A 144,179-nucleotide genomic window follows, 5' to 3' on the forward strand; every position below is an offset into this window, starting at 1 on the left:
GCTACTCAAAACCGTTCAGGCTGCTTGTCAGGGATTATCTCCCGGAAATAGCAACTTCAGAATACGCCGAGCAGGCCCTGGGAACCACCCCAGGGTACCACCTAAACCTTTAGGAAAGCTTTTCTGTTGTACACGACAGTGACCACTGGTAGTCTTGGCACCCGCTTCCTTGGGTCAGAATTTTTCAGCCACTATAAAAAAATCTGCACTGCCACCTTATATTTCAGAAATATATGTAACTGAACTGAGAGAGGATCTTGGTCTATAGCAGCCATGTTACACACCCTGTATACGAGAGAGAACATTCATTCTGCTAGTTACCTTTTACTGTTTACCTGAACTGCAAAATCAGTACAACAACGTCTCAACGAAAATAACAGAGCAAGTTTTATGTGTCTCGCTGAAGACCGTAATGCTTCGATAAGTCTAGAAGACGCGTCTGTCCAGAAGTAAACATGTGTTGCTGATAATGGAGATGGTATACAAGCCACTGGAAACATGGCAAAGGCATAAAGCAGATTCTTATTTCACCAGTTGTCTTCTAGGATAATACTATTCTCTCCATCGGACTTCATAAGGCTACTGAGAAATTCAAAATTGGGAGAGGAGCCAGGATCACCAAAAATATTCACGAAAGTCCTACAGCAAGTTTTCAGATCCTTAAAATGGGCAAGTGAACAAGAAATTTTGGTTAATGCAACATACGAGAAGAAACCTCATCATGCTGATGACGTCATGCTACTTGTCTCTAGTGCAGATAAACTTCAACAACAAATGGAGGAACTTAATCACCATAGTTTGAAACTAGGTTTCAGAATATATTGTAATAAGTTTAACATAACATGCAACTAACTCACAGCAAAGAAAAGACGAAATAACATTCAAATTAACAGTAAAGTCATAGACCTAGTCGAAAAGCTGTTGTATTTCTGGCAGTTGAGGACACCAACTGGGTAAATTACACAATGCGTAAGCAGAAGAATGAAAATGACCTGGAGCTCTTTTAGCACAATAAATCGAGTTTTCAAAACTGAGCGTCCGATGTGTATGAATAGATAAGTTTACAATCAATGTGTATTATTACTTTCGGTTAATGGCTGTGAGACATCGTTTTTTTTTACGAGAAAGTCCTTAAAAACTGTGAGCTGCTGAGATAACAAGAGAGAAATACGTGTCGGAAATTGCTGGGAGAGACAGGCAGCATGTGCGCGACCTGCCAGTATGATTCTCCCATGTTAATGATGTCAATGATGTCAATGATTCGACCACACTCAAAGCCAAAACATTGCGATAAGCTGCACGTGCACTCAGTCTCGACATTCTGCCTAGCGATGCCTACCACATGTGACACATCCAATGCCCATACCATAGTTTTATCATTCTTCATCTGACTCCAAGATATTGTTCTGTACTGAAAATAAGCTCGCATGAGGATGAAATTATAATGAACATATTACACAGGCATGGAAATACTGGAATATCACTTTGCTAGTATTCGGTCAAGGAGATCATGGTGCAGCACTTCCCATTTCCCCTAGCGTATATGCTACCTTTGACATTTAAATCCTGGTAACAAAAATTTTCTCTTCTATGGGAATTTTACCGATCTGATATGCACTACGACAGTACTACGATATGACCTATCTGATGGTGCCCTACTTTCGGACAGGTATGGACAACTAAGGGTACTGATTAAAAATCAACTTAATGCTCCCGAAAATGACTGACGCAACTGTCACATAATAGACTTTATAACGAAAGTCAACAGGCTACATTTCATAATTTATGTCAAAGAAACTTGTACGTTTTGGAGAATGTACTAAAAGGGTGTGCAATTTCGGATTGTATGATTCCTAATTTTGGATATGGTTATTTTATAAAGAAAATTCAAGATTTCATAGCTATATGAATTTTGTTTTATTACAAAAAAGTACAAAAGATAATGCTGAGATTTCCGATTTGATTACAGTAACGATACATTTATAACTACACTGAGGATGTCTTGTGCAGTTTTCATATTTGTTCATCTCCCAGTCAAGTTTCTCAGTCGCAGCAGACAGTTTATGTACGCAACGCTAACATCCTAAACACCTTATCCAATCTTCTCCAGATTAGTCTTCTCTCAATGGCCCGGAACAGTAGATGCATTCCTCATATGCGCTATCTTCACCATCTCTCGAGACAAGGGAAACAGAACTTCTGAAATTCTCACAGGTGATAACTCTATGTCGCCTAATCATTTTAGCAACATTTGTGTTATTCGGGGTGGACTTCCGGGTGCTTTGATATCTTTCACTTTTTGAAGATTAATATTAGTTCAAGATTATTTCGGAAAGGTAGCTAATACGTTAAAGTTCGAATATCTTTTCTTCGTAACCTATAAAATTTCTTACGTATTAATTACTTGGCAATATGTGGAAAGTTAGTTTCTCAAGATCACTTCCTAAAGCACATTTTCTGCCTATCCCAGAGCGCAGTTTCTCTTCCAAATTTCCTACCTTTACGTAATCTAAAAGTATAGTTATTTTTTGCACAGTCTACATCTACATGGATAGTCTGAAAATCACAATTAAGTGCCTGGCATAGGGTTCATCGAACCAGATTCCGTATAATTATCTATTGCTCCACTCTCGCAAAAGCGCGCAAAAAAACGCACACTTATATCTTTTTATGCGAGCACTGATTTCCCTTATTTTATTATGATGATCGTTTCTCCCCATGTAGGTCGGCGTCGCATTGGGAACAGAAAACTGATGATTGAAATTTCTTGAGAAGATTGGGCCGCAACGAGAAACGGGTTTGTTTTTATTATGTCCACGCCAAATCCTGTATCATTTCAGGAACGCTCACTCCCCTGTTTCGCGATAATCTGTCTATAAAGGGGCCCATTTGTCGGATGGTCGAAATTAGGCACCTGTACGACTTGACAAGCATGACTGAACTACGGAAATATGTAATGAATAATTCCATTAAAAATATGCTCAAAATTTTCATTAAAATGGTATAGCAGTAATTAATTACACTAAAATAGCAAACTATTTACCGTGCTGCTGTGATTATTATGTTGTTCCAACGCCATGTTACATTCAAATGTTAGATATGAACAAAAAAATCAACTGCAAGGACGGAACGCGAATGATGTGCTTGGCAGCTACCAGGACACTAACAAGGCTAAAGCACAAGAAGTTCAGCTACTGGCAGCACCGTGCAGGGAGCAAACATTCACCAAATTGGAGTTAGGCCACCGTCCAAAAATAGGGCATCTTACCTTGTTAGTGGACATTAGTATGGAATGTATTCGCCTTTCGCTTTTACGATGACTTAACCTTTGTTGTGGACACTTTGAACGTTTTGTGTCAATGTGGGTGGTGGGATGGCAGACAGTTCTTGCTCAAGAGCAGAAACTAGCGGTGGTAGTGGCGTTGGACGCACGCATCTGGAGCGAAGTCGACGTTCTAATTCATCCGGAAGATATTCCACCGGGTTTAGGGTGGGGCTCTGGGCAAATCAGTCCATTTCAGAAATGTTATTGTCCGCAAAACACTGCCTCACAGATGCGGCTTTATGACTAGTATATTGTCATACTGGTACAAACAATAATCGCCTCCGAACTGTTCATCCACTGTAGGCAGCACACAGTGCTGTAACTTGTATTTACACTCCTGGAAATTGAAATAAGAACACCGTGAATTCATTGTCCCAGGAAGGGGAAACTTTATTGACACATTCCTGGGGTCAGATACATCACATGATCACACTGACAGAACCACAGGCACATAGACACAGGCAGCAGAGCATGCACAATGTCGGCACTAGTACAGTGTATGTCCACCTTTCGCAGCAATGCAGGCTGCTATTCTCCCATGGAGACGATCGTAGAGATGCTGGATGTAGTCCTGTGGAACGGCTTGCCATGCCATTTCCACCTGGCGCCTCAGTTGGACCAGCGTTCGTGCTGGACGTGCAGATCACGTGAGACGACGCCTCATCCAGTCCCAAACATGCTCAATGGGGGACAGATCCGGAGATCTTGCTGGCCAGGGTAGTTGACTTACACCTTCTAGAGCACGTTGGGTGCCACGGGATACATGCGGACGTGCATTGTCCTGTTGGAACAGCAAGTTCCCTTGCCGGTCTAGGAATGGTACAACGATGGGTTCAATGATGGTTTGGATGTACCGTGCACTATTCAGTGTCCCCTCGACGATCACCAGAGGTGTACGGCCAGTGTAGGAGATCGCTCCCCACACCATGATGCCGGGTGTCGGCCCTGTGTGCCTCGGTCATATGCAGTCCTGATTGTGGCGCTCACCTGCACGGAGCCAAACACGCATAAGACCATCATTGGCACCAAGGCAGAAGCGACTCTCATCGCTGAAGACGACACGTCTCCATTCGTCCCTCCATTCACGCCTGTCGCGACACCACTGGAGGCGGGCTGCACGATGTTAGGGCGTGAGCGGAAGACGGCCTAACGGTGTGCGGGACCGTAGCCCAGCTTCATGGAGACGGTTGCGAATGGTCCTCGCCGATACCCCAGGAGCAACAGTGTCCCTAATTTGCTGGGAAGTGGCGGTGCGGTCCCCTACGGCACTGCGTAGGATCCTACGGTCTTGGCGTGCATCCGTGCGTCGCTGCGGTCCGGTCCCAGGTCGACGGGCACGTGCACCTTCCGCCGACCACTGGCGACAGCATCGATGTACTGTGGAGACCTCACGCCCCACGTGTTGAGCAATTCGGCGGTACGTCCACCCGGCCTCCCGCATGCCCACTATACGCCCTCGCTCAAAGTCCGTCAACTGCACATACGGTTCACGTCCACGCTGTCGCGGCATGCTACCAGTGTTAAAGATTGCGAAGGAGCTCCGTATGTCACGGCAAACTGGCTGACACTGACGGCGGCGGTGCACAAATGCTGCGCAGCTAGCGCCATTCGACGGCCAACACCGCGGTTCCTGGTGTGTCCGCTGTGCCGTGCGTGTGATCATTGCTTGTACAGCCCTCTCGCAGTGTCCGGAGCAAGTATGGTGGGTCTGACACACCGGTGTCAATGTGTTCTTTTTTCCATTTCCAGGAGTGTATATCCTTTTGAATTCATCGTTTTCTAACCATGGCAAACACGCTCTTACCGTAACAACACTTATTCCATACTTCACTGTTGGTAACACATATTGTAAGGTGGCTATGATTTCGCACCTTACAAGTACTCATCCACATACTTTGCTGTGAACTACAACCACAATTAGGTATCATTTGATAGGTTGCACATCTTATATATGAATATTTACATTGTCACGTACACCTTGTAAGTAATTGTTAACGCTTATTGCGTGAAAGGTGATGGAGTGTCTTTATTATCAGTAGTTCAAAAAATTGCTCTGAGCACTATGGGACTTAACATCTGAGGTCATCAGTCCTCTAGAACTTAGAACTACTTAAACCTAACTAACCTAAGGACATCACACACATCCATGGCCGAGGCAGGATTCGAACCTGCGACCGTAGCGGAGGTTGGAGCGCCAGTGGAGATGAAACGGCAGGCAGAACTGAAGCTCTGGGTGGGAGGCCCGCACAGGTGGTGGTCCTCGTTAAAAACGGAAAGTAGCTAGGCGGACGACGTCGCACCTGAGCTCTGGAGCACAATGGGGTGACGTCTGGCCGCTGTTTTTGCAGGACCGGAGGGATAACCGGGATCTCTGTAAATCTTGGACGCAGATGGGAGGAACGAAGAAGCTGTACTTCGGAAACCACGCAGGCAGGGTTATTTTCAAGGATTTTTACTCAGAACCATACCATTGCACGAGTATAGGTTTTTCCTCGCAAACTTTTCCGCGCTGGACGACAAAAGACTAAAATATGGTTGGTCGGCGTTCGGAAGAATCTGTAGAGAGGGAGAATATTCTGTGGTTTCGGGCATATGATTCGTTTTCGGAATTACGAGGGTGAGGAGCCGAGCCTTGCTGGGAAGCCAGCGGCGGAGAGACGAGGTCTTCCGTTGTGAGCGCCCGTGTGTGACGGTCGCTCAATATGAGCTTTGTTGGTACGGACGGACTTGCTGTTTTTGCTCTCAGGAGTTTATAGTTAGTACAGTTAGGCACTATACTGTTGCGAACCTATACGATTGTACACTTCACCTCCGGGTTGGAAGTCGTCTTTGAGTACGCAGTGTTCAGTAATCGAAAGCACTTCTGCCTATACTTACGTTGAGACGTGATCTGAACTCCGTCCTTGTGGCTGGGAGTTTGCGTTTCTCGTCTGTAGAACACAGAGATGAAAAGACAGTATTAGAGTATATTAGTCAGAGGACCGCCTTCCTTTGTCCTAGTGTTTGAAAGAGTTTATTTGTGGCTGGAGTTCTTCCATCGTCGCAGACGAGTACGAGAACCATCACTTCGACGCACCGGATGCAGTACATAGGGTGATACTGCAAATTGCTCGGGCTTATTAGTGCTATGAAGCTAAACAGCTGTGATCACGTTAGTTTATTTCCACTGAGGTTCCACACCACCATAGATCATCTTTGAAAGTTGTGCCTTTTAGTGTTTAGTACGTAGATGATGTCAGTCATTTCGCGTTAGTGATATTGGACCGCGCAGCCATAATAACGGGCAGAGTTGGGCAATTGATTAATAATTTTAGTTAGGAAATATAGACAACTGTACTTAAAGGGTTGGTTGTAATCTATAATAATTCCTGCCGCTGATTTCATGCCATTTCTTAAATGATAACCCTCCACAATGCTCAACTTCCTCGTCCGCCAGTGCACGAAGTTTGACTGTCTTCGTTTAGCTATGGTTGTGCCTTTGTCTTTCCTAGTCACATCACCAACAGTCGACTTGGACAGCTACAGAAGGGTTGAAACGTCCGTGAAGCATTTGTTACTCAGGTGACATCCAACGACTAGTCCACGCTGGAAGCCAACGAGCTCTCGTGACCGGTCCAGTCTGCTGTTACTGTTTCTGTATTGGCAACACTACAATTCCCACTTCTTTTTATACCGGGCGGCCCGCGTTTCGTGACATCTAATGGTCACTTCCCCATTACACAGGAGTGTCCGAATATTTCTGACCAGATACTGTATGAGCCTCTGCCGCGGAAACGTGTACACTATGCCGCACGATCCACGCTGCGGTATTATTAATAACAGTAAAATAATCGACAGCACACTGCTGAAAGCAGAATGTGTAGCTAGTGTAGGAGGTTTGCTTACGCAATCCGCCGCCATACGTTACCTGAAAAACTTGATGGAGACTGAGACCAAGCTATTTGTGCACCGCCAGCGAACAGGAATCGTGATCGTGCCGGATACCACAACGCAAAACGCATCCTCATGACTCACTCGAGGAACGGTTGTGCTGGAGGTTGCATGACAGCAACAGGCGTAAAAGAAATAGCGCGTCACCGTCCAGGAATCCTACTTATGGGTTCGGCTGGCAGCTCTTTCTTAAGCAATTGGTGTGTTTGCTTTCCTCTTGCGCAAAGATTTACATTCAAAAGACAGTACATACCGTGTAGCTAACGAATGAGAGTTCCATACAGCAGTGGTTCCCGACAGGTGGTCTGCGAACCCACAGGGGTCTGCGAGCTATGCCAGAGGGGTCCGCAAGGTGCTATTAGAATAAAAAATATATATCGTATGATAACAGATTTTTGTTTTGGCCGCTCCCTGCATAAGCAGAGCTTTAGCGAACGCTAACTTCTGTGTCTAGCGTCTTCCTAGAGCCAACTGACTCTAGCACACTCTAGCGCAAAACTAGAATTACATAGAGGCAAATAGTTCTGCTGTATGCTGTTAGACTGTGCTCGCCGCCTCTTTGCAGCTGATTTTTCAGTAATTCCACAAAATATCTGGGAGTACGCATTAGGAGTGATTTAAAATGGAATGATCATATAAAGTTGATCGTCGGTAAAGCAGATGCCAGACTGAGATTCGTTGGAAGAATCCTGAGGAAATGCAATCCGACAACAAAGGGAGTAGGTTACAGTACGCTTGTTCGCCCACTGCTTGAATACTGCTCAGCAGTGTGGGATCCGCACCAGATAGGGTTGATAGAAGAGATAGAGAAGATCGAACGGAGAGCAGCGCGCTTCGTTACAGGATCATTTAGTAATCGCGAAAGGGTTACGGAGATGATAGATAAACTCCAGTGGAAGACTCTGCAGGAGAGGGCTTTTGTTAAAGTTTCGAGAACATACCTTCACCGAGGAGTCAAGCAGTATATGGCTCCCTCCTACGTATATCTCGCGAAGAGACCATGAGGATAAAATCAGAGAGGTTAGAGCCCACACAGAAGCATACCGACAATCCTTCTTTCCACGTACAATACGAGACTGGAATAGAAGAGAGAACCGATAGAGGTACTCAGGGTACCCTCCGCCACACACCGTCAGGTGGCTTGCGCAGTATGGATGTAGATGTAGATGTAGAATGAATGTCAATGTTTTTTCTAAGTACCAGTAATGGAAAACTTATGAAAAGACTCTTAATTTGGCTTTTTTAGGTACTGGATACTGTGGTATGACAACGTACGAATCATGCCTGATGAGGGGGTCCTCGAGAAAATGTTGTTGCGAACCCGAGCTCTAGAGTATTCTTATATCACAGACTGCAACTATCTTACGTATTTAAACTGACGATAAAATAATAAACATCGAAATAGCTGCTTATTAACCGGTAGTAAGATGAACACGGTGTTAAATTCACAGACCTAAAATAAAAATCCGATGTACACTTACAATGTGCCAAATAAAGTCAATGTCAGTTCTTGGATGTTTCGCGTTTGAATGCTTCGGAAGTATCATCGCTCTGTCATCTTTGTCTTACGACCACTAAGCAAAGTATTTGTAGCATACAGCAATAAAAGTTTGAGTATGTGTATAAAGCGATAGCTCTAATTATTTATGTAGCAGTTTCCTAATTTTCAAAACTTTTCATTGTTGTTGGGATATGCAGGAAATGACGGATGATCAGCATCGTTCCATTCGCAAATCATCTGATTCGTCTGGAGGTGAATCCCTTAAAGCTAAGTTCTGAGATCAGACTCACATAGCCAGTTACAATGTGACGTGGATTTGGAATTATTTCACAACTTGATTTATTTTGATTGTAAGTCACGTTGTTGTTGTAGTGTTTAGTTCGAAGGATAGCTTCATGACGCTCTCAATGCTAGTCTCCCATGTGTAAAACTCTTCATACATGCAAAACTTCTGCAACCGACACCCATTTGAACCAGCTTAGTGTATTCCAGCGGTGGCTACCTCTACCATCTTTACCTGCCAACCACAGACAAATTAATTATTTCTTAATGCCTCAGAAAATGACCTGTCAAAGTATGTCTTCTCTTTGCGTACTAGTGCAATAAACGTCTTTCCTCCCCAATTAGATGCAGTACTTCTTCTTTATTTGGTGGCCGTAGTGGTCCTGCGGGTAGATCAATAGGCCCCAGCCCTGGAGACACAAGGTTCAGTGACGCTTCGTGACGTGGATTTTTCCTCTTTCCAGTCCTTCAAGGACGGCCATAGGCCCACTCAGTCCCTGTTGATCCATTCTGGACAAGGGACAGCGGCTGGTCAAACATTTAACAATGAAATCCGACAAACAGATGTGCAATTGAGATGTTATTTTATTTTATTTTCGCTTCCGATTTCGGTAGTTAATTGTGCCATATTCAGGACCCATGCGCACCCCTCAAAAGTAATCGATATTGGCTTACAGGGCCATGCCGTGAATTCGTAGCTCAAGTGCTTCCTTCGAGGACTTAACAGCAGCTATGCACATCTGCAGTCCAAGAACGTGGTCAAAACATACGGTCCCAGTATGCCAATACCGATTATTTTTGAGAGGTGCATATGGGGCCATAATGTATTGCCGAAACTGAAAATAAAATAACTGAAAATAAACTGAAAATAAAATAAAATAACATCCCAATTGCACCGCTGTTTGCCGAATTTCATTGTTAAAAATTAAGTAGGTCCACTAAATCTGCTATTAAGTGACTACCGGAGATCTTTTAAGGGGATAAAAGGCAGCCGAGGCGATGGAGCCGTCGTCCTCCCCCTGCTAGTGCGGCGACAAAGAAAGGATGCACCCTGCCTACAGTCAGGGTAGTAGCTCGGTCACGGCTCATTAGCAGCAGTCAAAGAAACTGGATGTAAAGTAAAGTTCACTTTTGCACCAGTAGTAATATAGTTTGTAGAAAAAGTACTGTTGCAAGATAATAGTAGGGTCCAGGAGGTTGGTATAAATCGCTTGGCATTTATATTTTAATAGTTAACTTCCCAAAAAAAGAGTCGTACAGAATGTTGAACTTCAACTACTAACATAAGAATCATACCTATATCGTTAGTAAAGGAATATGCAAAAATCAAAAAAGGTTGGCACATTTAAATAGTTCGATAAAATTATACAACTCTGTAGATGACAGGAAAAATAAATTTCTGAGGCAAAATCACAAAACTGGAAATGTCAAAACAATTGTCGAAAGAGCCTCTAATTAATACAACGAATCACTGCCAAATTTGGTACTACAATACCGTAGCCAAAACAGTAAGTTTTAAACGCGAAGAAAAATGACACCAGAAAGAAGTAAAGTTGTAAAAACAAAAATCTCTAGGTCTCGTTGAAATCAGATAGATTTATCAATTAATTTAGACACAGGAAAGGCGTGTGAACGGCGCAGGTCAATAGATATACAGTGATATAAGGCAACATATGTTATTTGACCATGTAGTCTTGATGGACATTATACTCACCTCACGGATGTCATGTCTATTACAGTTAATAAAGGCAACAAGTCGATTTAGGGATTAAAGAGACATGCCACAGAAAAGATTATAGCATAACGTGTGAAAGAAAACTAAATGTCGTTTAGAAATTTGGTAAGAAAATTTAGTTACATGAAAAAAAAAAACGAAGCAAAGGAATTGGACACACAAAAGAAACTGAGAAGAAGAAAGAATGTAAGTCTGCTGAAAAGAGATGTAGAAGGCGAGACAGACGAAAGTGAATGCACTGGATTATTTTAGGTGGCCTCTAGATTTTCAAAACGGAAAGAAGTATAGTTTGATGGTTAATTGCATGTCAGAATACAAGTCCAAATAATTGGATACGATATTACACATCTTTATCTCGCTGTGATGTTTCGTGCACGTTAAAATGCCAATTTGCACCGAAGTTCGGATTCGACTTGAAACTGTGGGTCTTAAAAACGTGAGTTGGTTTTCAAGTTGTGAAGAAAAGACAATGGCAAACTCTGAGAAATCTAAAACTGAATTGCGTAGACCAAGAACACGAGCTATTGGGACTACCCACACCCCTGGTTATAGCACGGGTATTCAACAGAGGAAAGACATTTTGAAACTAATAAAATAAAACAAAGAAATGGAAAAAAGATTTAAACATACCTATGTACTTCGTGCGTGGATAAAATATGGAGGGTTGTTATTATCACTAATACAGACAGAAAATCTACGGCTGAAATATCTGTAGTCGGAACCGACACGTTTACGTCACGAGTCTCAGAGTCTACGATCGGAAACTTCACGACATCTCTGTATCATACTCTGCCCTAATGCTCAGATGACACTGGAATCGCAAGGAGAAAACAGCATTTGGGCACGCGCGGCTGTGATGCTGGGGCGTATAGTGGAGATAGGGAGAAAAAATTGGTCGCTGATAGTCGACGAAACAATGTATAACCCTTCAGCACTGCTGCCTTCTACATCATTGTGATTCTGATGTCTTTATGTCACACATATGAACTATTTGTAGTTTAAAGCGCCCGCTTTATAATCTTCTGATCGCTGTGGTGTTCTGGTCGCTCAGTGCCTTTGCAGCTCAATGCTATCCTCATACAGGACGTGTTTCTATGCTTGAAGCACGCCAAACGAGGTGTCCAGAGTGATTTGTGGGCTCTCAAAAACGAACTGGTACACGTGCTTCTCGACGTGAAAGACGACAGCAGGGCTTTCCAGTCTCATTTGTCGGAGGTCACAAAAATCATGGGATACAGTATTCACATATACGGATGCGATAGTATAGCGTACTCAGCGTTTAAACGGGCAGTGCACTCGTACATCTGTAATTTCTACTCGGATGATTCATCTGGAAAGGTTACCATTTTGAGTGTGGCCGCACGCCGGGAATTAACAGACTTTGAACGCGGAATAATAGTTTGTGCTAGACGCAGCTGACATTCCGTTTTGGAAATCGTTAGGAAATTCAATATTCCGCGATCCACAATGTGAAGAGTGTGCCGAGAATACCAAATTTCACGCATGATCTCTCAAGGCGAACAACGCAGTGGCCGACGATCTTCACTTAACGACCGAGTGCAGCGACGCTCGCGTGCAGTTGTCAGTGCTAACAGACATATAGCACTGCATGAAATAATCGCTGAAATCAATTGGGACGCACAACGAACGTATCCGATACGACAGTGCCGATAAATGTTGCGTTTATGGGCTATGGCAGCAGAGGACCGACAGGAGCGCCTTTGCACGACATCGCCTGCAGCGCTTCTCCTGGGCTCGTGACCATATCGGGAGATCGTGTCCTGTTCAGATGAGTCCCGATTTCAGTTGGTAAGAGCTGATGAAAGGGTTCGAGTGTGGCGTAGACCCCACGAAGTCACTGATCCAAGTTGTCAAGCTGGTGGTGGCCCAGTAATGGTACGGGCTGTGTTTACTCGGAATGAACTGAGTCTTCTGGTATAACTGGACAGATCACTGACTGGAAATGATTACGTTCGGCTGCTAGGAGACCATCTGCAGCCATTCATGGACATCGCGTTCCCAAATAATGATGGAGTTTTTGTGGGTGACTATATGCGATGTCACTGAGCCATAATTGTTCATGATTAGTTTGAAGAACATTCCAGACGATTCGATTTGACCACCCAGATCGGCCGACATGAATCCCATCGAACATTCATGGGACGTAATCGATAGGTCAGTTCTTGCAGAAAATACTGCACCGGAAACACTTTCGCAATTACGGGCGGTTGTAGACGCAGCCTGGCTCAATAATTCTGCAGGGGACTTCCAACAAGTTGTAGAGTCCATACTTCTTCGAGCTACTGCACTATGCCGGGCAAAAAGTGGTCTGATACGATATTATGAAGTATCCCATTACTTTACTCAGCTCAGTGTATCTTCCAACGTTCAACACGTTCAAAATATTTTAAAACTCGGTTTGTCTTTGCTGTAGAGTCGTTAACTCATGTATAACGCACTTTATTTTTCAAATACTCGGAAAAGCGCCTCAGCTCGGCTATGTTCACTGTGGTAAGTATTACTCTTAACATTATGCAAACAGTACTCCTCTTTCTATGCATCTATTGCTTGAGCCTTGTCCTGCAGTGTCAGCCATCGTCAATCGGATGTGGCTTGTTAACGTTTAAGGGGTGGCCGGATGCCCTTCCTGCCGCCACCCCGTACCCCCTGGGACAGAATTAGTGTACCCCAACTATCTGCGTCGAGTGTAATCCATTGAATAGTGCGAATGTGTTCAGATGTATGCGAGCCGTGTAACTGAGGCGGAACATGGGGACCAGCCCGGTATTCACCTATCGGAATGTGGAAAACCGCCTAAAAACCACATCCAGGCTGGTCTGCACAGCGGCCACCGCCGCCATCTGGGGCCGGCGCGCCTACCCGAGTCCAGGAAGCAGCGCGCTAGCGCTCTCGGCTACCCTGGCGGGTCAAACAGTGCTCCTCTTTCACTGTTTCTAATAAAAGGCACGTTTGCTCGCTTGCGCAAATGATAGCTTTGTTGTTTTGTTTTGTTTGAAGTATACACTGTACCGAACTGCGAGACACTCGGCCGGTGACGTAGACAATAATTTCGAAGTTCACTGATCTTTGGCCTCTGGCATGTCCGCAAAATCGAAGAAAGTGACTCCTAAGCGGAGCGCGCTTGTTTATACATAACATGGAATATCCCAGAAAATGCAAGGGTTAAATTAATAAAAAAGCCTCAGTATCTTTTATAGAAAATGTGAAAGTGATTAAAAAAAATATTTGCAGAAAGTGTGTCGCAAACCGGCAACCTTCCATTTCTCTATTCACTACACGACTTTGACAGATACGATCTAGTTCTGTGTCTTTGATCTTACGATATACTAAAGCCCTTAACAGCTGATACCTCATTGCCTGCCTTTTAATTATTAGAAATCGTACCAAAATGACATGCTTTGATAAATCTTCACGGTACTGGTGCCTCTATACGCGTACTTTCATAGCACACAAATAATAATACGAAAGAAAAAACAAATAAGAAAAGCTTTTAACTACCGATATGCCGCTCCCCATCATTTTACTGTAATAAACGGCGCCAAAATTATGCATTTTAGACAGATACTCAATGGGACGGTGCTTTGAAACAGCATACATTAACAGCAAGTAAGTTACAATACCAAAACCAGCAAACACGAAGTTCAATTGCAATCGACGTAATCCAATATGGTAAATTTCAAGGTCTGCTAGTGATGGAAAATCGATCATGCCTCTCACTGGCCGTAGTCCTATCCACACTATAAAATCTTTGTCGTCTGATTCTGTCTTTCACAACCGCGAATACTCCATAACGTGGAGTTCCAAAAAAGGCGTGCAGCTCCATGTCCACGTTCCCTTTCACGTCCCGTGCGAGGACGGCTTAAGCCGCACTTGGCATTCCACCGGCGGTTAGTGTCGGCCTCCAAATCGGAACTTCTGCTGCACTCTCAGGTATGCACGAGGATTTCCTCACGATGCTGGCTGCTATCCTTACCATCCCTCTCATCAAGTAAATTTTGACACCGACGGGAATCGAACCAGGCCTGTTCGTCATTCACTTATGAACACTGACACCATGACTGTTACTTAATCCCACATCTTTTTGTGGTGGCTCCTTCCTCACCTTCGTGTCTTCATTTCGCTTGACACCTACGTATGATAAGACGGAATTTCTCCGCCACTAATATACTTAAAATACACTACTGGCCATTAAAATTGCTACAAAAAGAAGATGACGTGCTACAAACGCGAAATTTAACCGACAGGAAGAAGATGCTGTGAAATGCAAATGATTAGCTTTTCAGAGCATTCACACAAGGTCGGCGCCTACTACGTGCTGACATGAGGAACGTTTCCAACCGATTTCTCACACACAAACAGCAGTTGACCGGCGTTACCTGGTGAAACGTTGTTGTGATGCCTCACGTTTCAGACTTTGATAAAGGTCGAATTGTTGTCTATCGAGATTGCGGTTTATCGTATCGCGACATTGCTGCTCGCGTTGGTCGAGATCCAATGACTGTTTGCAGAATATGGAATGGTGGGTTCACGGGGGTAATACGGAACGCCGTGCTGGATTCCAATGGCCTCGTATCACTAGCAGTCGAGATGACAGGCATCTTATCCGCATGGCTGTAACGGATCGTGCAGCCACGTCTCGATCCACGAGACAACAGATGGGGGAGTTTGCAAGACAACAACCATATGCACGAACGGTTCGACGACGTTTTGCAGCAGCATGGACTATCAGCTCGGAGACCATGGCTGCGGCTACCCTTGACGCTGCATCACGGACACGAGCGCCTGCGATGGTGTACTCAGCGACGAACTTGGGTGCACGAATGGCAAAACGTCATTTTTTCGGATGAATCTAGTTTCTGTTTACAGCATCATGATGGTCGCATCCGTTTTTGGCGACATCGCGGTGAACGCACATTGGAAGCGTGTATTCGTCATCGCCATACTGGCGTATCACTCGGCGTGATGGTATGGAGTACCATTGGTTACATGTCTCGGTCACCTCTTGTTCGCATTGACGGTACTTTGAACAGTGGACGTTACATTTCAGATGTGTTACGACCCGTGGGTCTACCCTTCATTCGATCCCTGCGAAACCCTACATTTCAGCAGGAAATGCACGACCACATGTTCGACTGCTGCCCTGGCCAGCAAATTCTCCAGATCTCTTACCAACTGAAAACGTATGGTCAATGGTAGCCGAGCAACTGGATCGTCACAAGACGCCAGTCACTACTCTTGATGAACTGTGGTATTGTGTTAAAGCTGTACCTTTACACGCCATCCAAGCTCTGTTTGACTCAATGCCCAGGTGTATGAGGGCCGTTATTACTGCCAGAGGTGGTTGTTCTGGGTTCTGTTTTCTCAGGATCTATGCACCCAAATTGTGTGAAAATGTAATCACATGTCATTTCTAGTATAATATGTTTGTCCCAGTAGTGTACATAGTTGTTTTCCAAGCCTGAAAGGAATTTTAAGCATAAGATCTTTCTTCTTCCTGAAATAATTACTTTTGTGTGATGTGTTTTGTCTTTTCTAACTTAAAGTCTTGCCTCTGGATAATGTAAGAATGCTACTTTTTTTGGAAAAATTAAGTCTCTTCTTCTTTACAAATACTGTTTCTTTATTTCACTGGAAATTATGTGAAGGGATAACTAAAGGTAGATGAACTCAGTTGCCTTTTAATGGCTTGTTTGACAATAAAAGTCTTAGCAGTATTAAACATAAATTTAACTGATATTTCATCGGTTCTGTCCTTCTGCAAATATTATTTCTAAGCCGACATCCTCCAGCTTTATCAAAGCGCCACACCTGTAGATGCAATACCGCAGTGGTAGGATGGGTTCAAAAGCCGGGAATTACCGGAAAAAAAGTCACGAGGAGAGCTACGCCCAACCAAACCTACGGTTCTGTTGGTTTGGTAGGATTATCGGTAGTATTGGGAGAATTAATAAGGGAAGAAACATACATGAATGTGTGAAAGAGAAACTGGGAGTCGACGACTTCTCTTTGTGGTTGATTTTGTATGTGTTTAGAACCGCACATCGTGTTAGATCAGTGTGTATTTAATATATTTACAAATTATAAATTGCATTTTATAGGTAATAAAAATTAGCTTAAGGCGTAACTTTTTCGTTTTTATGCAGCTAAACAAACTACTTTTTAAGCAAGTGTAGGTTACATGCACAAATATAAAAAATGTCTATGTAATGCATGTTGTTATTTTGTACTCAATAGAACGTTTTCGTTGGTGATCAAAGGCAATAGTTTCCTATTATTACTGGTACGTGCAAAAGGCGTTTATGAGTAACAGAAACGCGTTTTATACAAGCTTGACGAGGTATTGAAGCGATGTTTGATTTGTTTTTGTTTAATTTGATTTTTTTAAAATTATACCTTTTTTGAGGGAACTGCGTTTTATAGCGGTATGTGATAAATCTGTACCATTTTCTTTTACTTTTACTACATCATCTATCTGTTTGACATTAAAAATCAACAGCTTTCGGAGAAGACCTGAATTAAACATTGACGGTTTCAATGTTCCTACAACTACTGTTTATTTTTAAGTAACAGACAAGAGGATAAGTATGCAGAACAAAAATATTCTATAGGTTACGCTGTCCTTTATATATCCGCATTCAGTTGGTAGACTGTTCTCCTCTTCCGATTTCTAGAATAATCTAGTACGACACTGATCGTATACGCAAACAAAGTAACTGAAATGAGATGACGCGCGATAGGTATGTAACACATCTAATCTACAGGTGGCACGATTACATTAGTTACTGACCAAGGCTACTAGGAAAAGTACCGTAGTCTACACTTATTTATGATAGTCTACGGTAGTTTGACTACTCTGGTCACAACTAATCTTAGCACTCCATCAGAAATTAATAAGATCAGAATTCTGCTAAGCCGACGCGGTGGTCTCGCGGTTCTAGGCGCTCAGTCCGGAACCGCGCGACTGCTACGGTCGCAGGTTCGAATCCTGCCTCGGGCATGGATGTATGTGATGTCCTAAGGTTAGTTAGGTTTAAGTAGTTCTAAGTTATAGGGGACTGATGACCTCAGCAGTTAACTCCCATAGTGCCCACAGCCATTTGAACCATTTTTGAATTCTGCTAACAATTGCCCCTATTCTGCTCGACTGTATTTCAATACCGTATCAGAAAACACTGAAGAGGTGTAACTGCGGATGAGTGTCTTAAATGGGTACATTACTGTCGCCAAGTACTGGAAGACTTCCGCTTGTTTCTATGCTCGCAAAAAGTTTCGGAACACATTTGCACAGGAAGTGAAAAGTAAGCTCATGCAATCACTCGTTCTACCGGACTTCCACTAGTCTGATCTAATTCAACACGAGATTAGTTGTGAAAACCCTAAATGGTTAGAACTAACCATAAGTGCATGTGTGTGTGACATTTGCAACATTCGTCTATACAAACATGTCAGCGCTTCATACGCCCTTTTAGGGTGTGTCTTGAGTTATTTGACTACCACACAGCTACTACATTGACTCCTCATTACGCAAGCACCATAGTACCACGCATCAGAGTTTAAAGATATGCCCTCTCACATAATCGAAACACCATGTCCCTCTTACGTAGTATTCTAGCTGTACCCATCTGCAAAACAAAAATTCACAAACTGGTCAGCTGTTGCTGCTGTCCGCCTCTGAAACGAGCTGCCCCGTTCTCTGTGTACAGTTCAGTGCTCTGTCGCTTTTAAGAAGAAGCATTTCGTTCTGCCATGCTCAATAACTTCAATCTGTCAAGCTCATAACGTTTCCCCAGGAATTAAAGTATATGGACAACATCCCTTCTGTCAAGTAGTAAAGCCAGTGCTCCTATTTTCTCCCAGTTATGATGCTTCCTCTTTTCGCTTTCCTGTGATTCACGCGACTTTATTTTATCCTTGCATTCATTAACTGTGTGTTATCATGTTCCTCTTTACCTGCCTCGTTCACCACTTTCTTTCACAGTGATTGCTGCTAGCACGCATAATTAGTTACTTTAACCGACAGAGTTGAGAGTTTCAGCTATCTTACTACTGGTAATTCCTTATAAAAAATGGTCATGATGGGAAAATTTCATTTATTTAAAATGACCGGTTTTGGCACGTACAGTAGGCCATCTTCAGACAGATTGCACCATTTCCTGGAGTTGGCGACATGCTGGGCTGCTGCTTGTTGTGAGCAGCTCAGCGACATGCTGAGCTGCTCACAACAAGCAGCAGCCCAGCATGTCGCCAACTCCACTGTTGTTGTTGTTATGGTCTTAAGTCCTGAGACTGGTTTGATGCAGCTCTCCATGCTACCCTATCCTGTGCAAGCTTCTTCATCTCCCAGTACCTACTGCAACCTACATCTTTCTGAATTTGCGTGGTGTATTCATCTCTTGGTCTCCCTCTACGATTTTTACCCTCCACGCTGCCCTCAAATACTAAATTGGTGACCCCTTAATACGTCAGAACATGTCCTACCAACCGATCCCTTCTTCTAGTCAAGTTGTGCCACAAACTTCTCTTCTCCCCAATCCTATTCAACACCACTCCATTAGATATGTGATCTACCCATCTAATCTTCAGCATTCTTCTGTAGCACCACATTTCGAAAGCTTCTATTCTCTTCTTATCTAAACTATTTATCGTCCATGTTTCACCTCCATACATGGCTACACTCCATACAAATACTTTCAGAAACGACTTCCTGACATTTATATCTATACTCGATGTTAACAAATTTCTCTTCCTCAGAAACGCTTTCCTTGCCATTGCCAGTCTACATTTTATATCCTCTCCCCTTCGACCATCATCAGTTATTTTGCTCCCGAAATAGCAAAACTCATTTACTGCTTTAATCGTCTCATTTCCTAATCTAATACCCTCAACATCACTCGACTTAATTTGACTACATTCCATTATCCTCGTTTTGCTTTTGTTGACGTTCATCTTATATTCTCCTTTCAAGACACTATCCATTCCGTTCAACTGCTCTTCCAAGTCCTTTGCTGTCTCTGACAGAGTTACAATGTCATCGGCGAACCTCAAAGTTTTTATTTCTTATCCATGGATTTTAATATCTACTTCGAATTTCTCTTTTGTTTCCTTCACTGCTTGCTCAATATACAGATTAAATAACATCGGGGAGAAGCTACAACCCTGTCTCACCCCCTTCCCAACCACTGCTTCCCTTTCACACCCGTCAACTCTTATAACTGCCATTTGGTTCCTATACAAATTGTAAAGAGCCTTTCGCTCCCTATATTTTACCCCTGCCACCTTCAGAATTTGAAAGAGAGTATTCCAGTCAACAATGTCTAAGGCTTTCTCTAAGTCTACAAATCCTAGAAACGTAGTTTTTGCCTTTCCTTAATCTAGCTTCTAAGATAAAATTGGTTCAGATGGCTCTGAGCACTATGGGACTCTACTGCTGTGGGCATTAGTCCCCTAGAACGTAGAACTACTTAAACCTAACTAACCTAAGGACATCACACACATCCATGCCCGAGGCAGGATTCGAACCTGCGACCGTATCAGTCACACGGTTCCCGACTGCGCGCCTAGAACCGCGAGACCACCGCGGCCGGCTTTCTAAGACAAGCCGTAAGGTCAGTATTGCCTCACGTGTTCCAATATTTCTACGGAATCCAAACTGATCTTCCCCAAGGTCGGCTTCTACTAGTTTTTCCATTCGTCTGTAAAGAATTCGTGTAAGTATTTGGCAGCCGTGACTTATTAAACTGATAGTTCGATAATTTTCACATCTGTCAACACCTGCTTTCTTTGGGATTGGGATTATTATATTCTTCTTGAAGTCTGAGGGTATTTCGTCTGTCTCATACATCTTGCTCACCAGATGGTAGAGTTTTGTCAGGACTGGCTTTCCCAAGGGCGTCAGTAGTTCTAATGGAGTGTTGTCTACTCCCGGGGCCTTGTTTCGACTTAGGTCTTTCAGTGCTCTGTCAAACTCTTCACGCAGTATCATATCTCCCATTTCATATTCATCTACATCCTCTTCCATTTCCATAATATTTCCCTCAAATACATCGCCCTTGTATAGACCCTCTATATACTCCTTCCAACTTTCTGCTTTCCCTTCTTTGCTTAGAACTGGATTTGCATCTGAGCTCTTGATATTCATACAAGTGGTTTTCTTTTCTCTAAAGGTCTCTTTAATTTTCCTGTAAGCAGTATCTATCTTACCCATAGTGAGATAAGCCTCAACATCATTACATTTATCCCCTAGCCATCCATGTTTAGCCATTTTGCACTTCCTGTCGATATCATTTTTGAGACATATGTATTACTTTTTGCCTGCTTCAAATACTGCATTTTTATATTTTCTCCTTTCATTAATTAATTCAATATTTCTTATGTTACCCAAGGATTTCTACTAGCCCTCGTCTTTTTACCTACTTGATCCTTGGCTGCCTTCACTACTTTATCCGTCAAAGCTACCCATTCTTCTTCTACTGTATTTCTTTCCCCCATTCTTGCTATTTGTTCCCTTACGCTCTCCCTGAAACTCTCTACAACCTCTGGCTCTTTTAGTTTATCCAGGTCCCATCTCCTTAAATTCCCACCTTTTTGCAGTTTCTTCAGTTTCAATCTACAGTTCATAACCAATAGATTGTTGTCAGAGTCCACATCTGCCCCTGGAAATGTCTTACAATTTAAAACCTGGTTCCTAAATCTCTGTCTTACCATTATATAATATGTCTGAAATCTGCCAGTATGTCCAGGCTTCTTCCATGTATACAACATTCTTTTATGATCCTTGAACCAAGTGTTAGCAATGATCGAGTTGTGCTCTGTGCAAAATTCTACCAGGCGGCTTCCTCTTTTATTTCTTACCCCCAATCCATATTCATCTACTACGTTTCCTTCTCTCCCTTCTCTCCCTTTTCCTACTACCGAATTCCATCCACCCATGACTATTAAATTTTCTTCTCCCTTCACAATCTGAATAATTTCTTTTATTTCATCATACATTTCTTTAATTTCTTCGTCATGTGTAGAGGTAGTTGGCATGTAAACTTGTACTACTGTAGTAGGCGTGGGCTTCGTATCTATCTTGGCCACAATAATGCGTTCACTAAGCTGTTTGTAGTAGCTTACCCGCATTACTATTTTTTTATTCATTATTAAACCTACTCCTGCATTACCCCTATTTGATTTTGTATTTATAACCCTGTATTCACTTGACCAAAAGTCTTGTTCCTCCTGCCACCGAACTTCACTAATTCCCACTATATCTAACTTGAACCTATCCATTTCCCTTTTTAAATTTTCTAACCTACCTACCATATTCAAGGGATCTGACATTCCACGCTCCGATCCGTAGAACGCCAGTTTTCTTTCTCCTGATAATTAAATGGTGCAATCTATCTAAATATGGCCTACTGCAAGTGCCGAAACCAGTCGTTTTAAATAAACGATATTTTCCTATCATGACTGTTTTTTCATAAGGAATAAGTACTCGTAATTAAAATCTCTTCTTCCTGTTTGTCTTGTACTTTCGTGCCACATCCGTGCACGGTCTGTATGGTTATTAACGGATTTGTCATGCTTAAATTAAGGGTTGGCTGGATACCGCATGTACTGTTTTTCACGTGAAAGTGAGCGATAATTTTCTACATGTTTTCGAACTGATGAAGGACTATAACACCAGCCCAGTATTCATCTTGTGGTGTGTGGGAAGCCGCATACAAACCGACTCGAAACTGGCTGGCAAACCGACCCTAGTCGTCTATCCGCCGGGCGGTTTCGATGTAGCGCAGGCGCACCTCCCCATCCCCGAAGCCGCGCCTTATTTTTTATTTTTCTTTGTCATCAGTCTTCTGACTGGTTTCATGGGGCCCGCAACGAGTTCCTCTCCTGTGCTAATCGCTTCATCTCACAGTAGCACTTGCAACCTAAATCCTCAATTATTTGCTGGATGTATTCCAATCTCTGTCTTCCTCTACAGTTTTTGCCCTCTACAGCTCCCTCTAGTACCATGGAAGTCATTCCCTCTTTCTTAACAGATCTCATATCATCTTGTCCCTTCTCGTTGTCAGTGTTTTCCACATATTCCTTCCCTCTCCGATTTTGTGCAGAACCTCCTCATTCCTTACCTTATCAGTCCACCTAATTACATGGCTATTTTTGTTTGTTATAATTTTGTTTGGTGTTGTTCCTTTCGTTTGGTCTGGGCGGATATCACATGACATCCGTTCAAGTTAATCGTTGGTTCCTTTACTCAGTTTTTCTTTATTACAGACGACAATCAGTCGACTGATCGAACATGCTGAGCTACCGTACCGGCGCTGTTCGGGCGGGTGCTCATAATTGAAACCTACTTTCCCATAATTTCTAATTATTGTTGTGTTTAACATGTGCGAATAGTAACCGTGAGCTTCGCCATTCGAAAGATCATGTGTGCAACCATGTTGCTCTAACACTCACAAACACGTGAATGAGACTCGAACCAGGACAGAGAGGTAGAATGCACGTCAAATGACATCAGCGAATCACACGTAAGCACCCCCACCATGACTTCCTTGTTGCATGCCTACCTAGCAAACATGTTTTCAAGCGGCTGTAGCAAGGGAACGGTACGTTTCAGGCCATGGATTACCATTCAAAATATTATGTACTTACTCGCCTCTACGAGTCCTCCAAGTTTCTGCGGGGGATTTCCGAACACTCTATATATGTAATGTAAAATACGAAGAACATCCGTTTAGCTGTAAGAGAAGGCCTCGTGCCCCTCATCTTGGCAGATTAAATAAATAAATAAATAATGTCTAAATTCCATTCGTCTAAGATTAGCATTCTCTGCCATGAAACATTCTTAAAATATATGCTTCTCAAAACTTACAAATACTGTAGTTTGGATCAAGACATTTCGTCTTTTAATGCAATGAATTTTCTTTTTTCTGTTTGTGTGCTTTCGCCTTTCTGACTTAAAATATTTTGTTTCTTGATACTGCTAAATAGTTCCTCCTGAATTGGAAGTACTCCTTTTCTTTGTGCATCTGCATGAAAGACAAAAAAAAAGTTTGAATTCGAATAGACTTTAAGAGCCTGCTTGCTGGAACTTCTCTTGGAAGTATAAAACCATTTCAATATACAAGGGATAGGCGAAATAATGTGAACAGTGGTAGTAATGGGAAGGTTGTGTTTGACGGTCAACGACGCAGGTCAGGCACGTGTGGTGCTGGATAGTGCGTGTTCAGTACGGACTAGGTATCAGTGCAGGTTCTTTACGAGTAGTGCACACTTCGTATTTCCATTCAGAGGCCGAGGTCGACGTGCAGTGAAAGACGTAACAGAGTTCCAAACAGAGCAGATTGTGGGGGGCCCGATAAGGTGGAGCATCAGTAACCAAGACAGCCAAGTTACTAAATGTTACAAGAGCAACTGCTTCAGCAGTCATGACAGCATACACAAAACATGGGAAGACAAGATCGTGTAAACGCAATAGTGGGCGCAAATCGAAACTAAATATATAGTCCCGGCGGAGGTTCGAGTCCTCCCTCGGGCATGGGTGTGTGTGTGCTTCTCCTTAGGATAATTTAGGTTAAGTAGTGTGTAAGCTTAGGGACTGATGACCTTAGCAGTTAAGTCCCATAAGATTTCACACACATTTGAACATAAATACATAGACCATCGTATACTAATTGTGTCAAAACAACACAAAACTACGGTCGCTAAAGTGTCTGCAGAGTTCAATAGCCGTCTTCGAGACCCCGTATCTATCGACAGTCTCCACAGAGAACACCGTAAAGCGAATATTCATGGACGATATGCAATACCGAAACTATTATTGATGACAACCAACGCAAAGAAGCGTAAAACATGGTGTCAGGAGCATAAAACCTGGACGGTTGATCAGTGGAAACACGTCATATGTTCGGAAGAGTCAACGTATTCGTTATATCCAACATCGGACCGTGTTTACATCTGGAGAACGACAAAAGAAGCCTACAATCCTGATTTATTGATTCCAACAGTTAAGCATGGAGGTGGAAGTGTGATAGTGTGGGCAGCCATATCATGGTATTCTGCTGGTCCCATCATTACTCTCAAAGGCTGTGTTACAGCGAACGGTTATGTGAACACTTTACGTGGTCAGGTGCGAGCCATGACTCAAATGTTGTTCCTCAACAATGATGCCATATTTCAGGACGATACTGCACCCATTCACACAGCCAAGTCGGTGCAATGGTGGTACGAGGAGCATCCAGCTGAACTGCAGCGTCTTTCCTGGCCAGTACGATTCCTGGACTTGAACATTATCGAATCCTTGTGGGCAGTATTGGAGCGCAAAGTGCGGAGCAGATTTCCGCTTCCCTCGTCACTACAGGAGATAGAAGAGTTTCTGATGGAAGAGTGGCATAACATTCCACTGGAGACTATACAATCGTTATATGCCGGTATTCCAAGAAGAATCGCTGCTATATTACGGGCAAACGGGGGTCCAGTCCCCTGTTAATAAAACATTCCCAAGTAAGTACAGGTGTTCACATTGTCCCCTGTAAACCACTGTGTTGGTCAGAAGTCCGCTTCGTAGGCGAGCTAAAATACCAGAGAGTAAAAGAGCGTGGCAGTGCCAGTGGGCGAAGTTATCGCATGTAGTGTAGGTACGGTCTCCATTCTCGGGAGCGAGACTCGCAGTAACGCCTGCGCTGCTCCGCATTCGTTAGCGCGCGCCGAATGCTAAACAGCAGCGCCCCGCCCGCAGACGCCTGCCTGCCTAATTCAATTGCTCGGCTGGGCTACAGTGGCCGCGCTACGCGTAACGCCCTGCACGGAACTACGCCGCAGGCGGCCGGCAATATCCCAGCCGCTGCCAGCAGCATATCCGAAGGGAACACGGTCCACATTGGAACCAAAACCGAACTACAGGATTTGGCTAACCCGTAAGCACGGTTACAGACTACAGTGGAACCCTACTTAACGAGCACTTCCCATAACACGCAATTCGCATAACGATCAAAACAACACGTAAAAAAAAGACTCGTTTAACGAGCGATGTTTCGCATAAGGAGTGATGACAATTTAGTGTGACGTTACCATTGTTGGCAGCGGCATATGAACAATGTCATTAGTACGTACTGCAGTCTGGTTTTTTTTATCACTAGCACGGATTTTAATTACCTAAAAAATAGTGAAATATGCAAGCATTTATGACCTAAAACTCACATAAATATGACCTTAAAAATAAAATATGCCTTAATATAAGTTTATTTAAAATAGTCTTGTTTGTTTATTTAATTTTTTATTGACCATAAAGTAATACAAAATTCACTTCTCAAAATATTGTAAGTATAGTTCTTTCTTTCTGTAGGGTTTGCGGCTAATTTTGCACCTATTTCGTCTGCGATGATTATTACGACAGAAGCCGCCTTTGTTGGCTGTAAGAGCGTATTGTCGACTCCGCGCAACAATGTTTTATGTTCGCGAAACGATTGTCATGGTACACCGACTATCTGCTACAGTCCTGAGAAATAAAGCTGTGTACTAATAAATTAAGCTGTGTGCTAATAATAGCACGTTAAATATTGTCTCGTGAGCAACATATTCATTTCCTTATTCGTGTGTCCCGTAACATAGGAGAAAAACGGTATATGCACTTTTGGCAAAAGTTGACTGAATTGTGACCTAATATATTAAACGTTAGCCGCAATATGACCTTTTACTAAAATTTGTTGAAATATGACTTTACATGCACAATCAAAATACATTTTTCCACACTAACATGCCTAGATTTGTGTACAAATTATTCTAAAATTCACCGTATAGTTCAGAAAAAAATATAACTTGTCATTAAAAGCTGGGCCCTAGTGATCACACATTTTTATAACCTTGTGTCCACGCACCGTTTTTTGTGCAAGTTTCAATAACCTTTGCAGAAATCTCCCCGGAGATAAAGTCACAAGAAGACAACCATGCGAGAAAGAAAATTACCTTAGAGATGAAACGTAAAATCACTGAAAAACGCGAACGTGATTTGAGCGTTGCTGATTTAGCACCCAAATACAATCTGTCTACATCAACTATTTACTCTATCCTCTGAACAAGGAAAATATTAAGGAGAGGGGTGCTTCAAAGTGAGTGATAAGTGCATCTAAACAACAGTTTCGTATTCTGGATGATGTCGAAAGGGTGCTCTTAATATGGACAAATGAAAAGTAATTTCAAGGCGACACTATTAACGAAAACATCATTTGTGAGAAGGCGAGAATGATTCTCACCGACCTCCTTAAGAAGAAGCTAGGAACATCAGCGACCGAAAAAGTTTTTAAGGGGAGCCGTGGGTGGTTCGAGAAGTTCATGAGAAGAACCCGCATCCACCTCGTAGTCAGGCACCGCGAAGCAGCCAGCACCGAAACAAAGTCTGCAGAGAACTTCGTCAGCAACTTTAGGATGTTCATAGATTCTGAGGGTTACCTGCCGCATCAGGTTTTCAATTGTGACGAGATGGGTCTATTCTGGGAAAAGATGCCGACGCGTGCCTTTATAACAGCAGAGCAGAATGCACTGGCCAGTCACAAGCCCATAAAAGACCGTATCACGCTGTTATTCTGTGCTAATGCAAGCTGCGATTCGAAAATAAGCCGTTGTTTGTTTATCATTCAGAAACACCACTACCATTCAAGAAGTGTTAAGTCCAGAAGAGCAGATCAAATGTGATGTGGAGGTCAAACGACAAAGCTTGGGTCACACGTGATCTTTTTTGTGATTGGAACTGTGAAGTGCTTGGTCCCACGATGAAAAAATATTTGCTTGAGATGAATCTATGCTCCCTGTCTTGCTTGTTATAAACAACGCTCCTGCCCATTCTCCAGGACTACAAGACCACCTCCTTGAACAGTTTCAGTTCATCAAGGTAGAATTTCTGCCTGCCAACACCACCAACTACTCCAGTCCATGAACCAGCAGTTTATTTCTGACTATAAGACGCACTACGCTAATGCACTCTTCGAACATTTCTCTGAGCTGACTGCAGCTACCAGTGGCACTCTCAATGAGATTTATCTATATAACTTCAACATCGTTGCCCACATCAGGATAATGGAAAGACGTGCGTAGGGGTTTACCAAGACAACGCTCACTTCTGTTTGGAAGAAGCTTTGGCAGGAGTGCGTTGTCGAATGTGGCACTGAAGCATTTGAGTCAGTACCTGTGCATCCTGTAGACAACGGGATTGCGTCTATGGTCAAGGGCGTGGACTAGAAGTGGATCACTATTATGAGCTTGTGGAAGATCACAGCCAAGATGTGACCACCAGAGAGCTTATGGAGTTGCAGTGTGTTACACAGAAGGAAGTTGTTGAGAGGATTCCTTCTTCAGGCCTGAAGCATTGGAGTCAGTACCTGTGGATACTGTAGGCAACGGGATTGGGTCTATGGTCAAGGGCGTGGGACTAGAAGTGGATAACAATGATGAGCTTATGAAAGATCTCAGACAAGAAATGACCACTGAAGAACTTATGCAGTTGCAGTGTGTTACACAGCAGGAGGTTGTGCAGAGGATTTCTTCTTCAGTCCGGAAGCATTTAAGTCAGTGCCTGGGAAGCCTGTAGACTACGGCATTGCGTCTATGGTCAAGGAAATGGGACTAGAAGTGGATAACAATGAAGAGCTTGTGGAAGATCACAGCAAGATGTGACCACCGAAGAGCTTATGGAGTTGCAGTGTGTTACACAGCAGGAAGTTGTGGAGAGGATTCCTTCTTCAGTTCTGAAGCATTTGAGTCAGTACCTGTGGATCCTGTAGACAACGGGATTGAGTCTATGGTCAAGGGCGTGGAACTAGAAGTGGATCACTATTATGAGCTTGTGGAAGATCACAGCCAAGATGTGACCACCGGAGAGCTTATGGAGTTAGTTGCAGTGTGTTACACAGAAGGAAGTTGTTGAGAGGATTCCTTCTTCAGGCATGAAGCATTGGAGTCAGTACCTGTGGATCCTGTAGGCAACGGGATTGGGTCTATGGTCAAGGAAGTGGGACTAGAAGTGGATAACAATGATAAGCTTGTGGAAGATCACAGCCAAGATGTGACCACCAGAGAGCTTATGGAGTTGCAGTGTGTTACACAGAAGGAAGTTGTTGAGAGGATTCCTTCTTCAGGCCTGAAGCATTGGAGTCAGTACCTGTGGATCCTGTAGGCAACGGGATTGCGTCTATGGCCAAGGGCGTGGAACTAGAAGTGGATAACAATGATGAGCTTATGAAAGATCTCAGACAAGAAATGACCACTGAAGAACTTATGCAGTTGCAGTGTGTTACACAGCAGGAGGTTGTGCAGAGGATTTCTTCTTCAGTCCGGAAGCATTTAAGTCAGTGCCTGGGAAGCCTGTAGACTACGGCATTGCGTCTATGGTCAAGGAAATGGGACTAGAAGTGGATAACAATGAAGAGCTTGTGGAAGATCACAGCAAGATGTGACCACCGAAGAGCTTATGGAGTTGCAGTGTGTTACACAGCAGGAAGTTGTGGAGAGGATTCCTTCTTCAGTTCTGAAGCATTTGAGTCAGTACCTGTGGATCCTGTAGACAACGGGATTGAGTCTATGGTCAAGGGCGTGGAACTAGAAGTGGATCACTATTATGAGCTTGTGGAAGATCACAGCCAAGATGTGCCCACCGAAGAACTTATGGAGTTGCAGTGTGTTACACAGCAGGAAGTTGAGGTGAGGATTTCTTCTTCAGTTCTGAAGCATTTGAGTCAGTACCTGTGGATCCTGTAGGCAACGGGATTGGGTCTATGGTCAAGGAAGTGGGACTAGAAGTGTATAACAATGCCGAGCTTGTGGAAGATCACAGCCAAAGAATGACCACCGAAGAGCTTATGGAGTTGCAGTGTTTTACACAGAAAAGGTTGTGGACAGTATATCTCCTTCAGACCTGAGCATTTGAGTCAGTACCTGTGGATCCGGTAGACAACTGGATTGCGTCGATAGTCAAGGGTGTGGGACTAGAAGTGGCTCACAACGATGAGCTTGTGGAAGATCACAGCCAAGATGCGACCACCGAAGAGCTTATGGAGTTGCAGTGTGTTACACAGCAGGAAGCTGAGGAGAGGATTTCTTCTTCAGTCCTGAAGCATTTGAGTCACTACCTGTGGAGCTTATAGAAAACAGCATTGCGTCTATGGTCAAGGGCGCGGGACTAGAAGTGGATAAAAATGATGAACGTATGGAAGATCACAGCCAAGATGTGACCACCAATGAGCTTATGGAGTTGCAGTGTAATACACAGCAGGAGATTGTGGAGAGGATTTCTTCTTCAATCCTGAAACATTTGAGTCAGTACCTGTGGATCCTGTAGACAACGAGATTGCGTCTATGGCCAAGGGCGTGGGACTAGAAGTGGATAACAATGATGAGCTCGTGGATGATCACAGCAAAGATGTGCCCACCGAAGAACTTATGGAGTTGCAGTGTGTTACACAGCAGGAAGTTGAGGTGAGGATTTCTTCTTCAGTTCTGAAGCATTTGAGTCAGTACCTGTGGATCCAGTAGACAACAGGATTGCGTCTATCCTCAAGTGCGTGGGACTAGAAGTGTATAAACATGATGAACTTGTGGAATATCAACCCAAGAAATGACCACCGAAGAGCTTATGGAGTTGCAGTGTGTTACACAGCAGGAAGTTGTGGAGCGGATTTCTTCTTCAGTCCTGAAGCAGTTGTGTCAGTAGCTGTGCGATCCAGTAGACAGTGGGATTGCGTCTAAGGTCAAAGGCGTGGGACTAGAAGTGGATAAATATGATGAGCTTGTGGAAGATCACAGCCAAGAAATCACCAACGATGAGATTATGGAGTTGCAGTGTGTTAAGCAGTAGGAAATTGTGGTGAGGATTTCTTCTTCAGTCCTGAAGCATTTGAGTCAGTTCCTGTAAAGCCTGGAGACAACAAGATTACATCTATGGTCAAGGATGGGACTAGAACTGGATAACAATGCTGAGATTGGGGAAGATCACAGCCAAGAAATGACCACTGAAGAGCTTACGGAGTTATAGTGTGTTACACAGCAGAACGTTGTGGAGAGGATTTCTTCTTCAGAACTGCAGCATTTGAGTCAGCACCTGTGGATCCTGTAAACATCGTGATTGCGTCTATGGTCAAGGGCGTGGGACTAGAAGTTGATAACAATGATGAGCTTGTGGAAGATCAGAGCCAAGAAATGTCCACCGAAGAGCTTATGGAGTTGCAGTGTGTTACACAGCAGGAACTTGTGGAGAGGATTTCTTCTTCAGTCCTTAAGCATTTGAGTTAGTTCCTGTGGGGCCTGTAGACAACAGGATTGCGTCTATGGCCAAGGGCGTGTGACTAGAAGTGGATAACAAAGATGAGCTTGTGGAGGATCACAGCCAAGAAAGACCACCGAAGAGTTTAAGGAGCTGCAGTGTGTTACTCAGCAGGAAGTTGTGGAGACGATTTCTTCTTCAGACCTAATGCATTTGAGTCAGTACGTGTGGATCCAGTAGACAACAGGATTGCGTCTAGGGTCTAGGCCGTGTTACTAGAAGTGGATATTAACGATGAGCTTTTGGAATATCAGAGCCGAGAAATGACCACCGTAGAGCTTATGGAGTTGCAGTGTGTTACACAGCAGGAAGTTGTGGAGACGATTTCTTCTTCACTCCTAAAGTATTTGTGTCAGTACCTGTGGAGCCTGGAGACCACGGGATTGCGTCTATTGTCAACGGCGTGTTACTAGAAGTGGATAACAATGATGAGCTTGTGGAGGATCACAGCCAAGAAAGGCCACCGAAGAGCTTATGGAGTTGCAGTGTGTTATACAGCAGGAAGTTGTGGAGACGAGTTCTTCTTCACTCCTGAAGCATTCGAGTCGGTTCGTGTGGATCCAGTAAACAACAGGATTGCGTTTAGTGTCAAGGCCGTGGGACTAGAAGTGGATAACAATGATGAGGTTTTATAATATCAGAGCCGAGATATGGCCACCGAAGAGCTTATGGAGTTGCAGTGTGTTCCACAGTTTCAAGACTCAAGCATTTGAGTGCATCCTGTAAACATCGGAATTCCGTCTATGGTAAAGGGCGTGGGACTAGAAATGGATAACAATGCTGAGCTTGTGGAAGATCACAGTCAAGAAAAGACCACCGAAGAGCTAATGGAGTTGCAGTGTGTTACTCAGCAGAAAGTTGTGGAGAAGATTTCTTCTTCAGTCCTGAAGCATTTGAGTCAGTACCTGTGAAGCCTATAGAAAACAGCATTGCGTCTATCGTCAAGGGCGTGGGACTAGACATGGATAACAATGATGATCTTGTGGAAGATCACAGCCAAGAAAAGGCCACCGAAGAGCTTATGGAGTTGCAGTGTGTTACACGGCAGGAAATTGTGAAGCGGATTTCTTCTTCAGTCCTGAAGCATTTTGGATAGTAGCTGTGGAGCCTGTAGACAACGTGATTGCGTTCATGGTAAAGGGTGTGGGACTAGAAGTGGATCACAATGATAAGCTTGTGGAAGATCACAACCAGGAAATGACCATCGAAGAGCTTATGGAGTTGCAGTGTGTTACACATCAGGAAGTTGTGGAGAAAATTTCTTCTTCAGTCCTGAAGCATTGTAGTCAGTACCAGTGGATCCTGTAAACAACGAGATTCCGTCTATGCTCAAGCGCGTTGGACTAGATGTGGACAGCAATGATGAGCTTGTGGATGATCACAGCCAAGAAATGACCGACGAAGACCTTATGGAGCTGCAGTGTGTTACACGGCAGGACGTTGTGGAGAGGATTTCCTGTTCAGTTCTGAAGCATTTGAGTTAGTACCTGTGGAGAATGTAGACAACAGCATTGTGTCTATGGTCAAGGGCGTGGGACTAGAAGTGGATTGCAATGATGAGCTTGTGGAAGATCACAGCCAAGAAATGACCGACGAAGACCTTATGGAGCTGCAGTGTGTTACACGGCAGGACGTTGTGGAGAGGATTTCCTGTTCAGTTCTGAAGCATTTGAGTTAGTACCTGTGGAGAATGTAGACAACAGCATTGTGTCTATGGTCAAGGGCGTGGACTAGAAGTGGATTGCAATGATGAGCTTGTGGAAGATCACAGCCAAGAAATGACCGACGAAGACCTTATGGAGCTGCAGTGTGTTACACGGCAGGACGTTGTGGAGAGGATTTCCTGTTCAGTTCTGAAGCATTTGAGTTAGTACCTGTGGAGAATGTAGACAACAGCATTGTGTCTATGGTCAAGGGCGTGAGACTAGAAGTGGTTTGCAATGATGAGCTTGTGGAATATCACAGCCATGAAATGACCACCGAAGAGCTTATTGAGTTGAAGTGTGTTACACAGCAGGAAGTTGTGGAGAGGATTTCTTCTTCAGTCCTGAAGCATTTGCGTCAGTACCAGTGGATCCTGTAAACAATTGGATTCGGTCTATGGTCATGGGCGTGGGACTAGAAGTGGATAACAATGATGAGCTTGAGGAAGATCACAGCCAAGAAATGACCATCGAAGAGCTTATGGAGTTGCAGTGTGTTACTCAGCAGGAAGTTGTGGAGCAGATTGCTTCTTCAGTCCTGAAGCATTTAAGTCAGTACCTGTGGAGCCTATAGAAAACAGCATTGTGTCTATCGTCAAGGGCGTGGGAGTAGAAGTGGATAACAATGATGAGCTTGTGTAAGATTACAGCCAAGAAATGACCACCGAAGAGCTTATGGAGTTGCAGTGTGTCACACAGCAGGATGTTGTAGAGAGTATTTCTTCTTCAGTCATGAAGCGTTTGAGTCAGAACCTGTGGAGCCTGTAAACAACACGATTGCGTCTATGGTTAAGGGCGTGGGACTAAAAGTGGATACAATGACGACCTTGTTCATGATTACAGCCAAGGAATGACCACCGAAGAGCTTATGAAGTTGCACTGTGTTACACAGCAGGAAGTTGTGGAGAGGATTTCTTCTTCAGTTCTGAAGCATTTGAGTTAGTACCTGTGGAGCCATTACACAACGGGATTGCGTCTTTGGTCAAGGGCGTGGGACTAGAGGAGTATGACAATGATGAGCTTGTGGAATATCACAGCCAGGAATTGACCACCGGAGGGCTTATGGAGTTGCAGTGTGTTACACAGAAGGAAGTTGTTGAGAGAATTCCTTCTTCAGGCCTGAAGCATTGGAGTCAGTACCTGTGGATCCTGTAGGCAACGGGATTGGGTCTATGGTCAAGGAAGTGGGACTAGAAGTGTATAACAATGCCGAGCTTGTGGAAGATCACAGCCAAAGAATGACCACCGAAGAGCTTATGGAGTTGCAGTGTTTCACACAGAAAAGGTTGAGGACAGTATATCTCTTTCAGACCTGAGCATTTGAGTCAGTACCTGTGGATCCGGTAGACAACTGGATTGCGTCGATAGTCAAGGGTGTGGGACTAGAAGTGGCTCACAACGATGAGCTTGTGAAAGATCACAGCCAAGATGCGACCACCGAAGAGCTTATGGAGTTGCAGTGTGTTACACAGCAGGAAGGTGAGGAGAGGATTTCTTCTTCAGTCCTGAAGCATTTGAGTCACTACCTGTAGAGCTTATAGAAAACAGCATTGAGTCTATGGTCAAGGGCGTGGGACTAGAAGTGGATAAAAATGATGAACGTATGGAAGATCACAGCCAAGATGTGACCACCGATGAGCTTATGGAGTTGCAGTGTAATACACAGCAGGAGATTGTGGAGAGGATTTCTTCTTCAATCCTGAAACATTTGAGTCAGTACCTGTGGATCCTGTAGACAACGAGATTGCGTCTATGGCCAAGGGCGTGGGTCTAGAAGTGGATAACAATGATGAGCTCGTGGATGATCACAGCCAAGATGTGCCCACCGAAGAACTTATGGTGTTGCAGTGTGTTACACAGCGGAAAGTTATGGAGAGGATTTCTTCTTCAGTCCTGAAGCATTTTAGTCAGTACCTGTAGAGCCTGGGGTCAACGGGATTGCATCTATGGTCAAGGGCGTAGTACTAGAAGTGGAAAACAATGATGAGATTGTGGAAGATCAGAGCTAAGAAATGTCCACCGAAGAGCTTATGGAGTTGCAGTGTGTTACACAGCAGGAATTTGTGGAGAGGATTTCTTCTTCAAACCTGAAGCATTTGTGTAAGTAATTGTTGAGCCTGGAGACAACAGCATTGCATATATGGTCAAGGGTGTGGAACTAGAAGTGGGGCACAATGATGTGCTTGTGGAAGCTCACAGCCAAGAAATGACCACCGAAGAGCTTACGGAGTTGTAGTGTGTTACACAGCAGGAAGTTGTGGAGCGGATTTCTTCTTCAGTCCTGAAGCATTTGAGTCAGTACCTGTTTATCCTGTAGACAACGTGATTGTGTCTGTGGTCAATGAAGTGGGATTAGAATTGGATAACAATGCTGAGCTTGTGGAAGATCACAGCCAAGAAATGACCACCAAAGAGCATATGGAGTTGCAGTGTGTTACACAGCAGGAAGTTGAGGTGAGGATTTCTTCTTCAGCTCTGAAGCATTTGAGTCAGTACCTGTGGATCCAGTAGACAGTGGGATTGCGTCTAAGGTCAAAGGCGTGGGAGTAGAAGTGGATAAATATGATGAGCTTGTGGAAGATCACAGCCAAGAAATCACCAACGATGAGATTATGGAGTTGCAGTGTGTTAAGCAGTAGGAAATTGTGGTGAGGATTTCTTCTTCAGTCCTGAAGCATTTGAGTCAGTTCCTGTAAAGCCTGGAGACAACAAGATTACGTCTATGGTCAAGGATGGGACTAGAACTGGATAACAATGCTGAGATTGGGGAAGATCACAGCCAAGAAATGACCACTGAAGAGCTTACGGTGTTATAGTGTGTTACACAGCAGAAAGTTGTGGAGACAATTTCTTCTTCAGTCCTAATGCATTTGAGGCAGTACGTGTGGATCCAGTAGACAACAGGATTGCGTCTAGGGTCTAGGCCGTGTTACTAGAAGTAGATATTAATGATGAGCTTTTGGAATATCAGAGCCGAGAAGTGACCACCGTAGAGCTTATGGAGTTGCAGTGTGTTACACAGCAGGAAGTTGTGGAGACGATTTCTTCTTCACTCCTAAAGTATTTGTGTCAGTACCTGTGGAGCCTGGAGACCGCGGGATTGCGTCTATGGTCAACGGCGTGTTACTAGAGGTGGATAACAATGATGAGCTTGTGGAGGATCACAGCCAAGAAAGGCCACCGAAGAGCTTATGGAGTTGCAGTGTGTTATACAGCAGGAAGTTGTGGAGACGAGTTCTTCTTCACTCCTGAAGCATTCGAGTCAGTTCGTGTGGATCCAGTAGACAACAGGATTGCGTTTAGTGTCAAGGCCGTGGGACTAGAAGTGGATAACAATGATGAGGTTTTATAATATCAGAGCCGAGATATGGCCACCGAAGAGCTTATGGAGTTGCAGTGTGTTCCACAGCTTCAAGACTCAAGCATTTGAGTGCATCCTGTAAACATCGGAATTCCGTCTATGGTAAAGGGCGTGGGACTAGAAATGGATAACAATGCTGAGCTTGTGGAAGATCACAGTCAAGAAAAGACCACCGAAGAGCTAATGGAGTTGCAGTGTGTTACTCAGCAGAAAGTTGTTGAGAAGATTTCTTCTTCAGTCCTGAAGCATTTGAGTCAGTACCTGTGAAGCCTATAGAAAACAGCATTGCGTCTATCGTCAAGGGCGTGGGACTAGACATGGATAACAATGATGATCTTGTGGAAGATCACAGCCAAGAAAAGACCACCGAAGAGCTTATGGAGTTGCAGTGTGTTACACGGCAGGAAATTGTGAAGCGGATTTCTTCTTCAGTCCTGAAGCATTTGCGTCAGTACCAGTGGATCCTGTAAACAATTGGATTCGGTCTATGGTCATGGGCGTGGGACTTGAAGTGGATAACAGTGATGAGCTTGAGGAAGATCACAGCCAAGAAATGACCATCGAAGAGCTTATGGAGTTGCACTGTGTTACTCAGCAGGAAGTTGTGGAGCAGATTGCTTTTTCAGTCCTGAAGCATTTGAGTCAGTACCTGTGGAGCCTATAGAAAACAGCATTGTGTCTATTGTCAAGGGCGTGGGAGTAGAAGTGGATAACAATGATGAGCTTGTGTAAGATTACAGCCAAGAAATGTCCACCGAAGAGCTTATGGAGTTGCAGTGTGTCACACAGCAGGATGTTGTAGAGAGTATTTCTTCTTCAGTCATGAAGCGTTTGAGTCAGAACCTGTGGAGCCTGTAAACAACACGATTGCGTCTATGGTTAAGGGCGTGGGACTAAAAGTGGATACAATGACGACCTTGTTCAAGATTACAGCCAAGGAATGACCACCAAAGAGCTTATGAAGTTGCATTGTGTTACACAGCAGGAAGTTGTGGAGAGGATTTCTTCTTCAGTTCTGAAGCATTTGAGTTAGTACCTGTGGAGCCATTACACAACGGGTTTGCGTCTTTGGTCAAGGGCGTGGGACTAGAAGAGTATGACAATGATGAGCTTGTGGAATATCACAGCCAGGAATTGACCACCGAAGTGCTTACGGAGTTGCAGTGTGTTACACATCAGGAAGTTGTGGAGAGGATTTCTTGTTCAGAACTGAAACATTTGAGTCAGTACCCGTGGATCCCGAGGACAACGGGATTGCGTCTATGGTCAAGGATGTGGGATGACAAGTGGCTGACAATACTGAGCTTGTGGAAGATCACAGCCAAGAAATGACCACCGAAGAGCTTATAGAGTTCCAGTGTGTTACACAGCTGGAGGTTGTGGAGAGTATTTCTTCTACAGTCCTGAGCATTTGAATTAGTACCTGTGGATCCTGTAGACAACGGGATTGTGTCTATGGGCAACGGCGTGAGACTAGAAGTGCATAACATTGCTGAGCTTGTGGAAGATCACAGCCAAGAAATGACCACCGAAGAGCTTATGGAGTTGCAGTGTGTTACACAGCAGGAAGTTGTGGAGAGGATTTCTTCTTCAGCCATGAAGCATTTGAGTCAGTACCTGTGGTGTCTGTAGACAACGGGATTGCGCATATGGTGAAGGGTGTGGGACTAGAAGTGGATAACAATGATGACCTTGTTAAAGATCACAGCCAAGGAATGACCACCGAAGAACTTATGGAGTTGCAATGTGTTACACAGAAGGAAGTTGTGGAGAGGTTTTTTCTTCAGTCCTGAAGCATTTGGGTCAGTACCTGTGGATCACATAGACAACGGGATTGCGTTTATGGTCAATGAAGAGGGACTAGAGGTGGATAACAATGCTGAGCTTGTGGAAGATCAAAGCCACTAAATGACCCCCAAAGAGCTTATGGAGTTGCAGTGTGTTTCACAGCAGGAGGTTGTGGAGAGGATTTCTTCTTCAGTCATGAAGCATTTGAGTCAGAACCTGTGGAGCCTGTAAACAACACGATTGCGTATATGGTTAAGGGCGTGGGACTAAAAGTGGATACAATGACGACCTTGTTCAAGATTACAGCCAAGGAATGACCACCGAAGAGCTTATGAAGTTGCACTGTGTTACACAGCAGGAAGTTGTGGAGAGGATTTCTTTTTCAGTTCTGAAGCATTTGAGTTAGTACCTGTGGAGCAATTACACAACGGGATTGCGTCGTTGGTCAAGGGCGTGGGACTAGAAGAGTATGACAATGATGAGCTTATGGAATATCACAGCCAGGAATTGACCACCGACGAGCTTACAGAGTGGCAGTGTGTTGCAAAGCAGGAAGTTGTGGAGAGGATTTCGTCTTCAGTCCTGAAGCACTTGAGTCAGTACTTTTGGAGAAAGTGGACAACAGCATTGTGTCTATGGTCCAGGGCGTAGGAATAGAAGTGGATAGCAATGATGAGCTTGTGGGAGATCACAGCCAAGAAATGACCACCGAAGAGCTTATTGAGTTGCAGTGTGTTACACAGCAGGAAGTTGTGGAGAGTATTTCTTCTTCAGTCCTGAAGCACTTGAGTTAGTACCTGTGGAGCCATTAGACAACGGGACTGCATCTATGGTCAAGGGCGTGGGACTAGAAGTGGATAACAACGATGAGCTTGTGGAATATCACAGCCAGGAAATGACCACCGAAGAGCTTATGGAGTTGCAGTGTGTTACACAGCAGGAGGTTGTGGAGAGGATTTTTTCTACAGTCCTGAGCATTTGAGTCAGTACCTGTGGATCCTGCAGACAACGGGATTGCGTCGATGGTCAAGGGTGTTTGAATAGAAGTGGCTAATAATAATGAGCTGATGGAAGATGACAGCCAAGATGTGACCACCGAAGGGCTTATGGAGTTGGAGTGTGTTACACAGCAGGAAGTTGTGGAGAGTATTTCTTCTTCAGTCCTTAAGCATTTGAGTCAGTACCTGTGGATCCTGTAGACAGTTGGATTAGGTCTATGGTCAAGGAAGTGGGACTAGAAGTGGATAAAAATTTTGAGCTTGTGGAAGATCACAGCCAAGAAATGACCATCGCAGAGGTTATGGAGTTGCAGTGTGTTTCTCAGCAGCAAGTTCTCTAGAAGATTTCTTCTTCAGTCCTGAAGCATTTGAGTCAGTATCTGTGGAGCCTATAGAGAACAGCATTGCGTCTATCGTCAAGGGCGTGTTACTAGAAGTGGATAACAATGATGAGCTTGTGGAAGATCACAGCCAAGAAACGACCACCGAAATGCTTATGGAGTTGCAGTGTGTTACACAGCAAGAAGTTGTGGAGAGGATTTCTTCTTCAGTCCTGTAACATTTGAGTCAGTGCCTTTGGATCCCGTGGACAACGGGATTGCGTCTATGGTCAAGGCAGTGGGACTAGAAGTGGCTAACAATGCTGAGTTTGTGGAATATCACAGCCAAGAAATAACCACCGAAATTCTTATGGAGTTGCAGTGTGTTACACAGCAAGAAGTTGTGGACAGGATTTCTTCTTCAGTCCTCAGCATATGAGTCAGTACCTGTGGATCCTGTAGACAATGGTATTGCGTCGATGGTCCATGGCGATTGAATAGAAGTGGCTCACAATGATGAGCTTATGAAAGATCACAGCAAAGATGTGACCACCAAAGAGCTTATGGAGTTGTAGTGTGTTACAAAGTAGGAAGTTGTGTAGAGGATTTCTACTTCAGTCCTTAAGCATTTGAGTCAGTTTCTGTGGTGTCCGTAGACAGGGGGATTGCGTCTATGGTCAAGGAAGTGGGACTAGAAGTGGATAACAATTTTGAGCTTGTGGAAGGTCACAGCCAAGAAATGACCACCGAAGAGCTTATGGAGTTGAGTGTGTTACACAGCTGGATGTTGTGGAGACGATTTCTTCTTCAGTCATGAAGAATTTGGGTCAGTACCTGTGGAGTCTTTAATCAACGGGATTGCGTCTATGGTGAAGGGCGTGAGACTAGAAGTGGATAACAATGATTACCTTGTTCAAGATCACAGCCAAGGAATGACCACCGAAGAGCTTATGGAATTGCAATGTGTTACACAGAAGGGAGTTGTGGAGAGGTTTTTTCTTCAGTCCTGAAGCATTTGGGTCAGTACCTGTGGATTTCATAGACAACGGGATTGCGTTTATGGTCAATGAAGTGGGACTAGAAGTGGATAACAATGCTGAGCTTGTGGAAGATCGCAGCCAATAAATGACCACCGAAGAGCTTATGGAGTTGCAGTGTGTTACACAGCAGGAGGTTGTGGAGAGGATTTCTTCTTCAGTCCTGAAACATTTGAGTCAGTAGCCTGTAGACAACGGGATTGCGTCTATGGCCAAGGGCTTGGGACTAGAAGTGGATAACAATGATGAGCTTGTGGAAGATCACTGCCAAGAAATTACCACCAAAGGGCTTATGGAGTTGCAGTGTGTTACACAGCAGGAGGTTGTGGAGAGGATTTCCTCTTCAGTCATGAAGCGTTTGATTCAGTACCTGTGGATCCTGTAGACAACAAGATTGCCTCTATGGTCAAGGACGTGGGACCAGAAGTGGATAACAATGATGAGCTTGTGGAATATCACTGCCAAGAAATTACCACCAAAGGGCTTATGGAGTTGCAGTGTGTTACACAGCAGGAAGTTGTGGAGAGGATTTCTTCTTCAGTCCTGAAACATTTGAGTCAGTAGCCTGTAGACAACGGGATTGCGTCTATGGCCAAGGGCGTGGGACTAGAAGTGGATAACAATGATGAGCTTGTGGAAGATCACAGACAAGAAATGACCACCGAAGAGCTGATGGAGTTGCAATGTGTTACACAGAAGGAAGTTGTGGAGAGGATTTATTGTTCAGTCCTGAAGCATTTTAGTCTGTACCTGTGGATCTCGTATGGAGCGAATTATCTGACTTATGTATTCCTAACCTAATTGGCACGGTATTCTGTAAACATGGATCTCGTAGACAACGAAATTGCGTTTATGGTCAAAGAAGCTGGACTAAAAGTGGATAACAATGATGAGCTTGTGGGAGATCACAGCCAAGATGTGACCACCGAAGAGCTTATGGAGTTGCAGTGTGTTACACGGAAAGAAGTTGTGGAGAGGGTTTCTTCTTCAGTCCTGAAGCATTTGAGTCAGTACCTGTGGAGCCTGTAGACAACGGGATTGCGTCTATGGTGAAGGGCGTGGAACTAGAAGTGGATAACAATGATGAGCTTGTGGAAGATCAGAGCCAAGAAATGACCACCGAAGAGCTTATGGTGTTGCAGTGTGTTCCACATCAGGAAGTTGTGGAGAGGATTTCTTCTTCAGAGCAGAATGAGGCGGTAACATTACAGAAGCAATCTTCTGGTGCTATAAGGGAAATGCTGAAAGCTTGGGAATCGGTTGCATTGTACATTGAAAATCATCACCCCAATAAAGCAGTAGCTATCTCCGTTAAAATTTGTGTTGAAGCGTCGGCAGAAACAAATGACTATAGTTAGATTCCTGCTAAAAAAGAATTAGTTACGTTGTTGTTGTTGTGGTCTTCAGTCCTGAGACTGGTTTGATGCAGCTCTCCATGCTACTCTATCCTGTGCTAGCTTCTTCATCTCCCAGTACCTACTGCAACCTACATCCTTCTGAATCTGCTTGGTGTATTCATCTCTTGGCCTCCCTCTACGTTTTTTACACTCCAATACTAAATTGGTGACCCCTTGATGCCTCAGAACATGTCCTACCAACCGGTCCCTTCTTCTAGTCAAGTTGTGCCACAAACTTCTCTTCTCTCCAATTCTATTCAATATCTCCTCATTAGTTATGTGATCTACCCATCTAATCTTCAGGATTCTTCTGTAGCACCCTATTTCGAAAGCTTCTATTCTCTTCTTGTCCAAACTATTTATTGTCCATGTTTCGCTTCCATACATGGCTGCACTCCATAGCAATATTTTCAGAAACGACTTCCGGACACGTAAATCTATACTCGATGTTAACAAATTTCTCTTCTTCAGAAATACTTTCCTTCCCATTGCAAGTCTACAGTTAATATGCTCTCTACTTCGACCATCATCAGTTATTTTGCTCTCCAAATAGCAAAGCTCCTTTACTACTTCAAGTGTCTCATTTCCTAATCTAATTCCCACAGCATCACCCGACTTAATTCGACTACATTCCATTATCCTAATTTGGTTTTGTTAATGTCTATCTGATATCCTCCTTTCAAGACATATCGATTCCGTTCAACTGATCTTCCAAGTCCTTTGCTGTCTCTGACAGAATTACAATGTCATCGGCGAACCTCAAAGGTTTATTTCTTCTGCATGTATTTTAATACCTACTCCGAATTTTCTTTTGTTTCCTTCACTGATTGCTCAATATACAGATTTAATAACATCGGTGAGAGGCTACAACCTTGTCTCACTCCCTTCCCAACCACTGCTTCCCTTTAATGCCCCTCAACTCTTATAACTGCCATTTGGTTTCTATACAAATTGTAAATAGCCTTTCGTTCCCTATATTTTACCCCTGCCACCTTCAGAATTTTGAAGACGGTATTCCAGTTTACATTGTCAAAAGCTTTCTCTAAGTCTACAAATGCTAGAAATGTAGGTTTGCCTTTTCTTAATCTTTCTTCTAAGATAAGTCGTAAGGTTAGTATTGCCTCACGTGTTCCAACATTTTTGCGGAATCCAAACTGATCTTCCCCAAGGTCGGCTTCTTCTAGTTTTTCCATTCGTCTGTAAATAATTCGAGTTAGTATTTTGCAGGCGTGACTTATTAAAGTGATAGTTCGGTAATTTTCACATCTGTCAACACCTGCTTTCTTTGGGATTAGAATTATTATATTCTTCTTGAAGTCTGAGGGTATTTCGCCTGTCTCATACATCTTGCTCACCAGATGGTAGAGTTTTGTCAGGACTTTCTCTCCCAAGGCCTTTAGTAGTTCTAATGGAATGTTGTCTACTCCCGGGGCCTTGTTTCGACTCAGTTTCGTATGGTGAATAATAAGTTACATAATGCTGTATGTATAACTTCCTTTGAAAAAAAGGCACGAATAAAATACTTTTAGTACTTTTTCTGCATGGAACGCATTATCGTATTTTACAATAGTTTATATGGGATAAATCGTTTCGCTTAACGGTGTTTCGTACTACGGCTAAGATTCTGTAATGAAATATCCTTGCTTTGCGAAGTTTCACTGTAATCGATTACTCTGTCTGACAGAATGTGCGGCTGTCTTCCTTGTGCAGACACAATAGGTATCTTGGAGGTCACTGAATATTATGAAAACAAATTGTCACTTGCTTCTTCATCTATATCCACAGCGTGAATTCAAACGGCACCGATAAAATTTTAAAGCTTGTTCAGGGATATTTTCCAAATATTTATATATGGTTCAAATGGCTGTGAGCACAAGGGACGTAACATCTATGGTCATCAGTCACCTAGAACTTAGAACTACTCAAACCTAACTAATCAAAGGACATCACATAACACCCAGTCATTACGAGGCAGAGAAAATACCTGATCCCGCCGGGAATCGAACCCGGGAAACCGGGGAAATATACGTATATGGGACTCAAAAAGGCAGTGGTGCAGTAACCAGATATGTCCACTTTTGACCGAAAATGAGGTTTTACTACTATTACGTAGCTTGAAAATTGCTCTGTGTTCATGGGACCAATTCAGAACAACGTAGTGAATGAGCTTGTCGACATCAGGAGTTTGGGGCAAGAATTAGATATATCGAGCGCTTGCTTTGTCATTGCGCAAACAGTAGGCAGATTGCGGCGTCCCAAAAATATACATAATTGTGGTTGATATTCCACAACACATATTTTTAGACTTCTTGTTCCTCCGAGAGTTTAGTGTTTGTGAATACCGGTGTTTTGAGTACTCCACAGCAAACAAGCATATAATTCGCTACAGCGGATTATCATCACAACTTATCTATCATGGTCTCCTCATTCAGGAAACAGCAACTAAACTGACTTTTTCCGAGGGAAAACTGTCTATAGTGCCTCTCCCGGTGAAATATACGGATGTCATGAAGCCTTGTCAACAATTGTGTCTCAGGTTCAAGCATGGAATTTTATAATAAGCTGGTCTGCGACATAAGTTTTACAAATGCTACATACAGTTCATCAGAAAGACAAGCACAATGAACTTGTTCTTAACATTCCATACCTATTATTTTGATTTATTTCTTACTTTGTTAATTCGCAGACTCCTCATAATATTCTGCAACCTGCAAATTACTAATAGTTCGTGTTTCCTTATTTAATAAATATTACAATAACTCTTTGTTTGGTTATCTAGTGAGCTCCGTCGGTAGCGTAAATGAAGACAAGGAAAAGAGAAGACCGATTAGTACAATTTTACAATTTGTTCTTTACTCGAAAGTAAATAAACTTGAGTTATCTGTTAATATAGGGTGTCCGTCTTGCGCTGACTGCAATCTACTTAAAAAAGAATTACACCAGACGTTTTTCGCTTTTATTTATAAAGAATCATCCGTGATTATTGGTGTTTCTTTACATATTCAGCTCTTCCCGTCCTTGCTAGAAGCGATGGCGTCGAAAGGCTTCATTTCACATTTGCACCTGGCATTCTGCAGTATTTCCTGCGCTGCATTATTTACACTTCACTTTCTTAAACTGTTTTTTATTCCGCACTGCCACAGTGTTTCTTGAGTTATCTAGCTATTGCACCAATATCTTCAATTGCATTTCGTTTGATTTATTACCATCATTAGCTTTATTTCTGTGTTGCACCAAAATATCTGCAGAACAGTGCAAATAACTAAGATATGCGCTGGGTGTACTGCTCCGAAACAAACTTGTTTCATTCACTGACGAAACTTGTTGTTCACAACGGTAATGTCTACTTTACTTTTATCCCTCAAGCACTCATTCGTAACTCCTCCATTCTGTCTCGTCTTCGTTTCTCTGTTAACATCAGTTGTTCATTGCCAACGATTCAGAGTCGTATGAATAAGATTACCAGTGAGGAGTTGGCCGACATGCACCTCGTTTATGGGTTCACTGAATGCGGTGGAAGAGCAGCACAAGGACGCTACGCTAAGGTGTTCCCGCAACGACGGAAATCAGATCACAGACACATCTTTGGTCTCCGAGTCTCTGCATTAACTCTGTGTTTGGTGTGGTACATTTTGATGATTGTATATTACGTGCACTTTCATGATAGTGAAAATATTTTCGCAGAAACAAAGTTAACTGGTTTAAGAAACTGAATGAAACGTAATTTATAACAATCCACTCGAGAACATCTATGGCTGATACCAAAATAAACAATATTTTGTTTCTGGAGTTCCATTTCACCATATAGAGGCTGTCCCAGGAGGAAGGGCATATATTGAAGGATACGACAGGAACGAACATTTGAAGCAAAAAACTTCATATGGACATATCTTTTGTTGCGAATGACATCCGCAATAGAAGACGTTTAATGAACATTTATTTTTAGCTAGTGGCGCGCACGTAAGCGTCTTACTTACGCAAATTCTTTGACGTTTCATTCTAGCCCTACTCCGAAAAATACCTGTTTCACGCAGTGCGCTAAAAACTCTGGTAAACGATGCACGATCAGGAATTCAACGTGTCGGAAAGCTCGACGGTATTCTTCCACAGCATCAGGAGCACTGCCATCGCAGAAGCCCTAAACAGACATCACGCGTGCATATTTTTCATCACTGAAGATGTGAGGCGTTTTAGCTAGTGGTTGTACAAACACAATTAACCGATGCTTCTCTTTGAATTCTCTCAGTCCCTCGCACTACTTCACTCATAAGACACCATGGACATTGCTCATTCAACCAGCTAGAGAGACACCCCGTGCAACAACAAAACGTCAAAGAGGTTGCGTGAATAAGACAATCACGTACGTGCCACTAGCACACGTATTCTATCACGGAAACTATTCGGGTTAGGTCGTGCGTCCATATGAAATTTTTTGCTTCAAATTAGCGTTCCTATCGTATCCATGAATACTGACCATTCCTCCTGCGACACCTTGGATACTCCCCAAGCTGCTGCACAGTATTTGCCGGAGGATACTTTGTAGCAATACTATAGATTCCTCCCACTCCCCCCTCCCCCCCTATTTCATTAGCATACTGTGCAAGACGAAAATGGTTATTCACGTGCCTCTGTAGGTGTACAAAGTTCTTTTGTCTGGTTCTCACGTTCCCTACACAAGGTACACAATAGCGGCAGGACACCGGTCCAAAAATCTTCCTCAAATACAGGTTCTTTAAACCTACCGTCACGGTTTCGTAGGAGCTGCGTCGCTGCTCTTCGAAAGATTCCCTTTTTAAGTTTTCCGAGCAATTGTGTTAAACTTTCATATGGGCTACACCGACCTATTACGATTCTAGTAGCGCGTCTGAATTTGTTCGAGGTCAGATAACTGCTTACATGATAAGGATTCAAACGCTGGAAAAGCACTCTAGAATTGATCGCACTTCAGTCTTGTATGCGTTTTCCTTAGCCGATGCACTGCACATTTCCGGAACGCTACAAATAAATATTAAGTCTTCCGTTCGCCTTTCACGTGTTTGTCCCGTTTCATGTCGTTTCTTAATTTTTCTCCTAAATACTTTGTGACAGTTTGCCTTGTGCGACCGTCCACATTCATTTGTTCCTCAATTGTACCGTAAGCTTCGGAGATGTCAGTCATTACCGCTCCGCCACTAAGCGTATTACAAGCTGGAGAATCTACACTCCTGGAAATGGAAAAAAGAACACATTGACACCGGTGTGTCAGACCCACCATACTTGCTCCGGACACTGCGAGAGGGCTGTACAACCAATGATCACACGCACGGCACAGCGGACACACCAGGAACCGCGGTGTTGGCCGTCGAATGGCACTAGCTGCGCAGCATTTGTGCACCGCCGCCGTCAGTGTCAGCCAGTTTGCCGTGGCATACGGAGCTCCATCGCAGTCTTTAACACTGGTAGCATGCCGCGACAGCGTGGACGTGAACCGTATGTGCAGCTGACGGACTTTGAGCGAGGGCGTATAGTGGGCATGCGGGAGGCCGGGTGGACGTACCACCGAATTGCTCAACACGTGGGGCGTGAGGTTTCCACAGTACATCGATGTTGTCGCCAGTGGTCGGTGGAAGGTGCACGTGCCCGTCGACCTGGGACCGGACCGCAGCGACGCACGGATGCACGCCAAGACCGTAGGATCCTACGCAGTGCCGTACGGGACCGCACCGCCACTTCCCAGCAAATTAGGGACACGGTTGCTCCTGGGGTATCGGCGAGGACCATTCGCAACCGTCTCCATGAAGCTGGGCTACGGTCCCGCACACCGTTAGGCCGTCTTCCGCTCACGCCCCAACATCGTGCAGCCCGCCTCCAGTGGTGTCGCGATAGGCGTGAATGGAGGGACGAATGGAGACGTGTCGTCTTCAGCGATGAGAGTCGCTGCTGCCTTGGTGCCAATGATGGTCGTATGCGTGTTTGGCGCCGTGCAGGTGAGCGCCACAATCAGGACTGCATACGACCGAGGCACATAGAGCCAACACCCGGCATCATGGTGTGGGGAGCAATCTCCTACACTGGCCGTACACCTCTGGTGATCGTCGAGGGGACACTGAATAGTGCACTGTACATCCAAACCGTCATCGAACCCATCGTTCTACCATTCCTAGACCGGCAAGGGAACTTGCTGTTCCAACAGGACAATGCACGTCCGCATGTATCCCGTGCCACCCAACGTGCTCTAGAAGGTGTAAGTCAACTACCCTGGCCAGCAAGATCTCCGGATCTGTCCCCAATTGAGCATGTTTGGGACTGGATGAAGCGTCGTCTCACGCGGTCTGCACGTTCAGCACGAACGCTGGTCCAACTGAGGCGCCAGGTGGAAATGGCATGGCAAGCCGTTCCACAGGACTACATCCAGCATCTCTACGATCGTCTCCATGGGAGAATAGCAGCCTGCATTGCTGCGAAAGGTGGATATACACTGTACTAGTGCCGACATTGTGCATGCTCTGTTGCCTGTGTCTATGTGCCTGTGGTTCTGTCAGTGTGATCATGTGATGGGTCTGACCCCAGGAATGTGTCAATAAAGTTTCCCCTTCCTGGGACAATGAATTCACGGTGTTCTTATTTGAATTTCCAGGAGTGTATATTCCTTATTGTCGTTTCTTGTTCCCAATATTAGTTTATTCCCAAGAATAAGCAGCTTTCACTCGGTTAATACTCAGCAGAAATCAAACCTGCATTTGGATCGGACTTCTTTCATTCTAGTGCAAAATGGTGTGCAGTATACTGCTACATCCATTTCAATAAGCTGCCAATCGAATTCAAAAATCTTAGCAGTAATCCACGCGCTTTCAAATCGAAACTTAAGAGTTTCGTCATAGGTCACTCTTTCTATTCTGTCGAGGAGTTCCTTCAAAAATTAAACTGATTCTTATTGTATTGCTGATAGCGTTTACTTAAACGTATAGACTCACTTTTTTCAGGTTCATGAACATTTATTTTTATCTGTTATTACTTTTGTGTTGTAATGTCATGTACTGGCACGCTCCATGACCTTGGAGAGTTGCTCCTGAATTTGGTCCTACGGAACTTGACGTGTAAATAAATAAACAAATAAAATACGCCTACTAAAATGGTTCAAATGGCTCTAAGCGCTATGGGACCTAACATCTGATGTCATCAGTCCCCCAGAGTTAGAAGTACTTAAACATAACTAACCTAAGGATATCACACACATCCGTGTCCGAGGCAGGATTTAAATCTGCGATCGTAGCAGCAGCGCAGTTCTAGACTGAAGCGCCTAGAAACGCTCGGCCACAGCGGCCGGCTGTGCCTACCAACTTTCGCTTACGTTGGACAACTCGTTCTTGGTGTTGCAATTTTTTCCTTCACGCGCCTACATCGAACAGCGCAGGCGGAGCAGATCTTGAAATGGGAGGAGGTTCGGTAAATGGACTAACCCGCCTGATTCCCAAGTGAAATGCTTCGAACACGTGTTTGGCGCGTTGGGGACTCATACTACAGCGCTCCCACATGCTCCAACGGCCATGCAGCATTTGTTAACCGAGCTGATCGACGAGTGAAATAACCTACTACTAGGACTGCTTACAAACTTCGTGGTCGGTATGGTATGACGTTGCAGAGCGTGCATTGCCGCCCGTTGTGATCACACCATTAATCGTGACCAGGCGACCATCACAAATCCCAATTACTTCTGTGTAATTATTATTTTTTTGAATGAAAGTGTCATTTCCGTTCATCTCATTGCGTGTTTCTTTTCGTTACCTTCTGTACTATGCTGCAGCAGTTCTTTCTATGTACGGTCCAAGGTTGATAGAGGCAACATACTTGGCAGTGATACATCATAAGAAAGTTATTTTAGTTCTTAAGTTTTGCGCACGAGTGTATTAACCACACTATTTTCGGTTGTGAGAAGTGTAGTAATCCACTACACTACCTGCGGAAGACTGTCGTCATTCAGCCGGCTTCCGGCGAGTTGCTTCTTCACAGATATACAGGTTTATTTCGGTTTACATTCCTTATGTAGACACCAAGCTGTGATTATGTCACGTCAGTGTGCCATTGCCATTTACTTTTCGTCGCTGGACTCTAATTCTGCAACTGGAAGTGTGTTGTGTGCATCGCTTCTTGGCTCAATGGTTGTTTGGCTGTAGATAAATAAATCTACTAAAAATAAATAACAAGTACAAAGAGGAGGCGTGTTCTTACGAAAAATGCACCTCATGTAATTTAAAAATGTGCGACTAGTTTCTTCACGACGATCCCCTGCTAATTCTTAAAATGTTCAAATGTGTGTGAAATCTTATGGGTCTTAACTGCTAAGGTCATCAGTCCCTAAGCTTACACACTACTTAACCTAAATTATCCTAAGGACAAACACACACACACCCATGCCCGAGGAAGGACTCGAACCTCCGCCGGGACCAGCCGCACAGTTCAGGACTTCAACGCCCTAGACTGCTCGGCTAATTCCTCGCGGAAGCTAATTCCACTCACATTAAATAGTAAAGTATATACTTCTTACCAGCATTAGAGTAAATTTGTGTGTGATTCAAGAATTTTTGGTAGAATCATTCCAGTTAACAAGTTTCGTTTTAGGTTCTTTCACACATCAACTTTATGCGATTCGTTAGAGAATTTGAAACGTGCGTAAAATCTGTGCAAAAAAAAAAAAGAAACTTAAACCAGTCCTCCGGCATTCCAATGACGTTTACCCTTTGGTAAAGTGACAAATGAGCAAAAGTTGGGATATGCTAACACATATGCAGTGCTCGAACAAAAATATGGAAATTCCATGTGAATGCTTGAATATAAATGCAGATACTACCCAAGCCTGCATGTTGTGCTGTTTTTTTGACCACGAACGGCATCTACGCAGTGTCCTCAGTACGTTGGAAGTGTCAGTCACTGTCAGAACAGTGTTCTGTGCAGTTGTGGCTGCATTACGTTGGAGCTAAGACAATTCGAACATTGGCAAGTTACTGCTGGTCATATGGTTGGTTCTTCCGTAATCAAAGCACCCGAAGAGTATGGTGTTTCAATAGGCAAGAAGGTTTATACTGCGTACAGGAAAATGGAAGAAAATCATCCGCTACGTCGCAACATGGACTACAGTGTATGTTGAGTGATCGTGACGGACGGTCGTTGAAGATGATCGTGACGAAACATAAAGTCGTTGCAGAACTGAATGTTTTACTCCTGAAACCTGTCAGGACGAAGCCAACACGAATGGAGTTCCGCAAGCCGGTTTCAGGCGAGCTGCAATTAAAAAAAGAAAGGTTCAAATGGCTCTGAGCACTATAGGACTTAACATCTCAGGTCATCAGTCGCCTAGAACTTAGAACTATTTAAACCTAACTAACCTAAGGACATCACAGACACCCATGTCCGAGGCAGGATTCGAACCTGCGACCGTACCAGTCGCGCGGTTCCAGACTGTAACGCCTAGAACCGCGCGGCCATTTGGGCCGGCGCAATTTCAAAATGAGTCATCAGTGATGCAAATGTGCGTAACGGAAAAACGTGGTGCCCAAGCCATTAAACCTGGACTCTGGAGGAATGGAAGAAAGTCGTTCGGTCGGATGAGTCTCGTTTCATACTGTGTACCACTTTTGGCCGAGCTTATGTCCCAAGAGTGACACATGGCATGGGTTCGGTGATGATTTGGGGAAGGTATATCGTGATATTTTATAGGTATCACGGTTATTCTGCAGGTCACAGGGATTATGTGACCATTTTGACTGATCAGGACCACCCTATGGTACAACTTTTGTTCCTGAAAGGTGATACTGCGTTTCAAGACGACAGGGTCCCTAATCATACAGCTCGCATCGCCCAGGGCAGGTTTTGTGAGCATCTCCCCTGGCCACTGCAGTCACCAGATCTCAATGTTATTGAGCCTTTGTGATCTACTTTGTAGAGGTGGCTGCTTGATGGTCATCCACCTTCATCATCGTTATCTGAACTTGCCAGTGTTTTGCAGGAAGATTGGTATAAGATCGCCTTGAAAACCATACACGACTTGTATTTATCCATTTCAAGACATTTGAAGGCTACTTTGAATGCCAACAAGTTTCCCACACCGTACGGCCTTACGTTTTTGGTGTTTCATATTTTGTTTATCTCTTGTACAATAACTTAACTAATGATGGCTGGAAAAATGAGAAATGAGGATGTCCTTTTCCAAATCGCCGAGTAAGGGAATAAGTGTGAGACACGAACTAGCAAAACGACAGGATGGGAGGAATGTTCTATGGCATCTGGGAATAGTGTCCAAGGTATAAGAGGGACCTTAGAGTGCCAAAATTGTAGAAAAGGACAGAAATTTTAGTACATATTGTTACAACAAATAATTTACGACCACTTGAAACTTTCGCGCATCTTTAGTTTTAAATAATTACAGTATCTGGAATAAGCCTAGACGTTGGGATAAGGATAGCGGGAATAAAGAGAAAAAGTTTTTAAAAATGAACCGAAAGACGTACGATAATAATCATTATTTTATGAATCAATCTTGTATATACATTTCTATGTGTCCAACAATATGCTTTGCATTCGAAATGTTGACCCTGCTTGTTCGACGGGTGGAGATCACATACTGTCAGTCAGCCCACATAACCTACGACTCGACTAGCATTTTCAGTCCAGAGTTCATCAGGGTCCTTTGGTTCGGAGCCTATGGAGGGTCGCAGCCAAAGGATTCGTCGTCTCTGTGACAGTCTTGTCTGCAGATTTCAAGACCCGCGTTATCGGTTGGAGATTTGTATGACTCGCATTCATAGGTCAATGGTGCACAACACAAAGGAAGCAGAGTACGTCTGGAGCGCACATGATGGTTGTTTAGGCTAGGCGGTAGTTTGAGGTACTCTGATGAATAGTCGCCAACGACAAGGGAAGTCAAACGGCGTTCAGAGTAAAACTAGTTCGACTGTCAAAATTTAATCAGTAAATTGTCGAAGACTTCTTAACAAAGTTCGCGAAATTACTGCCTCCAAGAAAGTTCACGAGCTCAAATTATTTTCGGGACCGAGAGATGATTGAAACTCGAAGCGGAAAGCTGTGAGATATTTAGCGAGTCGTGGAACGTATATCAGAAAAATATATTAGATGCCAAAGGAAAGGGGGTGTTCATTGCAGCTGACATAAATATTGTCCCTATTCAGGTCGATGTTGAATGTGACAGTGAAGTTATCTGGTCGCGTATGTGTCCAGATGAAACCCAGTTAACTGTTGGATGTTTTTACCGTCACCCGGTTCCGCTGTGACAGCTCTAGTGTCATTCAAGGAAAGTCGACGGGCAGCAGCGTGTAAATACCCAGATGATGCAATACTAGTTGGAGGCGACTTTAACCTACAAACTATAGACTGGGATGTTGCAGGGGGCACAAACAGTCTTGTGAACTACCTTTGAACACCTTAGTATCTCACTCAGACCGTGAACTGACATGCAGTAAGATGGGCGTAGAGGCATAATGGGCAAAGTTTAGGCAGATTGTAAATCGTTGCCTGAAGAATTCTGTGGATTAAGGACGGAAAAGACCAACTATAGTTTCGTAACGAGATTTGGAAAATTCTGAGGAAGCAGAGGCTGTTGCACTCTCGGTTCAAAAGAGAACACGCAAATAACGATAACCAAAGGTTAGTAGAGATTAGTGCGTTATGAAGAGATTCATGCGCGAAGCATGCAACTGCCACCGTCATACCTTACCAGAACTGGCAGAGAGCCCGAGAAAATTCTGGTCCTATGTAAATCGTTAATTGGGTCTAAGGCTTCCATCCAGTCACTTGTAGATCAGTATTGTGTGAAAGTTGAAAACAGCAAAACAAAAGTCGATGTTTTAAATTTCACGTTTAAGAAATTGTTCACGTAGGAGAATAGTAGAAACACACCGTCGTTTGATCATCGAACTACTGTATGACGATATAGCATCCCTGGTGGAGAGAAACAGCTGAAATAGTTGAAAACAAATAAGTCATCATGTCCCGATGGAACCCGAATTCGGTTTATCAAACAGTGCTCTAAAGCAGTGTCCTCCTACCTAGCTTCCGTTTATAGCCAATATCTCTCCCAGCACAAAGTCCCAAGCGAATGAAAAAAAGCACAGGTGACCCCTGTATACAAGAAGGGAAAATTACGGATCCGCAAAATTACAGGCCAACATCCCTAACACCGGTCTGCTACAGAATCCTTGAACATATTGTCAGTTCAAATACAACAAATTTTCTAGAGACCGAGACTCTTATGCCACAAATAAGCAACGTTTTAGAAAGCATCGCTCGTGCGGAACTCACCTTGATCTTTTCTCACATGATATAATGCGAACTATGGAAGAAGGGTAAGAGGCACATTCTATATTTCTAGATTTCTGGAAGGCATTTGACACTTTGCCCCATTGCAGACAGTTAAAGAAGGTGCGAGCGTGTTGAATTGATTGATAGATACGTGAAAGTCTCGACAAGTATGTTGTCCTGCACGGTGAGTGTTCACCAGCGACAAGGGAAATGATCTGGCGGACATGGTGGACAGCAGCAATTTGCTATCGTTTGCTGGTGAAGCTATGGTGCAAAGATGTCGAAGTTGAGTGACTTTAAGAGGATACAGGATGCTTATACAAAATTTCTAGTTGGTGTGGTGAATGGCAGCTAGCTCTAAAAATGAGAAAAGTAAGTTAATGCTGGTGAATGGGAAAAACAAACTTGTAGTGCTTGGATACTGCATTAGCAGTGTCCTACGTGACACAGTTACGTCGTTTGAATATCTGTGCGTAAAGTTACGAAATTCTATGAAGTGGAATGAGCATGTGAGGATTGTGGTTGGGTAGGCGAACGGCCGACTCTGGTTTACCGGGAGAATTTTAGGAGAGTGTGGTTCATCTGAAAAGGAGGCCGCATATAGGACGTTAGTGCGACCTTTCCTTGAGTACTGCTCGAGTGTTTGGGAATCGCACCAGACTGGCTCAAAGGAGGACATCGAAGCAATTCAGAGGTGGTGGTGGTGGTGGTGATGGTTAGTGTTTAACGTCCCGTCGACAACGAGGTCATTAGTGACGGAGCGCAAGCTCGGGTTAGGGAAGGATTGGGAAGGAAATCAGCCGTGCCCTTTCAAAGGAACCATCCCGGCAAATTCAGAGGCGGGCTGGTAGATTTGTTACTTGTAACTTTGAAGAATAAGGAAGTGTTACGGATATGCTTCAGGAACTCAAATGAGAATACCTGGAAGTTCTTATTGAGGAACTCAATTGAGAAGATTTAACTATCAGGCATCTGAAGCTGACGGCAGAACGATTCCACTGCCTCTAACATACATTGCGCGTAAGGACCATGAAGATAAGATACGAGAAATTAGGGCTCATCCGAAGACGTGGGTACAGTCGTCTTTCCCTCGCTCTATTTGCGAGTGGAACAGGAAAGGAAATGATTAGTAGCTGCACTGGGTACCCTCCTCCATGCACCATACGGTGGATTGCGGAGTATCGATGCAGATGTTAATGAAGATGCAGACTGAAGGTGTTGCGCATTCCTTCTTCAGTCCTTCATTCACAGCCAGCAGCTGCTCGCACCAAAATCAAAATATGTATATCACGAATTTTCTTTACCCGTCTCTACGCAGTAATTGACATCCTGTCTGTCTGCCTCCAGTTCAAATGGGAACGAGCAGGTGGTGATAGCCACACATTAATTAAAACTTCCGGGCTGAATTGCCGTGGTCCATACATAAAACTTCTTCTCCTTCCTGACGTTTCGCTGCCTACTACGGGCAACATCTTCTGAGGTGAGTCGGCGACCTTTCGGCCACTAAAGCGACCTTGCTCTTTCAGCTTACGAGTGGAGCAACGCAGCCGACTCACGTCAGAAGATGTTGCCCGGCAATAGGCCACGAAACGTCAGGAAGGAGAAGAAGTTTTGTATACGGACACGGCAATTCAGCCAGGAAGTTTTAAATAATGAAGACGCCGGCCGTGAAAGCTTACATGTTATGATAGCCACACAGTTGGTAATATGTATGAATGAGTACAATGCATACGGTGGTCGTAAATAGAAACTACCATCTTCAGCATTCTCATTTATGTGCGCCACGAAGTGCCACCGATACTCCCAAAAAACTCTCTGACATCACGCGGCATTTGCCAAACTCGGCTGTGCAACCTCGCAGGAGAAAAATAATTTCTCTTTCATTTTCGCAAGAGTTGCGCCTTCACTTTCGCAATACACGGCATTGTTGCAGGAGTCGCACAATTGGCGCACCACACTCAAAGGAGCACGGAATAACGAAGTCGCTGCCTTCGGAGATGCAAAAAAAAGTGCCGAATTGGTACAGGGCGGCGGCGAGCAGACGTCGATGTCCCCCGTGAGTGGGCGGCGGCGCGTCATTAAGGCAGCGACTCGAATCCTACTCGAGCCGCCGACGCAGCGGTTCCCAGCCAGCCAGCGAGCCAGCCAGCCAGCCGGGCTGAGAATAACGACCCGACCCACGGCACACTCACACTGAGGTCATCGCCAGACTTCTCCCTGAGCCACGCCGCGCTGCGCTGCGCCACTTGTAAGCGGGAAGAGCACGGTCGCTTCAGTGGCCGAAAGCTCTATGTAGCATAACAGTGCACCTCTGGAATGCTCACAACAGATATTAACAAAATTATCGACTTAAAACGAAAACGTCTTCATTGTGGTTAAAATAGTATGATCTTTGCCAGATCTATAATCTTTATACAGGCTGAGTCATCTGCCCCTACCTATGTTATGCAACCCGTAACTCTTCCAAAAACCACGTACGGGATTTTCGTATTCTCTCGTTCGATATGAGCAGTCTATTAGTTCTACAGGAAAAATTAGAGGATCTTTTTGTAAGAGATTTAATGCAATTAAACTTTGTTCTGAGATACGTTTCTGGTGCAGCTCAGGATTTATTGAAGAAAAACTAACTACATTAAATTTCCTACAAAAAGGTCTCACATAGCGAGGAAGGCGATATGAAAAATTTGTGTGTGGTTTTTGAAGGTGCTACAGGATAGATAGGGGCAGCTGATCACTCCATATTACACTTTTTGAAGTTTTAGAGAAGTGAACCCATCAGATGGTAAATAAGTGCTCCCCAATCTTCCTCTCTGTAGACAGTTACCTTCGCACTGTTCACTCGGTAACTGGTTCAGATGGACGTTCGTTCACTGATAATAGCATTTCCTTCCCGGTTCGAAACCGTTTGTTACTGATAAAGTGTGACACTCGTCTCCATATCCTGTCGGTTAGGATCTTCCTACGAACACTGTACAGTGTAATACAGTCTCTGCCCTTGATAATAGCTTGGCTTCTCAATAACTATATAAAAGAAAAATCATCGCGTTTCAGATATTTTCTTCAAGTGGCAAATGTGAACACCATGAGTTTTAATTAACGATTGAAACTAGTATTACGCAAAAAAGGGGGTGTAACAGATGAGACTTCTGCAGTTTTGAGTGAAGCCTTATGCGCTCAAAAATGAGGGATCGTGTGCGTTCATTACCTTGTCGGTGTTTAGGCACCGTCAGGGCAGCGGCGGGCAGCACAGCTCCGCTCACGTCGCCATCTCGGAAGCAACTCCCCTAACTTCTCCTTACTACAATTTACCGAAGTTGGTTTAAAAAAAACTATCTGGGTGTGTTTTCATCTGACCAATCAGGGTCTCAATGTTAACCTTAAGCTCCGCCTACAAAAATTCTGTCTATCCAATGAGAAACGTTATACTTTTCGTGGTGGGGCAATGTTTTTAAAGTTTGCAACGTAACAGAGACGCTAAAAAGTCTCACGCTAAAACCTGCAGCTGCTGTGGTCCTTTTAGCGTTATCGTAAGATCTATACTGTTCTGGAGGGCTCTATCTTTTAACATGGGCTGGGGGGTGGTCCTTGACGTACCTGAGACTCAAAAAAGTCTCACGCTAAAACGTGCGGGTGGTGAGCCCTAGTGGTTAGCTGGCGACGTGGGTGTCAAGTCCGTCCCTTATCGTAGGGCCTCCTAGCTTAACACGGTTCTGCTCTCGGCTTCTGTTCTCGTTTCTCCCCTCGGAACTGCGTCGGTCTCTCGGTGGGAAGGTACGACATGCATTTAGGTATTCTTGTGTTAGTCTGTGGTATTCCATTTGCTCACTCGTTACTCGTATTACATTGGTTAATTTAATGTCACGATTTATTCGGAGCTATGTGACATACTACTAGATTTGCTTATTATGTCAGGGTTTTCGTGGAAGTTGTTAGATTTGCCTGACACCTTACATAGTTAAGGGAGAAAAGTCGGTTATAAATTGTTCAAAATTGTTTCTTGCACCACTTACAAATCTGCAAACAGGAGCAAGAAATGAAATGAAAAATTAACAAAGCTTTACTGAGCAATAAATGTAAAACAGCAAAAACAATACAAAGGCAGTCACCTCGAATGAGCACATCTTAGCACATTTGTGGCCTCGAAAACTTATAGTGGATAGCAATCAGTGCCATGTTACTGTACTCCATGCAGTTTCATAGGCTTGGATCCTTACTGACTTCTTGTTGACAGGACGGTCAAGACTCTACTGCTCACAAGGGTCCCACTATTCAGAGGTCATCCACTGTGTGAGGAGGCTTGCTTCCTGTGACGACTCACTGCAAGTTCCAACTAGTTAAAGGCGTCCAGTGAATGAGTCCTAATTTCAAAATTGAATACATCGAAAACTAATATCGACAGCGGTATGTTTATTGTGAAAGCTGTAAGACTGGTTCAAATGGCTCTGAGCACTATGGGACTCAACGTCTGAGGTCGTTAGTCCCGTAGAACTTAGAACTAGTTAAACCTAACTGACCTAAGGACATCACACACATTCATGCTCGATTCAGGATTCGAACTTGCGATATAGCGGGAAATGCTATCCCCAGGAAAACTGTTATTACTCCTGAAAATGTTGCCATAGTTTCTGGCATTATTCGAAGAATCCAGAGGAATTCGTCTCAAGAAGTGCAGCAGAGAGCGAGACAGCGCCTATGCATGTTTCTATTCACAATAAAAAACCACCGGGACATACCTGTGCGAGGTGAGCGACAGAGGGGTGACTTTGCCAACCAGATTCTTATAGTGATTGATAATGGAGGATTTTATGTTGTATGCATCTGGTTCCCAAATGATGCATACTTCCACCTAAATGGATTCGTGAATAAACAAAACTGGCGAATTTGGGGATCCGAAAGACCCTAATTGTGTGACGCAAAACCACTGTATTTTCCCAAAGTTACTGACTGAGCTGCGATATTGGCCCTTCTTTCTTCCAGGAAACGGTCAAAATTGAACGTTAATTTGTGATTTTGAAACAATTTATCGCCACACAGATAGCGTTGGAGGAAGGGCCAGGCACCAAGTGGTTCATGAAAGATGGGGCAAGACCACATACGTACATAAAGCGTACATAAACAGCGAAAAATTAATAGGTAATCACTGCATAACTTTGGCCAAGATAATGTTATATTAGCTGAATATTTTCCCGCTAAGTATTAGATCGTGACATTGTGCATGGACTGTCTGAGGTTCAACTCCAACAGCTTTTGAGTGAAACATACTAAAGAAATCTATGTCAAATATTATTGTTTGACGGAGGGAAGGCAGGAAGTTATTTACTAAGTTCAGCGTTTATATCTATAAGGTAAAATACCATAAAGACTGCTCATTTTAAAATCTTTACACAACTATATAGAAACAAGAAGAAAGGATGAGGTTTCTATAATTCGAATAATTGTTTCTCATGTTTTCCTAGAAATGACCCCAAAACGTATGCGCTATATTTTGTTTCAAATTATAACGTAACTAGATAAAATAAAAGAATATTTAGTAAGCAGAAAAATACATATTATAATAGCATTTTTTCCACCCGCAACAGGCTGTTTATATCGCCCAAACATGCAAGAAATAAAATTTGACAAGTTTTTCTCTCTTTTTTATAGAAGAACCTCATTACTTTTTGGTAGCCAATTTTCGTAGCAGCATACTTTTCGAGTTTGTTGTTTCGATCTTTAACAGAGCAAGAATAAAAGATTGTATAAAAGTCTCCCATCACGTTCAGATCTTCGATACGAGAGATATGTTGAAGTAATTCATTGTGAAATGTAGACCAGACTGACCTAGGAGGAGCATTAGTTAAGAAATTTTACACATTTTCGAAAGGAGCGGTAATTCTAGTTTGGTTTTCTGTGGATTCTGTAATGTGGTATACTGCAATATCGAGACAATTGCGTTAACAAGCCAACGATCTTTCAGTTACCATTCCCTTGACCCTCTCAATTTGCAGGGTATTAAAAAATAGTGATATCTTCCCTTTCTTTCAGATGACACATTCTTTTGTCTGTCTGTGACATAATGGCATTTGGTGTGGGCGAACGCTGAATCACAATGCACACAGGCACTCGAAGTTTATAGTAGCTTTCTCGAGACAATCGCCGTCACCTCCCAGTATTACGCATGGTAACTGAACTCTGCACTGTTATCGTACTGGCTACCCTGAACAACCACAACCCTAGCATCTTATCTACAAGTTTGTTAGACATCCCCCACTTTGAAAGTTATGAAAATTGTAATACTCAGGAATGGGAGCACACCGCCCGCATCTCGTGGTCGTGCGGTAGCGTTCTTGCATCCCACGCCCGGGTTCCCGGGTTCGATTCCCGGCGGGGTCAGGGATTTTCTCTGCCTCGTGATGGCTGGGTGTTGTGTGCTGTCCTTAGGTTAGTTAGGTTTAAGTAGTTCTAATTTCTAGGGGACTGATGACCATAGATGTTAAGTCCCATAGTGCTCAGAGCCATTTGAACCATTTTTTTTTTTTTGAATGGGCGCACAGAACCAGCCTAAACAAAACGGTTCGCAAATTTGTAATGCTTTCGCAGCATTTTGTCCGCAAATTGGAGTTTGCAAGAAGATATCGCACGGTAAACAATAGGCACGTAGTCTAGGTACCTAGAAATGGGCGTGTATTTCGAGCTAGTACCATTCGCAGCATGAATCAGAGCTCTCTGAAGTATTAAAGGTGTTTTACAGCTCCCTTGCATCACCGCCTTCTTCCAGGCTATTTCAGAAAGAAACGGACAAGTCGTAAGTGACGATATAGGGTTTAGGGCGCTCAACGGCTGTGTTGCTGGGTATGAACGACGTCGATTGTCACATTCGAAAGAACTGCAAAGGTTCACCAGATAAAAACTACAGCAGAGTTATTCAGATTTTCTGAATATTTCGACAGAAGTATGTGGTTCGCATGACACACTACCTGTTATATGGATGGCTATCGAGTTAAACAAAACACAGGGATCGAGTCATCCAGTCAGAGGTCACTGACTTCGTGTCTCCAACATGGCAGTAGGCGTGTCACTTACCAAAATTGTGAAACGAATAGTTTACTGTTCCGATTTTCAGCTACGATGGTGGTCAGGTCTAAAACCAAGCAGGGGGTTGCTGTTATGTGAGCAAATATAGCACATGTAATGGTCGATTTGAATGACCGCAGTTTATTGTTTAACACCTCTGACGACTCGTCTTCCAAGTGACATATTGTTCTTTTGAACGTACAGTGAATCCAGACATTTAACTACTTACAGGTGCTGAAAAATGTGTGCCCCGACCGGAACTCGAACCCGGGGTCTCCTGCTTACATGGCAGACGCTTTATCCGACTGCGCCACCGAGGACACAGCATATAGTGCGACTGCAGGACTTATTTCTGGCACGCTCCCCGTGAGACCCACTCTTCCAACTTACTGTCCTCACACTACATTTGTAGTGCCCTAGCCCACTGTACTCATTACTCGCGGTAGGCAATCTACTGATTCCCGTAAGAGTTTGAGTGCTGTGAGTGCATCCGTTTTGAAGAAGATGATTGGCCGGTAAGCCTTATCTATATGAAGATAGTATCTGTCCTTGTGAACATGTCCTCACTTTGACTCGCAGATAGTGTTAAAATTTCCATTACTCCCATGTCAGTAAGCAGCTAATGGTCTGGATTTCCTTGTAATTTCATTCTTCGAGAGCTACAAGATCACCCATGGTATCTGCACAGATACCAGCTTCATATATTGTTCTTTTGTCCGTGTCATGGCAGCGTGTAGTGGGATCGAACTCATGAATCGCAACGCCTCCTCCACACAATTATTTCACTGCTTTGTTGGCTACTTCCCCACATTCCAACACATTCCGCCGTTTAGCAGAATGTCACCCCTTTTGTTCGGTTCTGTATCTATTGTAGGCCATCTTCGGTGATATGAATAATTTTTTCAACCGAATACGTCTGTTGAACAGTATAGGATGGGCAGAAACAATCTCGAAAGATTGTAAGGGTATTTCAGGGGACGTACTGCTGAGAAAAAATTGTTGAGAAGAATGTTCTATAGATTGCGTCATTTTCTTGCAAATTAGCATTGAAGTTAGGCAGTCAGGTATTGCACTCGAAAATTCAAACGGCCCGCCAGGTACAATTAGTGTTAGCTGTTGTCATAGCGTATATGATAGTGCACGAGACTGCCTTTGGGTCGGATTAGTTTCTTACTATTGTCCCATGTTCAATTTTTGTATTGCTCTCTCGTTCGGTTTTACGAAACCAAACGAAGAACACGTCCAGCGACATCTGTAAGTAGGCTGTTTGTATGTTGGCAGGGCTATAGACGGTGTTAAAATCTCTGACAGCGCTCTGCACCGTTGTCAGGAGATGCTGTGGTTGGACGGACTAGCAGTTAGCGAGTGGATAGAGAAGTGTATGGACGTGATTTTCTTAGTGGAGACTCTGTGTTGGTAGGACACAAGTTGTAAAATGAGATGAAATTTCTTATAAGAAAACATGCAAGGATGATGGATGTTGTTGATAATGTTTAGGTAGTGGAATATTGACAACTATATACGTTTTGGAACTGGAAGTCACATGATTAAGGTAAAATTTCCTAAATACATTGTTTGCTCTACAACAAAATCTTTCTTTCGCTTATCATATGCCTCCTAGTAGTTAGAGTCTATAGTGGTTAGAATCTTTTTATTTAGCTGGCCATTGTTGCTACTTACTTTAATTGCTGCAGTTCGTGTTATGACGATTTTCAGTGAGGTAGGTGACTTACAAAAAAGAATGCGTGTTTGCACCAGCGGGATTTGTGACTCAAATGAGTTTAGGCAATTAACAGAGTTGGAAGTAGTTTCCTATTTTTTTTAATTTCATATTTTTTGGATTTGTATTATTGTTTGGATTTCTTGCAATTTAGGCCTAGTCTTTTGTGTTAATTATTGGAAGTCGTGCCGCCAATGTATAGCAGTCAGATTGCGTTGGGCTTGTATATTGCGCGTAATAAATGAATAGGTTAAGTTTGAGTTGTCTTTGTAAGGGAAAATTCTGTTGGTCAATGTTAAGTAAAAAAAATTTAACAAAAAAAATTAAATGCTTAGTCTCTCATCTTCTCTGGCGGGCGGGTGGCTTGAATTTGCACACGCAGCATCGCGATTGATCAACTTCAAAGCCAGTTAACTAGGAAACGGCGCAACGTATTGAATGTTTTTTCTTTACAACTTTTTGTCAGCACAACCTCCACTGGAGTATCCGTACAAGCTTTCCACGGTGTGTCTGACCACTCTTCATTGTGGGGCACTTAGAGGACCAGAGCAGACGAGAAACATTTCACTGCGGATAGCGGCGGTAGCAACATGGTTGAGGAGGAAATACCATACAAACATACGCTGTGTTTCCGATGGTTTTAGAGACAAAGCTGTCTGAAAGTAACGGCGTACGACGTATTGGTAGTTGACTACTGACGTCACCCGCTGAGATATGCCCAAACAGTTCGAGCAAAAGGATGGCTTGTTTAAGTTAGAAAGACTACAGGCCGATAACTGTTTATATTTTTTTTTTTTTTTTTTTTTTTTTTTTTTTTTTTTTTTTTTTTTGGATACGGAGCCACTGCAACTTATGGTACTAGTTTTATTGAATGGCATCTCTGATTGCCCTGAAACTCTTTAAACGACCAGTTTACGCCCTTAGGCTCCCCTCAAGTATTCACAACTGAGCAACAAGAGCCTTTTTGTCAGAGCGATATGGACTAGAGTGCTCCGAATGAAAAAAGGGCTCCTATTGTTCAGTTGCGAAAACGTGAGACAAGTCTGAAATACTGGTCGAGTAAAATGTTTTACTACAATTCGAACTGCCATTCAGTAAAACTTACTAGAACCGCCTGTTTCATCTAGATATGTATCTACAGGGATAGTCTGCAAATCACACTTAAGTGCCTGGCAGTTACGTTAGTATCCTCACATCATTCGGGCTGCGTTGTCGTTGTCTCCGTCAGCTTATCCAATTCCAGAAGAATTGGGTGCCGACACAGCGCGTTCCCTGGTGTGGCTCTCGGCAGCCCAGACACGTAATCTCAGCCAGGGCGGCAGTCCGCTGGTTTACGAGCGCCAGGGCGCGTGTATTTGCTGCTGCTGCAGCTGCGCGCCGAGATAACTGCAAGCAGATAACTCTGGCCGCGACGCTACGCGATTCTACTGCATCAGCGCCGCTGGCCGGGAAGTCTCTATCGGTTTTCCTCCCACAGGAGGGACGGGGAACCAAATATCGTTAAAACTCTCGTGTGTTTGTGTGTATGTGTGTGGGGGGGGGGGGGGGGGAGGGGGGGGAGTGGGGGGGATTCTACGTCATGGGCGAGTGTCTATGGGTTTTAGCTCAGTCTGAGAGAAAGACTAAAGTGCGAGGGCTACCCAGAAATTAGACTACTATCCAGAAAGCAGATTACGCTTCCGCCTGCAGGAACAAGGGGCGGGGCTAGCGCGGGCATGTTCTTGTCTGAGCTATTGTCCGGTGTTGCAAAATCAGCTATTTTAGAGCTCACTCTGGCTTCTCTTTTGGTCTCTGCCAAAGAAGTACTAGGAATTAGAGTATCCCAAAGCACCAGGAAAGAATGGATAACAGAAAACATGTTGAAAAAAATGCAAGAGTGAAGAAAGTGGAAAAGTGTAGAAACTGAAGAAGGCAAACAGAGGTGCAGGAAACTGAATAATGAATTAAGAAGAGAAACTGAAGAAGCAAGAGAAAAATGGATGAAATAGAAATGCGATGAAATAGAGAAAATGGAGAGAGAGGGAAAGTATGAAAAGATGTATAGATTGGCTAGTGAGATAGTTTTTGAACGTAAAAGAAAGAGGAATAACATGGAAATAGAAAGAGCAGATGGTACTTCAGCAGAAGAGCCACAAGGTTTTGAACAAATGGCAAAAATATATTGAATGTCTGTATAAGGGGGATGAAATGTAAAGCGAAATTAAGGCTGAAGAGGAGGAATATGTGCCGGAAGATGGAAAGGGATTTACAATCTTGGAAGCAGAAGTAGAAAAGACGCTGAAGGAGATGAAGAATAGGAAGGCATGTGGAATTGACGAAGAGTCTGGTAAACAAGGCAAGAAAAGAAGTAGTCTACCTCTGTAACGAGATATATGACAAAGGGGAATGGCCTGAGGACATCGTTGCAATAGTTATGATGCCAATAGAGAAAAAGACAAACACTAAACATGTGAAGAGCACTGGACCATCAGTCTAATTTCTCATGCAGCTAAAGTATTGAATAGAAGGTTATATGGCAAGCTGGATAGAGGGATTGCAGAGAAGCAGTTCAGATTTAGAAGAAGAAAAGGAACAAGAGATGCTATTGGCCTGTTAAGAACTATAGGGGAAAAATATATGGAAAAGGGTAGAGAAATCTTTGCTATTTTTATAGATTTAGAAGAGGCTTTTCGCAGAGTTCAGTGGAACAAGCTGATGGATATTTTGAAGAGGAAAGGATTGGATTGGAAAGAGAGACGACTGATACATAATCTATATTTACACCAGAAAGTAAGGGCAAGGATTGAAAATGAAATGTCAGAAGGAAGTAGCATTGGACGAGGTGTTAGACAAGGTTGTTGCCTTTCCCCGCTGTTGTTTAACGTATACCTTGAAGAGATTATTGCGAAAAGCTTTGTTTTCTTCACAATAAGAAAAAGTTAAAATCCATGTTCATCAAACGAAAATTATTTACACTGAACTGAGATTTCAAAACGCACTTCCAAGTTACATAAAAATGTGCTATTAAATTGAATCAAAAAGCAAACTAAATCTGTGTTGGTGAGCGTGCTGGACTATTCAGCATATACATATATGTAATCACGAAATAGAAACAGTTGAGAGGGCTATTGGAAAGGCTGTTGCAGGATAGCTGGCATCAACAAAGTAGCGCACTTCACAACAAGGAAGCATGTTAGTAGACTTTTATTTATGCGGGATGAATCAGAAATCATAAGCTTCATTGTAGCAACAAACAATGTGCCAGCGACTAAACTGAAGAGAGGAACAGCAAAATTACATTCAGTGTAGTAGTTTTTCAAGTGTAATAAATAATGTAATATTACAGTGCAGATATTTTGAAGTTTGTCCTGTAAGTATATAGCAGAAATTTTATTTATATTTTTCTGTGATAAAAAGAAAGTTATGCGAAAAAACTTTATACGAATATATTTATTTCAGCACATTTTTCTATCAAAATATTGAGGTTTTTAAAATGGGCTGATATTTTATATGCATATCAGAGAAATAAAATCTCATCTTTTCTGCATTCACAATACAAGTGCATCCAGAAATTATTTATCTCAGGAGATGTACAAGAAAGCACACCCCTATCCTTTTTTATTTTCCGAAAATTTTATATCTTTGAATTTTTACACATTTTCTCTCCAGTTATTGAAGCCAATAAAACGAAACATCATATACGCATTTAACATATGATACAAAATTGTGTGGAACAGTTATTTCCTAAAGTTGTTTTAAACTGAATTACGTTCCTGATGCAAGTCATTCTAAGTACATTATTTTTCAAGAATCAGATTCTTTAGTTAAACAAGGTTCCATCAAAATAATATCAGCGTTGATTAAATTTTGGCTTGTCTATGAAGAAAATTTCACAAAATTTTTCTTCATGCAGTTAAAGTTATCTTACAATATCTTCCTATCTGCCTTACTGAGTTTTCGATTACGCCCCCCCCCCCCTCCCGCCCCCCTTAAATATCTTACAATATATAGCTATAGCAGAAATAAAACTGCACAATTTATTTTTTTCTGGCTTTTTCTGGTAGAAAGATTAAGTTTGATTCGTTTGTATGATTGGCAACAGTGCATTTGAAGTTCAATGAACAGCCAGCCGTGCCAGCTTGAGGTCTGTGTCGCAGAGAACTGATGCCTCAGAATAAGCAAAATTCTGAAATTTGGTTTTACATAGTTAGTTTAAAGTAGCATGAGCATGAGCTTCTATCATGGTTTCCGCACAGAACCACAGAGGAACATACGCAGTCAGGTTATTATTTATCTCAGCAAATTGGCGTCCTCTACACTACCTCATAGATATTCAACTCGATTTACACCTACCGAATGCACTGGTGCACTGGTTTTGTCTCGGTCGGAATAGGCTTTCAATTCAGCAACCTAAATGATAACGGACCGCTTTCGACACTGAAAACATGACTAGATCTTCGAGTAATCGACGCGGCCCGGTTAGCCATGCGGTCTAACGCACGGCTTTCCGGAATGGGAAGGAGCGCCTGGTCGCCGGCACGAATGTGCCCGGCGGACTTGTGTCGAGTTCCGGTGTGCCGGCCAGTCTGTGGATGATTTTTAGCCGGTTTTCCATCTGCCTCGAAGAATGCGGGCTGCTTCCCCTTATTCCGCCTCAGCTACACTATGTCCGTGATTGCTGCACAAACAAGTTCTCCACGTACGCGTACACCACCTTTTACTCTATCACGCAAACATAGGGGTTACACTCGTCTGGTGTGAGACGTTCCCGGGGGGGGGGGGGGGGGGGGGGGGTCCACCGGGGGCCGAACTACACAATAACCCTGAAAGCGTGGTTCGGTGTGGGACGGCGGAGGGTCGAAGTGGACCGCTGTGGCCTCTCCGTCGTTTCTAGGTCCCCTGTTAACATACAGGTACAATACAATACAATACAACGGACGTAGTCTTTTCTTGGCTTGAGGTGTCTTGGGCTTTAGTCTGTACTTCTTGAGTCTGGATTGTATTTTGCGGTCTAATAGAGGATTATTAGTGTTTGCCTTACTTTAAAATTTTTGAATGCTTTCCGTTATTTTTTTTGTCACTGAAGCTATTACCATGTTTACAATATTAGATTACTTAGCCGCGCGGGATTAGCCGAGCGGTCTCTGGCGCTGCAGTCATGGACTGTGTGGCTGGTCCCGGCGGAGGTTCGAGTACTCCCTCGGGCAAGGTTGTGTGCGTTTGCCCTTAGGATAACTTAGGTTAAGTAGTGTGTAAGCTTAGGGACTGATGACCTTCGCAGTTAAGTCCCATAAGATTTCACACACATTTGACCATTTTTAGATTACTTACTGTTGGTCCGGTTTTTTAAAGTAAAAGTATATTCTGCCATTGACGATTAAATAATTTTAATGTTATGCATTTCACTTGCTGCAATGTCAAGGTTACATTAGGTGCTGAAAGCTATTTCAGTTCGATACTGAGCCGTCGCGTGCGTCGAGGCCCAGCGATACAGGCGCCACCGACCGGACCTTCGCAACAGCTAGCAGCACGAGGAGTCTGGTTTCGGACGGCGAGCTAGTGTTTACCAGAACCATATCTCAACAGTGTAAAACGGCCGTTGGGTTTAATTGCATGCCGTGGCCGCCGTGGTGGAGGGCAACAACAAGGAAGAGGGTGCTGGCCGGAGACTTGTGATACGGAGACACTGGGCGCAATTTGCTTCAGGACCATATGGCGGGCTGTTACCGAAGCGGAACCTGGAGGTAACGGAATTGCCTGTGTAAGTGTGACAATAGACTGTGCTATTCCTTTGTTTTGGAAGGCTACAGGTGTTATTGAGTGGTGCGCGCTGCTGTGCGTACCGAGTGAATTCAGCCTGATAAGCACACATTTTAAAACCAGTACTTGCCTTTGTGCTTCGTATCAGTCAGTTCTCGAGTCCCTAAGTTTTTAAATGCGTATTCTTTTGGCCACTGGATATGATGTCATTTGATTTTTCGTTATGTTCCATGCAATCACTAAACTAAGCTAAACTAAACTCCTGCTGAACACGCCATGAAGGTTCAATGGTACCGACCGGCCGCCGTGTCATCTTCAGCACGCAGCATCACTGCATGCGGATACGGAGGGGCATATGGTCAGTACACCGCTCTCCCGGCCGTATGTCAGACCGGAACCGCTACTTCTCAGTCAAGTAGCTCCTCCGTTTTGCCTCACAATAGCTGAGTGCACCCTGCTTGTAACAGCGCTCGGCAGACCGGATGGTCACCCATCCAAGTGCTCGGCCCAACAGCGCTTAACTTCGGTGTTCTGACGGGAACCTGTGTTACCACTGCGGCAAGGCCGTTGCCTATTAATACGCTCCTTATTTATCTATCACACTTCAGGTGGTGCTTATTTGGATTGTATTTTTGTTATAAAAATTCTCTTGAAGATTTGAAATAGAATTTGCTCCTTGCCTAATGGTTTTGTATATAACTTTTAATATGCATGTATTTTAAATCATTCTTTTTATTACGTAGCAGCGTTAATACTTCATGTGTTTCCACTGTAGTGGAATTTCATACTGTTACGTGAGAATTTTCGTTTTGAGTAAATTCTTCTTGTTTCATAGCTACAAAACTGATTTGTTTGCCTGTGCCATAACAATCTGGAAAAAGTAATTGTCTTTAAATTTCTAAATTGTGCTATTTTTATGAGAAAATAAATATTCAGAAATTCTTTAAATAAAATAAAAGTTATTTTATCAAGGATCAAGAACCATTCACAGCCCAATCCAGTCCTACCACTCCCTCTAACGGCATAGATACAATTAGAGGAACGTTAAAAAATTTACGTTTCCAATACGGATTTACAAGGTTTGTTTCGTGATAAAGATCATAGGCAATAGTAACACTGAAATTATTAACATAACAAATCGATTTGATTTAAGTTAACCTTTCAAAAAAGTAGAAGGCTCTAACCGATTAACGAAGAAATTAGTGTTGATAATTATTAGGAGAGGCAGAGAAACTGATGGATCAAGCATCGAACTGGGGTGAGACACATAATTATGGACTTATAATGAAACAAAGCTAAACGGATATTTAGCCAAGCGAATAGACAAAACAGGTCTTCGCTTGATTTCAGGAAAACCGTGAGGTCAACATAAATGAAGAACGCTAGCTCTCATAGCTGAAGGCTGTCATGCGTCGAGAAGTCTGGAGGCGGTCTTTATGATGATGACAATGAATTTATTTAAGTACAGGATTTTCGGAAACATTTTCTGGCTTGGAATATGGTGGCTAGGATTTTTGAAGAGTCTTTCCCTGTTACTTTTCAAACAATACACGGTAGTAAAGGCCTAGCATTGTTCCAAACTCGGAAACTGTAGACGAACGCTCGCTGTGGCATCATCAGGCATACCAGCCACGTTCCTTTCTGCAGGTAAAACTGTCTTAAGATTCCCGTCGAATCAAACAACGTAGTAGCAACAATAACGTACGTTTCAAGGTGCAGCAATAAAGTAAAAGTTCTGTGCGTTTGTTGTCTAATTTACGTGGGGCGATTGCTCCATGGTACAGAAGGCAACAGAGGAAGTTAGTACTACCTCACAACACGTAAAACAAAATTACAAGTCTCTGATCAGTATCACGGTGATGCAATGAAATGTGAACTTGTGATTAGGCCTGAGAAACAAGCGTAATGCACTGAACTTCTCCCATTTGTACTTAACACTTCGTACGTCCGGCATCTACATACACAAATGTTGAATAAGAAGAACTGCTCTGACTGTTTAAGATCCCATTTGTTGTAAAGAATTACTAAGGGCAGATATTCGGAAGGGGGAGGAGAGATTAGTCTGGTGGATAACTCTCGTGAAGCACTGACCTCGACCGATTCTAAATAATAAATTAAGGGATCTCTCTGTCTGATTCGTGGGAAAGCAATATCAACGTCACGGGACGTCCAATTTGCAGCCAGCAATGCAGATACATGGGAACAAATTAATTAGTATGGTTATGACATAACACAACACAAACAAATATCGCGGCAAATATTTATATTCGTTAATAACTGCCACAAAATTGAAAGCTAATTAAAGTACCACCGAGGTAAATTTTTTTGCTGTGCACTGTGGTACGTAAGCACAGCGTCAGCTGCTTCTCACTGTACAGTTCCATGAGGTCGTTGTCCCCTTCCCTCTCCCTACGTTGCAGACAACGTTGCCGACAAAACGTTCACAAACATGCTTTGCAACAACGTTCGTCATTCTCAGACCCAGTTCTGTTATCTATTCTCTTTGTATGAAATACACTCCTGGAAATTGAAATAAGAACACCGTGAATTCATTGTCCCACGAAGGGGAAACTTTATTGACACATTCCTGGGGTCAGATACATCACATGATCACACTTACAGAACCACAGGCACACAGACACAGGCAACAGAGCATGCACAATGTCGGCACTAGTACAGTGTATATCCACCTTTCGCAGCAATGCAGGCTGCTATTCTCCCATGGACACGATCGTAGAGACGCTGGATGTAGTCCTGTGGAACGGCTTGCCATGCCATTTCCACCTGGCGCCTCAGTTGGACCAGCGTTCGTGCTGGACGTGCAGACCGCGTGAGACGACCCTTCATCCAGTCCCAAACATGCTCAATGGGGGACAGATCCGGAGACTTTCCTGGCCAGGGTAGTTGACTTACACCTTCTAGAGCACGTTGGGTGGCACGGGATACATGCGGACGTGCATTGTCCTGTTGGAACAGCAAGTTCCCTTGCCGGTCTAGGAATGGTAGAACGATGAGTTCGATGTCGGTTTGGATGTACCGTGCACTATTCTGTGTCCCCTCGACGATCACTAGAGGTGTACGGCCAGTGTAGGAGATCGCTCCCCACACCATGATGCCGGGTGTTGGCCCTGTGTGCCTCGGTCGTATGCAGTCCTGATTGTGGCGCTCACCTGCACGGCGCCAAACACGCATACGACCATCATTGGCACCAAGGCAGAAGCGACTCTCATCGCTGAAGACGACACGTCTCCATTCGTGCCTCCATTCACGCCTGTCGCGACACCACCGGAGGCGGGCTGCACGATGTTGGGGCGTGAGCGGAAGACGGCCTAACGGTGTGCGGGACCGTAGCCCAGCTTCATGGAGACGGTTGCGAATGGTCCTCGCCGATACCCCAGGAGCAACCGTGTCCCTAATTTGCTGGGAAGTGGCGGTGCGGTCCCCTACGGCACTGCGTAGGATCCTACGGTCTTGGCGTGCATCCGTGCGTCTCTGCGGTCCGGTCCCAGGTCGACGGGCACGTGCACCTTCCGCCGACCACTGGCGACATCATCGATGTACTGTGGAGACCTCACGCCCCACATATTGAGCAATTCGGCGGTTGCGTCCACCCGGCCTCCCGCATGCCCAATATACGCCCTCGCTCAAAGTCCGTCAACTGCACATACGGTTCACGTCCACGCTGTCGCGGCATGCTACCAGTGTTAAAGACTGCGATGGAGCTCCGTATGCCACGGCAAACTGGCTGACACTGACGGTGGCGGTGCACAAATGCTGCGCAGCTAGCGCCATTCGACGGCCAACACCGCGGTTCCTGGTGTGTCCGCTGTGCCGTGCGTGTGATCATTGCTTGTACAGCCCTCTCGCAGTGTCCGGAGCAAGTATGGTGGGTCTGGCACACCGGTGTCAATGTGTTCTTTTTTCCATTTCAGGAGTGTATATCTGTCTGTATGCTATATCAATTCCACACAACGAAGTAGTTTCCGCCGCCGAAGAACTGCAGTGGACTTTACCCTCAGGCATGTCTGAAGTTATCTATTCTTTGGTTTACTACCACCAGTATTCCCGAAGTTTTATTAACCTGTGGTGAAAAGCTACTGCTGTTGTGCATTGAGTAATCCTTACAACGTTGTTTCTTTCTTTATCTGGAACCAGCTGCAAAACTTTTAGAGAGCTGTAATCCTAACGCTGTTTTGTAGAAAACTGATATGTTGTAATACTATGAGGCTATAACTGAAACAGCAACCAGTCACACGTATGGTTTAACAAGAGTTATTTGGATCAAATCCGTCTTCAGATGGTTGTTACACGTTTCATTGTTTTGTTGCTGGAGCCTCGTTTTTTGTCGGTTATTTGTTTGGATCACTAGGATAGACAGAAACTTTATTGTTCACTGTTTGGTAAAGTTTACGATAGACTTTTTTCTTATGTCCTTTATCAAAGAATTTATGAAAAGATTTTCTAGTTATTAAAACGTGAAATGTGGTGAAAACATACGTGCCGTTTTCTTCTGTGTGACGAAATTACCCTGTGTTTTGTTGTCGTATTCACATATCGTACACACAAACACAGGAAATCTATCACATATTAAAATAAGACATTTCAGTCCATTTACAATAAGTACGCCATGACAGATATCAGCTTTTTATTATTGGCCATTTGAAGCAGAATCCGTAACGTGTTGTCTAGTGGAGGCCTCAGGACTCACCAATGATATTATGAACACATTCTGGCTACAAAGAACTGACAAGGAGAGCCGGTTAGGAATGGTCTTGATATCGAATCTGCATGACATACTTACGTTAAACTGAAAGCGAGAGCTCAACACTTTAAGAGCCAGCCTGGAAGAAAACCAAAGAGGTCAGTAAACCATTTGCAAAGTGCACTGTTTGTCAATACCTTTATTCTCAGCAAGACGTACCACACGGCACATATGTTACCAGTTTCTTCTGACATCGCACAGACGGCCGAATAGTGGTGTGTATGAAAAGGCAACGTATTCAAAGTCGAATTCGTACCGTGGCTTTCATCCTCATTGACCGTGGCTTAGATGTCAGTTCACAGTGTACTGCAATGTTTATAAAATAAACTTCTCAAATACTGCATAGTGACCATAATGGCATGACCAAACACCTGTTCACTGCCTTAACACCGAAAGACCACAGGGCGCCAGTAAACTCTGGACACATTAATGGCCAATTGGAGAATGTTCGTAAATATTATACAGAATTGGGTTAGCCACAATAAGCCCCTTACCAGTATGTCATTTCCAAGATATACAAATCAATGACTAGGGGAGGTATACTAACATACGTATACAAATATCTAGAAGAACGTAAACAACAATATCCTCACGTCAGACGTGAAATCTATATAGTATGGTGCTGTCAATCAAAAAATTGTAACGGGAGAAAAATTACACAAAATTAAACTGAAGCCTGACCCATATTGTGACCAATTCCATCTGGTAGACCCGATAGCACGTAACTTTGTTTGCAGAAGCGCACTAAGAAGTGAAACAGGGGACAAAAAGTACCAATTATCAACGGGACGCTGAAAACCTTAATATGTATACAGGGTATGCTATACCCTGGCAGGGGGTTACATCCCAGCCCGAAATACAATAGTTATACGTGGTTACTTGGCAATGTTGCGAACTACGTCATTAGAAACAATGTCGCAAAGTCACAAATTTTTTTGTGATTTGTGTAGCAGAAGAGCATTTTAAGTTAAGGAAATTTCGTAAATAGAAACAGTGTATCGGAATTCGAAACTTCATTTTTTATACTTTGATATAAGAATGTGAATAAGTTGCAGTGACTTGGGATAGCAAAAAGTGTTTTAGCTTATATTCAGAATTATTAGGAATAATAGCCAGCTACACTGCTCTGTAAATTGTTTTTATTTTATATCATTCACAATGAGCCTATTTCGGCATAATGCCATCATCAGGTGCTCTGCAAAATACATAAGTAAGCAATAGTCACAATATAATGGCCTGTAACTATGATCAGGAAAGCTATAATACGTAGTTGGATGTTTTTACATTACATATAACATCGTTGATGTCATGTCATGTATTTTTTAGAAGTTTTATTTTCTCCTATGTACACTGGAGATGTATATCCGATTTTAGTTGGCTTCTATGTATGCTACTTTTCTGGCAGCTTGGGTGACAATAGATCAGCGATATTACATATTTACATAGTTACCATTACAAATAAGTGATGTGTGAAATTCAGTTTTTTTATTGTTCTTGTAGGTTTGGTTATAATTACATTTTTGCCTGGAGTCTGTTTTAGTTTTATATGAGATTTTTATTTTACATTTTTAATTTTTTCTTAATAATTCTGTTGTTGTCTATGATTTATGTTGGTGTTATGTCCCTGTTGTATACTCTTCATATTGTTATCACTGTTACTATGGATATGTGGTATTTATCATCTCTGATTTATTGCTTTACCCGTTTTCTTGATTTCTAATGTTAATAAAGTTTTCTATGTACTTTTTGTGCTTTAGGTGCAGTAAATTTGTAAGGTTGGAATATGCATGTGAATATATCTCTATTTCCCAACGATGTCCATGAATGTCCTTCTGCATGATATGGAGGATTTCTAATGCTTCGTTTCTAGGTTTTACGTCGTGTTTTTCTGTTTGTAGATACTGAAATGAAGTGGATGGGTTCTCTTCGTCCTTTATAACTAATGTTGAAGTTTCTACTGATTTATCCTATGTAGAATTTGTGGCTGTGATACAAGAAATTTTTTAAATGCCGAGTTTGATCTGTATGGGAATTATCGAGCTGCTTTTGTGAATTTTGTGTTTGAGGCTGGGTGTGTTATGAAATGCAAAGGCGATGTCGATTTTGTTGACAGTTTGTTAATTTTGCTCGAGGTGTTTCCTAGAAAAGTTGTTGTTTCGTATTTTGCTTTCTTCTTTATCGTTATGTGTATGTTTAGTGTTGTCATGTACATTATGCCTTACCGGTTGTGTTCTACTGTAGTAAAATTGCGTTGCAATTTTGGGGTCATAATCGTTTTGCTGGGCTGCGTCTTCTAAGATTTTTGTTTACTTCTGACGCAAAACCGATAAACAAGGCACTGGAAATACTCCATAGTACACAGAAGGGAACATCTTTGAGGAAACAGAGATATATTCAGATGCATACACCAACCTGCAGTTTACTGAAAGAATAATCTTTAGCCGGCCTTTCTGGCCGAGTGGTTCTAGGCGCTTCAATCCGGAACCGCGTGACTGCTACGGTCGCAGGTTAGAATCCTGCCACGGGCATGGATGCATGTGATGTCCTTAAGTTAGTTAGGTTTAAGTAGTTCTAAGTCTAGGGGACTGATGACCTCACGTGTTAAGTCCCATAGTGCTCAGAGCCATTTGAGCCATTGGAACAACCTAATCTAAAGCACAAAAACTACAGGGTAAACTTTATTCACGTGATAAATCAAGAAAACTGGTATAGTAATAAATCAGAGACGCTAAATAACACATATCCATAATAACAGTGATAACAACACGAATAGTGTAAAACAGAGATATAAAATCGACGTAAATTATAGACAATGACAAAATTATTAAGAAAAAATTAAAAACGTAAAATGAAAAACTCGAATAAATCTAAAACAAACTCCATGCAAAAACATAATTGGAACCACACCTATGAAAATAATAAAAAACAACTGAATTTCACACATCACTATTTATAGTGGTAACTGTGTAAATATGTAATATCGCTGAACCATTGTCATCCAAGCTCTCAGAACAGTAGCATACATGGAAGCCGACTAAAATCTCAAGTCTACCTAGGAGAAAATAATAATTCTAAAAAATACAGGACACGACAAGAGCGATGTTACATGCAAGGTAAAACTATCTAACGATGTATTATAGCTTTTTTTGTTCGTAGTTACAGACCATTATATTAAGTCCACCGTTTACTTATGTATTTACAGAGCACCTGATGATTGCAATATGTCGAAATGGACTCATTGTGAATGATATAAAATAAAAACAATTTACAGAGCAGTGAAGCTGTCATTGAAAGACATATTTTGCACTGCGGGCCCCAAAGAACAAAACTTATATTCAGACGTTTTACTTTAGTAATACCGGCACCTTGCCTCTCCAGGAATAGTGGATGAGACTTCTGACGAAAAAGCATAATACTTTATTTCACTACTTTTATTAAGAAGACCTCAGTTAGGAACAAGAAGATTATTTTATTTGTATCCCACTCAATTTACAGCTTTTACTGAGTTTGAACGACGCAACGGCAAATGCTATTCAGTCATTTAAAAAATTACATTGTTGAGTTCACTCATGAATTACGCTTCGGAATAAATATAAGTTGTAGTTCGTTTCTCGAACAAGGGCTTAGTTAATTCAAGAAATACGAATACAGGTGAAGCAACTAGCCAATGAAGGCATATTTTGATTAGCTTAAGGATGGGCTGTAGGGTTGGATTGGAGGCAAAAAATTATGTGGAACGATTGTGTGGGGTTGTTTTGCCGCCCAATGCAAGTCTTTCTACTTGACGATTCTTCGGCGACTCTCAGTGATTATGATGATGATGATGATGATTGAAAATTGTAATGATGAGAGGAAATTGTTAGGACAACACAGACACCGAGACCTCGAGAGACTCGAACCAATTATCCCGCCGAGTCTACTATGTTAACTGCTTTTATATATATATAAAATTGGTTCGAGTCTCTCGAGGTCTCGGTGTCTGTGTTGTCCTAACAATTTCCTCTCATCATATATACACTCCTGGAAATGGAAAAAAGAACAAATTGACACCGGTGTGTCAGTCCCACCATACTTGCTCCGGACACTGCGAGAGGGCTGTACAAGCAATGATCACACGCACGGCACAGCGGACACACCAGGAACCGCGGTGTTGGCCGTCGAATGGCGCTAGCTGTGCAGCATTTGTGCACCGCCGCCGTCAGTGTCAGCCAGTTTGTCGTGGCATACTGAGCTCCATCGCAGTCTTTAACACTGGTAGCATGCCGCGACAGCGTGGACGTGAACCGTATGTGCAGTTGACGGACTTTGAGCGAGGGCGTATAGTGGGCATGCGGGAGGCCGGGTGGACGTACCGCCGAATTGCTCAACACGTGGGGCGTGAGGTCTCCACAGTACATCGATGTTGCGGCAATGGTCGGCGGAAGGTGCACGTGCCCGTCGACCTAGGACCGGACCGCAGAGACGCACGGATGCACGCCAAGACCGTAGGATCCTACGCAGTGCCGTAGGGGACCGCACCGCCACTTCCCAGCAAATTAAGGACACTGTTGCTCCTGGGGTATCGGCGAGGACCATTCGCAACCGTCTCCATGAAGCTGGGCTACGGTCCCGCACACCGTTAGGCCGTCTTCCGCTCACGCCCCAACATCGTGCAGCCCACCTCCAGTGGTGTCGCGACAGGCGTGAATAGAGGGACGAATGGAGACGTGTCGTCTTCAGCGATGAGAGTCGCTTCTGCCTTGGTGCCAATGATGGTCGTATGCATGTTTGGCGCCGTGCAGGTGAGCGCCACAATCAGGACTGCATACGACCGAGGCACACAGGGCCAACACCCGGCATCATGGTGTGGGGAGCGATCTCCTACACTGGCCGTACACCTCTGGTGATCGTCGAGGGGACACTGAATAGTGCACGGTACATCCAAACCGTCATCGAACCCATCGTTCTACCATTCCTAGACCGGCAAGGGAACTTGCTGTTCCAACAGGACAATGCACGTCCGCATGTATCCCGTGCCACCCAACGTGCTCTAGAAGGTGTAAGTCAACTACCCTGGCCAGCAAGATCTCCGGATCTGTCCCCCATTGAGCACGTTTGGGACTGGATGAAGCGTCGTCTCACGCGGTCTGCACGTCCAGCACGAACGCTGGTCCAACTGAGGCTCCAGGTGGAAATGGCATGGCAAGCTATGTCCAGCATCTCCACGATCGTCTCCATGGGAGAATAGCAGCCTTCATTGCTGCGAAAGGTGGCTATACACTGTACTAGTGCCGACATTGTGCATGCTCTGTTGCCTGTGTCTATGTGCCTGTGGTTCTGTTAGTGTGATCATGTGATGTATCTGACCCCAGGAATGTGTCAATAAAGTATCCCCTTCCTGGGACAATGAATTCATGGTGTTCTTATTTCAATTTCCAGGAGTGTATATATAAAGCGGTTAGCATAGTAGCATAGTTGACTCGGCGGGATAATTGGTTCGAGTCTCTCGAGGTCTCGGTGTCTGTGTTGTCCTAACAATTTCCTCTCATCATTACAATTTTCAATCATCATCATCATCATCACTGTGAGTCACCGAAGAAGCGTCAAGCAGAAAGACTTTCATTGGGCGGCAAAACAACCCCACACAATCGTTCGAGCAGTTTTTACCGAATTAATGATAATTGTTAAGTAATAACATTGTGATGTGCTTGCACCCTGACGCATTCACAGGAGAAAGTGGATCACATCATGCTAACATTCCAAAAAGCCTGCGAAGTGGAATGGACAACGTGTTGTTGCTCTGCACGGCCAGCGGTATGAAATGCAATCGACAAAGCTGATGCCTTTTTTTGGCCGGTGCATTTTTTAGTGTGGGTGAGGAGGAGAACGTTATGGCACAACAACGAAAGGTGCTAACAGATAATATCATTGGCAACATTAAGTACACGGTCGTTTATAAGTTCCTCCATGGTTTCAGAAAAAGACTGCGCGAAAACTACAAGAAATACAGAAAATAAGCACATATCAGTGGATGGGCCATCTCTGGAAGTCTTTAGCTCACATCATAGATGCTCAGATACTCAGTATGGCCACCGTCTGACACTTGCCAAACTTCAGCACATGACTGCAGTTCATTGAAGTTGCTGCTGCTTTTGCAGCGACAGCACATTGCTGTGAAAAGCGATTCATTGGGTTGTCTATCTGTAGGTGCGAACCTATTCAGTGCGACAATATTAAGCGAATGATTTGTCTACATGATCTGAATAGAAACTTGGAGGGACTCTTCGTCCACTGATGTCTGTCATTTCTCTGTATGTCATATAGTTTTACACAGTAGTCTTCTGAAATCGTAGAGGTCGTTATGAATAAACCGTACACGAGCTGGCCTGTCAGGAGTAGGGACATGCACAGAGAAAATTCATCAGAACGTCAAGTGACAGAGATTGTTACAAAAAAATGTTCAAATGTTTGTGAAATCGTATGGGACTTAACTGCTAAGGTCATCAGTCCCTAAGCTTACACACTACTTAACCTAAATTATCCTAAGGACAAACACACACACCCATGCCCGAGGGAGGACTCGAACCTCCGCCGGGACCAGTTGAGAGGTTCTTACAGTAAGAGATTTCGTTGTGAGATATGACGTGCCCCAATGACCGTTCGATCCATTATACTAACGTCCAGCCACTAATTCGCAGTCGTCACACATACAGTGTCCACCACTCAGACGTACTGTTATTGTATCACGTCTGCAGCCTCTCGATGCCAGTGTGGTAGATATGCAGAATCCGGTAATAAAATACAATGAACCATCCATTTAAAAGTCAAGCTGCTATGTTCTGTTTGTCTCAGAGTAATAAACAAGACCGAGGAATTTGACAGGGACATAAATACAAATGGAATGGACATATTATTGTCTTGAAACTTCCTGGCAGATTAAAACTGTGTGCCGGACCGACACTCGAACTCGGGACCTCTGCCTTTCGCAGGCAAGGTTCGCAGGAGAGCTTCTGTAGAGTTTGGAAGGTAGGTAACGAGATACTGGCAGAGGTGAAGCTGTGAGGACTGGGCGCGAGTCGTCTTGGGTAGCTCAGTTGGTGGAGCACTTGCCCGCGAAAGGCAAAGGTCCCGAGTTCGAGTCTCGGTCCGGCACATAGTTTTAATCTCCCTGGAAGTTTCATATCAGTGCACACACCACTGCAGAGGGAAAACCTCCTATTATTGTTTTTTTTTTTTTTGTTAGTGTGTGATTGAAGGATGGCGATTGTTTCAAAGTAATTAAAGTCAGCTACTCACAGAGGTCCACTGTGGACTGTAATTATCGTGTGGCAGCGACACTTGATAAATACTCTGTTGCGTTAGTACGCAACCGACTTACGTTGGAAAAAGGTTAGTTCCAGTTTCGGCCACCAGTTGAAAATCTGGCACTGAAAATGCAAGAAAGAGTTAGAAAAATGTTTCCATGTGTAGTGAATTAGGAACAGGACGTGGGCTGAAAAGCTCAAACAAGTGAGAAACGCATAATTCTGGTTTTATTATTAATTGCTGTTTACATTATTTGCTCAGTATGACCACCGGAGACGTCGACGATATGCTGTACAGCAGCAGACTTGCATCTGGTGGCCAAAGTGGGCCGCGCGGGGTAGCCGCGTGGTCTCAGGCGCTTTGCCACGGTCCGCGCGGTTCCTCCCGTCGCAGGTTCAAGTTCTCCCGCGGGCATGGGTGTGTGTGCCGTCTTTAGCGTTAGTTTAAGTTACATTAAGTAGTGTGTAAGCTTTGAGATCCATGACCTAAGCAGTCTGGTCCCATAAGTCCTTACCACAAATTTCCAGTTTTTTTTTTTTTTCTCAAAATGGGAACTAAATTTTTTCCGGCGTAAATCGGTTCTGAATTAACGCACTAGTATATCTATCAAGTTTCACTGCCACACGATGATTACAACCCACACTGGACCTCCGTGAGTAGCTGCACTTTAATTGTAGACACCTGGTATATTTTTTAAGGGGCATCTGGAAACAGTTTGGCTGTGGTGTAGCACAAGGTGACTTCTGTGGGAATTAAGTAATTACAGTCCTTGTCATTATTTTCCTGCACATTACACTCATAATCTTTTTATTTGGTATTGACTGTAAATGCTACGTACTAGACAAGATGTTTTTTGTTTGTAAACAGATGCAATATAGATAAATTAGCTGCTCAATCTAAAGAGTGTAAAAAAATCTAAATGAACATAAAATAAGTTCTAAAATGGCACGCTATGTGGTGCTAAAAATAAATTCTCCACTCCAGTACATTATTTCTATCATGACAGCATCTACGCATTATGAACTGCTTGACCTTGCAAGTATCTATTAATACAATAACGTAGCAGTTAGAGTTTGAAAGTGCTTGAAATGATCGAGTTCGAAAAAATAAACAAGAGCCAATCAGATACTTACAGAACTATCAGTTATCACTGAGAGACACTGAAGCTAAAGTATCAACGGGTCCTGCACATGAAGGCTCCGACACAGAAAAGCATTATCATCACACTACAGAAGGAGGCATGAAAGAACAAGGATTCTGGTTTGTGTAGTACGTCCAGGTAAACGTGGTAATTGTTCAGGCTCTGGTCACAGAAGGTACAGTGGAGCGACGCACAAACATCACACTGTACCACTGACTGCGGAGAACGGTTTCGGAGACGTAGGAAAAGTCAGTGCACGCTCTGATCAGGAGCTGTGTCTACGACAGGCTCAATTTCTTTTCGGTGGGAAAGAAAACTGTTGCCGACGATGCGCCACGTTCTGGAGGACTTTCATCAAGCATACCGACAGACAGAATAAGCATACACTGCAACACGTGTTTGCCTAAAATAGGCGACTGTGTCTCAGATTGTATTAGGTGGACAGAAGATTAGCAAAAACAACGAATATGGAAAATGATGCGGATTTAATTAACAGGAGTAATCGACATCCATCTTTTCTGTGAATAGTCATAGCTGAAGGAGCTACCAATTAGATCTGTAATAGAGTAAGAAATTCCCAAAGAGAGAGAGAGAAAAGAGTTCGACACTTGCAAGTAACGAGAATGTAACGGAAAGGACATTACACATACGCGTGCAACAGACATTTGTTTTTTCATCTTTACAACAATACATGAACAGAAATGTAATGGTGCGTAACGGCTGAATATTATACAGAATCTAAACAAAAAAAAATAAAAAATAAATAAAAAAAAACAACAACAGAATGACAACAAAAACAATTGAGATATGTGACAAGTTATTGACTAACAGAAATCAACGAATATGGAAAATGGGATTTCATTAACAGGGGTAACCGACATCCACTGGTCGATATATGTGGTCTAGCCTCTCCGGGCTCAGTTGCGGTGCTTCCAAACGTTTGAAGAGTTTCAGATGGCTTTTCTGAATTACTTTTGGTCATCAGAACAGAGGTGGGCAATGAATTCGAATTGGTAACAATCCTAAAAGAAATGTGTATGAGTTTTAGATCTCAATGCAGTCTTCGGAGACGGCCGATGCAGCTAAACTATGTTATCTGCTGAGTGTGCAGTATTTCAGCATAGCAGCGTATCGTTTTCATGGGAACGCCGTTGAATAAGAAGATGTTAATTAGCTGAGAACTTTATGTGGAAACAGTATAACTCTTCTATACTATAGGTGTCGTAATAGTATTAACAATGAATGGCGCGAATGATATCAGTCATTGCGTTGAAGCTGTAAAAATGCAGAACAGTTCAGTAGTTCATGCAGAATCGAGCACGGCTTCTAGAGTTCGTGTAAATAATGAAAATAATGTGTGATACTCAAGAAATTAATGATGACCTGAAACGTGTATTAACTCAAAAGAAATGAAAGCTGAGTGTTGGATTTGTCAACTTCCAACTTCTCATGTTTTACGCGTCAGTGAACTCGCGACTGTGCTGTGATAATCTGAGCCCACTGGTCGATATATGTGGTCTAGCCGCTCCGAGCTCAGTTGCGGTGCTTTGTCTTAAAGGCAGTCTTTGGGACGAGCGGTGGTTCGGTCAATAGGAGTTCTACGCGGCCAGTGCATGCAAGTGAGCTCATACCCTAAAGTCGAACAAAAGTCTCTAGTGAGTTTTATTCCGTTCGTGTCTCTGCTGTCGTATAGTTGTATGGAGGAATGATAACTGCTATTATATATCTACATCTACATCTACATTTATACTCCGCAAGCCACCCAACGGTGTGTGGCGGAGGGCACTTTATGTGCCACTGTCATTACCTTCCTTTCCTGTTCCAGTCGCGTATGGTTGCGCGCTCGAATCTCTCTAATTTTACATTCGTGACCTCCTCGGGAGGTATAAGTAGGGGGAAGCAATATATTCGATACCTCATCCAGAAACGCACCCTCTCGAATCCTGGACAGCAAGCTACACCGCGATGCAGAGCGCCTCTCTTGCAGAGTCTGCCACTTGAGTTAGTTAAATATCTCCGTAACGCTATCACGGTTACCAAATAACCTTGTGACGAAACGCGCCGCTCTTCTTTGGATCTTCTCTATCTCCCCCGTCAACCTGATCTGGTACGGATCCCACACTGATGAGCAATACTCAAGTATAGGTCGAACGAGTGTTTTGTAAGCTACCTCCTTTGTTGATGGACTACACTTTCTAAGGACTCTCCCAATGAATCTCAACCTGGTACCCGCCTTACCAACAATTAATTTTATATGATCATTCCACTTCAACTCGTTCCGCACGCATACTCCCAGATATCTTACAGAACTGCTACCAGTGTTTGTTCCGCTATCATATAAACATACAATAAAGGATCCTTCTTTCTATGTATTCGCAATACATTACATCTGTCTATGTTAAGGGTCAGTTGTCACTCCATGCACCAAGTGCCTATCCGCTGCATATCTTCCTGCATTTCGCTACAATTTTCTAATGCTGCAGCTTCTCTGTATACTACAGCATCATCCGCGAAAAGCTGCATGGAACTTCCGACACTATCTACTAGGTCATTTATATATATTGTGAAATCCAATGGTCTCATAACACTCCCCTGTGGCACGCCAGAGGTTACTTTATCGTCTGTAGACATCTCTCCATTGATAACAACGTGCTCTGTTCTGTTTGCTAAAAACTCTTCAATCCAGTCACACAGCTGGTCTGATATTCCGTAGGCTCTTACTTTGTTTATCAGGCGACAGTGCGGAACTATATCGAACACCTTCCGGAAGTCAAGGACAATGGCATCTACCTGGGAGCCTGTATCTAATATTTTCTGGGTCTCATGAACAAATAAAGCGAGTTGGGTCTCACACGATCGCTGTTACCGGAATCCATGTTGAATCCTACAGAGTAGATTCTGGGTTTCCAAAAACGACATGATACTCGAGCAAAAAAGTTCTAAAATTCTACAACAGATCGACGTCAGAGATATAGGTCTATAGTTTTGCGCATCTGCCCGACGACCCTTCTTGAAGGCTGGGACTACCTGTGCTCTTTTCCAATCATTTGGAACCTTCCGTTCCTCTAGAGACTTGCGGTACACGGCTGTTAGAAGGGGGGCAAGTTCTTTAGCGTGCTCTGTGTAGAATCGAATTGTTGAGTGATTCCAGTTGCTTTTCTATTCCTTGGACACTTATTTCGATGTCAGCCATTTTTTCGTTTGTGCGAGGATTTAGAGAAGGAACTGCAGTGTCTTCCTCTGTGAAACAGCTTTGGAAAACGGTGGTTAGTGTTTCAGCTTTACGCGTGTCATCCTCTGTTTCAATGCCATCATCATCCCGGAGTGTCTGGATATGCTGTTTCGAGCCACTTACTAATTTAACGTAAGACCAGAACTTCCAAGGATTTTCTATCAAGTCGGTACATAGAATTTTACTTTCGAATTCACTGAACGCATCACGCATAGCCCTCCTTGCGCTAACTTTGACATCGTTTACCTTCTGTTTGTCTGAGAAGTTTTGGCTGCGTTTAAACTTGGAGTGAAGCTCTCTTTGCTTTCGCAGTAGTTTCCTAACTTTGTTGTTGTACCACGGTGGGTTTTTCCTGTCCCTCACAGTTTTACTTGGCACGTACCTGTCTAAAACGCATTTTACGATTGCCTTGACTTTTTCAATAAGCACTCAACATTTTCAGTGTCGGAACAGAAATTTTCGTTTTGATCTGTTAGGTAGTCTGAAATCTGCCTTCTATTACTCTTGCTAAACAGATAAACCTTCCTCCCTTTTTTATATTCCTATTAACTTCCATATTCAGGGATGCTACAACGACCTTAGGATCACTGATTTCCTGTTCTGCACATACAGAGTCGAAAAGTTCGGGTCTGTTTGTTATCAGTAGGTCCAAGATGTTATCTCCACGAGTCGGTTCTCTGTTTAATTGCTCGAGGTAATTTTCGGATAGTGCACTCAGTATAATGTCACTCGATGCTCTGTCCCTACCACCCGTTCTAAACATCTGAGTGTCCCAGTCTAGATCTGGTAAATTGAAATCTCCACCTAGACTATAACATGCTGAGAAAGTTTATGTGAAATGTATTCCAAATTTTCTCTCAGTTGTTCTGCCACTAATGCTGCTGAGTCGGGAGGTCGGTAAAAGGAGCCAATTATTAACCTAGCACGGTTGTTGAGTGTAACATCCACCCATAATAATTCACAGGAACTATCCACTTCTACTTCACTACAGCATAAACTACTACTAACAGCGACGAACACTCCACCACCGGTTGCATGCAATCTATCCTTTCTAAACACCGTCTGTACCTTTGTAAAAATTTCGGCTGTATTTATGTCTAGCTTCAGCCAGCTTTCTGCACCTATAACGATTTCAGCTTCGGTGCTTTCTATCAGCGCTTGAAGTTCCGATACTTTACCAACGCAGCTTCGACAGTTTACAATTACAATACCGATTGCTGCTTGGTCCCCGCATGTCCTGACTTTGCCCCGCACCCGTTGAGGCTGTTGCCCTTTCTGTACTTGCCCAAGGCCATCTAACCTAAAAAAAACCGCCCAGCCCACGCCACACAACCCCTGCTACCCGTGTAGTCGCTTGTTGCGTGTAGTGGACTCCTGACCTATCCAGCGGAACCCGAAACCCCACCACCCTATGGCGCAAGTCGAGGAATCTGCAGCCCACACGGTCGCAGAACCGTCTCAGCCTCTGATTCAGACCCTCCAATCGGCTCTGTACCAAAGGTCCGCAGTCAGTCCTGTCGACGATGCTGCAAATAGTGAGCTCTGCTTTTATCGAGCTCTGCTTTCATCCTGATAGCGAGACTGGCAGTCTTCACCCAATCAGATAGCCGCCGGAAGCCAGAGAGGATTTCCTCCGATCCATAACGACACACATCTTTGGTGCCGACATGAGCAACCACCTGCATATGAGTGCACCCTGTACCCTTCATGGTATCCGGAAGGACCCTTTCCACATCTGGAATGACTCTCCCCGGTATGCACACGGAGTGCACATTGGTTTTCTTCCCCTCTCTTGCTCCCATATCCCTAAGGGGCCCCAATACGCGCCTGACATTGGAGCTCCCAACTACCGGTAAGCCCACCCTCTGCGACCGCCCGGATCTTGCACACTGAGAGGCAACCTCTGGAACAGGACAAGCAGCCATGTCAGGCCGAAGATCAGTATCAACCTGAGACAGAGCCTGAAACAGACAGTGACAGAGAAGGGAAATGGTTGATGATTTCAATCTGAGTTCGTATTTGAAAAGTTGAAATGAGAATTGAAACCTGCATTTGTCTGTGGGCATGTGCCAAAGACCAGGTAATGTTCGGTGCAATGCTTAGTTTAGTGGATCATCTAAGTGGAGCACGCATGCAGACTGACATTACCCGTAGCATTTTTAGTTATTAAAATTTCCCGAAGATAACTTTTCAGTGAAATCCTTGGAAAAAACTCATTTTCGAAGCATGTTTAGTGCAGGTCAGATTGGGTTGTATTGGTACTTGAATGGATCAACATCCGTGAAGATAACAAGGGGAATTTTAACCAGAGCAAATTTCTGTGGGCATGTTTGATGTTTTTTTATGATTAATTACAAGCACAGGCACGTTACACGATCAAAGACTCGAAAGGTTAGAAAATCAACTCATGTACAGCGCTCTTGAATTTCGGAAGATAGTTGACCGTACAGAAAGAACTTACAGATACATTCGCAAAGGAACATTCAGATCTACGTAGTGAAGTTCCTTATGAGCAGAAAGAAATTTTCTGAAATTACAACCACGAATGAAAAAGATCGAAATAGTGTACAGTGTTCACTTGATCAAGTATAATAAAAATAAATGAAGGAAGGGCGAAGATAGCAGATACTGAAGACAGCTGTTCGATGTATCAGCAGTTGCTTGTGTAGCTGTATCCAGAGTTGAAGAACAACGCACAGACGTGAAAACAGTGACTGAAGAAGTACAAAAGGTCATTACTCGTAGGAAACTAGTAATGGAAATTGACAAACTTCGGCTAGAAGACAAATTTAATACCTCGGTACAATAAACATATCAAGAAATTGTCAGTGCTGTTCCAAATTTTCTTATTAATAATAGCGGTAGTACGAGAAAATTTCAGGAGTTCAAACGGAACAAAGGACAGTATCCAGTTGTACTCAAGCGCAGGTAAGCACACATTCTCACAATAGCAAACTCATATGCATAAAATCAATATGCACGAGTGTGTTAGATACACAGTAGAAATGGAAATGAGCATTTGGCGTCATTGGCCGGGAGGTCCCTTGCGGGGCAGGTCTGGCGACCTGCTCGCCGTATGGGGATGAAATGGTAATGAAGACAATACAACACCCAGTCTCTCAGCTGAGAAAATCTCCGACACAGCCTGGAATCGAACCCGGCCCCGTAGAACGGCAATCTGTTATGCTGGTCACTCAGCTAACGGTGCGTACACGCAGTAGAGGAGAGCACACATTTGGGACAGAAGCGTAGCTGACGATTACCAAACGTTTGAAGAGTTTCAGATGGTTTTTCTGAATTAATTTTGGCCGTCAGAACAGCAGTGGGCAGTGAATTAGAAAGCCATGCGGGATTAACCGAGCGGTCTAATGCGTTGTAGTCATGGACTGTTCGGCTAGTCCCGGCGGGGGTTCGAGTCCTCCCTCGGGCATGGGTGTGTGTGTTTGTCCTTAGGATAATTTTGGTTAAGTAGTGTGTAAGCTTAGGGACTAATGACCTTAGCAGTTCAGTCCCATAAGATTTCACACACATTTGAACTTTTTTTTTTCCGTAAAAATAGTGGGAGCGGAACGTACAGCTCGACCATGCAGTCAAGGATGCCAAGTAAACAGATATTTTTCTACAGAGATTTCCATTTCAGTATGTGCGAGAGTAGCTCTCGAATGGAACAAGGACACTGAAGACTTGTGCCTGATTATACATCTTACTGAAGCGCTCGACAGTCAACGGCGGCGCAGAGAAACTAGCAATGCTGATGCATCAAACTGCGATGTGGAACCATTGCATGATGATAACTAAGATGAAGGTATTATAGAGCACTGTATACAACAGATGAGCACAATGATCCAAAGACCCAAGAGATTTAATGAATGTAAGCCATTTTATGATCGTTAACAAGGATTTTTCTACGTTATTTTTAAACTAGTGACAGTCGGCAATTGCATGGCAGATCGCTGCAACAGAGAAGGACTGAAGATGGCGTTTTATCCCACGGATTGTAGGAAAATCAAATTTAGTTTCGGATGCTACCCTCTCCATAATCAAAAGAATGGAAATTAGGTCACAGCTACCTACAGAGACCTTGCAGTTTGATAATCAACAAGAATTTCAGGTTTAAAAAAAAAGTTACTGCAGAAGCGGGTTGAGATACTTTGAAGCCAGTTATTGATGCTCAGGTCAATGATGTTGAAGTTGATATTCTTTTGGGCTCTTTGCCCTTTCGGAAAAGTTATTTCAGGACCTGAATAATGTCAAAGCTATGAGCGTCTATCTAATATGCTATTTAAAAATTGTGAATGCTGTCGGAAATACACTCCTGGAAATTGAAAAAAGAACACATTGACACCGGTGTGTCAGACCCACCATACTTGCTCCGGACACTGCGAGAGGGCTGTACAAGCAATGATCACACGCACGCCACAGCGGACACACCAGGAACCGCGGTGTTGGCCGTCGAATGGCGCTAGCTGCGCAGCATTTGTGCACCGCCGCCGTCAGTGAAAGCCAGTTTGCCGTGGCATACGGAGCTCCATCGCAGTCTTTAACACTGGTAGCATGCCGCGACAGCGTGGACGTGAACCGTATGTGCAGTTGACGGACTTTGAGCGAGGGCGTATAGTGGGCATGCGGGAGGCCGGGTGGACGTACTGCCGAATTGCTCAACACGTGGGGCGTGAGGTCTCCACAGTACATCGATGTTGTCGCCAGTGGTCGGCGGAAGGTGCACGTGCCCGTCGACCTGGGACCGGACCGCAGTGACGCACGGATGCACGCCAAGACCGTAGGATCCTATGCAGTGCCGTAGGGGACCGCACCGCCACTTCCCAGCAAATTAGGGACACTGTTGCTCCTGCGAAAGGTGGATATACACTGTACTAGTGTCGACATTGTGCATGCTCTGTTGCCTGTGTCTATGTGCCTATGGTTCTGTCGGTGTGATTATGTGATGTATCTGACCCCAGGAATGTGTCAATAAAGTTTCCCCTTCCTGGGACAATGAATTCACGGTGTTCTTATTTCAATTTCCAGGAGTGTAAAAGCAATCAAATTAAGGAACAACATTTGTTAAGCTATACGATTCAGAACAAAGATTTTGAGCTGCTAGGGCGTGTTGAAAAATAATATCTCCAAATTTTTTATCTGAAAGCTCTTAACGCTTTTTAAGTAAAACAAACTTTATTAACATTCTGCATCTTTACTATTCATGTCTATATTTATTTTTCAACATAGTTGCCCTAGCGACGAACAGATTTCTCCCAACGAGAAACCCGTTAGTTGATACCGTCACTGCTAAATATTTGACGGAGCCACAACGTCAACCTCTGCTTGCGTCGCTTCATCACTATCAAAGTGAAGCCCTCGAACGTGCTCTTCAAATTCTGGAAGCAGATGAAAATCGGATGGTCCCAAATCGGGACTATATGGAGGATTCAACCCAAGAAATCGGATTGTTGCAGATGTCGCACCTTTCGCGTGTGGTCTGGCGTTGTCATACTGAAGGAGGGAGTGCTCCATGTGTGGACGAAGTTTCTTGTGCCTAGAAACTCTATTACAGTACCCGGTTTCTCACACAAGTACGTAGTAATATACGTTAGGGATTGCCATGTTCCACGCTACAATAGGGACCTTCTAGCAGCAGAGGGCTGCAAATACGTAAACATGAAGTATGAAGATGTAGAATGTTAATAATGTTTATTTTATTTTAAAAGTTTAAGACTTTTGACATAAAATATTCGGATGCATTACTTTTCACCACGCTCTTGCGCAAGGACAATCGTCAGGATAATTGAACGACAAATAATTTTCGACGCTTGCTGTTCTCCACTACAAAGGTATTTATAGGTGCGATGATTTCTTAGTCTAATTGTATTTCGTAATATTAATAACAGATTTCATTTTTTGTGTATGTAGGATGGACATTGAGAATGTAGTTCTATGTTGTTTTAGGTGCACAACTGTTTTCATACTGTGCGTGCAATAGAAGACATGGACATGTAGCTTGAAGGAAGTGATCGACGAGATGACAAACAACAAGAGCACTGTGGAAGTAAATTGAGAAAGACATTCGTGAAACTGCACACTTATTGTACAGCGATCTGTGGTTATGAAGGGAGGATCTTGAGGAAGCCAGAAGAAAAGAAGGACGCAATATGAAATATGAAGCTACAGAAGAAAGTAAAAGAAAGTGTGAATAGTTGAAAGACCTCTGTCTTTTAAAAAATTAAAAAATTCCATATAAGTTGTCATAGTCGAATCCGGAGCTTGTACAAGACATGAAACATAACTGAATTAAGCAGTAAAATCTTGCGCAGATCATGATGTCGATATGAAACAATATATCTAGCAAATACAGTATACAACGACAATCTGTCGAGTATCAAATGGCGAAAAAAAATTTTAGTACGTGTCGTAATTATGAAAGCCAATCAGAACCTTAATCCAGCATAATCCTGAAGATATGCGAAAAGCTTCCACAAAAGGCACCATAAATGTGACGAGAAGGCTGTACTGCTCGCTGTTCCAAGATGAGTGAAATTAGTTTCTACGAGTCAGATATGTAAAGCATATAACCTTTGTTGTAGTCATCAAGTTTTAAAAATCACTTCGAAAAACTAAAGTTGCACATTTCATTTTTTGTTTGCACTTACGGGTCTGCAGTCCTGGTAGACACTGAAGTCCTCGTGCCACAGGACCCCAACACGCCTCTAGAGAATCAAAACAAAATGGTGCAGCCCGTTGATAAAGTTGAGTATCGTGCGGTGGTTAATTTTATGCATTTGGAGCGGAACAATGCTGCAGAAATCCGTGCTGAGTTGGTCGGAGAGTACGACAGCAAAGCAACGTAATAAGACAGTGCGGTTAGCTCATGCAGAAGCTTCCAGTATGTCCAATCATTTATAAACGATGAAGAAGGTAGTGGCAGACCATCTCTCTATGAATAAATGGTAACTTACAGCTCTGGTGCTGTAAGAAACGTGTTTCACTATGGAGGGGGTAGTAGAATAAGTGTAAATCTGTCGTGGATCTGTTATCAAGACATTGCAAAATATTTGGAAAATGACAAAAAGTCGCCGTGCATTGAATTCCGTGACTGCTAACACATACTAAATAAGCCTGCAGCGACAGGGATCTTGCTGCTGTGTCAGGCTCGCCCAGACGACTTCTTGTTGTTCTTGTGGTCTTCAGTTGGGAGACTGTTTTGATGCAGCTCTCCATGCTACTGTGATCTGTCGAGCCTCTTAATCTCCAAATAACTGCTACTACCTACCTCCTTCTCAATTTGCTTAATGTATTCACCTCTTGGTCTCTACGGTTTTTACCCACCACACTTCCCTCCAATACTAAACTAGTGATCCTTTGAGATTTCAGAAAGCGTCCATCAACCGATCTCTTCTTTTCGTCAAATTGTGCCATAGATTTTTTGTCTCTCCAGTTTTGTTCAGTACCTCCTCATTAGTTACGCGATATACCCATCTAATCTTCAGCATTCATCCGTAGCACCAACTTTCAAAAGCCTTTATTTTCTTCTTGTCTGAACTGTTTAACGTCCCTTTTTCATTTCCATGCGTGCCTGTGCTTCAGAGAAATACCTTCACAAAAGACTTCGTAGCATTTAAATATATTTTCGACGTTAAAAAAATCTCTTCTTCAGAAATGCTTTCCTTGCCATTGCCAGTCTATATCTAAGAAGATGACTTATTAAGCTACATATACAATGGAAAATATGTTTGGTGTGTGACTTAAGACATTGGGACAGAGGAGCAACTCAGGCAATGAATCAAGTGGATTTACTATCGCTGAAAAAGGCGAAGAGCCAAACTTCATGCAGCAGTGTGATGATGACTCTTTCTGGAACTGCCATGGGTTGATGCTAACAGGTTGTGCTAATAGCAATCGGTCAAAAGAGCGTGTTACTGAAATTTTACGACGAAGTTACGTGAGACTGCTAAGCTGAAGAATCACAGAAAACTCTACAAAGAACTGTTTCGCTTCACGACAACGTTCTCTCTCATGTTGCTTAAGACACAGCCACAAATCCTGCTTCTTTCTCCTTCCAAATCTTGCCTCTCATCCCGTATTCCCTTGACATGATACCAAGTGACTTCTCCGTCTTTACTCGCATGAATAGGCCGTTGCGTGGCAGGCTTTTCCAAAATGATGACCAGATGATTTCGATGTGTAAAACCGAGGTCTCCACTATGTCATCCATCACTGGGAAAAATGTGTCACGCGGAAGGGTGAATATGTGGAGAAAGACTAACACCATCACTATGTTTCATGGTCAAAGTGTAACTTTAAGCCTGCGCCAAGTAGTGTTATCATGACTCTTCGTGAAAGCAAAGGGTCTCTGATAATGCCTGTGAAAACCACAGGATGCAGCAAGACAGGAATGGCTCGCTAGTGTGAAACTACCTGGCTGTATCCAGAATGAGATTTTCACTCTTCAACAGAGCGTGCGCTGATATGAAACTTCCTGGCAGATTAAAACTGTGTGTATGACCGAGACTCGAACTCGGGAACTTTGCTTTTCGCGGGCAAGTGCTCTACCAATTGAGCTACCCAAGCACGACTCACGCTCCGTCCTCACAGCTTCAGTTCCGTCAGTACCTCGTCTCTTACCTTCCAAACTTTACAGAAGCTCTTCTGCGAACCCTGCAGCACTAGCACTCCTGAAAGAAAGGATATTGCGGAGACATGGCTTAGCCACAGCCTGGGGGATGTTTCCAGAATGAGATTCTGGCTATATCTTCCAACAAGGAAACCTCCCCATCGCACCCCCCCTCAGATTTAGTTATAAGTTTGCACAGTGGATAGGCCTTGTAAACCTGAACACAGATGAATCGAGGAAACAGGAAAAATTTGTGTGGAACTATGAAAAACAATAAGCAAAATATACAAACAGAGTAGTTCACGCGCAACATAGGCAACATCAAGGAGAATATGCTCCTAGTAGTGCCGTGGTCCAGTGGTTAGCGCGAGCAGCTGCGGAACGAGAGGTCCTTATTTCAAGTCTCCCCTCGAGTGAAAAATTTGATTTTTATTTTAAGACAATTATTACCTGTCCGTCCGATGCGAGGTAACTGCGCCGTAGTATGGGGACGCTACACCTAAACAAACATCGAAACACACGACGTCAGTTGACTACAGCGCACGGAAGAGAGTATTCCTGCTAACGAGGCTCCCTGGCTGGCAGTTGACTGTTCGCTACTTTGGACAAGAGTGCATTAAATACGTGAGATATATTCCGTGGGCAATATGAATGCAGCAAATATAGCTCGAGACTTCAGTAACAAAGTCAATGAATATTTTCCGAACCCATACTACGGCGCAGTTACCTCGTATCGGACGGACGGACGGACAGATAATAATTGTCTGAAAATAAGAAACTGAACCTTTCACTCGAGAGTAGACTTGAACCGAGGACCTACAGTTCCGCAGCTGCTCACGCTAACCACGGGACCACGGCGCTCCTGAGCTCAGATGGTCCTTGATGTTGCGTATCTTGCACGAACTACTCAGTTTGTATATTTTGCTTATTTTTGTCATAGTTCCAAATAACTTCTTCCTGTTTTCGCGATTGATCTGTGTTCAGTTTTTTCAAGGCCTATCCACTATGCCAACTTATAACTAAATCTGAGGGGGGTGCGATGGGGAGGTTCCCTTGTAAGCATTGCTTCAGCTGGAAGGAGTGGTGAGAGACGCTATTGACGAGAAGTGTCGGCCAGTGCAGCGATTCGACAGACACGCTGCGACCGGGCGCTGCCTATGTGACGTCAGCAGCGCAGAATATCCGCCACTGTGCACTGCTGAGACGTGGCCGGCTGTCGGCACGGCTGCGCCTCGCCGCAACCTGCCGGGTCTCGGGGCAGACACCACGTCAGCACAGCAGCACGGATTCGCCGGATATTGCTTCTCTTCTCTGGCGTCGTCCCTCTGCGGCACGATTTACGGGAGCAATCCACACAATGTTGGCCCTGGCTGTGTAACGATGCAGTGTGACATTACCCTTGTTTGCAGTAATAAGTGTGTCCCCTAGATCGACGCTGTCCCATGTACCAATTTGGCGACGGCTGCAATTACGCGTTGACAAGACTATGTTTATTCCATCGCACAAACTTCTTATAACAACGACTCTACAATGTTTTCACGGAAATAACAGTGAAAATGAAGACAGTAAAACGGTACACATTTTTACATTTTGAACAACAAAATAAAAACTATATCACAATCCAAAGCACCTTTGAAAATGGTTTTATACAGCTTCCAATACGAATAGCCTGGCAATGGAATTATAATGATTACATTTTTAAATTACCTGTTCTATTTAAAAAGTTAAACATCGTTGTAGAACGGATGATTTTAAAACTAGAGCAGCCACAGCTAAAGTGATGATACATAACTGGCTGACGATCCATAGTGTAAAACAGGCATTCACATACAGGTGATAGAAATTTTAAACTAAAAAGCTGAATGAAAACTCCAATAGTCCGCAACAGTTGTATTTACTGAAGTCGATTAGAGACTCACAAAACCGGTTTTGTAATTGTTATGTTGCATCTTCTGGTGTATATCTATACAGAATTTCTTTTATAAATTAATACTTTGACAAGGGGCAAATGATCTCACATATTTTCAAATTAGTGTGTGAACAGATTTAAGTAGGGAAGAAAATATTATGCAGCTGATTAGGAAATTAGGTGTAGGTCCCACAAAGAACGGGACTATTTGTATATAATACGTAAGATTCGAAATTTCGTACCGAAAGATGATTACTTACAGTACTGTGTCATATGTTATAGGAAGCTATTACAGACTGGCACAGAGTAACAGTTGGCGTGGCTATACAAAGTTCTTAGCCTTCTTCAAGTGCTAAAATCATCATCAGTGATGAATGTCCACTTTGAAAGTGAAGGAATGGAATAGGAATCAGAAACTGATCCTTGACTAAAAAACAGTGAAGTGATAACTAAAATAAAAAAGAGACGACGACACTCCCATGTAACATGAAACTACTGACAACAGCGGGACTGATCTATGATCACGATGAATTGTCACTTGACCAACTAGGCCCGCAGGAAAATATTTCAATCGGTCAAGTGACACATAGTTCATCGTGATTCTAAAACAGGTTTAATGGTCACTGTGTCCGGATGGCTTAGTGGTCACAGTAAGTGCCTAGTAAACAGGAGAGGTGGGGTCGAATTCTGGTCTGCCACAAATTTTCAACTTTCGTCACTGATTTCAACAAATGCCCGCTCGCAGCCAGCGTCTGTAATTGCTTTGTGTTTTAATTCATAATGGCTGTTGGATCGAAATGGTGTCTGTTCTTTCGGACATGTCCAAAGGCGAGATGGCTAATGGTCCCTTCAGTGCCGATGCACACCAAACTCGAACTCTTGCGAGAATACGCGTCAGGATGCGAGGAACGAGGATAATGTATTGCTGTTGTAATTAATTCTGACTGAGGGAAAGGAAATGAATAGACACAATTTTATAGCACAGTACTTTTTTCTCGCAGTCGGTTTTTACATGTACGTTGTTTAGGAAAATATATAGCTTGTTGTTTATTAGAATATTGTGTTCAAATTTGAAGACCTTTGGTATATTAAAAAATATTTCGCCTACGACTGACCAAATGTTTAGTTGAGCATGGTCTAAAAATTAGAAGTAAATCACAAAAGATTTCGCCGATGACACTGTAATTCTCTCAGAGACAGCAAAGAACCAGGAAGAGCAGCGGAACGGAATGGACAGGGTCTTGAAATATCAACAAAAGCAAAACGAGGATAATGGAATGTAGTCGAATTAAATCGGGTGATGCTGAGGGAATTAGATTGGAAATGAGACGCTTAAAGTAGTAAATGAGTTTTGTTATTTGGGGAGCATAATAACTGATGATGGTCGAAGTAGAGAGGATATAAAATGTAGACTGGCAATGGAAAGGAAAGCGCTTCTGAAGAAGAGGAATTTGTTAACATCGAGTATAGATTTATGTGTCAGGAAGTCGTTTCTGAAAGTATTTGTATGGAGTGTAGCCATGTATGGAAGGGAAACGAGGACGATAAATAGTTTAGACAAGAAGTCTAAGTAGTTTACACAAGAAGAGAATAGAAGCTTTCGAAATGTGGTGCAACAGAAGAATGTTGAAGATTAGATGAGTAGATCACATAACTAATGGGGAGGTATTGAACAGAATTGGGGAGAAGAGGAGTTTGTGACACAACTTGGCTAGAAGAAAGGATCGCTTGGTAGGACATATTCCAATTTACGATTGGAGGGTAGTGTAGAGGGTAAAAATCGTAGAGGGAGAGCGAGAGATGAATACACCAAACAGAGTCAGGAGGATGTAGGTTGCAGTAGGTACTGGAAGATGACGAAGCTTGCACAGGATAGAGTAGAATGGAGAGCTGCATCAAACCAGTCTCAGTATGGAAGACCGCCACAAAATATCCTTTGTGATTTAATTCAAATTATATATATAGCCCGTGTCCTTCCAACTTTTTATTAGAGTACAGTGTAAAATTTGAAGTAAAGCGGTCAAGAAGTTTTCGAGGTTTTTTCTAACAACGTTTCCCATTTATCACATGCATATTTTTATACCATACATTTAAAAAGATGTAGCCTATGTTCGTCTGAACGTTTATTAGAGCATAGCGAAGATATTTAAAGTATATGAATGAAGAACTTTTCGATATTTTTGCTAATAACGTTTCTCTGTTACATATATGTCCACTGTATGTCCAAATCGTTATTTGAGTATCGTTTAAAAATTTAAAGAACATCAGCTCAGGACTATGCGAGATTTCATATACATATAAAACACAAGCTTGTGTCTTAACCGTACAGAGCTGTGCTGCCAGTTGCAGTCTATACGGACCACCTTCTGCCAAAAGGTCGCATCTCACTGTCTGGCATATTAAACATAACTGCCTTAATATTGGATTAAATACTAAGGCTTGCCTGTTTGCCTATTAAATGCTGATGTTTGCCTATATAAGCCAATATTAGCTCACTACGTTAAACACATCAGAAAGCTAGATGACAAAACGACGTTTTGTACAGCGCCAGTAGCTGGTCCATACAGACTAAGACAAATATGTTTTTTGCATGGTCATCTTCCGCAGCAGCTGTTAAAATCAGAGTTATTGGTTTCTCCTTCTTAAGCTTACTGCAATTAAAGAGAATTTTAAACCAGATGCTTTTCGCTTTTAATTACAACGCAAGTGCAGCGTAAGAAGAAGTGTAAATAGGCAAAACTGCGAAGTGAATATGTGTAACCAAGTTTCGTTCGACATCAACCTCTGGTAAGAAAGAGGGTAGAAGCAGTGGTTTGGAAATATGTATACAAGAAGCAGAAACATGGTAAGCAACCTTTATGAACATAAAGCTGTTTGTACTCTAAAACAACCAAAAACGTAAAAACATATATATCCAATTTGTAGAATGACCACGCCGAGCGGTTCTAGGCGCTACAGTCTGGAACCGCGCGCCCGCTACGGTCGCAGGTTCGAATCCTGCCTCCGGTATGGATGTGTGTGATGTACTTAGGTTAGTTAGGTTTAAGTAGTTGTAAGTTCTAGGGGACTGACGACCTCAGAAGTTAAGTCCCATAGTGCTGCGTGCGGCCATCCTTACTTAGGAGTCTGCTTCAGCCGGTGGCGCGGCACGGATCTGCTGTCCCGGCAGCGGGCGCGCGTGGACGAGGAAGTGTTTACACCGCAGGTACTTGCGAACGTTCGACAACGAATTTGCCAGATCAAAAGCTTTCGAAATAGAGCGTTTTTTGAGGGAAGAAGTTCGTTTACCTGCTGCAGATATAATTGGAATACACCTGTCCATTGTAAGCAGCACAATTTACGTAAAGATGACCGACGAAGCTGCGTGTGAAAGAACTCTCTCCGCTGCTCAAAGAGGATTATATTTCGACACTCGGATGGCCATATCAGCGATGTCACAGTAGCTCCTTCAGGATTGGGTGTGAGGGTCATTCGGATTTTTGAATTGCCGTTTGAGGTGCCAGAATCGATGGTTACTGAATCGCTGCGACCTTATGGAACGGTACTTAGTCATACGCCTGAACGCTGGGCAAGTTTTAGCACCTATCCCGTGCTAAACGGCGTCCGATAGGTGCGGATCGTCCTTACTAAACATATCCCTTCTTATTTATACATTGAAGGATGTCGAGCTATTGTGATTTATGATGGCCAGCCACGCACCTGTTCTGGCTGTGGTGGAGAAGGACATCTCCTGTCGGAGTGCATCCAACGCCGCGTCGTGCAGCTGCCACATGGAGAAGCGTCACAGCGAGAAGTTCCCACGCAACTGCCGATGACGTACGTGGCGGTAGCCCGCCGGGAGGTGTTGCCAAGTTCGGAGCGTGACGAGGACGTGTTTATGCAAGAGCAGACTGAGTTACGGGAGCATGGAGGTGACTCGGAGAATGCCCCTACACCCACGTCACGTCAGTCGAGGGAGGACCCTTCCGAAAACTCACAAGTAGCACGCGGCGTGGAAGTAGAGATCGAGACAGTGGCGCCGGCAACAGACCAACGAACGATCGACGAACACAGTGAGGCAGCAGAGGGCAGGGCACGCAAACAGCGATCGCGAAAGCGTCGCAAAAAGCGTCGCCATAGTTCGGGTGACACGTCCCCCCCTAGTCTAGGGGACACGGAAGGTATCCTAGCCGAAGAACTGTCTGATACAGAACACGTGCCTTTAGAGGACGCTGACAGGATTCCGTCAGATGGTGACCGGATGTCCTGCCTTACAGATGGTCCCTCTTCATTGACACCGACTGATCCAGCGCTGCCGACGAAGGAGTCGGAGACACCAATGTCCCGGCAGACACGTCGAAATACATCAGAGGACGTTTCTCCGATTGATGACCACTGCGACTGGGCGAAACCAATCGAAGACCTACAGGAACTGCCACCCCCAAATGATGACCACTCACCTACAGGATGCACACCACGGAACGACAACAAAGGAGGGCCACGCGTTGGCGGGCACCCCTCTGAGCACGAATAGTGGACTAAAGCCCTTGGAGTTCTCAATGACATGACACGAGCATGACAACGACGACGAACCAAGCATATAAGGTGGGCACAGTGAACATTAACACCGCACGTCCGCTTGCAAAGATGCAACTTCTCCGGGACATGAATACACCACAGAAGTTGATATTCTGCTGATGCAGGAAACCTGCAATGCTGCTTTTCTCGACGTGCATGGGTACAACACTTATACCAATACCAAAATCGACAGCGAGTGTCAGCGTCCATCAATTTAGACCGCTCACGATGCTCAATGCTGATTATAAGATCTTTGCGCGAATGTTGGCGGCAAGGCTCAAGACTGTAATATCCAAGACAATACCACCAGACCACGCTTGTCTAGGGGTTCGGAGCAACATACATTCTATCCTCGGCGAATACCGTGACGTAATTTCCCTGACGGAAGCTTGTCGCATGCGAGCGGCGTTCGTATCGGTGGATTTTGATCGTGCCTTTGACAGGATCAACCATGATTTCCTTGACTCGACCATGCGACGCATGGCGATATCACAGGATTTTATTAGCGTCCCCATGCGCCTCCTTTGCGGCGCTTCTTCCACGGTGAGAGGCAATGGCAGGGAGGTAGGACCGACTCCTGTTTGCAGCTCAGTTAGCAAGGATGTCCCTTGTCGATGATACTGTTTACAATAGCGCTAGAACCATTGATGCAGACTCTAACAGGCGTCCGACTCCGTGCGAGCTCCTTCACGTGTCGTGCATATGCCGACGACTTGATGATACTCGTCCGGTCGGAGAACGAAGTCATTCAGGTGGTTACCCTTCTTGCTACGCACGGAGTAGCTGCGGGAAGCAGGGTCAACATGAATAAAACCAAGATCATGCACATCGGTCGAGGCCTGGACGCTCTGCACAGTCCATTTACGACGGTGGACATCTTGCGATGCTTGGGTGTATTGTTCACCCGATCGCTACGGCAATCAGCGGCTGCGAGCTGTCGACGTCACCTCCAGAACTTCCGACTGCACATACGCAACAATTCACTCCGAACGCACGACCTGCTCCAAAGGGTGGACTACACTAATGTTCACCTGGCCTCGCGACTGCCGCACCTGGCACAGGTACTGCCAATGCCACATGGTATTGCTGACAGATTAATGGCGGCCTTTGGGTACTATGTCAGCCAAGGAATGTTGTTTAAGATCAAATACAAAACTTTGACTCTGCCGCACCATTCTGGAGGACTTAACCTCACGTATGTGCGGAACAAGGCTCTATCCCTATACCTGCGAGCGACGCTACCAACTTGGAAGCAACGACACCACGCCATCACGTTCGCCATCCTGGATGTGCTTCTTCCCACGTCCTTTGAACCACCGGTGGCGGTAGACACAATCTCGCCCTCGTTTTCTCACGTCGCCCGTTTTTTTTTTTTTTTTTGTTGATTTTAGTTATGAACAGTTACAGATACCTTCTACAAGAATCCCCACTCCCCGTGAGATATATCGATACTTGCTGCGTCATCATGGCAGCAATGTTGTCGAACTTAAACACCCAACACGAAACTGGCGACAGATTTGGCGAGCTGTCCATACACCTCTCCTCACCACAGCAGCGCGATCGTCATGGTATACATTAATCAACCGCAAGACCGTCAACCGCCAACGATTGTACGACATTCGCTTGGTAGATTACCCGCTCTGCCTTATATGTGGCATGCAGGACACCGACGAACATTCTCTGCAGTGCGGTGAGGCAAAGGAAGTTTGGCGGCTGACCCAAAGCATCATGGCCCTCCTCCGACGCACCGACGAATCCACGATCACGACGGACGCTTTATTTTTCCCTGACGCTGTCTTTTTCCCCTCACGAGAAACATCGGCTATCCGATGGATTGGAGGACACGCATCGCACTACGTGCTCTCGCGGCCCTTGATATCGGGCATGGACTGTTGGCATTATCTGCTAGAACAACACGAGGTCATCCGACGCCACTCTAAATATAAAACGCATTTTGCGAACTTTCTACGTAGCATGTTTCATAGCCCCCCGAAGCGATGGGGAGTCCCAGGTTTACGTTGTTTCGAGGGATACGATGTACTCCTAGTGAAGTGACGAGGATGTCACTTCGGCCTATATTTCTTTCCCTTCCTTTTTCTTTTCGATTTTTCTTTTCGGACATTAAAATTAAATGAATAAATAAAATATTATTGTGCCAAAAAAATTACAATGTACAATTTTTCCTTCCCGCTACCTCTCCCTTATCCTGTCAGGAGACGGGGACATCGTGGCCAGGCCTCCAAATACGACCCCTGCCTACTCTGCCCCCTGACCTACTTTAAAAAAAATAGTGCTCAGAGCCATTTGAACCATTTTTTTAGAATGACCACAAAAGATACTTTGTAAAAAAAAAAAAAACGAGACGCGTCTCGTTTAAAATTTTCTTTAATAAATTTGCAGTAAACTTAAGACGGAGAAACCAGTAATACTTGGGACTAATACTAATATCATATTTTAATAAAGTTCATACCGCTGCTTATGAGATACATAAAAAAACTTTCATTAAACAATTGTTGAACACAATCTTATAAACAATGTTTCCACAATTATTTATGAACAATGTGAAAATATATAGAGAAAGTTAGTTAACTCCTAATGTAACCTCGAACTCTTACGGGAATCAGCGAAATGCTGCGAGAAAGGAGTGTAACGGCCAAGGGGCGTTACATTAATAGTGCGTGGAGAAGTTAAGAATTTTGGTCTGACAGGAGGCGTGCTAGGGGAGGCCGTGGAGCTGCAGTGACCACTGTGTTCGGGTTGTTCAGTGGTCGCGCCACCTGGCCAGTAAGCAGGCTTTCTGCTGTGACAGATGGCCGTTTGTCATGTGTGCGACCTTGATTCGAACCTCCACCAATTTTTAAACAGATTTTACGAGCATTTGGAGAAGTGCAAAATACTTAAAGACGAAAATATTTAATTTATATATTTAAAATAGAGTCACTGTTTTTTAAAAGAATTGTGACTAAGAATTTTGTGGAAAATATATAATTAAAAATAAAAAGATGTACATTTTTCATAAAAATGGCAATTAGATATGTGTAAATTAACAAATATTTGATGAATTTCACGTTTAAATAACGTTCATGTTCGAACTGATCGGAAAAAACAAATAAGTTAATATACGAAACGACGCTCGAACCGACGATCCAGCGATTACCAGTCCTGAGGGGTACTATTTTTTCCATCTTTCTGTATTTTACGCTTCAAGTAAATTCTCATAGAACACTCAAATTTGTTTACATTTTGTCTCGCCCGGGCACCTATCCCAGGGTCCACACATTACATCCGAGCATTCTACTACAGAGCCACGCCACTTGTCGACAAACTTATCTTCTGCACGAATTAAAGCTCTTCAGAAAATATCAAACTCGATTTTCTCAGGAATTTTTGAGAATTGCATTGGACTGCTCTGGGAGACTGATATTTGAGTTCTGAACTTCGCGACCGATAAATATAAAAAACTGTCATGTGGTTTCAGTGTAAAACGTGGAGTAAGATTTTTGTGCAGCTAAAATTTTGTCCTATTACCTGAAAAGGCAAGCTGCTGCACTGCATTGAAAAGGGCGTAATCACAGTCTGCTCATAAGCATAATACAAATGGACATATAAATGTGAGTACGAGGCTACTGACAGAAGCTGCTGTTTCATCAAAAGGACAGAACTTTCCACACATCGAGTTGTACCGCGGCTTCTGCCGGTCTCAAACTTCATAAAACAGCAACCTAGCCAACTTCGAGCGACTGGATGCTGGCTGCGGTGTAGGGTGGGAACGGAACTTCTGCCCCACGCGTTGTATTTCCTGCCCGCTCAGCCTGTGCTGGATGTCGTCCTCCGCATCTACACCCCTCTAGCCCTCCCCCTTCTCCTTCCGCCATACACCACCACTCCCACAGCCGAACTCAACAGCGCTTCCCTCTGTTCGTCGGCTGTGCGTACATTATTCAGTTTAGTTCTCCGTGAATTGTACTACCGAGTCAAAAAACACGATATTTCAGTCTGAAAACGCCATCTGCCTGTCTGTTCCCAGGATGGGATGGAAACTGTAGAACACGTACATGTTCACAGAACTTTGACAATATCGCAGTTCTCAAAGAATGGATCACAGGAAACAGTCCAACCGCATACAGACTGTGTTTGTGTGTGTGTGTGTGTGTGTGTGTGTGTGTGTGTGTGTGTGTGTGTGCGTGCGCGCGCCCGCCTCTGTGTGTGTGTGTGTGTGTGTGTGTGCCCGAGTGTGTGTGTGTGTATGTGTGTGTGTGTGTGTGTGTGTGTGTGTGTGTGTGTGTGTATGGGCAGTGAGAGTAGAGGAAATGCAGGGAAAAGGCAAAAACCTAGTTTCACTGATGTAAATTCCAAGAGTCTACTATATTTTTTATACAAGTCGTACTACGTCACAGATTGTCCCACATTGGAAGACCTGAGCTTGTCGTTATGAAATAACTAGATTGACTGTTTGCTTCGTTTTCTATTCTTTCAAACACCATCTCATATGAGATAAATAGCCAGACACCTCATAGACATAAACTGAATGTATTCTTGGATTAGATTTACGCCAAACATTCAATTCTACCTATTATTACGACACGGATTCGTCTTGTTTAACTATGGGAACGCGCACTTCCTGTGCAATCTTCACGGGTTCTTTCCCTGCTCCAGCACACATCTGCAACACTAATTCGTAAGACTGGTCTCTACCTCCCGGCACTCAGGTAAAATACATATTATTTCAGTGTGAAACTTTATTATTGTTTTTTCCCGGAGAAAAATTGTGATTTCTCTAACATCAAAGGATGGATAGATATTCGTAAAGCAGAACTGCTGTAACTGGTCCTAGATAACCTACACATGTACTATCGGGGGCAGATCTGAAGATCTCACTGCCCACAGAAGTACCTCACCACAACATAGGCCGTTCACAGAGATATGTACACGTGTTGATACATGGCGGCACAGTACCGTCGCAAGACAGGGATTACATGAGACGCAGGATTTCTGTGACGTACCGTTGTGCCGTCTAGAGTTCCTCAATCACTACCAAACATAACCGCAACATGACTCCGTTGTGCTACCGCGTCTCTTCAAAATATTGGAAGAATGGGATCTCTCGCCAAGTGGCCACTATACTCGCAGACTATGGTCATCCGGGATCGTTCAGAACCGCCATTCATCACAGAACACAGTGCGACATCATTCATCAGCAACTTCTGTTTCTCAGTCAGGTCCTCCATTTGTGTTGTGATATGAACGGCGGCCTACGCATGCAATGGTAATTCGTTATCCGGGATGGGTCAGTAATTCAACTGGCTGGCTGTGCTAGTCACCGACCATTGCTGGGGGAGGGAGGGTGGGGAGCGGTGGGGGGGGGGGGACACAATGTTGCAACGAGTCAACTATTTGTTCTCGGATGGTGGGCGGCGACGTGAAAAGGTTACGATGTACTTGGTGCACGATACGGCGATCCACCGTTCTGGTGCTCAGACATGGTTGACCGGAGCCTTCACGACGAGTGACTCCCCTCGAGTTCCCACTGCCACACCTGAATGCTCCACAAATTTGGATATTGCACGAGACGATCAGACGGCCAAATGGACCTTCCAAACTCTGGCAAGTGGTGATAATGCTACCTCAAACGAGTACATGGCATCCCTGTGTCCTTCATAGTGATCACTCAACATCTGACGCTCTTCTCACCTGTTATATACCCTGCCAACCCTGGCGACAGTACTAACCTGAACAATACTAATGCATTCCTTAGCTGTTCTATCTGTCACAGAGGATTGCTACTCGAATCATTTACGTACCTGTCGATGGAGTGTACATGCACTAAGCTACGCTGATACCCTACAACGTCTTCTCGGTGCCTCACTTTCTGTGGGGCAGTGTATATATACACTCCGCAATCCAACTTTCGCTGTGCTACTGGTACCATAATAGTTTACATCCGTTCCTCTTACAGTCGGGTGAAGAACAATTATGTGTAAGCCTCTGTAGAAGCTGGAATTTCTCAGATTTTTCCGAGTTGTAAATTAGCGAGATTTACATGGGAAGGAGTCGCACTTTTTGGTACGTACGCCCAGGAAATTTTAGTGAAACTTTAGCAGTAAACCTCTCCGTGATGCACACCACATCTCTTGTGCGTGTTATAACAACCCTCTCTTGGAAAAACTTCCAAAACTTCATGCATGGACTTGTAGAGAGTGTCACTATAGTGACACTTATTATTTAATATTCCAAGAGGAGATGTTACATCAATACTTATTTTAAGTCGGCTTCAGCGTCTAGGAGATTAACGCAGATAAATCTTCATTATAACAGCGTTATTCCCTTTTTCAGCTACACAGGACTGAAGAACGTAGTTGAATTTTTAACAACGATGTCTTATTTCGACAGTTTCTCATCTCACGTTTTCGTTCCAAGAAGCTTCATTCACCAAAACTCGACATACAGTTTTTGGCTCAAGAAAGGTATTTGCGTGTAATTTATCTGAACAAAATACACACTGTGCGCTAAGTTCAATTGCCAACCATAGATTGATAGCAAAATGCAGTCTAGTCGAAGACCAAGTGCAGACTGATTGGTTTGGTGCACTTTCACTTCTATAAAACCAACTGCATTTTTCCAGAATGTTCTATGAGCTACAAAAATCTAAGAACATCAGAAGTAATAAACATTCTTTGCAATAGTAGTAAAACAAAAATATAAAATTTCAAGGTATGTTGTATCACAAGATTTGTTTACATATGGTAATATTTTACGTAAAATTAACTGTTTACGATAAAATTAAATGTTTTTATGAAACATTATTATAGTTCCCTTTTTGATAAATAATGTTTTGTTTACCATTACATAAATTAAATCTGAAAAACATTCATCCCCATGTGTATTAGTTATGAATAATACAAATAATAAAAATCTGATTACAATTTGCTTAGTAACATACTAGAGTTTGAATTTAGGGTGTTGTAAAGTGAAATTGGCAGATACCTAATTTTTGTACTAAACATTATCACTCAGAAACATGCAAAAATGTTATTAGTTATGGACAAATTTGTAAAGGTATAACATTTTGTAAATGCACCAGTGTATTGCGTAATTCCATGAGAAACATGAATGTCTTACTTTAAAGCCGAAATAAACATTCCGAAAAGATGGAATCTCAATCATCGGTTAAACCAGGAAGCAGCCTAAATCTTGGTTTGTTATGTGTAGTATTCGTGCCGATTATCTTTACATCGTTTATGCCTCCTCCGTTAAGCCCGCGTGGTAACGATGATCCCATACTGATGAGCAGCGCTCAAAAAACGGTCGAGCGAGGGTTCTTTTCTAATTTGCGTTTCAAAACTATACTGTTATAACTGCAACACCATGAAGTGCGCCATGTGGCGAACTTCAAAAGGACATGCTTGGATATGCAAATTATTATTAGTATGTTCGCATCCAGGACAGTACAATAAAATTATTTACAAAATCAAATATACCTACAATACATACTCAGTATTTTATACACGTTTTAGGCCCAGAAATTGGCAGTCTTGGTTGCTGGAACGTTTGCTGCGACCAGGCCATCAAGAGTGCAGGATTCAGGCAACTTTGGGCAGACCAAGGGGTGTGCAGATTCTCTGCATTCGCCCGCTGCATCTCCAGAAATGTATCCCCATGTTTCCAAGTTTTGTTTGCACCGCGTTACTACAGTTCGCAGTCTGTTCATAGCCTTCTACGTCTAATAGGGTGGTTGGAAACCAGCAGCAGGCTCTTCCTTCAGGTTTTGGCTATTATTTCCAATTATTTTGTGCCGCCACGCTGTAATAATTCCAATTCTAAAGAAATAAGGTGCTGACAGGTGTGAATATTACCGAATTATCAGTTTAATGAGTCATGGTTACAAAGCACTAACACGAATTCTTTACAGAAGAATGGGAAAAAAAAACTGATAGAAGCCGACCTCGGGGATGATCACTTTGGATTCAGCAGAAATGTAGGAACACGCAAGGCAATACTGACGCTACAACTTCTCTTAGAAGACAGGCTGAGGAAAGGTAAACCTACTTTTATAGCTATTTGAAGACTTAGAGAAAGTTTTTGACAATGTTGAGTGGAACACTATCCCTAAAATTATGAGGGTGGAAGGGGTAACATACAGGGAGCGAAAGGCTATTTACAACTTGAAAAAATTTGAAAATTTGTAGTAAGTTCCTATGGGACCAAACTGTTGAGATTATGGGTCCCTAGGCTTACACATTACTTGCAACTGACTGACTGCCGACGGGTGGAGCCGCGCGAATCATGGCAAGGCGCCCTTAGACCACGCTGCCACCCTGTGCGGCTTACAATTTGAACAGAAACCAGATGGCGTTATAAGAGTTTAGGGGCATGAAAGTGAAGCACTGGTTGAGAAATGAGTGAGACAAGGTTGTAGCCTATCCCCCATGTTATTCAATCTGTATTTGGACTGGGAATCAAAGTCAGTCCAAGGAGAAGAAATAAAAACTTTAAAGTTTTCCGACGGCATAATTCTGTCAGAAACAGCAAAGGACATGGAACAGCAATTGAATGGAATGGACAGTGTCTTGAAAGAAGGATATAAAATGAACATCAACAAAAGCAAAAGAAGAATAATGGAATGTAGTGTAAGAAAATCAGGTGATGCCCAAGGAATTAGATTAGGAAAGCGAACATTTAAAGTAGTAGATGCGTTTTGTTATATGGGCAGCAAAATAACTGATAAAGTGTTTGTGTGGAGGGGAGCCATATATACAAGTGAAACATGGACGATAAGCAGTTTAGACAACATGAGAATACAAGCTTTTGAAATGTGGTGCTTCAAAAGAATGCTGAAGATTAGATGGGTAGATCACGTAACCAATGAGGAATTGCTGAATAGAAGTGAGGAGACAAGAATTTTGTGGCACAGCTTGACCAAAAGAAGGAATCGGTTGATAGAACGCGTTCTGAGACATCAAGGTATCACCAATCTAGTACTGGCGGAAAGTGTGGGGATAAAAATCTTAGAGGGAGACCAAGAAATGAATGCAAGCAGCAGATTCTGAGAGATGTAGGTTGCAATAGCCATTCGTAGATCAAGATACTCGCACGGGATAGAGTAGCATGGAGTGCTGCATCAGACCAGTATTTGGATTGAAGACCACAACAACAATAAGTTTACGTCTAGAATTTCGGATCAGAAGCAGTGGTGCCACGTTTCTTGTAATTTGTGTGCATTCTGAAATATAAGCAAAAGCCAAGCATGCTCCTTACACTTTCTTTCCCTTTGAGGTGCAAGGTAAGAAATGTTTAGAGGATCGCGTGTTGGCTCCTGTAGTAGGTACTTTGTGCAGAATTAAGTGATAATTAGTTTGAAGTGCACAATTAACCTATGCGCTAAGTGAGTTTGCCAGTATTAAGATTATTCCTGGTGGCATATTGTTGTTGCTGTCTTCAATTCGAAGACTGGCTTGATGCAGCTCTCCATGCTGCTCTATCCTGTGCAAGCCTCTACATCTCCCAGTAAGTACTACAACTGACATCCTTCCTAATCTACTTACTGTATTCGTCTCTCGATCTCACTCTACGATTATTAACCGTCACACTTCCCTCCAGTAATAAACTGGTGATCTCTCGATGTCTCAGAATGTGCCCAATCAACCTATCTCTTCTTCTAGTCAGGTTGCACCACACATTTTTGTCCCCAATTTTGTTCACTGTCTCCTCCTTAGTTAGTGATCTACCCATCTAACCTGCAGCGTTCTTCTGCAACACCACAATTCAACAGCCTCTATTCTATTACTGTACAAAATTTTTACTGCCGATGTTTCACTTCCATACATGGTTACATTACATACAAACATTTTCAGAAAAACCTTCCTAGCCAGTCGATGTGGCCGAGCGGTTCTAGGCGCTTCAGTCTGAAACCACGCAACCGCTACGGTCGCTGGTTCGAAACCTGCCTAAGGCGTGAATAAGTGTGATGTCCTTAGGTTAGTTAGGTTTAAGTGGTTCTAAGTTCTCGGAGACTCAGATGTTAAGTCCCATAGTGCTCAGAGCCTTTGAACCAACCTTCCTAACACTTAAATCCATATTCGGTGTTAACAAATTTCTCTTGCTCGGAAACGTTTTCTTGCCGTTTCCCGTCTACATTTTATATCCTCTCTACTTCGACCATCCTCAAATATTTTGCTGCCCAAATATGAAAACTTTTCTAGTACTTTGTCTTGTTTCCTAACCTAATTCCCTTAGCTTCATTTGATTTAATTCGATAACATCCCCATTATCGTTCTTCTGCTTTTGTTGACGTTCCTCTTATATCCTCCTTTCAAGATGCCGTCCATTCTGTTCAACTGCTCTTCCAAGTCCTTTGCTGTCTCTGGCAAAATGACGTCATCGGAAAACTTAAAGTTTTTATTTCTTTTCCCTGGTCTGATTTTAATTCCTATTCTACTCCAAATTTTTCTTTTCTTCCTTCAGTGCTTGCTCAATGTACGGTTGAATAACATCGTGGATAGTTTGCAACACTGACTCACACGCTTTTCATCCACTGATTCCCTTTCATACCCCTCGACTCTTATAACTTGACGGCTGGTTACTGTACAATATATAAGTAGCCTTTTTTATCTGTATTTTACCGCTTCTACTTTCAGAATTTGAAACAATATTCCAGTCAACATTGTCAAAAGTTTTCTATAAATTTACAAATGCTATAAACATGGATTTGTCTTTTCTTAACCTATCCTCTAAGATAAGTCTAGGGTCAGTTTTGTCTCTCGTGTTCCAAAATTTCTCTAGAATTGAAACTGATCGTCTCGAAAGTTGGTTTCTACCAGTTTTTTCCAATCAGGTTACGTTTAAAACTTTTTGTGGGTGCACATACAAGGAGAAAAGAGGGCATTTTCATCAGAGGGGGATTGTACGTGGTTTTTCTAGGCTCAGTCGGTTCATTTTACAGAGTACAGGCAGCTTACAAATTCCTCCGTCCAAGGCGGACGTAACGCTGAATACTCGCTCAGCAGTATAGACTATATTTTTTGCCACCGCCACCTACTCCCTATTTTTGTGCGAACTGTATTTGCTGCGGATATTATGGGAAAGTAGTCGGCCAGTGTCGCGCGCCAGATACGCCGTATGAGGAGCAGCGGAACGGCAGTACTTTGTGCTCGCGGCGCCGGCGGGCGGCCACCGCCGTGAAGGTCCGGCCGGACGCGGCGCGCTCCACTTCCCGCAGGGTGCAACGCTCGCCTCGCGCTGCCCGCAGCCGAGGGCTGTGAGTACGCTGGCGGCAGCAGCGGCCGCGCACGAGGCTGCTGCCGCTAATACAGTTTGCGCCGTTTGTCGCCTGTATGTGAGTAGGCCACGTCTCGTGCAGTGTGTATGTTACCAACCATTTTCTTCGATAACATCGTGAACGTAACTGCACTCCTAAACTATACATCTATTCCCAGAATGAGATTTTCACTCTGCAGCGGAGTGTGCGCTGATATGAAACTTCCTGGCAGATTAAAACTGTGTGCTCGACCGAGACTCGAACTCCGGACCTTTGCTTTTCGCGGGCAAGTGCTCTACCAACTGAGCTACCGAAGCACGACTCACGGCCGGTACTCACAGCTTTACTTCTGCCAGTATCCGTGTCCTACCTTCCAAACTTTACAGAAGCTCTTCTGCGAACCATGCAGAACTAGCACTCCTGAAAGAAAGGATACTGCGGAGACATGGCTTAGCCACAGCCTGGGGGACGTTTCCAGAATGAGATTTTCACTCTGCAGCGGAGTGTGCGCTGATATGAAACTTCCTGGCAGATTAAAACTGTGTGCCCGACCGAGACTCGAACTCCGGACCTTTGCCTTTCGCGGGCAAGTGCTCTACCAACTGAGCTACCGAAGCACGACTCACGGCCGGTACTCACAGCTTTACTTCTGCCAGTATCCGTCTCCTACCTTCCAAACGTTACAGAAGCTCTTCTGCGAACCATGCAGAACTAGCACTCCTGAAGTTTTATACATTTGTTTTCTACATCACGGGTGCACCATTAAATTAAATGTAGATGGCACGTTTACAGACTGTGTAACAATTGCAAAATTTCTAGGAATGAATATTGATTTTCAGCTGAAGTGGTGTCAACACACGAAGGTTCGTGCAAACAGAATGTCATCAGCATGTTATGCCCTTAGAATCCTATCGTCAGTGTGTAACATGCAGTGTCTTTTAGTTACATATTATTCATATGCACACTCAATTCTTAGCTATGGAATTTTTGGGGCACAAAGTCACAAAATATGAGCACAACTTTCAAACTCTAGAGAAGAGCCATAAGAATAATAACCAAAAATACTAGTCGAGCTCATTGTAAAGATCTGTTAAAAACACTGGGGATTTTAACTGCTCCATGTGAATACATTTACCAGTCAGTTGTACACCCCAAAAATAACAATGGAAATTACTGCACAAATAGCTCTGTCCATGACCATGCAACAAGAGATAGAATTTACCAAGAAAAAATAAACATAAAACTCAAAACATCATTTTCTACCAAGGAATAAAACTATACAATAAATTACCAAAAGAGATTTAAAAAAATGGCTCTCAGTAGTATGGGACTTAACTGCTGTGGTCATCAGTCCCCTAAAACTTAGAACTACTTAAACCCAACTAACCTAAGGACATCACACACATCCATGCCGCAGGCAGGATTCGAACCTGCGACCGTAACGGTCGCGCGGTTCCAGACTGAAGCGCCTAGAAACGCTGGGGCACAACGACCGGCCAAAAGAGATTAAAGAAATTGCAAAAACACATTTATTTAAAAAGTCAGCTAAAAACTACCTCTTGTGCAATACATTTTATGCATTGAATGATTACTTAGATGAAAGAGAGTAGGAGTTTGATTAAAAAATGTTATACAAATAAATAATAACAATAATGATTATAAAACGGACAACATTCCACATAACACCTTCACGTCATGTTTTTTCCTTCTTTTTTCCTTTCTAGAAATACTTACCCCCAAACTGTGCATAGCATAATACTAACACCTCTTCCTCTTTCTGAGCTCAACATCTCACTCGTTATGGAGGGATGCTGACTTTGACATGTCCTATATCCTTGTAAAAAGAGACCTACGGATGAATAAAGCTATTACTACTACTACTACTACTACTACTATATACTGCAGGCGGGCCATATGCAGCCCGTTACGTCTCTCGCTGTGGCCCGCAGGAGAATCTTCGGAGAATGATCAGTTCCATGTTTCTTTGAAATAATTCTGATTTTCTTTAGTTGAATCTCTTATGATAACTAATCCAGATATCATTTAAGGATTCTTTGACTTATTAACAACAACAGTCTCTTCGACAGCTTGGGGGAATATCGGAAAGTAGCAGACAATAATGTTATTACACAAAGATTTTAATAGGTAAGAAAACAAAAAAATCGCCTACTTTCCTACACAGTCACCAACGTTCTCAACACATTTCTCCCGTCGTGGTAGCAGTTTCAGTATGTCCTGTTCGTAAAAGTCGGTTTGGTTGCAGTACAGCCACCTGCGGACTGCTGATTTCACTTCCACATCGGCCGCAAAGTGTGGCTGGCTGGGAATTTCTGCACGGAACCAGATGAAAGTCCGACGGTGCAAGGTCAGAACTGGATGGTGGATGACGGAGCACCTTCCACCCGAGACTGGCGATGAGCAGCGACGTGGGGGAGAGCATTGTCATGAAGTCTGACACCGTTAACATCACTGTTGTGGCGTCTGTCACGAAGGGCACCATCCAATTAATCGAAAGCTTTAATGCAGGCTACAACCTCCACATTGGTCCCTTGTTCAGCAAAGTTCACCAGTAACACATCATACATATCCCAGAACATTGTCACAAGCACTTTCCTAACACGTTGAGTCACTTCGATTTTTTTTTCGTGCAGGGGAACCAGCATGTATCCACTCCATAGACGCCTACCTGGTTTGGGGCATTTAGTGGTACGCCCATGACTCATCACCAGTGACGATTCACTGTAAGAAGGTAACTATTAACTTCGAAATTATTAGTACGACTGTCAGTTGACTACTTTTTCCATTGATTGATCAGCCCCGTCGGATAAATTGAAGACTATGATTTGAAGCGTGGCGAATTATGTTTCTATGACTTAAACTTCCAGTTTGAAGTATTTTGGGTTTACATGAAAATGTGATTGCTGCTCTACTGTTCACAAGTAACTCACCGGTTTTTTCCATTTCTTTTATTTATTTGAAAGCGAAAAGCTTCCTCTCCAAGTTAAGCGCTGATAGAAGCACTGACCCGCATCTTACGTAAACGTTTGCGTCAAATAACCCTGCAGTTTCTTACTTCATAGTCTAGGGTCCACTGCATTCGCGTAATACGATTCTACTCTATACTTGCATGAGCTGTACGGCATTCACAGTTGCGAGTATGGACAATAATCAGCTGCATAATCGAGTGACAATGATAATTTGTGCCAGACGGGGGTTTGAGCCCGGATATCCCGCTTACCGCGAGCGGTCACCTTACTGTTAGGCTATCCGAGCACAACTCACGGCTTGACCCAAACTGCCAAACGTCGTCAACCAAGTGTGTACAACTTATACTCGTACGTTCAGTATATTACCTTATAGTGTAGACAACTGAATGTCACTAATGCGTTGTCAGCAGTTAAATAAGGTATTGCAATGTTCGAAGGGACATTGCATCGTACTTCTGAGCAACACAGGCATTGCGATATCGTCTTTAACCGCCGATACCGAGCGAGCACCTTCCAGTTAAATTTTCTTCCTTGTAAGGGAATATACTAATGAATGTTGGAGTGCACGTCGTAGACATGTGGTTGACTACATGTGGAAGTTTGCGTCTAGCCCTGCGTCATGCTCGGATAGTGTAATGTCAATTAATAAAATTTTAAATTTCTTATATCTGCTTTGATAACCCTTAATACAGTGACGTCAAAACAAAAGAGAAATAACTAGTGATAATAAGAACATGCATTTTTAGTTTAGCCCGACGCGGATCAGCAATCAACAAACTAGCTCAGTACTCAGGGTGGTTACGCGATAATAAATAATGAAGTGTATCTCTCTTGAATCATCACAGATATTCGCCAATGTACGTATATCCAAAGTATAGCTCAAGCTCATGTGCTTATAGCACCCGATAATATTTCGTATGTCAGTTCAATGTGAAGTAATGCAATCCGTAACTCAAGATCGTGGTTTCGTCTCGAATACCGATATAAGAGACCAAGCCTAAGCTTTTGCAGATGAAATCTTATACTAGAGCTAGAATCACATTAATTTCACTGGACCGTGCATAAATTGCAGGACATACAGACACATTTTCGCTCTAAAAGTGTTATTTTTTCCAACTGCCGAGGCATTACCCTCATTTATAATGCATCGTAAAGACCACTAGCAACAGACTAGGTATTTCTGTTCTATTTAAATCGTAACCCCACAACTTTTATACCGAATGGGTGGTTCAGCAGTTAAAATTTATCGTCATGTAAGTTTAACATTATTAAATTAACACATTTATAACATTTCTGTTTTATTTAAATTGTAACCCCACAATTTTTATACCGAATGCATGATCCAACAGTTACATTTATTGTCATGTAAATTTAACATTATTAAACTAACATATTTATAAGAGTATAATAATACTTCAACCTTCCAAAATACAAATAAACAAACCTTAGGTGAACTGGACGACGACGACAAAACACTCTCAGTCACGCTGAGTACGGCCACTCTCTTCTTGCTATCAGTGTGACAAAATGTTTTAAAAGTTTCACATATACTATTCGTAGTTTAATCTCCAAGTAAACAAATGTACGTTCGGTGATTGGTCAGTGACCCCAGCACAGAGTGAATGTATTATCAGTTCCTTAACAACACCCTGTAGCTCTATGTATTTGGTGAACTAAATTGAGTAAGTGGCACAGAGCACATTATGTCACAGAGAATTGACTGTTATGCACTCAGTATACACTCCAAGGCAACAAAGACAATGCACCAAGCAGGAATTATCCTAATGAGACGGAAATCGGTTGATGTCCAGACAAATGATATCAAGTTCACAAAAACTGGATGATTCATTCAAGAGATAGAGCTTCACAAATTGAGTAAGTCAGTTAAGTTTTCCTTCCTCTCAAGCCCTTATGCAAGGGCATTGAGTTCTTGGATGCCCTCTTGAGGGATATAGTGCCACATGCCACATTCTGTCCAACAGGCACGTGAGATCGACATAATCCCAAGCTGGCTGGAGGGCCCGGCTCATAATGCTCCAAACGCGCTCAACTGGTGGGAGATCCGGCGAACTTGATGGACAAGATAGTATGTGGCAAGCACGAAGCCGAACAGTAGAAACTCTCGCGGTTCACAAACGTAAGCCGAGGATGGCTTGCACGAAGGGCAACTTAACGGGGCATGGAATAAGGTCGACATACCGCAGTGCAATAGGAGTACCGCAGATGACAACCAAAGGGGTCGTGCTGCAAAATGAAATGCTACCCGAGACTGTCACTGTTTGTCGGGCGGTCTGACGGACGGCAGGCACGTTGCTATGCCGCCACCACTGTCTGGTGCGTCTGCAGACACATCTCTGCTGGGTATCGGAGCTCAATTCGAAGCGGGACCCATCACTGAGAATAATTCTATCCCAGCCAAAGAGATACCAGGCCGAAGACGTGACTGGAGACGGGGTGGACAGTGAGGGGTACCAACCCGATTGTTGCTCGCCATACGGCTCGACAGCCAGGATTGATAATCTGGGGTGCCATTCCTTTTCTTGTCATCTGCAGCACCTTTTCAGCCCAACGGTGCGTCGACGATATTCTGCGCCCCGTTTTGTTGGCCTTCATAGCTAGCCATCCTGGGCTTACGTTTCAGCAAGGTAATGGTAGCCCGCACAAGGCGGGAGTTTATACTGCTTCTCTTCGCGCTTGCTAAACCCTAGCTTGGCCAGCAAGGTCGGTCGATTTCTCGCCAATTGGGAACGCCGGGCACTGCGCTCCATCATCCTGCTCGAGGCTCTAGCGATCTAATGCGCCAATTAGACACAATTTGATCCGATATCCGCAGGAGGACACCAAACAACCCTTATCAATCAATGCCAAGTAGAGTAACTGCTTGCATAACGGCCAGAGGTGGACAACCGTGCCGGCCGGACTGACACAGCTGTTCTAGGCGCTACAGTCAGGAAACGCGCTACCGCTACAGCCGCAGGTTCGAATCCCGCCTAGGGCATGGATGTGTATGATGTCCTTAGGTTAGTTAGGTTTAAGTAGTTCGACGTTCTAGTGGACTGATGACCTTAGAAGTTAAGTCTCATAGTGCTCAGAGCCGTTTGAACCATTTGGACCAACCGTTATTGACTTGTTCAGCTTATGAAGCTCCTTCTCTGGCATAAATCATCCAATTTTTTTGAAACTGTACTCATTTCTTTGTCTGTACATATACGTCACACCTATTGGTTTCCGTCCCATTCGGATGATTTCTTAGTGGTGCGTCATTCATTTAAGAGTGTAAGAACTCCAATTCTGGGGGGAGGCGTTGGAAGTCAATTGAACCTCTTGCCACTCCTTTCAGACGTCTATAGTTGTCAGATAACTGCAGATTAACCTTGGAAACACTCTAAACCATAAAGCATTAAAGCTTTCAAGTTTTTGTTTGGTTGAGGGAAGGGGACCAAACAGTGAGGTCATCGGCCCCATCGGATTAAGGAAGGATGGGGAAGGAAGTCGGCCGTGTCCTTTCAAAGGAAGTATCCCGGCATCACGGAAAACCTAAATCAGGATGGCCGAAAGCGTATTTGAATCGCCGTCCTGCCGAATGCAAGTCCAGTGTGATAACCACAGTGCCACCTCGCTCGGTCAGGTTTCTGGTAATCATTATATTCTTTTATTTTAGGTTTTAATGATCTTAGAAGCCATAGTTCCTTTCCACAGATATCGACAAATATCAGTTTAAGTTGTCAGTGTGAAGATAAGCTTCTACCTCAGAGGAGTGTGAGGTGTGGAGAAAGCAGGAAAGATAATTTTGACCCCACCTTGAAGTGGAAAGTAAGATACAATGATAACACTTTAGCACGCATACGTGCAGATAAAGTAACCAACAGCTATGGCATAAATTCTACACAGAACGAGAAAGCTTATGTGAAAGCATTTCATAGGGTTTTTAATGTTCAAACATACTCGTTACACTATTAGTACTTCAGTAGACACACACAACACGTGTTCGCCACGCTACTGCACAGTGCTACAGGTGTTGGGTTAATAGAGATGGCAGCAGTCGTAAACATAAAATAGCAGAGACGAAGTGTACCGATAACAAGCTGAAAGCCAGCTTATAGACATCGAGCCACATCTTCTTGCTGCCAGACTTCTAAGAAAATGGTTCAAATGGCTCTGAGGTCATCAGTCCCCTAGAACTTAGAACTACTTAAACCTAACTAACTTAAGGACATCACACACATCCGTACCCGAGGCAGGATTCGAACCTACGACCGTGGCAGTCGCGCGGTTCTGGACTGAAGCGCCTAGAACCTCTCGGCTACCGTGGCCGTCCCAGACTTCTAAGAGTCATTGTAAGTGTTCAACAAGAAAAATTTCATCTTACATTCATTGCAACTAATAACTCACATATTTTAACGTGAGCGACTTTTTCTATTTTTTAAAAAAAAAAGCTTCATGGCTCGGGGGGGAAAGGGGGGGGCTGAAGTTTTATTTGGACCCCTCATCCCGTATCTACACCCCTGATTTACAGAGTAAGTAATTAATTAGGTAAGTGTTCTTCAATCTTTAAAATAAGTGTTATTCAAAATCCGAAGAGATAAAAGCATAATTTTATTGAATTTTGGTCGATATAAATTTTTTAAAGGTATGGTTATACCGTGTGTCCGGTGCCCGGCTTCTGCATCTTTGGCCCTTCGTGATTGAAAGTGTAGAAAAAATAATTCTTCGAGTGAATTTAAAGTAAATTTGGCTAGATTAATTCACTGCGTGTCGTAACGCATTGTCATCCATTGTTGGGTAGCACTGTTCATGCTCAGTAATAAACGTACAAGACTGCCAAACCATAGACTTGTAAGCAATTTTTATAGAATTTGCATTTGCCGTAAATCACTTAGTTCGTAGTGCACACTCCAATTCAGATGTGGAGATTAATTATCCCGTAAGACAATGTACTGGCTGAGACAGTATAATTCGCCTTAATTAACTAGCTGTCGTATTATTGTCATTAATTATTCAGTTCCTTTACAATAATATAGATCGGGACCAATGAAAACCATTTCAGTCTTAATGTGATCTCTACAAGTAATATTAATTAATTACAATTTTAGTGTTAGAAGGTCGAGGAAAGAATCACTGTCATTTAAGATAGTGAGTGGTAAACGTAACCCATTTTGATTCGGCTTATTTCGGAAGTGATGCTTGGTTTCCGGACAATTTATGCACACAACCAGACGGTTAATGGTCAACCAAATGCAGCTATAAGGAGTACGTTACAATATCACTTCACATCGCGAGGGCGAGGTGAAAACTTCGCCGTCTGACACAGACATGCCATCTGTTAAAAGTGAAATTTTGCTTTTATTACGTACGTGGTCCATTGTAACGTAAGTCAAACGTGAACATAATTTGATTGCGCTGCATTTGAGACAAGTAGTGTTTTTTGTTGCGTTAGAACGGAAAAGTGGAATACTGTGCCGCTATAAAATTCTTTGTTTTAGACGGTGTAGACGGACATTCATTCAAGTCTGTTGTTTCGTTTTGATCAATTAAGAAGTAGATGGTTTCAGTGAAACGCGGCCGTACTTCACTTCAAAAACAATTCATTTGAATGACGTTCCTAAAAAGGTGAAACATTCAAGAAGATCGACAGTTTGGTACTGGAAACTGATGATTAAAGTTGTAGGAAGTAGCACTTGAAGAAGCCTTAAATACTAAAAGTTTTGTACACGGTGGGTCCGATATTTGTTGATTGCTGACGTTATCACCGTTCCTTAACAGTTTTCTTTTTTTTAAGTAAATTAATTTTGTGCGCTGGCACGGAGATTTTTGTGTAGATGAAAAATAGGTCAAGCAAGCTAGCACCGTAACCTGAGTCGAAGCTGTGGCTGGAGCAGTGGCCAAGCAGGAAAATGTAAAAGTCGGCTTCTTCTGCTCGACAGCTCACAGCCAGTGTTATCTCGGATATAAAAGTGATTCATCTCATAGATTACCTCGCAAAAGGTAAAACATTAACTGGCGACCAAATGAGAAAACCAGAATATGAATTGTTAGAATGTCTACCATCCGCAGCAGAACTGGTATTCTGTGATTAAGAAATACCTATTCTGTCACATTTCCGACTTGAGTCGTTGTCAACCAGGGGCGCTAAACCTTTTTCCCTACTGAACTCCCAGTGTAATTTTAACTGAAAAATCATTTTATGTAATGCAACAGTTTACAACATATGCAATTACAGTGAAATGAACACCCTTAGCTGCTTACAGGCGTTGACATACGTCAACGGGGACAGATGAAAATGCGTGCCCCGGACCGGGTCTCGAAGCCGGGATCTCCTGTTTACATGGCAGACGCTCTATGCATCTGAACCACCGAGTACACAGAGGATAGCGCGGCTGCAGGGATTTATCTCTGGCACGCCTCCCGCGAAACCCACATTCTCAGCGTATTGTCCCGCGCTACATTCGTAGTGCCCCCGTCCATTATACTCATTACTCGCGGCGCGTTGCTGATTCCCGCCAGAGTTCGGGCACTGTTCGTGGATTCGCACAGAAGAAGATGGTCAAGTGGCCGGTGAGCCTTAACTATATATTTACTAAGATGTAAGGAAGCTGATGAAGCGCCGAGAACCGCTCAGCCACACCGGCCGGCTACACGAGCTTCAGTCACGTAATATTCGTTATGTGAATAACCAACTGGTTGACCATGATTATTGCTCTATTGGACTGGCGATGGATCTTCTATTCAAATATTTTGACGTTCTCTGGGATTACCAAAATTCTCCCTCTTTCTCAGTTACATGGACCTATAAAATTTCGTTGAATTTCCTTTTTATTAGTTTGTTGGTGAAGAATTTTGCTGAGAATATCGATTCCACAGCTAACTTTATTGCATATAATTTACTTATTTACATATTTAAATAGTTGTTTATAATTATATAAATAAATAAAAACAAGGAAGTGTAGATATGGAACTGATACCTTCAGAAAAATACTATATAAGATATGGACTCGCAAATAAAATTCTCCTTCGAAAATAATGGAACAATCATGAAAAAGTGAATATTTTATTATTATGGTAGTTTTCTGTATTCTTTCTCCGCAGGTCGTATTTCATAAGTTCCGAATTGATCGCATATTTTCCTGACTACTATATTTACATTGATAGGGAAAGGAGCGTTTGTCTTTTAATCAGAGCGTTTTATTACTTTCTTAAGTTTTCTAGTAGAGTCTTAATCAAGTCGATAAAAAGGAAAGCGAACACTGAAGTTAATTTTGTGTCCTTAGGAGATGTTTCAAAGTCTCTCTCATAACTATCTGGAATGACTTAAATGACGCATTAGTAACATTACATAAGTTGGTGATGTGTATAACGTGTTCTTATGCGCATAGACCATACGATGAAATTTACAATGAGACACAAGTTGAACTTACTTCGCAAGTAGCCAGCTGTTTCTTACATCGTCATATTGGGCTAGACCTATCCGCAGGCAGTTTCCTGTTAGGACTACCTCGTTAAAATTTAATAAATTCACTTACCCTGCGGGCCGGCGTGGGTTATATGGAGATTTCTGAAGCGGGACAAGTTGAAAAGGAAGGCCAATATAAAAGTAAAATAAAGTAGCTTCGATCGCTGTGACAAAAGCGAGCCCACTCATCCCGATTTCCGTGTCGTCTCATCACCAGCAGGGGCTCCACTCAGCTCTTAACGAAAAATTCTCATTTAATTAATTCGTCGTACATCTTACTGCGTCATACACTCGCTATTTTCCTTTTTTATTAATACACTAAACTGATAAGCCCCTTGGTAATATAACTCCAGTTTAATACATCACATCCCTTCTACTTTATTTTAATGTTAAACACGTGCCGTTACTATTCCCTTCGTCAACAGTTACTTTTATTAATTTGAATGCAAGGTTTTGACAGATCATATTTTACTAATAGCTTTGTTATTTAATCTATGTGAAATCTCAACACCCCATTTTTTAAGTCATAGTTTTCTTGAACAACGCTCAATTACCATAAAGACTTGTTAGGGAAAAAAAAGTAAGTATTGGTTGTTGCCGCGCGGGATTAGCCGAGCGGTCTCAGGCGCTGCAGTCATGGACTGTGCGGCTGGTCCCGGCGGAGGTTCGAGTCCTCCCTCGGGCATGGGTGTGTGTTTGTCCTTAGGATAATTTAGGTTCCGTAGTGTGTATGCTCAGGGACTGATGACCTTAGCAGTTAAGTTGTTGAACAGAATATCAAAACTACAGAGTCTGAAAGACGCCCTGATTGCACACACTTTGACCACCATGAAGATAAAATGAGTGCAGATTTTCGCCATCCAGCGTTCGACGCACTATATGTATGCGCAATAATTTGTCGTGCTCCGGTAGCAGGCTCGTACCCAACCTCGTTGACATCGTTCCCTTCTTCCATACTGCGCAGACATCCTCATTCAGATGACACTTGAATCTTGTTAGCAGACCAGTTACTCTTCGCAAATAGCACTTTTCGAGTACCCGGAGAACTGCTGTTGTCTTGTCAACAGTAGCCATGTCTACAGGCACCAAATTTGTGTAAGTGTGTACTTACGATGTCATTAATGCAACAGGCCATTCTGTATAGTTTACTTTCTCACAGTTACATCTTGTATACCGTCCATAGTAGAATACGTACTGAGAACTTTCCTGTTCATCTTACATGAAATATTTTATAAGTTTCTCTCGCGAATCCCTGTGTACCTATTCCAATCCATTAGCCAATAACTGTTCTGTGAGCTAATCCTCTCTCAGTTCGTGAAATGATATTAACTCCGCCATTACATGCTCAAATCTAACGCGTAATCAACAGTTAATACGAAGTTCGGATGTAGTGGTGCAAGTTACGCAGTAAGCTAAGCAATCTGTCGCGAAGCCATCGAAGGCGTGTAAAAGATTGTTCTATAAAATTTATCTTCCACATATACCGTAGTTCAAGAGCGTACAACGCGACAACCATTAAAACCCTTTCGAAATATTTCGAAGATGAAGAATATGGGTTACAGTCAGTAAAATGATAGCGTTGTATGAGGTAGTGTATCAGTTTGGTGTCCATTCTGCAACGAACAAACCTCGTCACTACAGTTGCCTTCGTTCCTCTTACGTTTCTTTTTCTCTTGTTTGTTACGCCGACATTGTCAAATATGAAGGCTTCATCTACCTTGTTGTTAATCTTTTCAAGACCATACAACTACATTTTTTGGTTAGTACGAGAAGTAAGTTGTTGAGATTTCCGTTTCCGAGTACTACAAAAATGCAATAAATTTCACATTGCGCTATAACTGAAACGTTGTAATGCCTTTAATACAATTAGAAATTGTATAGGAAAAATAAAATCTCTTAAACGTGTGCAAATTTCAGCAAATAGGAAGTGAAGTGGAACAGTGAACTGATACATTAAATCATGTTTCTTGTTAAGCAGATATTAATCTTATCGCAGTAGGCGAAGGTGATCTGTCTTAATTTTAATTGAGACAGTTTTCCTTATAGATGTAGCACTGCGCCACGCAACTGAAAGCAAAGAAAAGAACATAGCTGTAGTATTAAAGTAATAAAAGACATTGGAAGTTTGTTTCTACATGTCTTGCCTTGAGTAAAACTGAAAACGATGTTATGGAGAAACAAGCCAAAGGAAATCATTCGAGCTCAATAACACCACGGAAAAGAAGGAGGCGGAGAATAATAAATCTAAATAAACGTATGTACTATACAAATCACTGAACGGTACAAGGTGAAGAGTACTACTTACCAATATTATTGTCTCATTGTCTGATTCTCGTATGGAACGAGAAGAATTGCGCTCTAATTTCTCTTAACCCCGTTATCCCTATACAAGATATAGGATGAACACGCAGTAATCGACCCATAGTCTTCCTGAATACCGGGTTTTCTAAATTTAGTCAACAGGTGACAAGATCCAAACACTCGCGTTTGTGTTCCCTTGGTATCTTCCTTACACTATCGTATGCGCTCTTCAGAACTGTGTGCGAACCTAGCAAAGCATCTCTGAATTATTTCTGTTTCTGCTGTCGTGCCAAGTACGAGGGCGTGCTAAAAAGTAACGCCTCCGAATTTTTTGTTTGAAAACTCTTAAAACTTTTCAAATGAAACACACGCTGTCAAAGTTCTACACGTTTACTCTTCATACCTATGTACTGTTTGCATCCTTCCGCCGCTAAGGGGCTCCGAACTGTAGAGCGTAACAGGTCGTGTGTCACATAAGTATGTTGGTGCATGAGAAACAGCGTGCTGTAATCGAGTTTCGAATTCGAAGAATTTGTCCACACATGGAGCACCCCTCCTTCAGAGTAACAATGCCAGACCACATACGAGCGCTGCGACATTTGCCTTGGGTTCACTGTCATCGATCGTGAACCGTGCAGTACCGAACTCACCCCATCCGATTTTCATCTGTTTGCGAAAGTGAAAGAACATCTCCGAAGACTTCACTTTGATAGTGATGAAGCAATGCAAGTAGAGGTGAGGCCTGCCACCGTGACAAAGTCAAACATTTAGCAGTGACGATGGCAACAAACTGGTCTCTCGTTGAGAGAAATGTCCTCGTCGCCAAGGTGACTAAATATGAATGAATAAAGATGTAGGATGTTAGTAACGTCTGTTTTACTGAAAAAAACAATATGAGTTTTCAAATTAAGATCTCGTAGGTATTAATTTTCAGCACGCCCTCGTGGATAGAAACTTCAAAAGCTAGTTCAGTAGGCCTACTTTAAAACTGCTCGTAGTAACGTCGTATGTGCGATGTCTTTAGCAGATGAACCCCATTTTCCAGAACCCTTGCAACAAAGCCAAGTTCTTCAGTTCTCTTTCCGTACTATCGATTTCATATTTCATTTCCTATTGCTTCGTACTATTGTCGGAGGATATATAAACATGACGAGTTCGAAGAGTATAACAGTAATTATGTATTGGGATACTATTGCATCACCAAGTGAAAAATACTGGACAAGCCGTTTTGCGTTTATTTACTACTATACAGCAGCCTACAGACAAGCGAACAAAATGGGTGCTGCCGACGGTATGCGATAATTCATGTATGGATGAACGCGCTTCCTTGGTGGACATCTGAGTTCAATCTCATATATAATGGACATTCTGTGTCCTGTATAATGCACTGGATTGTGTTAAGTCAAAAATTATTTCTTCTAGTGAATCGCACTCCTGGGATAATACTCTTTACGATCGTGTGCTGATTTTCGGTTCACAACGAGTACAACTGTCGAAAATACGGTATCTGCCCGTCCATCTGCGAATAAAGAAAGCTGTTTTACACAAGTGTTCTTTTTATAAACTCTAGTTGATTGTTTGACAGACGTTGCCATTATTACCACGAAAGACATAATCGTCTAGCTTAAAATACATTCTTTAATCCTGTAACAGCTAGACTTATGGATACTGGACTGCATAATTCTTTGCAGTTGATCTTTTACCAATTTTGTAAACTTGACTGCGTTATTCAGTTTTACAATCACGCGGGACTCATTGTTCCAGCGTCTCAACAACCGCAGCACCTTTCTTGGTAGAACGACCCACGTAAGTATGTTTTCTGGTACTAAGCCATATTCATATGAACAGAAACTTAACAAGTGAGAAATTGCGCGGTGTGGTACTGGAGCCTGCACACTTTGTGTGCCACAATCACTCATCACTCTTTTTCAAGTACCCTCTCCCAGCTTCCCCTGTCCAGAAAATAACTGCGGCATAGCTCCGGGATTTGGAAAATGAGAAGGACGTACACTGAAAGTCGTTTATCCGGATCTCCAGTTTATTCGGTCATTTTGTAATTTTCTTAGTTATTATGTTTTCAGTGTCATAACTGTACAGTATCTGATACTGCGGAAGGAAGAGCGCCAAGACTTGTCGATCATAAACGTAATTTAAATTCAGGAAGCCGCGATTCACGGATCGTGGCACGGTGGCAGCTAACAAGTTAACATCGAGCTGAATAATTCTCAGTTGTTTCGAAAATAAAATAACATCAAGGAGAAAGCAGGTGGCATCGTTTAAAGGCAAAAAGTTAGTTGCTCTATTACCAGCTGTTTGTGAATTCACTGACGCAGTTTACACACTGAATACAGAAACTGGTGACACTATCGACACGTCTGAGTTGCTGAACCATTTGCAAATATTCTACGAAGTTTTGACACAGATGTTAATGACGTAAATGATGGCATTATTTCTGATGACGAAATTATGGCCGTTTCTTCTGCTGCAGACACTGGTGATTGTGATGATTTACTGGCTGACAAAGTTGGCGCTCAGTCTCAAGACATAACAATGGTTTATTTGGAATGCCAGGCAGAAAGTGCTTCGGCCTCAATAATGTAGATGACACGCCTGCATGATCGTGTTGCACATCAACGAAATAAGAATATGGCTCAACAGATACTTACTGATTACTTAAGTGCATAAAACTGATTGTGTTCCTTTTTTTCTGTATCCGCTTACAATACGTGAAATATGTGCGTTCTGTGTGTTTATGTACAAATAAATGTAACATGTGTGTTTATGGCCTTATCCAGTGTTCTAATTTTTTTCTTTATTTACGGACTATCCAGATTTTCGATAATCCGGGTAACATGGTTCCACATGCCCCGGATAAATGCCTTCCACTGCGTAGACGGAATGAAGCTTTGATTCTGGCCGTGGAGGGACGTGACTGGATAGCCAGTTGGTAAGAGCATTGCTCAAATGAAGCAGTACAGTTTAGGTGCTCGGTTTTAATTGGTTTTATCACAGTCAACATTCCACTACTGAGTTAAAGGTTATTCCTGCAACCGATATGTTGTTTTAGTACAAACACATCGTCGTGCTGAATATACTTCTGTCTCTCTCCGTCTAAACAGGTCTCGGAAGGCCCAACGGTACCGACCAACCGCCATTACATCCTCAGCCGGATAGGCTGGCTACCGCTGTGGTCTTCCTTGAAGAGAATCTGCATCTGCATCTACATCTACATGCATACTCCACGAGCCACCATATGGTCCATGGTGGAGGGTACCCGTACCACAGTTAGTCATTTCCTTTTCTGTTCCACTTGCAGACAGAATGAGGGAAAAATGATTGAGCATATCCCTCTGTATGAGCCCTAATTTCTTGTATCTTATCTTTGTGATTCCCATGTGAAAAGTATATTTGTGGCAGTAGGATTGTTCTGTGATCAGCTTCAAGTGCCGGTTCAATAAACTTTTTCAGTAGTGTTGTTCAAAAGGAATGTCTTCTTGCCTTCAGGGATTCCCCTTTGATCTGCCAAAGCATATCCTTAACACTTGTATGCTGATCAAACCTGCCAGTAACAAACCTAGCAGCTTGCCTCTGAATTGCCTCGATGTGTTCTTTCAATCTGACTTGGAGCATGTCCCAACCACTCAAGCAGTACTTAGCAATATGTCTTAATAGCACCCTATATAAGGTCTCCTTTACAAATGAACTACACTTTCCTAAAATTCTCCCAATAAAGTGAAGTTGACCATTCACATTGCCTACCACAATCCTCACATGCTCATTCTGTTTCACATCACTTCACAATGCTATGCCCAGATACTTAAATGGTGTGACTGTGTCAAGCAAGACAATAGTGGTACTGTATCTGAATGTTATGGGTTTGTTTTTCCTACTCATTCACATTAACTTACATTTTTCCACATCAAGAGCCAGCTACCATTCATCACACCAACTAGAAATTTTGTCTAGGTCATCTTGTATCAACCTACAGCCACTACCAGATCGAGGGCCTCTCAGATGTATGGTGATGCCTGCACATTTTCGATTCCTGTTCTGGTGTAGATAACTGTTTTTATGCAAGGTGGGGCAACACCTCATGTTGTTCACACTGTGAAAGATCTGCTTAATTCAATCTTCCTGAAATATGTTTTCTTCGGAGATTTTCTAGATGCATGGCTTGCAAGGTCACCTCCAGGGATATTGAAAAAAATGTGTTTGTCACAGATGTTCAGTCTCTACTGAATCAGAAGATGAGAATGTTGGTCAGACTCCATCATTTTTATGGTGAGTACCAATCTGTCCTTTGCATAATATTGCTGATATTCCACTGTATACTTTCCATAATTTAGTTTTTAGTTGAGTCTTGTTAGACATTAACCACGCCAGTGGTGCACAGAAGTTCACTTTTGTAAAATTTTGTTGATAAGTTAGGGGGAGCTCACTAAACCACTGTCAAAATTTTGAGTTTTGTACATTTCTTTTCTTTATTAGAACGCCAACATTTTGCCAGTTTTGCAAAGATCCGAGTTATTAGATGCTATAGTGAGTAGATAATCATGCATATTGTTGATAGTATAATAGAAAGTCAAGTTAAGTAAAAAGTTCTCAATCTTGTATAATTGTGGCACACTTCAATATATAGAAGCAGTAATAAACAAATATAAGTTATATTTAAATCAGCACTCGTTGTAGTAAGATGGCTACAATTGGTAGGCAAGTTCTGTGTAACTGAAATATTGGACTGGTGGTCTGATAATTTTGTTTTAGTTTCAGTAAAAATAGAACTTGTTAATTTACAAAATTTCTGGAAGCTTTCAACTTGCTGCTTGGTGTGTAGCAAAAGATAATATTATTTTCTTCATTTGTGGAAAGTGATTTCAGGCATAATTTTTTCAAGAGAAAATATTTTTCAACACAGATGAAAAACTGCATAAACTGGGTTTTCAAAATATAAACAAAACTGATGACCCAAAATGCAAATGAGTCAGGGAGTCAATTAGCTGTAACTAATAATGAAATCTAAGTCTCAAAAAGTGAATTACTATGCAAATAACAGAAAATAATGAGAGAATTAAAAACTGAACTTTCAAATAAAAGTGTCCATGTCAAAGAGGCCAGTGCATGTAGTCAGCACATCGGTGTCCCAGCTGTTGTCAGTTCTCGTGCCCAGAGCAGAGCCGCTACTTCTCAGCAAAGTAGCTCCTCAGTTGGTCTCACAAGGGCTGAGTGTCCCCCTCTTGCGACCAGCGCTCGGTAGACCCTGGCGGTCACCCATCTAAGTGCTAGCCAAGCCCGACAGCGCTTAACATAGGTGATCTGCCGCGATCCGGTGTTACCATTGCAGCAAGGCCGTTGCCGCTGAGTATACAGTGCCTTTTAAAAGCAAAGCAAAAACTAAAGAAAAAGCTGAGCTGTTGTTATTTACAATAACTTGACAATGAACTGTATTTTCGTAAAAAAAAATAAGGTGGTAACGATAACGTCACCATTCTGAAACTCTGTTCTTAAGTGTGACATTTCAGCGCACTTTTATACCTACACTCAGTTGTAAAAACTACCAGAAAATAAAAATTTCAGTGTAATCCACCGAGTATACTTTTCTGTGGTTCGTGTAATCGCAAGTCATCTGTATAAACATGAAGTTCTACAACTATCCGTCAATGGTTCTCTGATTTTTGTACAAAATCGTTCAAATGGCTCTGAGCACTATGGGACTCAACTTCTGAGATCATCAGCCCCGTAGAACTTAGAACTACTTAAACCTAACTAACCTAAGGACATCACATACATCCACGCCCGAGGCAGGATTCGAACCTGCGACCGTAGCGGTCTCACGGTTCCAGACTGTAGCGAATAGAACCGCTCGGCCACTCTGGCCGGCGATTTTTGTATACTTTACGTGAATTTTACACCGGACATTATTGACTCGATGTTGAAAAATGAGACTCACTTCACTGCACGTCCGACAAGATCAGCAACATAATACCCCATACACTAAAACAAGACTGACAAATCACATTGCAGTTGAAATTAACGCCGTATTGTCACAACAATGTCAACGTCTATCGTACGGTACTGGTAATTTTTTGCAGTGTAGTTAGCGCACGCTAGTGAGAAGTAATTCGTCTGTTTGGGATTTTCCAAACAGGCCCCGCATGGTGTATGTTAGGTGACCAAGTACGTATTTAATATGGTCAAGACACCCTTCAAGTATCAGTGCTCTGATCAAGAGGTAGGATATGTCTTGAGGCATTAAGGGATCACAAATTTAGCATTGGAGGGCAGCATGGAGGGTAAAAATCGTAGAGGGAGACCAAGAGATGATTACACTAAGCAGATTGAGAAGGATGTAGGTTGCAGTAGGTACTGGGAGATAAAGCAGCTTACACAGGATAGATTAGCATGGAGAGCTGCATCAAACCAGTCTCAGGACTGAGGACCACAACAACAACAATAACAACAATCAAGAGTAGCCATTGTTCAGGTAGATATTTCATAGTACGTGTCTCCAGATTGGTGAACATAAGGTGTTAGAATTCCAGTCGTGTGTACGGTTGCAGCGACCTGTTGTCACGGAAGTCAGGGATAATCATGCAAAGATATTTTCCGGTTACAGGATGTCTGGTACCACAACCAAAGGACATCTTTTTTAAAAAATGAGTACCTAGTCAGGGCCCAAGTGTAAGAAGCAATAAAAAAAAGTTTCCGCAGCGTATACGCGACGTAGCTAGACTCAGTCGGGGGTACGTAAACACCGACATATAAGCCAGCGATCAGTGTGGCATTGGTGTCTTTCCGATGTGCGAATGCTAAATGCAGAAACGTGAAACATGGCGACGTTATTGCCCAAACAGGACCAAAGTGCTGTTCTTTCTTGGCTGCCGAAGGACAGACGTGTCTAGACATCCATCGGCGAATGATGAATGTATATGGAGCAGCACGACTGTCGAAAACTATTGTTGTGGAATGGTGTTGCTGCTGCATGACAACGCACGTGCCCATTTTGCAAATGCCGTGACGCACAAGTTACGCCAACTCAAACGGGAGACACTCGACCGCCCGCCCTGTTGTTCTGATCTCTCCCGGCGCCATTGTGACGCCTTTTGTCCTGTGAAAAACGGGGTCGACGATCGCTGTCGGACGAGGGCGTGCAGTAGCCAGTTATGGACTCCTTTACGCAAGAGGACAGGCTGTTTTGGCAAACAAGGCTCTTCTAACTGGTGTGGCGGTGTGATGTTTACCACAACGCTCATGGCGATTTTGTCTGATTGACATACCGATTCTGGAATCTAAGGCCTTCGAACGGAAACTTTTCGACCAGCTCTTGTAAATTTAATTATTTATGGTGTCGTTGATAACCTTGTTTGAAGTCCAGGTTTAGTATTCCAAGCTTGTGCAACACTTTTTCAATTTTTACCTTGGCATGCAGGAAACTACTTTGGAGATACTGATGTAAAAAAGGTATTGCCTTCTCCCTTACTCTTAACGACTAAGATACTATTTGTACATAGATAAATTCGAATGAAGTCAAATCGATTTTATTTTTTTTTAATTTTTTTCTGTTTATAATTTTTCGGTCGAGTTCGCTTGAATTTGGAAGAGCACTTGCCTGCTAAAGGCAAAGGTGCCAGATCTGAGTCCTCCCAGGAAGTTCCAACTTTCTATGTGCTTCCACACGAGCCACGATTTCTCTGATCTAGTCTTCGAAATACACTCCTGGAAATGGAAAAAAGAACACGTTGACACCGGTGTGTCAGACCCACCATACTTGCTCCGGACACTGAGAGAGGGTTGTACAAGCAATGATCACATGCACGGCACAGCGAACACACCAGGAACCGCGGTGTTGGCCGTCGAATGGCGCTAGCTGCGCAGCATTTGTGCACCGCCGCCGTCAGTGTCAGCCAGTTTGCCGTGGCACACGGAGCTCCATCGCAGTCTTTAACACTGGTAGCATGCCGCGACAGCGTGGACGTGAACCGTATGTGCAGTTGACAGACTTTGAGCGAGGGCGTATAGTGGGAATGCGGGAGGCCGGGTGGACGTACCGCCGAATTGCTCAACACGTGGGGCGTGAGGTCTCCACAGTACATCGATGTTGTCGCTAGTGGTCGGCGGAAGGTGCACGTGCCCGTCGACCTGGCACCGGACCGCAGCGACGCACGGATGCACGCCAAGACCGTAGGATCCTACGCAGTGCCGTAGGGGACCGCACCGCCACTTCCCAGCAAATTAGGGACACTGTTGCTCCTGAGGTATCGGCGAGGACCATTCGCAACCGTCTCCATGAAGCTGGGCTACGGTCCCGCACACCGTTAGGCCGTCTTCCGCTCACGCCCCAACATCGTGCGGCCCGCCTCCAGTGGTGTCGCGACAGGCGTGAATGGAGGGACGAATGGAGACGTGTCGGCTTCAGCGATGAGAGTCGCTTCTGCCTTGGTGCCAATGATGGTCGTATGCGTGTTTGGCGCCGTGCAGGTGAGCGCCACAATCAGGACTGCATACAACCGAGGCACACAGGGCCAACACCCGGCATCATGGTGTGGGGAGCGATCTCCTACACTGGCCGTACACCTCTGGTGATCGTCGAGGGGACACTGAATAGTGCACGGTACATCCAAACCGTCATCGAACCCATCGTTCTACCATTCCTAGACCGGCAAGGGAACTTGCTGTTCCAACAGGACAATGCACGTCCGCATGTATCCCGTGCCACCCAACGTGCTCTAGAAGGTGTAAGTCAACTACCCTGGCCAGCAAGATCTCCGGATCTGTCCCCCATTGAGCATGTTTGGGACTGGATGAAGCGTCGTCTCACGCGGTCTGCACGTCCAGCACGAACGCTGGTCCAACTGAGGCGCCAGGTGGAAATGGCATGGCAAGCTGTTCCACAGGACTACATCCAGCATCTCTACGATCGTCTCCATGGGAGAATAGCAGCCTGCATTGCTGCGAAAGGTGGATATACACTGTACTAGTGCCGACATTGTGCATGCTCTGTTGCCTGTGTCTATGTGCCTGTGGTTCTGTCAGTGTGATCCTGTGATGTATCTGACCCCAGGAATGTGTCAATAAAGTTTCCCCTTCCTGGGACAATGAATTCACGGTGTTCTTATTTCAATTTCCAGGAGTGTACTTAACTGAACTGTACGGTGGTGACACTATAATCCATCTACACGCTGTCGCAAACCGTATTTCCTAAACATTCTCAAAGGCGTTTCAAGAAAACAACGCTTTCTGTCCTCCAGACATTCCAATATGAGTTCACGAAGTAATTTCGTGATACTCCCGTGTTGATCGATCCTTTCGGTAACAAATCTGGCAGCGTGGTTCCGCATTTCTTCGGATCCTTACTTTAATTATACCCGGTGGGAATCCTGAACACACGATCGGTACACAGGAATTGGTCGCGCACTTATTTTGGAGCGGTCTACTTTACGCAGAGTGATGCTAAACGGGGACAAAGTGCAAAAAACGATCCCTGAGAATATAAGGAGCAAAAACCGTCATGTGGAGATATGGCCGGAAATGCTTTCCAAAGGAAGTACAGCCAACTGACAGCGGAAGTAGAAACCTCTTACAGTGTGGCTTCAGTGGTTGAAAGCACGTATGAGAACACCACCCAAATGGGAATGTTCTGGCTGTACTGGTGTTTCAGTTCCACATTTATGGGATGGAGAACCATCGTGTAGCAGCCACATTACTCTTCGTACCACCAAGGCATGTCTTCTAGCATGAAGACGCAGGATCACCCACATTAAGTGCAGATATGCCTCGCCTGGGAGGCCACACTTTAAGGCTGAATCAGTGCTGACGGTTCGCTGCCACCATACCATGGGGATTCCCTGTAGCCCACAGGTGAATATACTGAAGATATCGCCCCTCGTAACAGGAAACCTCATCTGTAGGTAGGATGGATGTCAGAAATTCCAGCACCATTGTGGCCTGCGATGAACTAGCGACAAAGCAGTCGCAATGTAGCGTAGATCGCAGTTAAAAAGGCCTGTACGCCTTGTAAGTGATACAGATAGTAGCAGTTTGTTGTGGAGATTGTTCCACATGGCCGTCCGGTTTATTCCAGGCTGCCAGGCTACCTGCTTCGCATTGATTCCGGGACCATTGTCAAAGATCTGTTATCTCCACCACCAAGTGGGTTACTTCATTTGGAACGCGTTTCTAGCCGTGGGTCCGTGTGACGTTACCCTCTGGGCATTGTTTCTTGCAGTTCGCAGGAAAAATCACGCTGTTGGTGAGCTACTGTTTCCTAAAATTCTTCCGATCAACCGAAAACGACCATTCGCCTTCCATAAAACCGATGTTGCGTCTTCGTTCCGTTTGCTGTCTCTACGCAACGTCTCTCTCAGATACATAAACGACAGATAGCTTATGTGTACTTCTGTGGGACACTCCTGAATGTATCCTTTGGCTCTGAGAAACACTCAGGACAATACACTGGCTTCTATTACTTAAGAAGTCTTCGAGCCACTCATTTATGTGTGTACCCGTCCCATCTGCTCGTTCCTTCGTTAACAGTCTGCAGTGCTGCAAGTGGTTGCTTGCTTTAATCATAGATATATATCCAAGTGATACTAAATGTTATCATCTTTACATAAAGGAAAGTATTATCTTCGCAACAATCTTCAAGTCGTGTGTTACACCCTTAATTTTTGTATGAAATTAGTGAAGATACTCATACAGTTTTTGTTGCCTATGTCTAGGGTCACTTTCAGACAAGTTTTTATTCGTCCTTTTATAACTACAATCGTGTTGATAAATCTTACAAAAAATGACAAACACAAATCAGAGAAGGGATGGAGTTTGATTGGAAAAGCATTTATTTGTGTGAAAACTAGACAAATTCTTCCCTCAATGAACCCCTCTTACAACGCAGTATTTGTTTACACGAATTCACTGTGAGGCCCAATTCTATCAACGTGGAATCAGCTACGACCAAGTCCACGACCAACTATGGTTCATGGTGAACAGGGAGCTGTGAATATCAAAAAATGGTTCAAATGGCTCTGACTTAACTTCTGAAGTCATCAGTCCCCTAGAACTTAGAACTACTTAAACCTAACTAACCTAAGGACATTACACACATCCATGCCCGAGGCAGGATTCGAACTTGCGACCGTAGCGGTCCCGCGGTTCCAGACTGTAGCGCCTAGAACCGCTCGGCCACCCAGGCCAGCTATGAATATCAATTAACAACCTTATGCCAGTGCAACAATACTTTACCCTTTCACGTCGATTGAGGCGGCAGGAGAAAACAGCACGCTGTGAGCAAGGAGCTGCGCGCTGCGGCAGCTGTACTGTTGTGACGCGTCCACGAAACCTTGCAAACTACGAGGACCGGCGCTCTGACTCTTAGAACACGGGAAACTTCTCTACTAGAGCCCTGAAACCCCGGCAGACTTCAGTGTAACCAACCAATTTGACTCACAGGTACTATGGCGAATGCTGGAATTGTCAGACGTCAGACGGCCGACTCAGGACAAATAGGTTCATCCTAGAGACACACGATATGTTCGAGATGATATGCAGTTCCACTGTCGGTACAACTCGAAACTGCCACTGGCTCTTAGTCCACCACAAGTCGCAAATCATAAGTCTCACCCAACAGGAAAACACCTGAAGCTCTGCACTAGGGGAGGACCAGTTGACGAATGAGGCAAATAATCGCAGACACTTCCCACCGAGCTGAATTAGTAGAACAAACCAGCCTCCACGAATCGAACTCTCTACTCACTGAATCTCCCCTCTTGACTGTTCTGCTGGCCTGGTAGCCAATCCAGAGACAGCATCGGGATTCCCACGCTGGGGAAGCAAGCTTGTGCTTTGCACATCCTGAGAAGAGCCAATCAGCTACTCAGAGTCTCCCTTGTCTGAAAAAAATATTATTTTAGATTAAGGAGGCGTCATTCTCACTGTAACCATCGCCACGTTTCGGCAAAAACGTCTACCTAGACGGGACCACAGTCCCTTATTTACGTAGATATATGGTCTTTCCAGGTCGACCATTTCTAATTTCTGAAAGAAGGCTTTTAAACTTCCCAGACAGTCATATCTGTGAAACATATGTTTTTTTCTGCTTGCATATGTTTTTTTATGCTCGCTAAAGGAACCTGACGACTTCCTGGTGTCAGAGGAGCTACAGCCTCGCTTCCACTAGAGACGTCCACCGGCTGATCTGATCGTATCGTCCCAGCTTCTAACATGAAGAGCCTGTAGTTTTGTGACTGCCCGACCATTTGCACAAAAGTTCAGATTACTGCAGTCTCTGTTAAATGGCTTCCTCCACATACTTTCCACCAACTGGCCACCTTCGCGATGGTCTGTCGCTTGGCCCCGATAAAATGTTTTGCGAACTGACGCACTTCTGCACCAACGCTAAGTGGGTAGAGTGGAGTACCATGGCCAAAGTCCCTCTGCAGGTGCAATTCACAAAGCGTTGCTTCCCTGAATCACTCGCACAGCCAGGTCACTGGGCACAACATTTATGGCCCACAATCCATCTTTCTCCCTGTTCTCCGTCGCCTCCACTACGATCCCTTAGGTACAAGTTCTCTACAGGCTATACATGCAATTGTATGAACATTCTGCTCACAATCCTCGTTTTAAAAGATCGTAAACCACACAAACCAAATGTAGTATTGGGGAACATGGAGATCATGACCTAAAATATGAACGTTACTCTGACAAACGGTGTAGTTAAAGTGAGAGAGTGGCGTGCCACCTCTTAGTGGGGCATCATGTCAAACGCTTTCCGGAACTCTAGAAATATGGAATGCAACCCTTCATCCATGGCTAGCAGGATATCGTGTGAGAAAAAGGCGAGATAAGTTACTGCGCACAAGCGATGATTTCTAAATCTGTGCTGGTTTGTGGACGGGAGTCTTCCCGTCACTAGAAGACGTATTACATTCCAGTACAGATAAGCCTCAAATTTTTTCGTGCAGACTGACGTTAATGATATTGTTCTGTAATTTTGCATATCAGTACTTCTAAAGTACTTGTAGATAGGAGTCACCTGCGCTTTTTTACAGTCGCTTGGGACTTTTCCCTGAGATTCGCAATAAATGTAAGCTAAGCCACTGCTGAAGAATACTTTCTGTAAGACCGAATTAGGATTCACCCACGCCTCGCGACATTTCTTCTCATCTCTTTCAGTGGTGTTTCAACACCTGAGATGTCTCTTTCTAAGTACTCCAGATAGGAGTTGGCGCGGAGATCTATCAATTTTAAAAACGAAACTTAAATTTTCAGTTTCCGTTTTACTGTCTCCTACTGCCATACCAGACTGGTCGACAAGTGACTGGATAGAAACCTACGACCTGCTTAGCGATTTCACATACGGCCAGAGTTTTGTATGTATTTCCTCAAGATCATTCGCTAACTTATGGCGATGGAAGTTGTATGCTTCGCGCATCCACGAATTTTTACTAACATTTCCTATATGGAATTTCTGCGTTAATTTTTGAAACGACAATTTATCTCAGCATTTTCCACATTATGTTATTAAACCACGGCGAGTCTTTTCCGTCCTTTAACCACTTAATTCGCATTTACCTTTAGACTTTGCCCATAATTTCTCTATGTTCATCATACGGGAATTAAACGTTGTCGTTCCATTGTAGATTGTTAACAACTGCTTATCTGCCCTTTGCAGCATAAAAGTTCTCCGTTCCTGATGACCATTTCCTTCTCGCTAGGCGTGCATTTGCGATCTTCATTTTATAATGGGAAAAATTTTTAGGTTTCTGTTACTATACTACTTATTTGTGAAGTTGGTTATGCAGAATTATAGTTCCATTTTAATTGCAACCAAAATGAGACCAATAAGACAACTTTACAAAATATAAAAAGTTTCAGAGGTAAACACATATAAACAACTTACACAATTCATTTGGGTTTGTAAAGCGGTGAAATTACGTCAGGTCAGAGCATTGTCTCATGACAACGATAAGAAGGCGTACTTGTCCCATATATAAAAGAATAACATAAATTGCAATTACACATGAATCAAATTATCCCGCAAAGAAGAAAGTGTAGTGTCTAAACACTCCACCGAAAGGGTTTGAAAGATTCGCTTGAAAGCTTCTATGATGACCTAGTAAAGCAGTCGCACCTGAGGGAGACTATATGATTATGTAGACAGGGAAACAAACGAGCTATACTAAAAAGTAAACTACACCGCTGTGAAGTACCTGAATATAGCGAGAATCTACTGCAAAATATGAAACTACTGAAAGTAACGGATCTGACCAAAGTCCCTTAATAGCGACGTAGTGTATTAGTAGCTCAGTTTCACGTAAAGCGGTAGAAACATGAAAAAGTTAAATAATCAAAAGAAGAAAAATTTTCTAACTCGGGAGTCTAAAAGATGCAGTGCAATGAATGCCCAATGCAGTCAGTGGGTCAGTCAGGTTGAACCTTCCAAACTAGCTTTAGGGAACACGTAACTGCGTTTAGACACAACCGCTAAAGAACACGTAAATGTGTTTAGACACAACAGCTCCAATAAATCTGCCATAGCTACTCACATTAACGGCAAAGTACATGCTTTTCACAAAGCAGATAATAAGATAATAATACTTCACAAACTAAACAAAGACTACAAATTAAACCTCTATGGAGAAATCGGAAATATGAGCAGAAGACACTCAATGACAAAGCTGAGGCAGTAGCTGTGAACATTTTAAAAAGGTTCTGAAGCATGCTAGTCGATGCACAGTAACTTTTCCTGCCAGTTTTTCAGTGACTTAAATCATGAAAACAACTCCCTAATTTACGGTCGCAGGTTCGAATCCTGCCTCGGGCACGGATGTGTGTGATGTCCTTAGGTTTAAGTAGTTGTAAGTTCTAGGGGACTGATGGCCTCAGAAGTTAAGTCTCATAGTGCTTAGAGCCATTTGAACCATTTGAACCAACTCCCTAATCAGTATATCGATATATCAACTAATAAATATGGTGCAATAATGTTTTTTAAGCCTTTCATTTTTTGCATATTTCTTGTAACAATGATATCCTAAGAGAATAGGTTGTAAAGATATAAAAACTGGTATACATGTTATTTGTATCTTCGATGCGAAATGCAAGCTGGTAAAGAATGTCCCTTGACGTACAAGGCACTATTTCTACATCGGTACAATATCCGGACTGTTATATTGTTTCGTGTTAGCGTGACACCTAAAGATGAAAATATGTAGACTGTTTATGACGACCCTTAGGGTTATTCTCAATAGAAAATCTTGTAAGGAGCTTTCTTATTGCTTAAAATGTGTAATTCCAGTGCCATAATACGTTAACAAATGCCAGTTTTGTCATCATTTGTGGTGAAATGAAACCCAGGACAGACGACAGCTACAAGCAGCAAACAAAAATATAATGCAATCCATTGATCGACCTGAAGATGACGGTGGAAGCCCTGGAAACGCGACGTGGGAGAAAATAAAAGTGAGTGACACAAATAATTGTTTTAACCGATCCTTTATGTTTTAATTTATCTTTTAAGGCGATCCTCTGCTTATAAGAACACTACAGATAATAAGCAGAGAAGCGTCTGTGGTTGTATGATGTTTTTATTCCCTTGAAGAGTCTGGCGATCGTTGGTTTTGATTTATCAGCATTTACAGAACTGCACTTGGACGGAGGGAATTTTTCACTAGAACAAACTGACCTAACTAAGAAAGGAAGCAAGTCGAAAACAAAAAGTACTCGGTCATCACTTCGGTCTCGTAAACGATTCTTAACTGCTTTCTTTTTAACCAGCGCCCCGCAATCGCTGGCACTAACGCCTTCCACTTGCTGTTGGTTCAAAAATGGCTCTGAGCACTATGGGACTCAACTGCTGTGGTCATTAGTCGCCTAGAACTTAGAACTACTTAAACCGAACTAACCTAAGGACATCACATACATCCATGCCCGAGGCAGGATTCGAACCTGCGACCGTAGCAGTCGTACGGTTCCGGACTGCGCGCCTAGAACCGCGAGACCACCGCGGCCGGCTATTTGCTGTCGCCCAGAACACTCGCGTACGAGGTCGTGCAACGATCCAGCTGTGCAGCTATTCGTCGGCTGCATTTTATCGTTTCCGCGCGTAGTAAACTCGGTTACTGGGGAGTATAGAGCCCTCAGGGTGCGGATAATGGCCGCTGTGCCGGTAACCAGGTTGGTGCCAGCGTTCCACCTATTTGTAGTCCGTTTCCCGAGCCGTGGAAGCCGTGGCGAATCTGATTAGGGAGCCCGATACTTCGGCTGTGGCCGAATTGTGGACCGCTGCGCCACGTAAAATTTTGATGCAGGCGTGGTTGGCGCGCATCGACCAGCTAACAGGTAGCGGCGCCAACCACTGGGGATGCAGGGTCGACCAAGCGCCTCCCGTTACACCCTTACTCGTCCTTCCCACTGCATTTCATGGAGGATTTCCAAGAGACTAACCTGCTTCGTGGAAACAGCACACAATAGTTAGGACAGGCTAAGAGTCCTTTATGTGTGAAATAATTCTTGCGTACATGAATTGGAATGATCACATAGGCTGAGTCATGGGTTCAGGGGTACAGGGGTGGCAAACTTCGGTTCGCTGGTAGGATACTGGGAAAATTTAATCAGTCATGACACCCGTCCGACAATATGGGACTTAACATCTGAGGTCATCAGTCCCCTAGAACTTAGAACTACTTAAACCTAACCAACCGAAGGACATCACACACTTGCATGCCCGAGTCAGGATTCGAACCTGCGACCGTAGCGGTCTCGTGGTTCCAGGCTGAAACGCCTAGAACCGCTCGGCCACACCGGCCGGCCGACAATATTCCTCAAGTATTTAGGATCCATACTAAAGAAGACTAACTGAGGGTATATAAATGTATACAAAGAAGGGCTGCACGGATGGCCACAGGTTTGTTTGATCCAGAGAAGAGTGTCACAGAAGTACTGGAAAACATGAACTGCCAGACATTTAAACATTTTTTTCATTTTGGTCTTCAGTCTCAAGATTGGTTTGATGCAAGTCTCCACGCTACTCTATCCTGTGCAAGCCTCTCGCTGCATAACTACAACAAGCTACAGCCATTTCATCCTGCTTACTGTGTTCGAGGCTTGGTCTCCCTCTACACCCCTCAGCTATTATAGCTTCCATCCCCTCCCCCCCTACCATCCATGCCCCATCACCAACCCTCCTCCCCACACTTACACACACACACACACACACACACACACACACACACACACACACACACATACACACACACACTCACACAGTTCCTTCTATTACAAAATTGACGATTCCTTGACGCCTCGTGAAGTGTCCTATCAACTGAACCATCTATTAGTCAAATTGTGCCGTAAATTTCTTCGCTCCCCTATTCGATTCAGTGCCCCCTCAATAGTTATTCTATCTACACAGATAAGCTTTAGCATTCTTCTGGAGCACTTCATTTATAAAGCTTCTATTGCCTTCTTGTCTGAAATGTTTATCGTTCATGTTTCTCTTCCATAGAAGGCTACACTTCAGATAGACATCTTTAGATAAGACTTGCCGCACTTAAATTTATATTCGATGTTAATTAATTCCTCTTCTCAGAAATGCTCTTCTTTCTATTGCCAGAATGCATTTTATATCATCTCTATTTTGGCTGCCGTCAATTATTTTGGTGCCCTAATAGCGAAACTAATCTATTATGTTTAGCACTCTCAGCATCGCCTGATTTAATTCGACGACATGCGTGTATTACAACACACCGTCCGTCCAGAAAACGTCCGAGAGACTGATTTTATTCCCACTGTATAAACGACGTCACTGCAGCAACTACAGTGGCAGCTTGGAGCAACTACTGTAAACATCAGACCAGCATTCTTCTATTGCATCGTTTCGGCCGATACTGCAAATAATATGAGACCTTAGATAAAATATAGTATTGGTTGCGAATGTTTTTGTTTTCAAATTTCGATGGCTTCTTTCGCCTGCGGCAGCCGTCTTCAGATCTGCTTCGATCATTCAGGCAGTGTTAAGTAATGGTAGTGTGGGCGTGGGGTGTGAGTATGTAAGGCGTCAGGCAAATCCAACACCTTCCATGAAAACCCTGACATTATAAGCAAATCAAGTAGTATGTCAAAGAGCTCCGAATAAATCGTGACATTAAATTAACCAAAGTAATACGAGTAACGAGTGAGCAAATGGAATACCAAAGACTAACACAAGAATGCCTAAATGCATGTCGTACCTTCCCACCGTGAGACCGATGCAGTTCCGAGGGGAGAAACGAGAACAGAAGCCGAGAGCAGAACCGTGTTAAGCTGGAAGGCCCTACGATAAGGGACGGACTGGACACCCACGCCGCCAGCATACCTGTAAGACTACCACCCGCACGTTTTAGCGTGAGACTTTTTCGCGTCTCTGTTATGTCAAGGACCACCCCTCAGCCCATGTTAAAAGCTAGAGCCCCCCAGAAAAACGGAATAGATCTTACGATAACACAAAAAGGGCCACTACCACCTGCAAGTTTTAGCGTGAGACTTTTTCGCGTGTCTGTTACATTAGGACCACCCGCCAGCCCATGTTAAAAGATAGAGCCCTCCAGAAGAACAGTATAGATCTCGCGATAACGCTAAAAGGGCCACACCATCTGCAGGTTTTAGCGTGAGACTTTTTAGCGTCACTGCTACTTTGCAGACTTTAAAAACATTGCCCCACCACGAAAAGTATAACGTTTCTCATTGGATAGACAGAATTTTTGTAGGCGGAGCTTAAGGTTAACATTGAGACCCTGATTGGTCAGATGAAAACACAGCCAGATAGTATTCTTTTTTAAACCAACTTCGGTAAATTGTAGTAAGGAGAAGTTAGAAAAGAGTTGCTTCCGAGATGGCGAGGTGAGCGGAGCTGTGCTGCCTGCCGCTGCCCTGACGCTGCCTAAACACCGACAAGGTAATGAACGCACGCGATGCCGCATTTTTGAGCGCATAAGGCTTCACTCAGAACTGCAGAAGTCTCATCTGTTACACCCCCTTTTTGCGTAATCCCCTAGTGTCGATCGTCAATTAAAGCTCATGGTGTTCACATTTGCCACTTGAAGTAAAAATCTGAAACGCGATGATTTCTATGTTACAAATTATTGAGTAGCCACATCAGCCACTGTAATTTACGACAAGTTAGATAAGTAATTAAAGATAATTGAGGGTCACTGCAGACCATTTTGATAGTTTTCTCTTTTGTGAAACTTAAATTAAACCTAGATTATAGATGTGATATGGCATAGGTCATCCTTCGATCGATTGTAGAACTTGGAAACCCATTCAGGGAATAATCCTTCACATTTTTGTTGAACGTAGTTGGTTTTTACCATCCTGTATTAAAACATTTCCTTTTATCAATAGTACAATATAAACGATGTTTTGTGAGTAGAATAAAATTTCCAATGGTAAACTTAACTGCTTTTTCGACGTTATTTTACCAGCTAACTAAAAATAGGAAAGCCTTGAACCCCTTCCACTAAATTTAGTTAGTATTAAGATTCTTTTACAGGGAGTGCAGTGGAGCTGACGCTGAGATCATTTAGTATTTGGTTATATCATCGCTAGTCTCACTGAACTCTTCTGAATTCTACATGTCATGTGTGGTCTGCGTCTCCTTACCAGCAACAGATCCCAGGTTCAAACTAATCAATTCCCTAAGAAACACGCTCAGAGCGTCATTGCGCGAAAGTGGTAGGGAGACACGATATAGAACAAACAGACACCACCATGAATGTTTAGAAGTATTGTTGTGTCACACGCGGCGATGGAGCAACACTTCAAAATCAGGTGTTCAAGAGACTCTCCAGAATGCCTTAAAGAAGACAGAAGTTTGTCTTGTGCATTTTGATTCCGGGACAAAAACCAGACTGGAGGATGAACGACGAGAGCTGGTGTGTCGCTCATTCTTGAGGCGGATTCAAAAAATGGTTCAAATGGTTCTGAGCACTATGGGACTTAACATCTGAGGTCCTCAGTCCCCTAGACTTAGAACTACTTAAACCTAACTAACCTAAGGACATCACACTCACCCGTGCCCGAGACAGGATTGGAACCTGCGACTGTAGCAGCAGCGTGGTTCCGGACTGAAGCGCCTAGAACCGCTCGGCCACAGCGGCCGGCTCAGGCGGTTTCGCACGACCCACAGGTGGATACTGGACTAGTACCTCAGATACACTCTACGCGG

This window comes from Schistocerca gregaria, chromosome 1 (assembly GCF_023897955.1).
Source record: "Schistocerca gregaria isolate iqSchGreg1 chromosome 1, iqSchGreg1.2, whole genome shotgun sequence".
Taxonomy (NCBI): Eukaryota; Metazoa; Arthropoda; class Insecta; order Orthoptera; family Acrididae; genus Schistocerca; species Schistocerca gregaria.